Source organism: Hydractinia symbiolongicarpus, chromosome 9, assembly GCF_029227915.1.
Source record: "Hydractinia symbiolongicarpus strain clone_291-10 chromosome 9, HSymV2.1, whole genome shotgun sequence".
Lineage (NCBI taxonomy): Eukaryota > Metazoa > Cnidaria > Hydrozoa > Anthoathecata > Hydractiniidae > Hydractinia > Hydractinia symbiolongicarpus.
In genome coordinates, this window is record NC_079883.1 from 25,226,208 (window position 1) to 25,346,320 (window position 120,113).

The following is a 120,113-nucleotide window of genomic DNA, read 5'->3' on the forward strand; positions in this document are numbered from 1 at the left end:
TGCATATCCTTTAAATTGCTCAGTTATTCTATTGACATGCTCTGAGTTTATTCAGAGCTGACTCAGGGTGGCTGTAGGAAATGGATAGAAAAACAATGTGTGGAGTAATACCCATTTCACACCCTAAAGCCTTATTTTGAAATCATTTGATCTGATTGGACAAGCTTGATCTTTTCGTTGATGCGTCAATCAGTAATTGAAAACAAAAGTTTGGTGCCTATGATTTACATTTAGCCAACTACAGTAAACATTATAGAACTTATCAGACGCTTTTTTTACGGAGCATCTAACTCATCAGGAAATCTTTACATCGCGGACACCTTCATTAGGGACATTCTTCCAAATTCCTAATTTACTTTATGCTTAAGGACTATGGCGAACACTTTTAGGTTTGCATTTGTTTTATTTAGGGCAATGTTTTTGAAAGTAAATTTTTAATCATCTTCGCTAAGACAAAGCAAAATATTAAAGCTTTTCCTGAAGTCCTCAGTCAGTTTTTACTTTTTAAAATAGAAAAAATGTTTATGTATTTTTATACTAGCATATTTACAACATATTGGCTATCGAAAAGTTCTCTTGTAATAATCAGCCCCATTGACACCCTTTTTCTATCGATTCGGTTACCCTTGCATTTCGGAGCAAGGCTTTAAAGCAATGTAAAGGCCAATTTAAGTTGACTGCAAGGGACACTTGGGCCCAATAGTGGTTTGACTATATATCGCATGGCGGGTTTGTACAACCTCATTCCCAGGGCTCTTTTACGCCTATGATATATTTAAACGGAGAAGTGACGAAAATAAATTTGCGTACAGAGAAAAGGTCTGCAATGGCGGACATAATATCTTTACAAAAGTCCTTTTTTCCTCAAAATGGTAAAACGGCATCACTAAGTACTTTGCAGCCGACAAGCTACAAAGTCTTACCTTGGCAGGCAGGTGGAGGCCGAATAACCAACGTCAAATGCGCTTCTACACTTTCCAATGTTTTCAACTTGCTCCGCGATCTGGGAAGGGCGAAAAGTTGGAGCGTACTGACGTCAGCATAAGCTGTTTAAGGTTTTTGGTCAACCTAACGTGCTCTAAGTCCACTGTAAACATTGACAGATTGGAAGAATGCGTGTTTGCCATGCAGAGAAACAACTACTTTCAATTTTTTTGTGGTTACGAACCTTGAAATGTCAGGCAGAAATTTTGAGGTTGTAGTACAAAAGAGAAATGTCCATGTGGGATAGCACTCAAGAGAAAATAATCAATGAGGCTGGCAATGACAGAAAAATAAGAACAAAACAAAAACAAGGTTAAATCTTTTTTTTCTCTTCTGTATTAAAAAACGTAGTGCCCACGTGAAAACAACAACTTGTCCCTAGAACATTATTTTTTTAATGTAAATCAAAAAATACTCCAGCTAAAAAAATAACAGCAGGGGAGGTCCAATCAACCAAGAATAAAAAACAAGACAATAAAAATCCTGAGTTCGAAGTTGCAATCCGACTGACAGAACTTCGTGCATCCAGATGTATTTTCAATAATTGTTTACATGGAGCTAGAAAGAAATGGCGGGAATAGTGTTCAATTTTTATTCACGTTTCCATTTTCTTGCATCGTATCTGTCCCCTAGAACCTTACCTATCTAGCTGTTAGCTAAGGACTGAGTGATTTAACTTTAACATTATTATCTCCTCCTGCATTGTAGAGCGTTGACTAAATATATATGCTACTTTTCAATTTTGTGGGATTTTTTCCAGTTTTGTCGGATTTTTAAGCCATATAGCCATAGCTAGCTGGCTATATTTATGTTTCAATTTTTATCAAAACTCTCCAACAACAAACTTGTGATGATAATTGTACATACTCCTGGAAACTCGCAAAGTTGTATCACCCTGTCCCTGCTATAAAAACATGTGTTTTAGATCAGCTAGTATGAAGTCTTCACACAGCACTGCAGCTTATTTGTTTTGGTTAGCGCCTAATGCTGTCCCCTTAGCTGCTGAGCACTGGGTTTGCAGTTTTACTTATATATAGCTAGACCATGCTTTTTTCTTCAATTCCTCACTTTAGTTCTTCTTCGTTCTCTATTATGCTACAATATATATACATGTGAAACTGATGTTTTAAAGCTGTGCAAGAGTATTCAAGGAAATCTTTGCAATCCTTTCCTTGACCACCATGAATTTTATGCAGTTCTGGAGGTTTTTTCTGGCTGTGTTATTAACATCCACTATAATTATCTCTCCCTTTAGTACTCCTGTAAAAGATTATTTTATAGGTTCACCACAGAAAATAGCAGTAGCTCTAGAAAAAGAGAAGGAAACTTCCAGACATGCTGGACTTTGATGTCCATCACAAGATTGCATCATGTAAAAGATAACTTATACCTTTTGACCTCCTTAGAGTCACTGTTCTGGCAGAACACAACTGAACACTAAAAAGCCGAATACTACTGATGAAAAGGCAGAAGTCCTTGTTCAATGGTACCATTTCTTCTTCTTCCATAACACACCCCAACACTGTACAACATATTCCTCCACCACAACAATCACAACAACAGCATCTTCAACAGAAGGATGTGATCAACTGCCATCCACCAGCGGATATGTCACTCTGTCTTGAACTAGCTGCCTTGGAAGCAGAAGAAAGAGCTTTTTAGGGAAGCATCGCCTACACCATTAGATAGCAGAACGCCAAACTTCCTTGTAAAATCTACAAGCAGCATTACGTTCCCACCCAATTCGCCATTATTCCTTCTTCTCCGTCTATTTTTTTGAACCATTTCCAATCAATCCAGTCTGGCCGTGACGTTATGTTGGCTTTGCTTGGAAGTGCTGGAATGCATTTTCCAAGACCTCAACAACAATGCAGGTTGGCAGCCATTTTTAGAGAACAGGAGCAGTGGAATTCTGAGCTATTTCTTCAACCATCCTGAACCTTTGAAATGGGCCAAAGTAATTGTTGATTTTGTGTTCCGTCTGCGGCCAGTGAAAGAGGAAAAGTCATTACATTTGCCTTTTGTCTGTTGGTGAAAAGAAGGAAATCTTCAGCACACTTATGGCTACCATGGAGTTTTGACAACAACCACCTCCATGAAGTGATGCTTGTTGGGCTGCACCTGCTTCTTCGCTGAAGTCTTATTGGCTCTCTTCTTCTCCCAAAGAAGGAATTTCTTCAGCAGGTAAGGCGTGTTCCATTTGGCTCCCATACTACTGAGACGCAGGAAATTTGCTGTTAATTCAACCGACTTAAAGGTTACCTCCCAAGCAAAAATAAGTTGCCTTAAAATAATCCACAACAACATGTCATTCAACAAAATAACAATGTTTTTCACTATATTTACAGATTTAAGGAGTACCATTGGAAAAGAAATTGACTTACTGCTGTTTAGCTACCTCTCCAAACCCTAGTCAAGCGGGGATTATGAAAACGGTAAAAAATGCGTACATCAGCAATGTTAGGTCATCACGAGATAAGCTACAGACCTGAACGGTAAATAAATTCACTTAGTGATTAGTGTTTTATTGTGACTTAATTTGTGAAATAATATTTGTTACTATCTTAGATAAACGGTGCATAATGGAGCACAATCATTTTCTTTCTATCGTCCTAACGGAATAAAATCTTTGGACGGCATTAGTGGGAATTTACAACTGGGAAAAATCAATCTTTCTTCCTCGGCAGACGATTAATAGTAATTATACTTTGACATTTGTTTTTTCTTTTGGTACATAACCATCATGGCAGATCTGTGTTGCAGATCTGTGTGATTCCAGCCTGTGTTGTCAAGTGAGTAAGAGAAGAATTTCCTTCTCTAGAAGGTAGTTACACCAAATACAAAGACTGAGATTACGTAAATAAAATGAATTTCACATGGGTGCACGAAGTTAATACCGACGGCGAATAGGAATATTTACAAATGAACTACAACATACAACTTACATGCTTTTTTACAAGAATACTAAATTTTAGGCTGGTCATCATTCTTTTTTCCCTATTGTTCTAAATAGTAGACACAATAGATCTACTGTTTTTAACCTGAAATCCAACTCTAATATTTTTATAAAACATATTACTATAAATGTGTATATGCATAACTATATTTACATTTGCGAATACTTTAAGAGCGTTCTATAATTTCAGTCCTTCCAGGTCATTCTGTTGGTGCTAAGAATCCCTTTCATTTTCTACTTTCCCTTGCCATTTTGTCCTCTACTACATTTTTGCAAACAGCTGGATAATTCGATGCAATAGCGATGTTCCATAAATTTTCATAACATTTGTACTTTTTCACTTTTACTGCGACAAATCTTTTCGAGCAGCGCGAAAAAGAAGTTTTATAACAAGGGACGTATTGACCTTCCTCAGTTTTCTTCTTGGCCTAAAAGTAAAAGAGAAATGAAAATACACACTTGATCGTGATTTATGTTGTTATTGTGATCAAGTTACTAACAGCCAGCAAGTAATAACGGATTTCAACTTTTGCATGCTTTAATCTGTCGCATCAGTTTGCGTCAATATATTATTCTCAATAACTCCAGATATATTTCCACATTTTCTAATTCACAACCGCTGACTCAGTATGTGAGCTACTCAATAAAAGTTTGCGAACAACCTGAAACAGTGATTTTGCGACTCATAACAAAAAAGCTATATGGTTAGTATAAAACTAATGCATACCTTCTTTCTTTCCAGTTTAACACGCGCAGTCAGCGTTTCTTCATTTTTTTTATCTTTGTATTTCATGGGCATTTAGCCTTCAAATAATTTTTAGAGAATCTTTTTTTTGCACCTAAAATCTGATAATTACGCAAATACAAGGATTACTCTTCGCAGTTGCCTATCCACTTGTTTGCTACTGTGTTGTTATTTGGGGTATATTAAAAAAGATTAAGTGGGGTGTCTTTTTCTTGGATGGAGTTGTCACTCACACACAATTCATTTTAAGTTTTCGACTTTTTCTTAAAACAAGTTGATGTGATAAAAGGAAGAGTGGAGCTTTTTACCTAGATTAACCGACGTGTCTGCTTGTTTGCAGCAGAAAATTATGCTAAGGGAAGAAATGATTTTTTTACTTTAGGTTGGCAGTCTTTAAATTAAATTTTCTTCTCTTTCCGTGTGACAATCTGGTCTGTGTTGAATCTAGAGATGACAACACAAGATATATCGCATTTGCTTTTTCGTTTCAAAACACTAAGCAATGCCGGATGCGAAGCCCATGGTTATGAAGTGTGGTATTTTTTAATTCCTTATATCTTTCAAAAACAACAATTTTAGTAGAAAGGAATGTTTTTCTCTTTATTAACTATATTTTACTTACCTATTAAGCACAACTTGTTTTTGCTCAGGAAGTAACCTTTAAGAGTTGCACTAAACAGGATTGTAGTTTTGCCCATATATATTTTAAATTGGAAGAATGTATTCTGTGTTTTTGTGCCAACTACTTGCTGGTTATGCACAAGGGGTCTCAAAAGACAATTAACTATCTCAATTTTCCTTTCCACTTAATATTGATTTCTGGACTACTGAGCTAGCTGATCATCCAGATAATGAGTTTCTTTTATCTGGGTTATCAATGGTTATTCTGATATCTGATAAAGACAGAATGTTATTTTGCCTGAAAATAAACAAAACAATATATACACATGACACAAGTTCGATGGTTCTACATCTCCCCCCATATCGCAGCATGTAAACTGTCCTAAAATTAAGTTTTCATGGTGGGAGAGATATGAATGTGTGTCGAAAAAGGCTACAACTGCATAACAATACTGCAGTTGCACCTAAAACATCAATGAGCGGCTGGAGAAACTTATAGGCCAGTTTTCGGTTTGTATACATCTGCTTTTGCTTGCGAACCCTGGCAGATCTGCGCACAGGAACATTGATTGTTTTTGAAAATGCAGCTTGGCATTCTTCAAGACCGCAAGGATTGTTCATGATAGGTGGAGCAGTTACTGGTTCACTAGGTGGTAAACATGCGTCGCTAGTATTTCCACTAGATGCCGGTTGTTCTGGTTGAGGCATTTAAACGAACAAACGAATGGTTTGAGCTTGTGTCGAGGTGATGAATACTTGGATGGCAGGAAGTGGTGTGGCTTTGGTTGATTCCTTAGGTCGTGTAGTTGGTATTTACAAAGGAATCTTTAGTTTTGAAGGCTTAGGTGACCGGTTTCTCTTGACCGCCATCACTATGCTGCAGCAGTCCCGGTGTGTCGGGTTATGACCAGTCTGGTTCTGAATAAACACCCTGTCAACAACAGCAAGAGGGGTGAGTTCCGTGCGTGCTCTTTCAGAGCTTAAAGTATTTTGATGTAATGGTCTTTTAATGTACGCTCTTTCAGGTTCCATGCTTCTTACCATCTAGGTGCACTATCTGAATTATGGAAAGCAGGAACTGCCTTTGATATACTCTTTAACGTATCTCTTAGACAGTGTCCAAATAACACTTCAGCAGACCACAACTTGCATCCTGAATTGGGTGTATTATGTAACGTCAAAAGGGCTTGAACCATTTTCTCGTTGTCTAAGGAACCGTTAGCAGAGACAATATTCATAAGGAGACGTTAAACTGTCTTCACAGCAAGCTATGCCGATTCATTTGAGGAAGATAGGTAACTTCATGATACATGGTGCTTAACACCGGACCAAGAAATTCCTGCCCCCCATTGCTAGAAATCTGAACAGGTACCCCAATGGTGGCAAACATTTGACGTATATAAAATCTTGCGAGTCTGAGCTGGATTCAGAAGTTCCTTGGCGAACGCCGAACACCTCTGCAACCCTTTTAATTAGGAATTTTTTACGACGGCAAAATCGTGCCGACGTGATTTGATACTTTTGCCAGACACGTCGGCAAATACCTATTTCACGTCGGCAAAACTTTTTTTTAAGAAAAGGGGTTTTTCCTTTCGTTTTCGGTGTTGTTTAAAGTTGTATATATATTTTTTGTATCATACTTAAAACGTTTTATGAAATTTACGAATAATAGAGAAAAATTTTCATTAGTTGCAGTCTTCTATCTTCTAAATCATCGTTTCGAAAACAACCCACAATCGACCACTACGAGCTACGCTACCATTTCCCCACCCACGTGTTGGACATATCGAAGCCCCTGTACCTATTCTTAGAACTGAAAATCTTCGCTTCGCACGACCTCTCTTTTTGGTACACGAACCACGTGTGTGACTGTACAAAGCCAACAAGTTCATCCTAGCTAATTCACTGACTCCTGGCCTAATTAGGAACTACGTAGACACAGATATCAACAGCCCGGCCCCTTCGTGGTTGGTAGCTAGAAATCTGAACAGGTACCCCAATGGTGGCAAACATTTGACGTATATAAAATCTTGCGAGTCTGAGCTGGATTCAGAAGTTCCTTGGCGAACGCCGAACACCTCTGCAACCCTTTTAATTAGGAATTTTTTACGACGGCAAAATCGTGCCGACGTGATTTGATACTTTTGCCAGACACGTCGGCAAATACCTATTTCACGTCGGCAAAACTTTTTTTTAAGAAAAGGGGTTTTTCCTTTCGTTTTCGGTGTTGTTTAAAGTTGTATATATATTTTTTGTATCATACTTAAAACGTTTTATGAAATTTACGAATAATAGAGAAAAATTTTCATTAGTTGCAGTCTTCTATCTTCTAAATCATCGTTTCGAAAACAACCCACAATCGACCACTACGAGCTACGCTACCATTTCCCCACCCATGTGTTGGACATATCGAAGCCCCTGTACCTATTCTTAGAACTGAAAATCTTCGCTTTGCACGACCTCTCTTTTTGGTACACGAACCACGTGTGTGACTGTACAAAGCCAACAAGTTCATCCTAGCTAATTCACTGACTCCTGGCCTAATTAGGAACTACGTAGACACAGATATCAACAGCCCGGCCCCTTCGTGGTTGGTAGCCTCGGTCTCACAGAAGATATACAGGCCATGCGGTTCCTAACTCGTACGGAGGTGAACGCCGACGAAGCACGGATGAATCAAGTTTGCATGATGCACTTACAGGCGGAACAGTCGTAACACATCGTGGATATGTATGTCTGCATTATGTAAAAAAAGCCTTGAAAGGCGATTAAGCATCCGTTGAGGGACCCGTCATATCTGAAAAGATAGTGTTTATTAAAATGCTTTTTTTTTTCAGCCTGTGGTGATACTTATTGCTACACGTAATATAAAAAACAATGTTTTTTAGCAAACTCTTGCATTATTCGTCATCGGAATCAGACTCGGACCATTGTGATTCATCACTGGATATGTCAGAAAGGTTAACAAGCTCTTGTTGTGGATTTTGGTTGCAATCATCATCGTCACTCTTCCCATCGTCATCACTAAGTGGAACAATTACAGGAATAACTTTTTTTGCTCTTCTTCGATGGAATTTGTGACCATCGAGTCTTCGAGCTCTTTTCCTGACTTCACCATTTGGATATTGGTTTAAAAACATAGTAACCGCTTTATCGTATCTCGATGGTTTGAAGTTTCGATCACCACGAACACGCAGAATAGCTTCTTGACTTTCGTTTTTCAAGGACAATCTAAAAATTTATTATAAAGTGAAGTTTGATTATGAATGAGATTCAATGCATCGAAATGAGTATTAAAGAAATTATTTATTTCACCTATCACGTGTCATCATCTTTGTAAATCCTGAGAACACCCTCTCTACCTCAGCGTTTGAAATTGGAATTACCAAGCATATCTCCACCAGTTGAAGTATATTTTGAAGTTGAAGTTTTTCTCTCAGCGTGAACATTTGTTGCCAGCATTTTTCGTTGATGTTCTTGACATGAAAGTAATGATATATTCATACATAGTCGTGAGTTCAGCAGCTGAATTAAAAAATAAGAATAAAAAAATAAAACCACTGATTGTACAATTATTGATAACAGAAGAATATTTTTTAATGCGGTGTTATACAACTCACGAATACGTTGTTTCACAAAACCATTGGCTTCTAACGGTGACTTGAAATGAACCTTGAGTTGATCGCATGCTTGTTTTATTTCTTCTTCTTCTTTGTTTTGATATGATTGCGAATCAAGAAGAATGGCTGAACTCAAAAGCATTGGGTCTTCTGAAAGAAAAGCTAATCGCTCACAAAGAAATGTTTCCAGAGTATCCAAAACTTTCAGAATTTCCCTTTCGTTTCTGTGTAATGCGTTGGATGAACCATCAAACAAGACACTAAAATAAATCCTTGTTCCGTCATTCAAAGGAATAGTTATATTTTCTTCCACTATCGATTTTGATAAATATAATACCATTTCCTTTGCAGACAAACTATGAAGGTATCCAGATCCCACATCCACATTATAAACTTCTTTCTGAAAATGCACCAGGTCTGTATAGAATTGAAACGATTTATTGTTAGCAATAAGAAAATGAGCCAACTGAAACTTTTTTACCAATTGTGATTTCTGTCCTTTCAGTAAGTCTCTACCATGTTCGACGATAGTTTTTTCCTTACTTGAAGACTGAGCGATCTCTTGGCCTGTAGTAGGGGTTTGCTTTTCTTTGAGTCGTTGCACTGCTTTGTTATGGGTATTTGATTTCAAATGATCGACGGCATTATTTTTTTTCACTGTTGAACTTCCATCGACCCATTTTTTGACCTGCATTTTAACTTAGCCTTGTAACCTTTCTAATTCTTTTGAATTTTCTCCATAAAATTCGCTACACACTAAACATTTTATTTTTGTAACTTTCGAAGGATCACTTGGATCATCACAAAAATACTCAAATTCTTTTAAATTCCACTTTTTCACTACAGACAAATTAACCATTTTTGAAGTATTCACTGGTAAAATGTTTGTTGTTAATAAAGTGGCACGTTTGAATCGACTTAACAAAAAGAGAAGATGTCCCTACGGGAATAAAAATTTTCTTCTTTTTTTTATGACGCAATTCGAATGAATTAAAAATAGGAAAGAACACGTGGAGGAAAAAATGAATGAATGAAAAAACATACACATGGTGGGTTCGTAGAAGAAAAAACAAAATGTAAACACAGCTTGAGTTCCTGAAAGCAATGAAAAGAAAGAATTTAAAGGAAAGAAAAGAAAAAAGTTTTTTACTGTATTTTTTTACGAAATAAGTGAAAAATCTTTATTTCTTTAGGCAACAATTTTTTTTTTTTGAAAATATAAAAATTCTAGCGACTGCATTTTTTTGCCGACGTGATATTAGTTTTTCTCAAATCACGACGGCAATCACGTCGGCATTTGCCGCGTGCCACCGTGAATTAAAAGGGTTGCCTCTGCCCATGATGTTAAGCTGTCAGCAATAATGCTGCCGTGCAGAAGTTTGTTTTAATAGATTTGGAACAGATCCTTTACTCATTAAGTTCAGCGCCCTAAGAAAGTTCCAAACTTTTTCAACCATATTCCATAACGCCACCAGTCGATATGCCTGTAGTAGGAACTTAGTGTGGCCACTCCGAACTTGAATGAAAAAGTATCCTAACGGTTCTGACTGACTTTCCTTTTGTGTGTATCCTTTTTTCTCAACCATGAAAAGTTCGGTAAGAGTACCACTAGTTTCAGTCTGACTTTTGCCACTGTGTTATCCGAGCATTTATTATATTAGGTCGGAAACTAGAACCACTAAAAACGGTGTTTGACTGTCCTTGTTTGGAACTAGATTCCCTAGGCAAGCTGATATTGGACAGAACAGTCAATTATATACAACAAAAAAGGATCACAGCAAGCAAAAATACACTTTATAATACACCTTAAGAACTATAATACAACGAAATAATTATTCCGATTCGCTTGATGATTCTTTGCTGTCGGCGTCATCGGATTCACTCTGGCTCGCTTCGTCATCTGAAGACAGAGAAATTGCAGGAAATGAAATCTGATGGTGCGGCAACGGGAAGCTTTCTTTTTCTGGATATGATTGTTGTGTAAATTTCCAACGCATGTTTCAATATATCTTCCCTCTCTTTTTCCTTCCAATTTTTATCATTCACCTGCACAAACATTCGCATTTCCAGGAGTTTGTGGGAGCTGTTTAATCGTCGGTCACTTAACTTCAATGTCAATATGCTGAAAGCTCGATCTACGCTAGAATTCGAACCAGATAATAACAGTAAACAAGCCTAAGTAATAGGCAAAGGTTGGGATATTTTTGTCTTTTTATAGATAAGAAAACTTCACTTGCTCTTCGCCCAAGCAGATTTTCCTTTACATGGGGCTGCACATTTTCCACTCCTTCATAACCTTGTTACTATCATAGCCAGCAACATGTTAAGGTGTGTGGAAATGATCAGCAAAGCCACGGATTTCATTGATACCATAATTCTTCTTGTCAGACCAAACTTCCGGGTTGCACCAATTCATCATTTGAAAGATATTTTCATCTAAAGATAAAAATCTCTCTTTGAGCAAGTTGATAAGATTTTTTGCTACGTTATCTCTTGCATTCCTTGCTTGCTGGATGGTTTCTTCGTTGAGGTTCATTATATCCCATGTATCAAAAAAAACAATGGTAGGATTTCTGTTTTCTTCTTTCTTGCACTTATCCCCTAGAGAATAGAACTGGCTTTCATGTAGAAGTTTGCCATTTTCATTTCTTTTAGGAATAAACCTATGGATATGACTATCAAGATCTTTTTCATAATTAACTTCAGAGTATTCCGTTAAGTAATCGATGGTTGTTTGTATCGATGACTTATTTTCAAAGGGAGTAATTTTTCACCTTCAAACGCTTTGGAGGCGGGTGTTTCTTGTAACAAATCCAAGTAAGTGCAAGCAAGTGTAAGATTTTCATAATTGCAAAACTTTTTTAAGAGTCTTGTAACTTTACTTTTTGTTTCAGCACGAGTGTTGGGGTCTGCTACGACATTTCCATATGCAATTATAAAAGCAGGCCACATATTCAATAAATTAGTTAAAGCTCTTTTTCGATGACCAATAAAGCCAGTTTTGCTCATTTTGAAAAGAGTATAAAATTGAATTTGCAAAGCTTAGCTGCATTTTTAACTTCAGATTTAATTTTACCTGAGTCCCGTAAAATGTAAAGATTTGTTGTATAAACGAATCGACATTACTAAAAGCACTTTCTGAAGGTGCTTCTTTAAATGCCAGTTCCACTTTATGGTTGATACAGTGAATCTTAATAAGCCACTCTCTGTCGGTAGTCATTTGAGTCATAAGACCAGATAAACGACCTGTGTTAAAGATATCAGTAATGGCGCCGTAGATTAGTGGTTATAGCTCTCGTACTCTGTGCGGGAGACCGGGGTTCGATTCCTCTTGACGGCGATTCAACATGGGTGAGTGAATGTTACCATAGCCCCGGGTTAACCCAAGCCATGTGAGGGAATTTGGGAAGATGGCACACTGTGTGGGCCGTTGGATGTTGCCGGGAGTTGTCTAGTAGAGCGCGGGCTCTAATTGGGTCTGCGTAGCTCAAAATGAGCATTAAATACTCTAGGACTCTCCATCTACGCCATGGCCCCTCCTGGAAATAATAGACAGGGTATATCCCTCGATATTTGTGAGGCTAGCACATCTATCTATCTATCTATCTATCAGTTTTGTTGTAAAATCTTGTAAGGAAAACTTTCCTCCTCTTTAAAAACATTGTCAATAGCTTTTTTAGAGATTCAGCATCCGTGCCACCCCAGTTTGCCATTTCCAGAAGGGAGGCAGCAAAATATGTTGGTATGCCTAAAGTTAACAAATGATACATACAAAAATAGTTGGATTGTTCATAAATAGTGTTTCAATTATAAAATACAAGTCACAGTAAAACCAATTAAAATTGCTATTTCTCTCTAATCGAACCATCACCATTTCTTTTTCACAGCCTGTTTTTCGCTCTTGACTTCCTTCAGTTTGAACGGATATAAATTCTGACCACGCTAATATTACAGCTACGTTTTCCTTGACTGCTTAATTGATAGCTTTAAGATAGTACGACCGTGTATCATCTTCACCTAAAAAAAAAATTCTTGGTGTAACAATTATTAACAACAGAAAGAATCAAAGGTTCACACTATAAAAAATCAAATAACAAAGACCATCTATCAATCTAACTCCATTTTCTCTTTGGCACTTAATCAGCGTTTTGAATTGTCTTGGTGGCAGAGAGGGTTCCAATGTCAATGTGTATGCTGTTCGTAACATCTTCTGGTATGCTTCATTGCTTGCTTTTTTGAGGGAACTTGTTATCTTGGGCTGTGATGTTAAAGAAGTTGAATTAGTTTTAATTTGTGTATCTGAATCTTTCCGAGTTGTTTACACTACATGCAAACTTTGGCAACTACCATCAATATGGCGAAAAATCTATAAGCCGAAAAAATGTGTAAAGTTATTTTAAATCGTGTCGATTTTCCGATGTGTTAGGGGAGAGATTTTTGTAGGCGTATTGTGTGCTTCTTTTTGTTAAAAAAACGAAAAAATCAAACTGCTAAAAAAATAAAAAAATGAAAAACAATTGCGCAAAAATAAAAAAATGCACAATAATTATCACGCAAAGAGCTGCTAGTAAATTTTTTTAGAATGAGATGTAATAAAATGAAAGAAAAAAAAACATACAGATTTCGATCGTGTTCCTTATAAGATAATGCGAAAGGCCACACGCTAGAACATTTATGCAAGAAATGAGAATTAATCATACCAATAAAAAAATAATGCATACCTCATACTTTGTCACAAAACTTGTTTCTTCGATATATGCCTGGAATACGGTTTTGCTCTCCCTTTTATCTTAGAACAATTTTGTATCTCCTTTTTAAATTTGGCACAGATCTTACACCACACAAAATTGCGCAGTTGTTTTTAATGGTTTTATAGCCAATTACATCTGACCCATTATAATTTAAAAATTTTTTAAGGCCAAACAATTTCCCCTTACAGTTGCCATCTCTCCACTCTACTCGCAATTCTGTACCCCAAAGAAATTTATTTCTGCTTCTTTTTCTTTTTAAAGAAGTTTTACAGTTTTTACCTTTTTATTCAAAAAAGGATCAATGGGTTTTACCTGTTCATTCAAAAAGTGATCAATGAGTTTTCCCGATTTACTTTCAAACTCGCAAATCTTTTTCTTCTTTAATATTCTAGACATTGCGTGACCTTATTTAAAAGAAAAATTTGCAGTCTTGCATTTTTTTTATTTTTTCTTTCCGTAATGTGATTTTTAAGAATTATTACGCGCTATAGTTTTAGGAGCGTGATTGTTCACGCACCTAAGAAATGAATTGATATTTTCGATGAGTTATTTTTTACTTGTCTAACACATTTTAGGAGCGTGCCAATATACTATATTTTTCTTCACTGTTTTACAGTAGTGATGGTTTATTAAACTCGCACAGGGAAAGAAAGAAAACTTGCACATTGTTTCATAACCTGTAAGGGGTTCAGCACACTTGCAAAGAAAAAGAGAAAATTTGGACGCTTTCGAAAAGGTTTTTAACCATTTACCATGTGTACTAGGCCTCAAAATGGTTGTCAATATAAAGTGTTATTAAATCTGCTAAATTTACCAAACTTGTTTCCAGGACTTCTCTCTTAATGTTTAACTGGGAAAGAAAGGAGACGTAAACGTCAAGAAAGAAGCCCTAAGAACGAAGTTGCACTTGACCAATTTAAAACATAGTGCACTAAATAGAAAATAAAAATCGCAAATAAAAAGTAGACCAATCGCATTTTTTTTATCACACTAACAAAAGCTTAAAACTGCTTTGATAAGGAATATCTATGTTATCTACAGTGTAATACGAGGTGGCTTTTCTCTATAGTTGTTAATAAGTACTTTGTAGGAACTTATCAGGACCAACTAGAGCAATGTGGAGAATTTGATCAAGCGATTCAACAGCAAGTCTATTTCTTTGCTTTGTGTGAACTAAGTTAAGTGCAGAGAATCCTCGTTCATTAGCAGTATTATGTGAAATTAGTAGGGATAACTTTCCTTTCTTTGCTGTTTTCCTTTTGCACTCTACCTCCTTGGACCATTGCAAATTTGCTGAAGAAAAACATACTACTTAGAGCTTATATTTACTTAATTTACTACTTTTTTTTTGGGATAAGAATTTGGGATCCCATACCGGTACACTGGTAGCAAAACCTCTCTGGATACGTTGGTGGCTTGATTCATGTGTTGTGTCAACTTGAACAATGGAAATAGCAGGGAGCTCAATTGTATTTATGGCATGGTCACTAGGAATGTCATCAAGCACCACTTCTGACGATGTGTTGATATCAAAATCGTTTACGCTTTCATTAACCCATTCGCTACGCTGTTTGAAATCTCACCAGCACCATCGTCTTTTTTGGGTGAAGTTTTCTTCACTAGAGGGTTTCCACTTGTGCCTTCTTGACAACTATGGTGTCCCTTCACTTGATTGCAAGTGACAAGAACTTACTCAAACGTAAGTTTCTCCATGTGTAACAAGGACCTCTTTTCCATCAATGCCAAGGACTACAGCAGGTCCTCTCCACTCTTTCTCTCAACATCGCTTATAGTATACCAATTCACCATTGGAAAATCTTTGCTGGTAGATGTCCATGTTTGATGACTGAGTGTTGTTTTAATTCTCCTTGAAGATAAACTTTCAATTAATGCTTTGTGAGCAGCATGCACGGGATTCAGAAATTCAGGGCCAGTTGTTTATTTGAGTTTAAATTCAAAAGTATGTCAGGCATGTTCAGCCTTAATGAAAGAAGAACCGAATGAAGATCGTTTTAATAAACTTGTTGGTAAATTAAAAGAACTCTATGGTATTACTGAAGATCAAGCAATGTTCAATGCCTACAAAAAATTTGAGTCCTTTCACTGTTTCAAGACAATGTCGATTGGTGATTATGTAAGTGAATTTGAACAGCTTAATAAAAAACTTAAGAGTTACAGCATTGAGTTACCAACTGCAATTCTTGCATGTCAACTACTAAAAAATGCAGTATACCAAAAGCTACACATGAACTAACATGTGCTACTGTTCTATAACTCTATGAAAAGACAGATAAAAAAAACTCACACTATTTTTAGTATCTCTTATAATAATACTGAGTGTATGTGACGGTCATAGTGGATATCGTCATTTTCCTTTAAAGTTGCCGAAATTTCCTTTGAAGTTGGCGAAAAAAGTATATCTCAAATGTTAAATTTTATGACGTTACGCCGCGACGTCAATAACACTACTTTAACGTCAATATCCTATATTAAATTAATGAAGCCATTACAGTGCACCTAAAATTTGAGGCCAAATAACTTGAAAACGAGGTGGTGACGTCAATAATTTTTCACTGTGTGGGTAACGGACCACCTAGGACCAATTTGGGTAATTTTCCCCAACCTAGGTCCCCAAAACTTGGGTCCCCAAATCCGTTTCGGAATGGGTGGGTTGATGACGTCATCAAAAAACCTTTAAACCCTAATATCTCTGCAACCATTTGTCAAAGACGCATGATCCTATACATTTTCTTGATCAGCGTTTCAAGTTCTGTACGATGAAGGCAACAGGTATACAAATTTCTAAAAAAATATTTTAAGGTTTTGACGCGTCTTTGCTGACATCAGCAAAATTTTAATCCCTGATATCTCCTTAGGCGTTCGTCAAGAACATATTATCCTGTACATTATTTTAACCAGCATTTCCACCTCTACACATAACAGCCGAAGAATAAACAAATTTCGTGAATTTTTTTATTTGCACTGCACTGCTGACATCAGCAAAACATCTAAACAAACTCTCTATATAATAATATGCCAGTTCCGTGTCTCTGAGACAGGCAAAGTGGATATGTTCATTTTCCTTTCATGTTGCCGAAAAATGCATGTCTAATATGTTAAATATTCAGGTGTTACGGCGTGACGTCAATAGCACTACTTTAACGACAATATCCTATATATTAAATTGATGAAGCGATTACAGTGTACCTAAAACTTTGAGGCCAAATAACTTGGAAACAAGGTGGTGACGTCAATGATTTTTCACTACGTAGGTAACTAGGGACCACCTGGGAGCAATTTGGGTAAGTTTTCCAAACTTGGGTCCCCAAATCCGTTTCGGAATGAACGGATTGATGACGTCATCAAAAAACCTTTAAACCCCAATTTTTCCGTAACCGTTTCTTAAAAGTACATGATCCTATACATTGTCTTTTTCAAGGTCTATGCGATGAAGGTAACAGAGATATGAATTTCTGAAAATAAATTTTTGCGTTTAACCGGGCCATTGCTGACATCAGCAAAATTTTTAAACAGGCAACGAATAAACTAAATTTTTTTCGGATTTGCAATGCTCACCTCAGCAAAACGTCTTAAACAACCAATTTTTTCAATGTCCTATTGCCTAAGTGGATTTTTCCACGGGTCTTCATAAACTAGTTAAGAATAAAGATCTGTTTGCGGGAAAATGATGATGATGTGTCTGCATCAAGGATATCATCATTATATTTTCATATAGTACGTATGGTTTTTTGCAAGATACACCAAATGTTGACAAAAACATTGGCTGACATACTTGTTGCACATCTTTATGAAATTGCTTCGATTTTCACCTACTTTTGTGTCGAGATGGAGCCTTAATAACAATAGAATTCAAAAGGAATTGCCTCTGTTTATCAAGGTTACCCAGATTTCAATAGGAATGAAATAGGTTTTTCACTGATATTTTGTTACTACAATTTAGCCTACATTTATGACAGGACTCACCAATTGACCGTTCTTGTGTATTTTATTTCCTATTCATATAGGATTTGTATGAAATGTAAGATTGACCAAAGTTTCTCTTTTGCTGTTTCCTGTTCTTCTCCCAATTTCCTTTTTTGTAGACCTCTTTCAAATTATTTAACTGATGATAATGGTGGGTTACTGACCCATTTATGTCCTGGCACTGGAGGTGGTTTTGGTGGAACGTAGAGCAAACTTCACAATTTTTCTTCCATGCCACTTTGTGAGTAGATGAATCCTTTGGTGATGAAGAGCATGGTGTTGCTGATGTGGATTAAACAGCTGTTGCAGATATTGAAGTGCTATTGCTTGTTGTTGCAGCGGATATTGACACAGTGGGTGTTGACAAGTGGCTAATGAAGATGACACTGAGGTTGATGTTGATTGTCCACTGACTCGTTTGGCTTTAATTTCTTAAGAATGACCCCTGATGTTGCAAGTTCCTCCATTATTTCCTGTGATTTGTCTAAGCGCACTCAACTGTCATATCGTTTCTTCAAAATGTATCAAACAGATTTTCAGGGTATTTAGTATATAGATGCCAGTTGTACGAAACCCGGAAATAACATTGTCGGTTTTGTTCTATTAATGCCGTATTAAACATATTAGATCCACAAATACAGGTGTGGAATTTTTGTCTTTGGATCAAGTGCATTTACCCTTTCAGCAAGTAGTTCTTCCCACCTTTTGAGAGGACCAAAACAGCATACATCAAGTGGTTGTAATTTGTTTGTAACATGGGGAGGTAGCTTTATAAGAGTAATATCCTCTTCCATAGCTTTTTAAATAATTTGATAGATATATGACAAATGACCATGATATACCTCAACCAATGGTCTTTCTTGCACCTGTTCAATAAACTTTTCAAACCAATAATATTTCTGTAGTCATCCACTCATTGTATGATCTTCTATAGATAGTGTTAGGCAATGCACCCTGGCCTTTCCAACAGTCCCAAATGTTTTTGCCTTGAAAGAATATAAGCGGATCGAACACTCTTTCTGAAGCGCAACGAGTAGTTAACACGGAATAATTTTCACGACCTTCTCCCTATTGAACTTTAAATGCGGTTTTGCTTTTCGGAACAGTTACTTTGGACTTCTGAGATCGGTTGTGAACACAGTTTCGTCCAAATTCTAAACTTGCAATGGCTTAAATCCTTTGTCCTTAATGTGTTTTTCAGTAAAAGTTATTTACAATAAAAGGATTGCTTCTGCTTGACTTTCAAACCGTACTGATCTTTTTAGCTTTTTTTAATGACATGTTGTTCCTATCCATAAATCCCCTTAACCAATCTTTTTTCGGCCAATTGTTTGTAAAGGGTTATTTTTTTTGTAATTGTTTGTTACGTACTCCTGGACTAAATGTATGATTTCGTGTCATAAAGGGCTGAAACCAGTATTGCATAAAACTTTAATACAATTAACAAACTGCTGCTTCTCTTTTTTTGTAAGGGCTGTTTTCCTTCCCAAAGCATTTTCTTTCTCCGTCTAATATTTGACTTCAAAACACCAAACGTGGCTGCTTTGCGTATGCTCATTTCGTTTGAATTAATTGCTTTCATGGAGTACCCCATATCAAAATCTGTCCAACGCTTCTCATTACATTTTGGTTTTAGTTTTCTAATGTCTATTTCTTATCTAAAAATAAATTTCTTAATTTAAATAATGAAGCACATATACACCTGCAAGCTTTTTTCTCTGAGAATTTAAAAAGACAATTCAAGTATGAACTCGCTGTTTGCTCACACTTTTTGTGTTAACAAGCACACAAAAAATCTCTTTAGCATGATTCTTACACGCATGATTGATGAACCTGGAAAAGAGTTTCTTTTGTTTGTTTTCAATGCACAGTTTTTAGCAGCAACTACAAAATTGCGTAAAATACAATTCTCTGTGCTAAAAGCTATACCTTTAAACATCAAAATTTTTATTTTCATATTTTGATGGTTCAAAATGTTTATTTTAATTTTCCTTTCCCTTAAGGGGTGAACAAGTTGACCCACCCAATATTAGTGTGCAGCTTTTACCCAACCTGCCTATACCTATGCTATATCCACAAAAAGTAGTTATTGTACACATTATGCCACCGATTTCATGTCAATGTCACTAGTACCCGTCTCCAATAGTTTTTTGTGTTTATATGCAGCCTATCTTGCCAGTTTCTTGTTATCACAATCTGTCTGTTAGTAGCTCAAGTTTATTGATTTTTTCAAATCCATTTTCCTACAACTGGGTTTTATCAACAGTCCTCAAGGATCTGGCATACACTTGGTATACCTCCACAACCCAAGTTGCCTATTTTGCTTGATTTGCTTATTTTTATGCGGTCCTGTCATAATATAAATTTCAATCGCCACGGTTCATTTTGGGTTATTTGCGTTATGGCCTTTTTTGGGTTGTTAGGCACATTTACTTCCTCATTCTGATGCCTCGTTTTCTCCTAAGCGACAATTTACTAGATCGGACTTTGTGTTTTGTAGTACAGGTATTACATTACTGGTTCGATGGACCAAAACCATTCAACTTGGTCAGCTTACACTTCCTGTTCTATTGATGGCTATCCAAGGCTTCTCATAATGTCCTGTTAGAGCTGTCCAACATGCATTTTTTTTACCACAGCAGCCTTACCTAATAGTCATGCATTTTGCTGGAGAGCACAACCCCTACCCCTAAGCTACTCTACCCCTAAGCTCTGCTTTTTTACGTATAAGTCATTTGTCTTGTGTGAGGCAGATATTTTTAGAGTTAGCCGTTCCTGCTTCTGAGAATGGGACCCACTCATTTTGGTGTGGTGGTGCTACTTTTGCATTAGAAGTGGGAGTTTCTTTAGATGTCATCTCACTTTTGGGATATTAAAAGTCGGATGTCATGTATCATTACCTACTACCCCTTGCGCAGCGCGTATCCGCCGAACAGGTTATTGCATCACATTTAGCTTATTTTTTTTCCTTTTTTCCACACCTATTCACTGGCACTTTAACTATTGCCTAGACTTATGCTATTGAATCGTTTTTGTTCTTTTTTATGCAGTTTTTGGTTTAGTCTTCGATACAGTCCTCAGTGTTGTTTTCTTTTATCATTCAGCAGATTATACTCTTACTATATAACATAGATGTTTTATGTATTATATAGTCTTTACTTTGTTTTATGAGCCTTTGTTTTATTTATTTATTCAAGCTTGTAAGAGACCGTTTATTTTCATTTGTATGTTTGTAGTCTGTATATAATAGTCACTTTTGTAGTAAAACTGGTACTATGCACACATGACTTCTTATTGGTTGAGTTTAAATTGCAGGAAGTAAGGAAATGTTAAGTTACCACTAGCTAGAACAAGTGGCCTCCTAAAATATCAATAAAACCCAAAAATCTAAGTTTAATAAAGCCCATATGTAGCTATATGTCCTCCTCATAACTGCCACTCATTTTATTATAAATACTGTGATTGCTAAGATAAAAATGGATAATAGAATTATTAAAAACATCAGAAAAGATTCTTCTGTAGATTGTTGTTCTTGTTTACTTATATTCTGCTTATTCGTTGTAAAAAAGTGAAAGCCGGACTTACTGAGTGTTTTAATAGTAGTTTATAACTTTATATTTATATAATAAAAACAGTTTTTTTAATCTATTATTTTGGGGTCATTTTCTCTTTATTTAGTTTCGTAGGGGTGTGTTCTCGTCATTCAGAATGAATTACGGTAGTATTAAGCTTCAAAGGAACATGTTTTTTTCATTCTAGACATTTTTGCATCATCTTAGAAAAAATGTGACAGTTTCTTGAAATATTTATTTCGGTTTAACAACTTTAATTGGTTTCTATTGGTTCGACATTGTTTCAAATTTTGTTTTAATAATACTCACAACACCTTACATTGTATCAAATCTTTTCAGAACTGTTTTAAAGTGGTTTTAAACTGTTTTATTTTTTTCATTTTTTATTTTCTTAATTTTTATAAAAAATAAGATCATTATTTTATACGTATATGTGTACATGTACATATATAAATGTTTTTAAAATTATTTCAAAATTGTTTCAAAAATTTTATCAAAATCGTTTTATGCGCTTCTTAGTCTTTTATAATATTGTTTCGTGAATTTGATTTGTGATATACACACTTTTTTTATAAGAAACCAGTTTTGGCTACTGAGGCTCAAGTTTCTTATTTTTTCCTGATTTTGAGGCTAAAAGTTTCTTAAGTTAGTATGTCATTAACCCCCTGTAACCCATTCCCTAATTTACTGTAATATTTTCTGTAATAGTTTATGGTCTGGAGAAGCTTAAAAGATTGAGTTAAGCCAAGTTTCCTAATATTTTCAAATTTTGAGCCTCAGGTTTCTTATAAGCGTGTTTCTTATAAAACAAAAGTGTTAACATTTATAAAATGTTACTGAAGATATTATTTCGGTTTGTCTGTTCAGTATTCATATTACTGTGGAAAGTTTATCATTTCTTGAAAATTTCTTCAAGAAATGATAAACTTTCCACAGTAATATTTATGAAATGATTATAAAAAAAGCTTTCCATACAATGAAAATTGTTTTAATTTGTATCAAAAAGTAAATGATATTTTACAAGATGATTCAGGTTTACTGTATCCATAATATTAAAAGGAATATTAAATATAAGGGAGTTGTTGTGAATATGCTAAGATTTTCTAGCGTCATCAAAATATTGAGGCAATGCCACTTTTTAGGGCTTTTTCACGAAATTAATACTGGGGGCATATAGGTTAGGTAAGCAGCATTTAAATTGTGCTAGCATGCCTTTTCAACACATCTTACAGAATAATCCATGTTATTAGGGCTCACCAAGGCCCAACAATTTGAGATTAATGTCCATGCTCGCGTCAGCAGCAAGTAGCACATTTGAAAGTTTGGATCTTATTAAATGATCTAAAAATTCTAAGTCCTAATTTTGCTGTAAACATGGACTAGTAAACTTTAAAAAGCTTAAATTGCATGAACCTACAGTACAGTCTGAATGTAATCTACCACGTACACGCTAATATCACACCTTTGCGTGGAGGACGGCAGTCGTTTGTCTTTTGTTATAATTAATTCCCTTGAGCGTTTTGCGAGTTTATATTTGCGTGTTAAAAAACAATGCACTCGCGAAGAAATATTAGAGCAATTATATTTCTTCTAATAGCGAGATGCATTGTGTAAATGTTTTGATAAGCTATTCCTTTAAGTAATTAAATAATAAAAATCTTTCGCGAAGTTTTATAATACATTTCGCGAGAATGTATTGTTGATTTAATTACTTAAAAAGATTCCAGCGCGTTTAATCTAAGAAACATACGAGAAGCATTGTTCACAACTATTAAATGCCGCTTTTCGTTTTTAAACTTTTAAAATGCGATTAAAGAAACATTTCTATCACTGCTTTTCAGTTATAAACTTTTAAAATGCGATTTAAAAAAACATTTCTATCGCCGCTGTTCGATTTTAAACTTTTAAAAAGCGATCTAAAAAAAACATTTCTATTGTCGCTTTACGTTTTTAAGCTTTTAAAATATGATCTAAAAAACATTTCTATCGCCGCTTTTCGTTTATAAACTTTTAAAATGCGACCAAAAAATACATTTCTATTGCCGCTTTTCGTTTATAAACTTTTAAAATGTGATTTAAAAAAACACTTAATTAATGCAATTAAAAATTTCAAAAGAGTTCGCGCAAAATAGATTGCTAAAATTGATCTTGCAACCTATTGTGATTAAACAATCAATCGCGTGGGGTCATTGTTTATCAGCGAGGCAATTATTTTCTTAAAAAAAAACAAAAGCTATCGCAACGTTATTGTTCTGTGTAACTATTCACATGAGTTTCGCGTCTGCGGTAGATTACATTCAGACTGTACTGTAGCTAGTTGTGGGGCCAAACTTCACCTTGTCTTAATAGAGTTTGTGGGGGATAGTGAGTGCAAATTTTAGCCTATATTCTTACTTCTGTGAGATATATAATAGTTTTTTGAAATGCAATGAGAGTATGTCTAAACATTGACCGTTAATGTTTAAGATCATGCAGTAAGCAGTGACGTTTGTTTGTGAAAAAAGCAATTCTTATATCTTTAAATAATTGCAATTTAGAATTCTCAATATTTAATCAGTATAAATAAAATCAATGTCCGTATCTGTTCAAAACCTAGACATAAGACCAAGAGTGTGCACTGCATTGAAAAAAGGTATGTGTTTGCTTATCCTCTCCTCTCCAAATAAACTTATTATCATTAAATGCCCTTCGTGTAGCCTCAATATTTCTAGTAGAATTATATGTCAAAAATGTTAATAAACTTCCAAGATTTTTGCAATACCATTCTAGAAATCTAAAAATCCATGTAAGATTTTCGTCAGATCCTAGAAAATATTGGATCATCTTACTACGAGGATCTTAAATTATCTTATAAAATCTTTTAGTACTCTTATCTCTTATAATAACTAAATATGTTGATGATTTGTGTCAAGAATGTGACAGATTTCTGACAAATTTGTCTGAGAAAAGCGATTTTTATGTTTTAGCCCTCTCTCTTCTTTGAATTGAAAAAATAAAAGTAAACAAGTTTTTTTATTATTTCCATTAAACTGTTAATGATTTTTTCCTTCATCAGACAAATAATAATAACTAGATAATACAACCTCAATTCAAGCTGAGTAAAATCAGCTAGCTGGCTGGCGTTTAGATACTCCCTCATAATCTACGTTTGTAGCCAAAATCCTAAAATTGGTTTGTTTGGGATGATAAAGACTTATCTTAACATGTAAAAACATATAAAAAAGAAATGTTACAAAAATAAAATATTTTAGAAGACAAAAAGTTAACAAAATGGGAGACCTAATATACAGTTATCTGCAACAAAATTTTACAATTACACCTTTTACCATAATATAAACTTAGTGATTTATCAATTATCGATTTATCAAATTGATAGTCTCTGTCAACCTGTGATGCTTAGGGTACTTATTTACCCATGATTAACTTTGTAGGAAAGACTGTAGGATGTGTTTTTTATTTAATATGAGAATGATTTTGTCAATTTCACCGGTTGTTTTTCAGAATTACTCTAATATTGTTTGTTTGTTGTTTTAGCTAACATCCATACTGTGAAAAAGTTGTTTTCATTTTCAAAATTAGAGCTGAGCAAAAAGACTGGTTTGGGAAGCGCTGACATAAATGAGGTAATATTAACAGCTGCAAAAGCTACGTTTGATCCAACCCCGAAACGTTTATTAGACGTGTTAAAAAAGACTGGAACAACAAACAGTTTGCAGGTCAGTAGTAAACATTTGTTTAGATTTCCCAGATTTTACTAGAATATATATTTTTTGCAGCAACAAATGCAAAACGTTTTTTAAAATTTTATCATCAGTAAGGTTCAGCTGTACTTACTATTCATTTTTTTTAAAAAGACAATTTGCAAAGCTGTTGTGTTGTAGTAATTAGAAAAATGGGTGCTAGTATTAGGCAATAGGAAGAGGATCTAATGTCGAACATGTTTGAAGTAAAAAGATTATTTTTGTGTTTTTTTATTAATTACTAGTTATAAAGCCCGTGGAAAAATCCACTTAGACAGGATAACAATAAAAAATAACCGTTATTTAAATTTCGATAAGGACCTGTCAAGAGATAAAATATTTTTCCTGGAAGTTTGTTTACTTGTTTCCTCTATTGTGTAGAGCTTGAATAGCTGATTATAATAATGTATAGAATCATTTGTTTTGGACAAACACCTAAGAAGATATAAGAGTTTAAACATTTTGTTGACGTCAGCAAAAACGAACAAATATGCAAAAAAATTATTCTAAGAAATTTGTATACCCGTTACCTTATTATATAGATCTTAAAACGCTGATTAAGAAAATATATAGGATCATGTTTCTTTGACAAACGGTTTCAAAGATATTAAGGTTTGAAGGTTTTTTTATGACGTCATCAACCCGTCCATTTCGAAATGGATTCGGGGACACAGGTTTGGGAAAGTTACCCAAATTGGTCACAGGTGGTCCCTAGTTACCCACGCAGGAGATGACGTCAGTTATTTCACCCGTTTCCAAGTTATTTAGCCTTAAATTTGAAAGTGCAATGCAATGGCTTCACTAATCTTAATATACCTTCCTTTGACGTCAATATTGCTCTAATGTCAAAGTTTGCTAATTTACAGAACAAATTTATAGGCGATGTTTTATAGACTTTATCAAAGAAATTTTATCCACTTTCCAAAAGTTACAGACAGAAGCTTTGTATTATCATATAGATTTTCCAATGTATTGTGCAAAAATACTAAGTGTTTCACAGAGGAGGAATTTTCTATGAATTTTTCAAAGTTATTAAGCTGATGTGTTATCTAAAGACATCGAAGTTACAAATAAATTATCCTCATCCCACATAAGCAAATTTATTTTACAAAATAGCAGGTAAAATAAAGGTATAAAACTTAATCTTCTAGTTAGCCACATGCATCTTATTGATGTTGGATTGTTGAAAAAATGCAAACAGAATTTTCAGACATTCAAAATATCTAGATGCACTTATTTTTGGTATTATTATTTTTTGTTGTTGATATTGATTTCATTCTTTTCAGCGTTCCAGCTAATTTTGACTTTTTATTTTTTTCATGAGCTTCATAGCACCAACACCCTCTAAGATTCTCACAACATCATGTTAAAATTTAGAATTTAGATACAATTAAAAAAGTAGAAATAAAAAGTCAGTTCGCAAAAAAATTGCTGACTGTAGAAAAGAAAACCTTTTTGCAAGTGCTTTTGGAGCACTGTAGGCCTTGATCCTTGATAGTGGCTATGGTATTTCAGAAACTATTATAGAAATAGGTGAAACAAACGCTTGATACAAATGCATGATTAAGAAATGAAATTATGTCAATTTTAACATTTCCTTCATAGAATAATTCACAAAGACAGCATTTCTGTTCGCAAATTGCGAATTGCTACCAATCTAAACCCCGTTAAAATTGACAAAACATTTCTTTTATTTTCTAGAAAGTATTTTTTTTTGTTTAAAATTATTATTAAAAATGCAACATGATTTTTATGTTTTGAAACACTTAATTTTTTTGCTAATGCACATATTTTTATTTTGTAGCACTTTAAATTATCAACTGGTTGCCCAAGCATTGATAAATTTTTAAATGGAGGTTTGCTCTACCCAGGGGTGACTGAAATATGTGGTGAAAGTGGAAGTGGAAAGACACAGTTTTGTATGCAATTATGCTTAAATGTTGAACGGAAAAGTAAGCATTGTACGTCATTGACGATAGTACCTAGTATCTAGTTTAACACAAATTGTAAGAGCTTATAAATTCATATACTGCGTTGGAATTAGAACTAAAGCCAAACATTTAGTTGCAATTTTCTTTATTATTGTCATTTCAAACAGGCTCTCTATACATATGCACAGAAGATGTTTTTCCTCACAAACGTCTGCAACAAATGGCTTCTTGTTTTTACCAAAAGAATAAAGATGAGATGAACCTTACAAACCTATCTGAAATTACTGATAACATTTTCATTGAGCATGCAGCTGATTTGGTGAGTTTTACTGCTCTAAATAGTAGTTTTGAACTTATTTTTTTTGATATTACTATATTCATCAGCATTTAAGATGTCAAAAGTGTTCTCTCAACTAATAAAAGTACCATTTTAAGCTGTGCTAAAAAAAACAATTTTTAGGATATCTGTGTTTAAAAATTTTTTAGGATGCTCTTAGGGGTATATTGGATGTTCAACTCCCAGTCATATTATCTTCAAAGAGTATAAAGCTAATCGTGATTGATTCCATTGCAGCTCTTTTTCGTGTTGAATTTAATGTCTCTCAGATGGCTGAACGTGCAAAGGTTCTTGCCAAGATTGGATCAGTTTTGCACAAATATACGCATCAGTTTCAAATCTGTATTGTTTGTGTGAACCAGGTAATCCTCATGATTGTCTATTTGTTCTGCTTAAGTTGAATTACAAATCTATTAAAGCATTCTTGTTTTTGTTTCGGTTAGGTCATGGATGTTTTTAACCAAAGCAACGTCAACAGCCATAGGTTCGATTCTCTATGTTTGCCTAGTTGAGAAATAACTTTGTTTGTAAAAGTATGCAGCCAATATTGACACAAAACGTTCTCAAGATCAAATCATCAGTCCTTCATGTTTACGTAATATAATAATACATTCAGCTCAAACTAAGAAATAAGTGTCATGTCATGTCAACAAATGTCTATCTCACTTTTATCGTAAGTTTGCAACAAAATATTGAATTCTTTGCCTTATCCTTGCGTTAGAATGAACTGGAATCTTTCCAACTGTTTTGTATTTTTCGTAACCTGGGAATCACTTACAACAAATAATTAGGTGTTAATGTTTAATGCGTGATAATAAAATGGATTCAGTATATATTTATTGATTTGTTATAGTTTACAGAAAGTAATGCCTGCTCTTGGCCTTACCTGGTCATATCATGTGAACACAAGGATTTTACTGTCTCGAACACACTTTACACTATCAATGTTCCATCCTGATCAAAAGGTATGTTAGAAAATTTTACGTTTAGATTTGTATGACTGTTAGCAAAGAACTGAATTTTTTATTTAAATATCTGAAGAAAACTGAAAAAATAATCAATGCAAATTTTAACTATCCGGAAAACCAGTGTGAAGTGTATTTAGGCTTTCACAGCTTTACATTTTTTATTATACTTTTTTAAACTGATTTATGTCTCTCTTTTCAGTTGAAACTTGATCCAATTGTTAGATGTTTATCCATATTATTCTCATCTCATCTTCCTTGTTCGAAATGTTACTACATTGTTGATGAAGTTGGTGTAAAAGCAGTAGAAATTCCCAGCTTGCAAACAAACGCTTAATACTATTTTAATTGCATTGTTTGCTCATGCCTAAAAGCAAAATCTTTTTATTTTTTTTGTTGTTACTTATAAATATATATTTTTGTTTTAGTTAGAACTTGCCATTGCACTGTATATTAAAGCAATAAAACTTATGATCTTTTTTTTACTAAAAGGTTTTCCCTTCTAAGTAGTTTATTTTCTTATGTAAATCTTACATTATAAATTTTTTAGTAAAAACTTTAGCATAAACCTTTTCAGTTGTATTCTGTAAATAATTGTTCAAGTGTTATTTGTTGTGTTATTTTGGTATTTAATGTACCCACTGCAGAGGGCACAAAAGAAGAACACAGTACCCTCATAGCTTAAAAGACATTATCCTAAGTCCGATGTGAACTTTGACAGGTTTGGATTCTTTGTTACTTTAGAAAAACAACATTCTTAATCGTTTGTGGTTTCGATGTCTGAAATTGCACCATTTTTTGTAATATATTATGTCCCCCAGGTTCTAGTTTTTGCGTTGCTTTATTTCTTTCATTCTCATGGTAGTGTTTTATAAAGAGTAAAAACAAGTTGTTTTTCTGTTTGTTTTTTTAATGTTATTTTTTCAAATTTCAGCATTACTTGGAAAGGTTAAATACTGTCAATAAAAGATTAAGCACCATGTATGTTTAAACATGTTTTTCCTTAGGAATTTAATTTTAAAGGGGGAGTCTTCCAAAATACCCCTCTTCGAAAGGGGTATAATACTTGTGCATGTGCCTATTCTGTACTGTATTTTTCATTATGAAATCTGTAAATATGCCAACAAAAATGTTATAGAGTATAAACAATTGTTTTACACTTCCAGAATTAATCAGAAAAATTAGTCAAAAAAGTTTAATATTTTCTACTATTTTTTTTAACATTGCTGGTTTTTTATTCACATGTTCAGGTTTATTTCATGCTATAACCCCTAAGTATTAGCAAAACAGAAGCAAAAAATATTTTTTTAGGTGCCAACAGGCTTTCAGTTCAATTTAAGTGTGTAGATATGCATGTTACGAAACTCGATTTTATGTATGTAGATTGGGTATGTTTATTATGCAACTCTTTTGATATGATTTAGATTAACAAAATGATAAAATTAAAAACAATACAAACTTCTCCACCTTTTGGTCGACAGATCCTTGCCTTACATCCAGATTCCAAAGATACTTCACTGACTAAAGTAATACATCTTGTATTTTATAGATGTTATAATATAATTGCATAATGTCAATAGTTCTAGTGGTGGCAATCTCATAGAAATAATAGTACCTGCAAGTGGTTTTCATCAAGTACAGCGTTTATGTATATGACGACTTAACAGGATTAAAAAAATTGCTAAGCACGTTTAGCCTCATGATCAGAATTTTTAATATTCGTGAAACAAAAAATATGTTAACATGTAAATGTATAGGAAAACATTGGAAAAGCATATTTTTACTATATAATTTAACTTTATATTTGAATTCTACGATTAAAAACAATATGATAATCAAAAAAGCATTTCCTGTGTGACTTTGTCAACCAGCATAGTCTGATACGAGCATCGAACATAGGATTAAGTATTGGTATTATTCCAGCCCTCTTCGATTGCCCTCTTCAATGATGTTTGTATTTCTTAAAATTAATGCAGATTTTATTACTCTCAAACTATTGTTGTTTAAATTAATGCCAGTAAGAAATTAACAACCACACAATTAATTGTAAACCACATTAATTAATTCAAATGTTAATCTTCTGGAATAAGGTATTGTCTTTCAGTAGGTAATACTTCTAAAATATAATAAAGAAGTGTGTGCTATAACAAAAAACTTGTTTATTGGTCTTAGAATGAAAAATGGTTTATATCAGTTGATGAAAGAAATGATGAAGTTGAAGAGGAGGAGGAGGTAAATTAACGCCAGTACTCTCATTTTGATTTTTTTTCTCTAAACTTCACTCTTTAAGCATGCTCCCTGTTAGCAAGGGAACAACCTTCTATCTTGTAAACTTTTCTTCTGCAGATATATTGGAGAGGCTGCACTGTGGTTATCAGTTCCTTTGATGCTTGTGCGAAAAATTGTTTTTTAAAAAAATGCTACACTGTTGATACAGACATCAGAGAAGTATTTTACACATACTTTCATCTCAAAGAAAAGAACTCCAGTAAGCGTTGTGTGTTTTGAAATGTTAGCTTAGCTGTGATAGAACAGGTATATCGAAAGCTTACACATGAATGTTTCAGAAAAAATAAAAAAATTATCAAGTTTTGAGAATGTCAACAAGTTTTCTCAATTGTAATATTTGACCCTATTTTTGTTTTATTTAAAGTGAATGTTTGCATTTCCAGAAAATGCCTAGCTTGTACAGGAGCTAAAAAATTGTATTTTTCCTATGCCTTCATACACCTTATTGTCGTGAGGTATGATGTTTCGTAAAACTATCAAAAATTCTAGCTATGAAATGTCTAAAGTACCACCATATTTTGTTATAAAACTGACAGAAAGCGATTTCAAGAGATTATTGAATTTTGTTAAGTTACTTTGTAGCCTTATGTTCATACCAAAGTTAAAAATAATTTGAAATGATCTATAACTTCTTTGCCTAACACCGTGGTCAGTTGTATGTGCAAAATGTATAGTGTTTGCATATGTTAGCTAAAATTATAAAATGCACATGTACAACCATGACATACTTTCTTATAACAAACATGGACAGTGTATTAGCTAGAAATTCTCAATTAAGGCCATTAGACCGCTATTGGGAATTTCGATGATGGTCTCTCGGAGGACGCCCCATAGTGGTGTCTATAGGGAAAATTTTGAAATTCCATGTTCTCAGATACCAGAAAACAGCACATTTTCTTCTAAAACACTTTCGCTACATCAACAAGTCGCACTCGTACATTTCACATTTCAAATAGAAGGTGTTCTTTTAAATTAGAACAAAAAACATTCGAATTGTTGATTTCAAAGTTGCGTAATAATATAAGTTACGTAATAATTACAGGGCCCCTGGTTTGTTGATTTTGAATAGCGTGAATCTGAGCTGAACTTTTTCAGTTACTGGAAAAGTGGTAAGGATCGCTAAAATAATCAAGACACAGCAAAGTAGGCAGACAGCAACAAGCCTGAAAAGTTTACAAGCTTCATGAAACTAAAAATTTCAAAAATATTGATAGAAATCTTGTAAAGTATCTAGTCAATAAGAGTGAATAGTGTAGTTTTAGTATTTCCTGGTATTTAGTAACTTATAAATAGTAAATTATACATGCTCTTCAAGAACATTGTAACTTTTTTAAAATCTTTCATTGGAAAAAATTAAGCTACATTCCATTGGGAAGAGGCTGTTTACTGACCTTAATTTACGCCAGCTAACACCCTGATGGACAGTTTTTTCCTGTATATGCAAAAAATATGTAGTTGATCATTAATACAGTAATTTTTTAGGGCCTATTGCAAACAAAAAATGCCTTAATATTTTTTTATGGTCTAATTGCAAACATCAAAAAAAATTTAGGCTTTAAAGAGTACATTCTTGCCGATTTTGTATTGTTACAATTTTTAATTTAGAACCATGTAGATGTTTGTGCATTATGGAGAAAGAATGTTTGAATGTGTTTACAGAAGCTGGAGAGTTATTTATTGCACCTCTCCCTTTCAAGGTTTGTTATATTGTTACACCTAATCAGACCAAAATGATGAGTTGTTTGTGAAAATACCTCTTAAGCAGGGTGGGTTTGCCAGCAAAAAAATTTCAAAATTGAAACACCCTAGGAATAACATCTTGTTCCTGTAAAAAAATATTTTGACGTACACATTAGGAGTACATTTTTTGTACCTCAGGCAGGTTTATGATAAAGAACATTGCTGGAAGAATGATACATTTTTATCATTCTGTAATTCTTTTTAGCTCTATACACATAAGAGTACTTTTCTAATATATTTGATCCCAAAGCAAAAGCACAATTTTAGTGCACTAGAAGGAAGCAAAGAATAATTTCTTTTATTAAAAATTGTACCACAGTAATCTCATTCAAATCGTGTTTTTAAATGTACGAAGCTTATATCTACCAATACAATAATATGTTGTTCAATATAGCACATATTTTACTTGTTCTAATTTTTTGTGTTCATTTTTTTTGCCTAAAGGCTCGGAAAATGATAGCACAAAGATAAGAAAACAGAAGATATGTCACAGTACACTCTGTACCATGCAATTTTTTATGTATAAGCCTGCTTTTTACCCTCACGGTGTGTATGTGCTCCAGTGTGAGAAGTAATATCACAGCACTTTGAAAGATGTCACATAAATTTCAGCTGATATTTCCCCTTTCTCCCCCCCCCCCCCCCCTCCTCTTTTTTAATGTTAATCATTTTCTTATTCCCAGCTTTTTTACGCACCACTGTAATAGCTTTTACGTTTAAGTATGGGTTAATCTTGGTTATACAACAACTTTTGTAACAAACAGCCTAATTTCATGTTTTCTTGTCACCAAGTCTGTATTATTACAGCAGAGGTCTTGTGCACCTTATAGTGTTTCTTCTTCTTAAAAAAAAATCTTATTTCATGCTTAATTGTGTAGGTGAAAAGAATATGGGCCTTGCATAATGGCGTCTGTGTTGAAAGAGAAACTTCACTTGAGTTAGAACTTGAAAAGAAGTAAGCAATTAATATTTATTAAACATGCTGTTTTGTTGCAAAATATATTTAGGTGAAGACATTTCAATTTTCTATTTTTCTTATTTATGTGTAATTGTAACTTGACACAGTGTTATAATGGGTTTGATGTTTGATCATTTTGCTTTGTTCTTAGATCAATGCCAACATTATTTAGTCTAACGCATCCTTTGGAAGATTTCAAGCCAATTGTGTATCGTTACCAAGGTAAGTTTAACCACGATTCTAGATGGATGCATCTTGCAAAATAGTGTATCTTGGATGAAAACTAATTTAATAATAGCATTAATTAGTTTTCATAAGTAAGACTTAGGAAGATGTTGACCATGTAACAGCAATGTTTATGATAAAGCTTTAAATCTTCGTAATATGCATGTGTCTGTAACTGACAATGTGGATGTGTTCTTTTTCCTTTACTTATTATTTATTATTTTTATACTGGTTAAAAAAAAGTTAACTTCAGTAAGCTAAGTACTGCTATAAATGTGTGTCCTGTTTTATTTACAATAATAAAAATTATACGAAATAAAGAAATGAAAAGTATCTAACGGAAAATAGAAGAAGGAAGATAAAATTTGTTTATTTATTACAGCTACTAAAAATAAAAGAAAAAGAAAGAGAAAAACTAAAAAAATGTCCTCAATCTTTCTTAAATCATTTGGTAGTTCATTGAATGTTTTTGCACCATAGAAATAAAAAGCTTTCCTGTCATATTCAAGCTTTACACGTGGCAGTTTAAGTAACACATTTTTGCGTGTTCTTTTATAACTCATCAATTTTCACACAACTTTCTGTCGACACATTTCACAAAAAAGCAGTTGTTCATTTCATACAAGATTCAAGAATTTTTAGCGGGACCTTGACTCAACCACTGATCATAAAGGCTCGGCTGTGGATTGATTTGAGTTTATCAATTTGCGTTTTCATTTTGCTGAAGTCACTTTTAAAAGTTTATAAAGGTGGAAATAAGTCAATTCCTGTGTGGTTAACTAGGCACCACCTTAAACACCAAAATTCAACTAATTTTCTTAATCATCCCTTCAAACTCTACACAATAGAAGTTACAATAAAATAAAAAATTGTAAAAAACAACTAATATATTGGTGCATTAATTTGGTATTTTATTTGCAGACAGTCGGAAGCCAATGTATTTCACAGATACAACTCAACATATTGTATTTACGGAGCCTGACACTTGCCTTATTCTAACGTATGACTCTGTGTTGGGATTGCACTCTCTATGGAAAGCGAGAAAAGCATTGGAACAAGTATGTAATTATTTACTTTTTAACAATAAAAAAACTTTATTGTAAAAAAAAATTAAAGTATTTTTAAATATGTGCACTTTTTTTTATTCGATGTTAGATTAACTGAACTTAGCCTTGTTATTTTGAATAGAAAAATTTTAATGCATGCTTAACACACTGAATGATTTTATAGGATGAAGAATTGAAAATTGTTTTTCTAAACAATCATACGAACTACTATGTTGACCCTATTTCAAAATAATCAAGTTTAGATAGGTATATGGTAGATCTACCAGGGGTGCAAATCTTATCTAAGCCTTCAATTTGACTTGCGCAAGGATTAATCTAAGCCTTTAAAAAGAATCAAAAGAACCTCAAACTTATACTTATCAAAACTACCAAGACCCGCCCAAATCTCAATTATTTTTTATAAGCACAAGTCAGAAAGATCTTTTTTCATTTTGTGTACACCAACATTCTCAGTTTCTTCTCTGCTAAATTGTTTACAGTAAGTACAAGATGGCAGGCATATTAGTATAAGAATTCATGTTATTGGATAAATACGTTGAAAGAACAGCTCTGATCTAACAGCTGCTATGAAAAAAAGAAATGCTTAAGTAAAAAAGTACAAAATTCTCTGCAAATAGTTAAACAACTAGTAAGCAGGAAATTATAAACCACAATTTTGATTGTATTTTAATTCTCAAAAACAAAGCTTTTTATTTAGGATTTTCCGGAGGGGCTTAGCCATCAAGACAGCCTGCCAGAATTTTTAGCATTTTGTAATCATTCAACAAATATGGCAGATATAAACAATCAGTCCAGATTGTCATTATCACCTGCACCAAATAAGCGTCATTCATGTCCACCAATTTCTCTTCACTATGGCAACAAGCATAGAGTTTCTCCAGCAAAATGTAATTCACCTATGGTGAAGCACTACTCACCGTCAGTACCAAACCATTTTCTTAGAGGATCACCTCAACAAGCCTGTAAGTTTGAGTTTAGTGTGCTTTGATAAATAAAATTTAGCATTTTAATTTTGTCAGGGATAAATATTGTGATTTTTAACTCTAAAACATAGATAGTATATTTTCTTAATTTTGACAATTAAAAAAAAATAGACGTATTTCTATATCCATTTGGTTCCGCGAAATATGCATACTCAAAATAAAGAATATCATGAAAACGAGATTAGTTATGAGCAAAATTTTAGTTTGCAGCAAAGTAGTGCAGATATCATTTGTTTACATGCAATATTTGCAAAATTAATTTGTAATTTGTCCTACAGATTGTTATTAACATTTGGTAATAAAGTGCGGTAATGGCATGTATCATTGGGCCGTTCTAATGCTTTTGTTTATTATTCTTGGTGGTAAATAGTGATTTCAGAATTAGGATACTAATTCGACTTGGTGGGAAAAGTTGGACTTTACACCTTACTTGGAATGTTCTTGCTTATTTGTGTTAAATTTTAAGCCTCTATCATAGATTGAATTTGGTTTAAAAAAATGATCTAAAATTTCATATTAAAAAATTGTTGCTTAAAAAAACACAAAACATTTACTGACATACTCCCTAGAATTAAAGAAATTTCTTTAAAATTTTATCCACAAAATGCTTGTCATGTCGAACTTTAATAAGTGAAAACAATTAACTTTAATAAGTGGAAACAATGTGAAATTTTTTTGTAACGTTAAAAACAATATTTTTGGTTTTGTATTTTCGTAAATCGACACATTGGAAATATTTCATTAAGATTATTTTCTGTAAAATAAGCAATTTGAATAATTCTGCAAGATTAATTTTCAAGATTTCAAAAAATCAAGAAAACAAAATACATAAGCACCTGGTTTTTAAGAATATTGACTTTAATAAATATTAAGCACGTTTACAGCTGAATTCCACAAATTCTTATAAGAAAAAGTGTATTATTTTTTTTTCTTTTTTTTTTCATAATTAAAAAAATGAGGTGCCATTTTAAAAAAAAGACTACTTTTTCTACATATGGCGATTTATGATAAGTTCTACGCTCTATCAATTCACATTACTTACAAACTGTAAGTGTTAAAGTTAACCATCACAATGCTTGATACCATTGTACGATTTTTGACAGTCAGTAGGAGAGGGAGTAGTGACAGAGGAAGTGTGACAATTACATAATCACAACAGCCAATACCAAAAATATTAATTTTGAATATCAATTAACGCAACAAATATTGAAAAATGATTCGTTGGTAACTCATGCAGCTAAGCTATAGCTACAAACCTAGAAAAAATACTTGTGAAAACGCTATAAGAAAATCCAGTCTTTGAAATCTCTTTACTGTGCCATCCCCTTTCCCCCCAAGTCAATGTATTTTTCTTTAGGTTTATGGAATACTTCAGTTAGCATCAGTCAAGCATATTCAATATTGATTTTAGGGGAATGGAGAGCTCAAAATGATATTTACAATATGTTTTTCCAGGACTACTGGCTACTTTTCGGTTTAGCTATACTAGCAAGCTAATCTTAATTTTTTGAGCTGATCAGAAGTAATGTGAAGTGCCATTGAGCGTTAGTAAACTGTATATTGAGTTTTAGTTCTAAATTTACCTGGAAACAGTAAATAAAAATGAGGCTAGATTTAACGTGGCTAGGAGATTTTAGAGGTTTAGCTAACTAGCTAGCTAACATATACCAAAAGATACGCCCTTAAAATCTGCAATATTTTAATTTTTTTTGTCACACTACCACTACCAAAACACTCTTTATAACTGTGTTAACTACGATTATGCGAGACTGGCAGTTAAAAGTTGTAAAAGTCAACATTTTGTTGATACATTCTTCAAAACTGCTTGTAAACAACTAGTATCCCAAAATTTGCTCATAAATAATCTCGTTTTCATGTTATTCTGCATTTTGAGTATGTATATTTCGCAGAACGAAATGGATATGGAAATTGGTCTATTGTACTGTTGTAAGTCTTTCACTTAAATTAAACATTCTTATTTCTTGCAAAAAACAAAAGACAAAAGCAGCTGTGGTCATCTTTCACTCATAAATTTATATTGTTATAGTTCATGATTCAACTGTAAACGGGGACTTTTCAGCACCACGGAAATCACGTTTGTCATCACCAATGATGTTTCGTATGTCGTGTGATGAAAGTGTCATTGAAGATGATTTGGAGCCACTACCACCAGATATATGTCTAGACCAAGTATGGCAAGAGCAAGGCAACATGATTAGGTAAGAGTATGACCTCTACATTTTCGGTCCTTTTGTGTGTAATATTAATTTTATTTTTCCTCTGCTATTTTTTACAGGCATGGGATAAAAGGAAAAGCAGAAGAAGGCTTTATAACAAAAGATTTTAGTGGAAAACAATATGTAGGGTATTTTATTAAAGCACTATCCAAATTAAGGTGAGTTACAAGAATGTTATTTGCATTTTGTTTTGATTTTTTAAATTTACATTTTCTTGTAAAAATATTCCATTTGCATTTACGATTCCCAAGTTAAAGTTAATTTTAAATTGACCTGTGTATACAATTATAGACTGCTAAGGATCAAGGAAAACTCAAAACATGGATCGAGTTTTGAAAAGGTTCTGGAAATTGAATGCTTTGGTTTTGGCAGTTTTCAGGTAAAACCAGTTTCTTTAGTGATATTGCCATATTGTTGGTGTGTGTTTAAGGTGTGTTTTCAACTTGCAATGAAACCCTTGTTTTTTTTATGTTAGAAAATATCGAAAAATATGCTATACAAATTTTTTAACACAATTTTAAATTTTTTTTTGCTTCTACAAGAGAAATTTTCTTATGTTTACCGATCAAGACAAAATAATTCTGAGTAAAATTTATAGGCTTATCATTTTCAGACTCAGCAAACTCCTTTGTTATAAACAGCAAGGATTCATTCCTTTGCGACTTGTACCTCTTGTGCAATTGTTTACTCTTTACTTTACTAAAAATGAAGAATGATAAAACTTTAAGAAATACAATCTTCATTTATTATTTTTTACAAAAAAAACACAACTATAAAAGTTTTACCCTAAGAGAATTTTGAATTAGAATTTTAATACCATTCCTGTCATAAATACCAACATTTATTTCTATGTTCTAAAATATATGTGTATTAATTCCAAAAATTTCAAATTGATTCTTATAAACTATCATTTTGCAAATTCACATTGTATTATTTAAAGTAATTGCATTTTTTTTTAGAATTGTGCAATGTTTGCTGTTTTGGATTTGTCCGAAAATATTCAATTGTACAGTGGTAAACAAAAGGTGTGTTGATTTGTTTTTCATGTTGTTTCTCGTTGTTTGAATTCCCTATGCGTAAAGTTCTAGAAAGTAGCACCCAGGTTTGATTTGTAAAAATTTAGCTTTTTAACAGTTGTCACACTTCAATATTCTTTAATTTTAAGAAGTTCATTCAAAACTTCTGCTCTGAAATTAGATTTTTTAACAAATTTCTCCTCAAATCTCCTCAATTTTAGTGTTACAAAACTTTGTGGTAAAGTACGTAGAAATGCTACATGAGTACAGCAAAAATTTATTCTTTAGTCATGACATTACCTTAAATCTCCTCATATATTCTCCATCCCTTAGTATTGTTACGAAAATACTGTCATCTTTTCAAAAAATGCTGAAAATTTTTGTCACAAAAAAATTTGCAGCACTGTTGTTGTTTTGTGAAAGATCACTGAAAAATGGTTTCAAACTATAAAGTTATAAAGACATTGGTTAATGTTACATTATCTAATATATAACACAAGTTTGTCTGTGACTAAAAATACTTAACGGGACCAAAGTTTGCATTTTCAAGGTGTATGTTTTTCATTCTAAAGAATATGCAAGGTTAAAAAACTGAAGCCTTTTTACAATTAGTTATTTAAACATTACGTCTTTGCAAAGATTAACGCCTAATTATTAAAGTCAGAAAGAAAATGGAAGTGTGGTTAATATGATTTTATTTTAGATTGGTCCTGTTCAGCTGTCTGCTTCAGTGTTTAACAAAAGTGAGTTTCATCGTTATCTGTGTTATGTTATGCTGCATGAAATGTCTAGGGAAGAATTTTAAACCAATATTTTTCATCTGTTTAGATATCACAAAGCAGCAATTATCATTAAAACATTTTGGTGCCACAAGCTTTGTCGTTGTAAGTAGATTTAATTAACTGTAACAGCACAAGCTGAGTAATGATTTAAAAAAAAAATAGCTCAATAAATCAAAGCTCAAGCCTGGATCAAAATTGTGGAATAAAAATGTGTGCAGTATGCCTGGGTCACTTGTCATCGATTTATTTAAAATTAAATATACATGGGGTCTAAGCGATGCAACAGCTTGTCTGATTTTCACCACTGCAATTTCAATGTGCTTACTTACAATCTTTTATAACAATTCTTGTATTCTGGAAGTTTCAATTTGCCACTAATTCAAATTTTACTTGCACTGTTCAGCTAAATTAATTTTATGACATTGACGTATGTCACTCTTAAAACATAACTGTCACTTTTAGGAAGGAGGCAACGAAGCTGTGAGGATAGAAATCTCAGAGCTAACTTATTCCACAACAGGTAATTTCATGCATATTAATATAGATAAATAAAAGATAGAAATTATATATATATATATGTATTAAGATATGTAATAAAATTTGTAATGTGTTTAATATTTGGGTCCAATTCCCAAATTTTAAAACTCTCGGATGCCTAATATAGCTCTTTTAGGAATAAATTCCATACATTTTGTTTCATGATTTTTACTAGTCTCTTCCTATTCCCTGATGTAACTAACATGCTCTTAGCTAGAATGGCACAAAAAAGTGATATGCACAGTTTTTTTTTATTTTAAAGAAAATAGATTATTGGATGGTGATTACTCTTCATGTTATATGTATCTGTACACATATTTCTTTGTTTATTGTTTTTGATAGACATGCCTGTAAATATATATGCAAATAAGGTATAAGGGACAGGTATGCACAAGATACACGTATTTAACCATGATAACATTTTAAGAAATAAGTAATATGCATTGACATACAGTAAAGTGTTTTCATGTACAGAGGATATAAATTTAATCAATTTTTGTACGTATATTCATACGTGAAGCTATTTGTCAACTCCTGGCTTTGTCACATAACTGTAATCTTTCTTCTCAAATTCTGAAAAATGGATTATGTATGTGTCAGTCCATAGAGATTATTGCTAGTTTTTTAAATAAGCCACTTTCTGAAAATAGAATGTTTAGCAGCTGTTAAGGATCGCATTCAGCTATTATGAATTTGAAATGTTATGAAAAAAGTAAAGCCTTTTCATAATTGCATGTCAAATCTATAGGTATGACTAAATTTAATTTTTTTCATTAATAAATTCTACATTTATTTTAGTAAAATCATGCATCAAGGCTCTTGAGGATGTTATCACTGAACAAGAATTTAATCTTATTGTTGCAAAATATTACACTTTGTTCCATTCTGATAGTAGTGGGTACAATAAACAGATTCACATCAATGAGTGGGATAAATTTCTTTCTGCAAGTCTGAAACTACTTGGTTTTCCAGAATCTTCGACGAAGAGCTTAAAGGTAAAGGAACGAACGGAGGTTCTGGTATTGATTCATGACCGTTTTATTTTACAAAACTATTTTCCATAGTGTTTTTTATTTGATTTTCAAAAACATGATATTGGGCCGTTACGGTGAATTTTACTTGAAATTATTAATGTTTTGTGCATGTTACTCGATAATTTTGGGCGGCTAGCATCATTTAGAGTTCACAAAATAAATCTGATATTCGTATTGTAGGAAAACATTACCAGCCCAGCTCCTCCACAGCCTAAGAAAGCTAAGAAAAGTGATTCTCTTGTTGGGATTGAGGTATAGTTTTTTTACTTTCTTTACTTGAATTTACAAGTTTGTTACAATTAATTTATTTTATTTTAAAACAAAAATACTTGTGTAATAGGATTGGGAATATTTACTTCAAAATCAAGTTAATAATATGATGCAAACAAAAGTGGAACAAAAATATATTGTTGAAATAAGGTTAGTTAATTGTGGGCTGTTTTTTGATAAGTTATCACCAAACAAATTTCTGATTCTCTCATTTTTTAAATTTATTTCATTTTACGGTGTCAAAATGATAATTTTGAAAACCCACGCCTGAATTTTGACAAGCGCATGTGACTTCCACTGTATAGTAATCACCTTATGCCATGCTTTAGTTTACAAAAAAATGCACCATTGTACAAACACATAACTGCTGTATTTACAAGTTGGCACAAACTTTACGAGGTATGTAATTCTGTTTATGTCTCCAAATTGTCCAACAAAGTTCGCAAAATTGCCTCATAAAGGCCTTTTTTTTAATAAACTATGTTTAGCCACAACTTCCCACGTGTTGATGTCAGCAGTCAATATGTTTAATTTTTATTATTAAAGATGGTAGTATTATTCAGAAGCTGAACTGCTGGAGCTTCTGAAACTTTCGTAGCTAATTTCCTCCTCCATACTTTCAAAATATCCCAACAACCTCAATTTTCCTCTGCATAAAATCTCTAATGGTAGGAATACTTAGCCTGTTTCTAAACTATTCTAAACTCTTCCTGTCTTTCAAACTGGTTTTACACATCCACCTAACCATTCTTATAATTTTCAAAATAGCGAAGGTCTTTCTTTCTTACTACCATACTTCATTTGTTTTTGTTTTTGTGAAAAATCGTTTCTGCCAACAAAGTTAATGAAATGCAAAAAAGTGGCATTGATATTATGTGGCAGTTATTCACTGACTATTCCTTTATGAGTTTTAACATTTAGCTTGGATATAAATATTGTATTTTCTTCATTTTTTATATATATATGTTTTTATTGTGTTTTGTATTTTCTGGAATTTATTTTAGGAATTTAAACTTAACACTCTTTTTTTGGTGCATTTGGTACACATGGCTAAACTACTTCATTATCTTGCAATGTAAGTGAAAGTTTAAGGTATTCTAAAATTAGTTGGGACACTTTCTATAACACACGCCAACAGGCTGGAAATGACTAATTTTTTCCAGATGAGTGAATAGGGGAGATTTTTTACAATTTATAACAACAATGTTATACAGAGTTTAAATTAGCAAGTCGCAATTCGCATTTTTCTGAATCAAAATGCCATCTTTGCAAAATATTCTACAAAGGATATGTTAAAATTGTGAATCCCATTTCTTTATCAATCATTTGTTTCACCTATTTCTGTAGCAGTTGCTGCAACAAAATAACCATTATCAACGGATCAGTGACATCTTACTTCCAGTGCAGAGGTTTTCTTCTCTAGAGTCAACAATTTTTTGCGAACTGACTTTATATTTCTAATTCAAACCCTGTTATATGGTAAAAAACGTTACTAAAATACATTGTTGCCCTGAATCAATAATGTATCTTTATTAGTATCATCTTGCTCTTCTTGATGAATGATTTATAACAATAAATCAGTTTTAAAATAATAATCTTGGATAACTTTAAAGGCTTTTATTTTCTAGGGTATGTTAAAGGAATATCCATTTTCTTGCAGTACAAGGAATTGCCCTCTTTGTGTCCATATTACAATTTTGGTGCTATTCTGTCTAGTCTGCTTTATCTTTACAATGAAAAATTCCTAGGTAAAATATTGATGCTTTAACATTTTAGTATCCTCAACTCTAAATCACACACAAAAATCTACGAAACAGACTTTCCTACTCTTCAACAAAAGAATGATACTGTTTACAAACTGAAAGAAGGTATATACAATTTGATCTTGTCAAATATTATGATGCAGGTGTTTTTGACAATATGTCAGAATAATTTCTCTCTTCTGTTTTAATTTTCTTTGTTTTTTTTCTTTTTGTTTTCGTTTTAAATTATGCTTAATTCAGGGATGCTGAGCAGCACCAGGCTGCTTAGCATACATTGTGCACCACCATTCAATAAAAAAAAGTAATGATTATAGTTTTTAACATTTTGCAAGCTGTACAACATTTCTCAAGTTAATCAAAATAAACAATATCTGTTCTTAGTCCTTAATGAGGGTATCTACAGCCGACGATGCTACTACCCTTTTTCTCATCAGACATAATACATTGTCATTTTATAGAATATGTTGGTAAACCTCTAAGTATTACTTCATATGACGAATGTAACATCCATGAAATATTCAGTAAGATGATGCTTGCAGAAACAAAGGTATGTTCTTCATTCTTTAATCACGTAATGATAGGAAAATGTGGTTTGAATTGTTCTACTGGAGTGCTTATTTTCATTATTTATTGTTCTAATATGGAAATCTGTTAGAATTTTCGCTAAGCAATTAATAAAAGATAAGGACTTGACATTGAGCAGAAAATATGGATATCTTTTCCTGTGTGGGGCCATTTAGAACTAAAATTAGTCAATTGGCCCAAAACAGGGCTAACTGAACCCTTGGAATTTGACAGGTCAATGTCATCCAAAAGTGTCGTGTGTGAAAATCAGTGTGTTATTCCCTCTCGCTTTCCCCATCGTACATTGAACGATCAAATTGGTTTAGTTTCAGTCCGGCCCACTATCAAGAGGAGTTATTGATTAGTCCGTGCTAGAACGGGGCCGAAAACTCCAATGACGGTAGAAATCAACTGATGATCTCATTATTCAGTTAGTTTTTTAAAAAGAACGAAACACAAATTGCCAATATCAACACTTATATATTGGTAGATAACCAGAGCAAACTGCAACAACATGTTCGCTCGAACAAACTTAAACTAAACCAATTTGATTGTTCAATGTATGATGGGGAAAGTGAGATGGAATAACACACTGATTTTCACACATAACACACTGATTTTCACACACACAACACAACCGATGATCTCATTATTCAGTTAGTTTTTTTAAAAAGAACGAAACACAAATTGCCAATATCAACACTTATATATTGGTAGATAACCAGAGCAAACTACAACAACATGTTCGCTCGAACAAACTGAAACTAAACTAATTTGATCGTTCAATGTACGATGGGGAAAGCGAGAGGGAATACGCACTGATTTTCACACACACTTAAATGTTTATTTGTTCAGGGTAGCAACAGGGTGGCAACAGTCAACTGGCTATATTCAATAATCTTTATGTTTCACTTTTTAGTTCAACTGTGATACGAAAAAGAAAACAACAGCTGTTTTATCTAAAGTAAAATTTTAAATTTTACGTAATCTTTTATTTGTCTACCTGACCCTAATTTGCACGAAATATATTGGACTCATAATAAAGACGGTGGTTATACGCGCTTTGGTTAATCAAATTCGACTGACTGGATTGTGCATTACATTTTTATGACTTATTGATTTCGATTTTAGAAGTCAGACTAGTTTGGATTTTTCAATAAAAAAGTTTTTAATTAATCACAAAGCAATTTTTGCATTTTGAATGTGTGCAGTAACATCGTAATTTTGTTGAGCAAAAAGTAAACAAATTGGAGGATGCTTTCCAAATATGAATAGAAAATTAAAAAGAAAGACGAACATTTTGCCCTCATGATATTCTCAGATGAGTTTAAAACAATGCAAACTTTGCTATATATGTATATATACATAACATAAACGTATAACTTATGTCTGAAAATACAACATTATGAGTTGAAATTCGAAAATAAATACAAAGGCTAAGGTTAGATTTGTTCCCACAGATTACAAGCTCTCCTTATCTAAAATTACTATGCGTGATGGAAAGTATAGTTTTTCATCACATCACTTGGATTCTGAGTTTTGACTACTTCCTAGAAAAGACCCCAAATGTTGGCAACTCTACCTTCAATTATTGCATGGATAGCATTGCATCCATTGTACTTAATTCAAAAAATGACTTTTAAACAGACTAAGAAAAAAAGATTGGTGAATGAATCTAGGGAGAGGCTCTGTTTTGAAGCCACACAAAAGACATAGGAGTGGAAAAAGATTGTTTATTAGTAGAAGACTTCAAAATAAAATAAATCTTCTTCCTGTTCCATCCAAAAGCAGATTTGCAAAGTACTTCATTTTGCAGTTATTTTTCGTCCATGTTTTCAGCCCTTCTTTTGTTGAATTTGTGGCACTTACTATAAATACAAAAGCAACCAGTCTTTATGATTACATAAATTACGTAAAATAACAAAATATGTTCTCGTGTAGCACCTATCAAGTTTTTATTTTTATCTTAATTCTCAATATGATTTCGACAAATCAAATTTGATTAACGAATCATGTATCAGTTCCTTAAGATACATTTTTATTGTTTATGCTACAGAATATAAATGGAGCATTCAAATTTTTGTTTAGGTGTTCTCAGCCATTGCTAAATATTCACAAAGTGAACACAAAGAGAAAAGGAAAGCGAGTCTAGATGGGTATGTTCATGACTATTGTCTTTTATATTATTTCTATGCTATCTTAAATACTTGAAAAATAATTTTTAGGTAAAACTATGACTTTAAAAAAAGTTTAAAGATTGCCATGATAATTCGCCAGTACAATGATTTTTATGCCATTCTTATTAACCTTGTGAAGTTAAACATAAAAACATTAAAGAATTATTATTATATAATATTTAACAAATTTTAATAATTAGACACGATAAACAATCCTTCACCGATCAAAATATATTTTGTGCAGTTTCATTTCTCTTTAAGACACTTTTTACTTCTAGACAGCCTTCATTATTTGAAATTATTACAGACATCATGCTGAAAGAATGTAAGTTAAAAGTTATTTTTTACACCACTAAAGTTTGTAAGAGACCAAGCCAATGGTTGTCTTTATTAAGATTCTAGATTATAGTGGACCATTTTTTTTCTATTTGAAAACACTGACATCAGTCTGATAATTGTACTACTGAAAGCTTACCCCTTCTTAAAAAAAGGTGATTTTATACAAAAAAAAGCTCTAAAAGTTGTCTTAAAATCTTTTTACCTTTTGGTGTAATGTTTTTGGTTTCCGAGATATAGGCCATAAAAGTTAGTCTAAGTATGCAGGATTATGACATCAAAGTTAAATGCTGAGAAACAATGTATGAATCACAATGGGGATAAATATTAATATTCTTCTAAATATATCCAAAATAATAAACTGCATAAGTAAAGGATATTTACATCACCACATACCTTGATAAGCCCTTAAAACAAAAATTCAGATATGTGTCAGGTGATACAAGTTTTGTCATTAAAATAACAGCGGTTGCTAAGAATTTACGATGACTTACTGGCGTCTTAAACATCAGTGTTTTAGAATTAATAGGACATCTCAAACTTTGCATCCACACAGGACTCAAATACCAAGAAAAGAGAAATTAATTTCTTATTATTTATAATTGCTAAATGCATTATTGTGTTTGTAGCTTTCACACCAGACGATTTGGCTAAACTTCCTTTGGGATTTAAAATGCCAATAAAAGAAATTTTATATCATTACAAGAATACAGAGAATTTGAATTTAAATGCTAAGTCAGCCAATTATTTAGGTATGGAACATGTTGTTTATGCTTTTTATCTTGGAGCTACACTCTCCTTGGGGTTTAGTTTACTTTATTTGCACTGTTTTGTTTTTATTTATTTTTGTTTATGATTTCACTCACAAGGTAACAATTTAAGATCAACAAAAACATTTTAAAAAAAGATAATTGCAATTTTTGCTAAAAAACATTTAATATATTTAATTAGTACTTTTTAAATAATTTTTGCTATGAAACATTTTTATAGTTTAAAATAAAATTTATGTTGGTATTGAAAATGATGAGTTTTCTACTTTACAACATAAATTTTAAACTCTGAGTGTACTGCATTCATTGTTGTAATAATGTAACTAAAAATAGTTGTACTTTATGTGATGAATTTTGTTCAGAAACTGTTTCATAAAAACAATGTTCGTTTTTTAGGTAGAGAAGATTTTACAGCTTTGCAAAAGCAGAAACATTTTCATCAAGCGTTCAAACCCGTGAGTACTTTGTTTGTCTGCCTTTCGGTCCATTGATCGGTCTGAAGGTCAGTCTGTTGGTCGTATTATTTAAGGATTTAGATATATAACAATACAATAATATATACAATAATACAATAAAGCCTGTGAGTAGTTGTTGGTCTGTCTGTCGGATAATTGTTTATTTCTCAGTTGATTTTCTTTGATGATGATGTTTGCTTTTAAAATTTTTTCCATATTAACTTTTGTAGTATTTGTAAAAGAAACAACCAACACTGGTGCACCACTGAGAAACCCACTGATACCTAAATAGAATAAATATTCTTTCGCCAAAGTTTAGCTTCGGCTGAAACTACTCTAATAAGCTTTTGATTGAGCCGAATGTATTGTTAACTAGTCAGTGGAAGCTAGTGGAAAATCTATGTATCGCATTTCCGTAACATGACGTTTTTTTGCGGACAGACAGACAGAATACCACCATTTTTAAGGAGATTGATATCCATATTAGGAATTAGAAAAAGTAGAAATAGGGCTAATGTAATAGAATATTTTGGAGAATTAAGATGTAGAACTCATGCAACATGTGTCAAATGTTCGGGTATGTTTAACAAAGCAAATGTATCCATGAAAGCAATACCTGATAGAATGTTATTTTTATGAACCTAGAAAAAGACTTACCAGTATCCTTTCCTTTTGTACTTCCTAAATAGAATGAAGCATCTGCGCCACAGTATTATTCGATATTGCAAATGACAAGAATAGAAAACAGATTAGCATTTTTTACCAAGAAACAAATATATGTTTCGTGTAGCTTAAGTAGCTTTAAGAAGAATAAAAATAGTTAAACTTTAATTGAAGACGCTGACTATAGTCATTCTTATGTCATATTAACTAATGATTTTTTTTCACAAAATAAGTTTTAAAAACTTACAAGAAATCATCTGCAAAACACAACACTGTCAAACCTGTTGTATGCTTCATAAGTTATTTGCTATTTGCTATTGAAATCTAATAAAGAACCACATTGTCCAAACGTCACATCTTTTAGGACAGTGGATATTCTTTTACAAAACAAATTTTGCTGTATATTGTAAAACTCACCTGTCAAAACCTTAAACATGCAACCTAAATTCCAGAACTTCTGCTGCTAAAAATATTTAGACGTAAACGTATTTTCTTCGTCGTTTTCCTGCAACTTTCATGTATACTTAGGCTTATCAAAACACAGATGATCTTTCGGACTTTCAAACTGAGGTAAAGATGTATTCTCTCGTAATTTTTTTTTAGTGTTACTGCAGCAGGAACTGTCAGAGGTGGTGATATATACCTTGCACAGGGTTCCCACACCTAAAAATCTTCCTAAATAAAATCCTCCTAAATCAACTTTTATAGTGCATTTTTTTTGTAGATTATAAGTCCAAAATATTCATATTCTGCATCAATGCAATCTTTCTTCCTTGTTCAACTTCATTGACATTATTGATTTCAAGATAGGCTTCCACTAATTCAAATTCTTATATGTGTTTTGTATCTGCTTATTGAAAAAATCTAAAAAAAAAAACAGTTAAAATTCTCCTAAATTCTCCTAAATACCTTTAAAAATTAGTTGCAAATTGGGTGGGGGCTTTGTTTTTGAAAAATGAATTGTTTCCTGTGTGAAGTAATCAGGACCAAAATTTCCTATTTGGTGCATGTTTCTTTCTTGTTAATTTCTAGATTTTTAAACTCAGATTCAATCAGGATTTAAGGGTAAACGAGGTGAAGAGATTGTTAAACTCCTCCAAACCTGTGAATATCACACTCATTCAAAAACCTGATGTCAAGTTAGTATCATTTTATGTAATACACCTATATCAGATATATATTTTTTTTATAGTCTATTATTATCAGCATGTTTTTCCAAATGTTTCTTGTAATGCGTATGTTGTTGTGTTCCTGTTTAGTTAAATTTACATTCAAGAAAAACATGTATGTACATTTTGAGTCAGATTCAGGGGAAAAAGAATTTATATTTCAATATTTCAATTTATATCTCAATTTATATTTTAATTTATATTTCAATTTATATTTCAATTTATATCTCAATTTATATTTCAATTTATATTTCAATTTATATTTCAATTTATATCTCAATTTATATTTCAATTTATATTTTAATTTATATTTCAATTTATATTTCAATTTATATTTCAATTTATATTTCAATTTATATCTCAATTTATATTTCAATTTATATTTCAATTTATATTTCAATTTATATTTTAATTTATATTTCAATTTATATTTTAATTTATATTTCAATTTATATTTCAATTTATATCTCAATTTATATTTCAATTTATATTTTAATTTATATTTCAATTTATATTTCAATTTATATTTCAATTTATATTTCAATTTATATCTCAATTTATATTTCAATTTATATTTCAATTTATATTTCAATTTATATTTTAATTTATATTTCAATTTATATTTCAATTTATATTTCAATTTATATCTCAATTTATATTTTAATTTATATTTCAATTTATATTTTAATTTATATTTCAATTTATATTTCAATTTATATTTCAATTTATATTTCAATTTATATTTCAATTTATATTTCAATTTATATTTCAATTTATATTTCAATTTATATTTCAATTTATATTTCAATTTATATTTCAATTTATATTTCAATTTATATTTCAATTTATATTTCAATTTATATTTCAATTTATATTTCAATTTATATTTCAATTTATATTTCAATTTATATTTCAATTTATATTTCAATTTATATTTCAATTTATATTTCAATTTATATTTCAATTTATATTTCAAATTTATATCTCAATTTATATCTCAATTTATATTTCAATTTATATTTCAATTTATATTTCAATTTATATTTTGATACCGCAATGCATGGCCCCTGTTTATTGAGACCAAGAGCTTCTCTAAAAAAGGAGGGCACTTAGTAATATTTTTTGTTCTGCTCTAAACAGTCATTTGAATGGACCACTTAATCGAAGCTTAACGGTAGCTGCTCATCCTGGCAGATACAAATTGTGATAAAATCCAATCATTTTCTTTGTTATTGCAAATTTCTTGGTAGTTGATAGAATATTAGTTTAGATTTCAATTGTTTTGTTTTCCTTGTAGTCCAATTTTCTGATTCTACCTAGCAAGCACTTTTATGAACCCAAGTTGTAATATTGTTTTTAGCGATCATGCGTTTGCAAAAGAAGAAGAAGCTAAACTGCTACTTCTCAACAACAGAACAATGGCTTTGCCTGTTGCTAGGTATTTATGTGTTTGTTGTCGCAGAAATAGCACGAAAATTAGTTAAAAAAATTTACACTCATACCAAAATTAGTAAAATAATTTGCCAAATGAACATAAGATGCTTTAGCTAAATGCATATTTAAAAAGATTTCACGACCGTTTAGGCTTTTCAGATTTTTAGTATGTTATCCATCTGATTTAGGGGTATGTTCACACTGGGAACTTCTCAACCTGTTGCATCTGAAACTGTATCTATACCAGTGTTGGAATTGACAGGAAGGTCCACAACAAAGTAGGTTATTTCCTTTTGTTGCTATCTTTTGTTTCATTTTATTTGTTTACCACTCAAGAAACCTCAAAATAAATAGAATCATCTCTCTGTATTTACTTTTTATATGATTTTTGCATATCCTTGTGATGTTGAAGATATATTTACTAATGTAGTTGTGGTTTTCCTATTTCAGCAATAAGACTGTCCAAGTCAACCAAACAGACGCTCCAGCATCCAGACAGCTGTGGCCCTCGTTCCATAACGGCGTGGCTGCAGGGCTTAAGATTGCTCCTGGAGCATCTCAGGTGTGAAATGACGTTTGTTCAAGTTGTTCATTATAAAGTCCCCTTAAGGCTAATTTTTTTACTCAAAATTTACTTTCGCGATTTGCTTTTGCGATAGTTTTATTATCTGAGCTTGTAAATTTCTGGATTACCACAAATTTTTTTATCGTGAGTGGTATTTCGCTATTACAGAAAAGTTAACTCAAAAATCGGTTCACCGAGCCCAGTTTGACGAATACAAGTCTTTCGTTCTTGCTTTTTGTAACTTCTATGTTCCCTTTTCGTTTCTACATTCATTGCTAGTGAAATGGTTAGTTTTCTTTTTTTTTAGATTGATTCAACTTGGATTCTTTTTAACAAACTAAAATATGCTGATTTAACGGCTGATCATTCTGGTTTTTTGTTTGCACTTGGTTTAACTGGTCATTTGTCTGTGTTGCCAAAGTGGAATCTGCATGATTATTTAAGCAAGGTGGGTGAAATAATTTTATTGTAAGATTTAAGTTTTTATCTCGTTTTCTCTGTGTAATATGTATAATAGTACTAAAATCCTTGTCATTTTAAATATCCGCTTTTTTTCACCTCCATGATAGCTTCTTCTTAGGATTGAATACATTATTATTTGTTGCTGTTGTTGTTGTTGTTGTTATCGTCGATGTTGTTGTTTTTGTTGTTTTTGTGGTTGTTGTTTTTGTTGTTGTTGTGGTTGTTGTTGTTGTTAGAAACCCATGTTAAGCCGTGAATGTTTTAAACTTCTTCTAAATTTTTGAACAGTAAAAGACCTTTTATCTTACGTGAATTGTTCTTATGGAAAATTTGATGCAGGAATGTTTGTTTTTTTCTAGTCATTTTCTTGTGAATACTGTTTATTTACTTTTAGGGACATGAATTGACTACTGTTGCGTTACTTCTGGGCATCTCAACAACACAGTGAGAGTAGTTTCTGTATTGATAAGTATTTTCCATAATAAATAGAACTCCTGATTCACGCATGTCAATAATATTTTTAGTTGATTACTTTTCTTTGTTTATCATTCATAATAAATTCATGAATTCAGTTACACCACAATGTGGAATATTCTATCTTTAGAATAGGATCGAGGAATTCTGACACATACCGATTATTGAGTTTACATTTGGATTCTTTACTTCCGCCGACTGCCTTAGAATTGAATGTACCACCTTCTAGTCAAGTGGCTGCTGTCGTGTCCCTGGGTTTGTTATTTTTCCAATCAGCGGACAGTCATCTAGTTAAAGTTCTTCTCCACGAGATAGGGAGGTCTCCTGGTCCAGAATTGGAAAATGCATTTGATCGTGAAAGTCATGCACTTGGTGCTGGTTTCGCTTTGGGCATGATCATGATTAATGTGAGTAGTTGTTTTATTTATTTATTTGTTTATTTATTTATTTATTCGTTTATTTATTTATTCGTTTATTTATTTATTTATTTATTTATTTATTTATTTGTTTTTTTTATTTATTTGTATATTTGTTTATTTGTTTTTTGTTTATTTGTTTATTTATATATTTGTTTATTTGTTTTTTGTTTATTTGTTTATTTATTTATTTATTTGTTTATTTGGCATTTCTTTAATGACTTTAAATTACACCAAAAAAAACAACAAATTATTGAAACTAATTTGAGAATAATTTATTACCGTGATTTATATAGATTTATTTTGATTGTATTTTAATCATTATTTACATGCTAACTGCCAATTTTCTACAAATTTTGCGTCATTACAGGAAGGTAAAGATTCTCAAATCGTTGGTGGTATTAACGTTCATGATGTATTGTATCGATATGTGTTTGGTGGACAGAAATACAACAATGTATATAGATTTCTTTGTATTATCAACGCCTCTATTCGTGATTGCATATAAATTTTAAATATTCGAGCTGTTCCCTACCACTTTTATTTTCTAGATACTTGGTACACACGAGAAAATGCCAGTAAGCAGCTGTCAAATTAAAGTAAGTGGCGTGCTACTTTAGATTAAGAGGTAAATACAGTGTGCAAAACATTTGGTCGTTCTTGCCTTGCGGAACTTGGCCTGAAAAAATAATGAAATATCTTCTCTTTCTGCACCATTTGTTCTTATGATGACGGCTTCTCGCCAAAACTAATGGTTGTTTTAAATTTATTATCATCACATTATACTCTTCAGGTGGTAAATTTTATGGGAAACCAGCAAGGGGTTTCCAATGGGATAGAATCATCAGAAGTTATGGAAATCATGACTTATTTTAAAAGTTCATAAATGTTTTAAAATAGATATTATTGCTGTGGTTGTATAAGTTAGCATGTTCAATTTTGTGCCGCATCGTCGGATTACTTGGACGAAGCACTTGGCAATATATAATCAGTCATCAATATTAAGTCTCACTTTCACTGTCAAGTCTGCAAAACCTTGAATTGCTTCATTTCGCTTTGTCGCTGATTTATCAAAAATTGGATTTAGATTGTTTCAAACTTACCAAAAAAAATTAGAAAATGACCATTAAATCGTACTAAAAATTTGTGTTTTTTCTCCAAAATAAAAGTAATGACGAGGAAAAGAATTATTTGTTATTTTAATGTCAAATGCGAATATTGCAATTGATAGAAGTTTGCAAAGCTAAATCACAAACTTTCAAAAGAAAAAAACAATCAGATTTTCACTTGTATGAAATTATTCGCATCTTTGTTTTAGGAGGGAGATCTTATCGATACTAACGTTACTTCGCCTGCTGCTGTTATCGCCATCTCGTTAATGTATTTACGAACAAATAATAAGTATGTGAAGCGCCATTAGATTTTTTTTACTTTCATCTACCATATTAACGTAATTTTAATGGTCATGCATCCAGAAACCGAGATTGTTCCAGAAATATTTAAACTATAAACCAAATACTGTAGACAGGGCTATGACCAAATTGTTAATGTCTGACACCGCAAAGTTGCAATTCCTCTATCTATTTAATTTTCCTAATTAACGCTTAGTATATATCCTTTTAAACTTGCCAATTTGCCGGCTGATAGAAAATGTTAACAACAAAAAAATAAATAAATAAAATCAATAAATAAAAATAAAAAATAAAGAAACAAAGTGTAGTTACTTTAGTGTCAGAAACGTGTGAAAGAATGCGTTTCTATTAAATTCACAGCTACAGTTTTAGGTTGATGTGTGTTCCAAATGATAATTCTAACTTTTCCTTCAAAAACCTTAAGTCATGAACACACATAACTACATAACCGTTAATATTAATTCTCGTAAATTTTCCTTCGTTTCGTCACCTGTAAAATGGCCAATATTTCGTGGATTTGTGAACTTGCTAAATATATTTACTGCAAAATTTTATGGTAGTAGTCCCTGCAAAAATATTATTGTTAGAATCACTGTTATTCACTGTACTTATGTACTGTACTGTTATTTACTGTTATTTACTGTTATTCACCTATTCGATATCCTCTTCAGTTCCTAATGGTAATGTTATTAATGAGGGTCCTACAATGGGCTCCCACTACATTTAAAGCTCGGAACGACGGAAGTCGTGCAAGCACAACAACCGCTCAACTAGACAACCTCCTAAGCTATCAATGCTATTCTCTGCTAAACGTTAAACAGACAAGATCTATTTCAATTTGATAGTCTTTGGTATGACTCGGTCAGGGAATTAACACACGCAAAAATTGCTCTACCGCAAAGTCACTAGTCAGTGGAAATAAGAAGAGTTACGTTACGCACCCTCTAACGCTGTAATTGAAAAATGCTGGACTTGTAGCGTAAGATTTCGCCTACATGTCCCTTTCTTTAGGTGTAATGATTGATCTAAGGCATTGTAAAAAGTGGACTACAAGTCATAATTTAAGGATAGAATGTTGTAAGCTGGAATTAAACTGCTTTCGTCTGTTTAGAAATATTTCCAATTGGCTGAATGTTCCAATTTTGGATAGTGTCATGGATATTATGAAACCAGATGACGCCTTGTTGAGGGTATGTAATGAGACTTTTACTTAAAAATAACTGCTTTCCTTTAGCGAAAATGATCTACGTAATGGTTTGTTTCACACCGAAAAAGTATCCAACATCGGGCGTCCGTATTCAACATTGTCTATGTCTTGATTTACTTTCTCTAGGTGTTAGCATACAACCTTATTATGTGGGACAATATTGTACCGAGCACTGAATGGCTAGAAGAATTTATTCCTGGTGTAAGTAGTGCCTTATCTTGTTCATATTGAATAAAGCCATCCCTGATCATTCAGAATGGAACATATGCATCCAATTACATAGTCTGTTTTACACATTGTGTGTAGCTTACCGTATGCATGGTCTGTAATTTACTTAACTGCAATGTCTGGCATTCCTGCTCTTCTTACGTTTAGATTACGTCTCTGTTTACATCGGATGATAATTTAAACAACGATACGATGAAGAGCATACCGCTTCAAATGTACGTAAAAACTACCTCTAGTGTGTCCTGAAAAAATTAATATAAAATTTATTGAGATAAGCAAAGTGTTTAACTCGCTTGCCTGTTAAGTGTTCTTGTAATCAAATACAAACAGTATGTATGAAAAAAAAGTCTGAAGGAAAGAATCGAAACGATGTTGTATTGTAATATGTCAGTAAATAGCATTTTTGAAATATTCCTTTTTCCCCCCATCCCCTCACCTCACCAACGTGTTGTTCCAATCATTGATTTCAAATCCCATTTTTACAGCAGGTCCTTGTGTTTTACAATTTTTTTTATTTCTTTTAGTCAATATTTGCTGAGTATGGTCAGTGGTTGCTTACTTGCTTTGGGTTTGAAGTTTGCTGGATCTGCTAATCAAGCTTCGTTTGATATAATGGTAATTTTCACTGACATTGTGTTCATTCTTTGTTATAACACGGTAAGACGGGTGTTAATATAGGTTCAGATCTCTTAGAGCAAGGTGCAGTGTCTTCTACCAACGATTATAAACCTTGTGAGAACTTGGTTGTTACACATAATACAGGTATTTTTTGTGTTGGATGGTATTTACCAGTAGAAATGATATCAACAATAAATTACTCCAGGGCAACACAAATAATTGTAAATTGTAAACGTAACACAGAAGGCCTTGGGTGGCCTCTTCTAAATGTGTGGAGACTCCTGTCCCTATGGAGACTCCTAAAAAGACAACGTTCCTTTGGACTTTCCTGGAAAGACAATGTCTCTATGGAGACTCCTAAAAAGACAACGTTCCTTTAGACTTTCCTGGAAAGACAATGTCTCTATGGAGACTCCTAAAAAGACAATGTCCCTTTTGGGAATCCCAGAGAGACAATGAAATTGTAAGGAGATTCATACGATTTATTGGAGTCATAAAAATTGTTAAAACCTTGAAAAAAACTTAAATACTAACACAATATTTTATTCAACTGTTTTTACAATATGGTTAACATTTATGCTCTTTGTTTAAAACAAACATTTTAATCTTAATTAGTTTTGATGACAAACTAAGTTTTTCAAATCAGTTCAGTGCTGAAATGTTTTTGTAAAATTTCAGCATGAAAATTTGAAACGAATAAAAACCGTGGGAGGTATTAGAACTTGAAATGTTTCTGTCTAAACGCTCGTTTATACTACAGTATTTCATCATTATATTGTTTAGTTTCCCTGGATTAAAAGAATACAAAATGTCATGGGGTCACCAATCTGTGAGGAGGTAAATATTTAAAGGGGAACTTAACCCAGAATGCATTTTTAAATGTAAGGTCTTAAATCAGCTTAAATAAAACGTTAAAATAAAGGTGCTTTAACCTTTTTCATTTTTATCATAAGAATTTGCTTTATATCATCAAAATTGCGCTCCAATTCGCAACAGGCTGGAAATTGCAGAAGACTGAATTTTGCTTAATTAATTGAGTAATTTTTATGGTGGTTTTCCACTTTTTTAAACAAAGATTTATTAAAGTTAATTCTCAATAATAGAGTTTCTCTTCAGTGGTTTATATCACCTCTCTTTTTGTTGCTTCTGTTTTCAGCTTCATGCAAAGGTTCCGTTGGAGCATTGCTTAAATACAGTCCTGATTTCAGTTTCTTTGGTAAGTATACTTCGTTGTGTTTATCAAAGAAAAATAATAATTTGATAGTCTTTTTTGTGACTAGAGTTTAATTATTGGATGCTAATGAAAATTCGCTGTATGAAGCTTTTTTTTCAAAAACGTGCGGATATTCATATATGTTTATAGACGCCGTGACAAAATAAGCATGTTAGCATGTTTTTACCTTTAGGTGATGGCAGGTACAGGTAGCATCAAAGTTCTACGAGTTGCTCGACAGCTTCACAAAAGATGTTCACCAGATGTATGGTATGGTAACCATATGGCATCTCACATGGCTATCGGATTCCTCTTTCTTGGTGGCGGAAGGTGATAATATTATTGATTTATCTATTTTAATTAGATTCTAGAAGGCTATTACGTGTGTCTACTGCAAATGACTAGGCACTATGGAATGTTAGTATCACAGGTGCTTTTAGTTTGTAATTGTATTTAGCTTTGGGTAAATACAATTTTCTTTAAAAGAATATTTGAAAAAAAGTCTCTAATTTGGTTGATCCTTTTAACTGCTGGGATTTCAGATGGTAAGAACGCTTATTGTACATATAGTTAATCAATTACTTAGTCTTTTTTCATAATTTAGATACACATTGAAAACAGACAATCTATCAATCGCATCACTGCTTTGTGCAGTATATCCGAAATGGCCAATATCGAGCAAGGATAACCGGTAAGATTAACAGTGAGAAGTTGTGCTTATAAAGCTCTCTTAATATGAAAAATTGGGTATTATGTAGTTACAAGCAAAACAACCACAGCTCCTTAATAAATGAGTCTTCTGTTGGGTTTCATCATTCATCTTTTTTCATGGCATTCACAAAAATTTTTTTGTGTTGAGAAGGTCAATATGTTTTTCTTTCGACAATGTGTCTAATTTGGAGCAAAATTAGATGTAATAGGTCACACGCAGTAACTGATCCTGCATATTATTCTAAATTCTTTGTATAAGAGTAACATGCTTTTAAGGTTTAATGCTAAAACCATTCCAAATTTATCATATTTTCTTAATTTTATTCTTAAGGTTCCATTTGCAGGCGTTGCGACACTTGTACGTGCTAGCCTGTGAACAACGATTAGCAGTGACGAGAGATATTGACAGTGATCAGATCTGTTACTGCCCACTACAAGTAACCCTAATGGTAAGTAGCCTTAGTTATTCTGTGGACCAGTGTATTTAAAACGACCGTCAATTTTTTTAATTTGTCCCAGTTGTCAAACGTGAATGATGTAAAAGTTGGATCTGCATTGTTTTAAGTTTTACAGGAACATCTAAAAAACAACAATTTAACTAACCTTAAAACTGATTTTAAAAAGTTTCTCCTGGCAGCATTTTAGATAATTTTTCGCTCTTGCTAAAATCTTTATGTGGCCATAAAAATAGATAGAGAAAAGATCTCAAGCTGAAATTTTCAGAATTTGCTAAATTTATAGAAGTTATCAAATAGTGTAAATTTGAAGCAATTTCGAGGACCTTTATTCCAGACCCTTGGTGATAATGGCTGAAACGACCCAATTTGTTTGTAGAAGTAACCTCCAAATTACGAACAGCAAATTATTGAGGTGGAGAAATAATTTCTCTATTGATTTGCCATAAGCCTCTAAAATGTAAATTTAACAACAATGTAAATTTAACAACAAAATGTAAATGTGGGATTTTCTTTAAAGTTTTTGTGTAAGTATATTTTTTTTCTAATTCAACATGTACCAGGTGCAACACGAATTGTGTCCTATAGTAGCAATGTGTAACTATCACTTTATGAATGATTTTTTCAAGGAAACTGATGCATATCCCGAAACAGATTTAAAGTTACTGTCACCTTGTCTTCTACCAGAGCTTAAATGTATAAAACAGGTAAACTTTTAACTTTGATCTAGTGCAAACGTGTGTAAAGAAGAGTGAAGATTGTAATTAACAGTACATATACTGATTATTGATGATCGTGCCTTTGAACTAGCACTTCTTCCCTTGTTTCTTAAGAGGTTACCTAGAAAATCTTGAACGACGAAGTAATATATATATATATATATATATATATTACTTCTATACTTACTATATATTTATAGTTGTTTTTAAGTGACATAAACATGTGGAAATTTGTCGTAATTTTAACGTATTTACTTATTTATGTTTAGATCAAAGTCATGGGTCCACGTTATTGGTCTGTTACCTTATCAGGGTAGGTAGAACGGATGTAATATGCAATAAATGCAATAAATTTAAAATTTTAGAGCCTTAGTTAACTTAGTTAGTACACCTCTTTTAACAGTAATAAAAACCTGCATCAAGCTGTGATAAAATTTGAAACAAATGTTTGTTAGCTCATTGGAATAAAAAACTATTATACATTATTTGACATAAAATAAAGACCATTAATGAATAGGCTAAAAAAAGCATAAAAGATAAATCCTGACTTCAGAACTCTTATACAAGCGTGTGACTTCAGAAATCTTATAGACAACATTTATTCCGTTTTTTTTGTTCATAGTCTTGATGTCATATCAAAAATATTTCCTAAAAATTAGCAAGTCAAAAATTCTTAACTTATCAACTGGTACTTTTTCAAAAGCTATTACGAAATACCTTAGACGTTGGCCCGCCTTTACCACTCTCCCTCAACAACTTTTAGTGGAAGATTTTCCGGGATCATGATCGAATGATAGACCATTTGCGGTTGTGCGACTGCAGCGATGAAATCAAACAAATACCAAGTTTTATACTCAATGCTCAACAAGAGTTTTTTTTTAGGAAGATCTCTCTTGAGAAGATTAGCAATATCTTTGTGAAGAAGAAGTGCGGTCATCTTTCCTATTCTGAAGACCCGAAGGTAAGAAAATGTGTACAGAGATATAATAACGAAAGAAATTGAGATTTCAAATCATCAACAGCTGTACGATCTAACGGCGAACGTGACTTTGTTACAAAACATTAGTCAGCCAAACTCACTAAGATTAGTCATTAATTTGGCACCATATTGAGTTTAAAATTTGTTTACCACGGTCTCCAGTTATTTCTTCCATGATATTTAAATGTTCTCAATAAGAATGGTATGCTTTTGATATTGTTTAAAATGTTTTTGCAATTTTTCTGCTATTGGTATCGTTGCTCGAATATTATTACTTTTGATAGGAACTAATTTTTGTTGTGTTTTTGATGTATATGACATTCAAAAGCATTACAGCTGGCCTAATAAGGAAACCGCATGAAGGCTGATAAAAACTGCTAAGGAAATCGTAGGAAATTTAGTGGAATTTTGGAAATAAATTGGAATTTTTTGAGTCATTTAGGCTTACTGCTATTAGGTGATTTTTGAGGTTAATGTTAATAAGCGGGGCTTTTTTTGTTTAAAATCATCATGTTTTGAATATATAAATATACATTTTAGGGCTACAGAAAACTGTTGGGACGAACATTTATAAGTCAATCGGATAAGGTATGCAGTTAAATATTGTCATTGTTATATAGCTTTGATAAGCGTACTTTTGAAAGTGCACCGTTGTTCTGTTATTTCACTCCAGACTATTAATCATGACCTTCCTCTAGTACTCTCTTATACTCACATGCGATTATATGCGATTATAAATTTGTTTCTCTTTTTAGTTGGATTTGGTAAAATCATTCAATTCGAATCGTACCACCGCTTTGTTTGAACAAATATTTTGTATACCTCTTCCAAATAAAAGAAAAAGCAAGGTATGCGTTTTTTATAATATATTTTGTAATTACCTGTAGTGTGACGTGGTAGCTAAATTAATTTGACTGAAAACTAGTTTTCTATAATAAAATACGAGTTCTCATTGCACATGCTTTCTTTATAAGAATAATATTTTGTCATCATGAATACTCCTTGTGCAAAAATCATCCTGATGTATTCTTAGTACGGTTAAGATTAAAAGATCTAAGAATGCAAACAGGTGCAAAAAAAATTCACCCCTAAGGTCCGGTTATTTAAGCAGCCTAATTCAACTGATAGATAATTAGATTTTGTGGGAGGGGGTGGGGGATAATTCAGAGGACACTTGAAAAAATACAATTTGCGTCAATGATAGGATACAAGTTTATATGAGTTAACAAAGTATGAGAAAACAGTTTCCTTATATTCCATTTAGGATGCAATTTTAAGATGGGCATATCCTTAGTATATTCTCGACTTTTTGTTTGATTTCATCTTAAATATATTCTTATATAGAGTATATTTTTTTTAAAAATTGATATCATTCTTTAATAATGGTAGCCTAACACCGTCACTAAATTTGTGAGATCTTGCTTTTAATTTTTTTTTCTCTAGAAGTTATATGAGTTTTGTTCGAACACGTTGTATGAATGTGTTGTCAAAGATAAAATGGATCTACTGGAAGATTATCTCTTTATTGAAAATGTAAGTTGATTGGTTAATGACATGGGTAATAATTTAACAGTACTTATTTATTTTTCAATGCTGTGGTCTCATCTCCATACTATTAAATCTGAATCATTACTGTATGATTTCGTTCGTTTCAGGCTGTACGTGAAGTGGAAAATGGAGAGGTTTCTAGACACAGTATACAGCAACTGAAATTCTTGTATAATTATTACGATACTGTTCATAGTGATTTAATCGAACGTGGTGCTGTAGAAAGGGTAAGCCTTTTAACAATAATAGATGTGCATATTTTACATGGCTAGCCTCACAACTATAGAGGGATATTATTTCCTGCCTATTATTTCCGGGGCAGTCCTAGAGTATTTAATGCTCTTTTTTGAGCTACGCTGACCCAATTAGGGTCCGCGCTCCACCAGACAACTCCTTGCAACATCCAACGTATCACACATTGTGCCATCTCCCCAATTTCCCTCAAAATGTCTTCTATGTTCCCACATTCTAGAAGGGGTTACTTTTACTTGTGGTTAATGGACTGATATATTAAGAATGAGAAGCTGTGATGTTAGAGGGGATTATCTTATATCCTACTTATTTGATTTTATAATGCTATAAATTTTTAATTTCTTCATTAGGAGCCGTTAATCAACAATATTTATCTTATGCAAACAAAATTACGATTGGAAAAAAGGTTGAAACGTTCGCAGAAAATTTCACGGTGTGTATACATACTAACTTTTTTCCTGTGCGTGTTTTGATTCAACGTAACACTTTTTGAGAAGACGTTTTTCTCATTTAATTTTATCTTCTACCTCGGTTGTTTATACGAGGGAGAGGATGATGCCTAATAAACTTTTTCTGCCTCGTGTATTATTCGCGGGATTCTCTTATTTATAAAAGGGGCGTGGGCGCTTGTCGGTCTACTTTTACCCTTATTTTTCTCCCTATACCTAGAAGCACCCAACGCCAGCATATCTACGCCTAAATTAACACCATGAAGATGCCACCAAAAAGGCTGCTTACGTCACGTATAATATCAGTTTGTGACACACAAGCACTTTTCTCGATGTGTTGATAGCGAGGGATGTGTCGTTGGGAAATATAAGGAGATGGGTGAAGGCGTTAATGTATTATTTTTAGATTGAGCACTGACGCTGAAACTGTCTCATAAAAACTCTTCAACTAACGTTCAATCAAGAAGATACATAAGAGGAAGAAAATAATGTTAAAGTGGTCAGAAGTGGAACCTTAAAAGTCATCTCAGGTTATCAAGAAAATGTAAATATATTTTTTATAATGCAATATAATTCAGTATATTTCGAAAGTCTTTACATGTTCTTGACTGTCCTGTCATTCTCTGTTTTTAAGACCCGGCTGATATTTATACGCATGCGCAGTAAAGCTGTGTGTTATGTATGATTGTGTTTGCGTGGTCAAACATGACGTAACCAACGTCTAGAAGTTTCATATTTTCACCGGGATGGAGTGCATTTAGAGTGCATTTGAATCTCTTTAAGGAACCAAACCATTAAATATTGGGTAGTTCTTTCTTTATAAAAGCATTTGGAATTGTTTTGTATATTTTAATTTTTTTTCAGTAGAAATTTGATCACTGATAAATCAAATTTAAGTGCCCTCCAGAAAAGCTAGATAAAGTCAATATTTGATCTTCCCACTTTTTCATCCCTTTCATCAGGAAAAAAAGGTTACATTTGAAGTCATTTAACGTCACTGGATATAAGTCATGAGATGAAGAAGTAGAATAATTATCCGTATAACGTGAAGCTAATATCTGGAAAAGATATTTTTGCTGGTGCTAAGAGGAAATTTATTTAATTTTTGATTCTAGGATATCGCTAATGAATTCTGGCCAAAATTTTGTAATGTCTACATTATCTTATTGAATACAGAAATTTTCAAGCTTATTTATCTGTTACACATGTGTAATTATCGCACTGGGTATGAACTAGACATTCAAAGCAATCCTGAATTTTATATTCTGCAAACAATCAGTTTTACAGCGCTGAATTTTAGTTTCTGGTTTATCAAAATTATCAGCGGTTTATTTCTTATATAAATTCAACAGCGAATAAACGACTGATCTTAGGCTGCACCTAAAAATAGAGATGTTTTTAATGGACAATAATTGTCAATTTAAACAAAACATCAAGTACCCGTTATGATAAATTTAAAACAAAAAATAACATGGCTCTGAACGCTATGATTTTTATCAACGTGACGAATTTCCGGTTGGGTAACTTGTTTAAGTTGTTCCATTCAGAATTCTGGCACCAGGTCTAGTTTTGAACTTCCACGTTGGTTTTGGTTCCAAAATTTTCAAAAGGTTTTTCAAGAAAGTTGAGAAAATTAAATTTGTCTGTCTAATTAGGCATCTACAAGAATATAATAATGTGAATCCAGAATTATTTTGGAACATTTTTGTTTCTCCTTTATACCAGACACGTGTATGTTTTTTTTGTCGGAAATCGTTATTAATTTTCTTTTAATCCTAAAAATATTTATTATCATCCGTAAATTTGAACAGATTTTTTAAAGAACCCAAATAAGAACATTTAGGACTAAAAAGATGTTATAAAATAAACAGATTCGGCAGAAATTTAGACGTTCCTATAAAAAAACGGGTATAAATATGTCAAATATGTTGGCCATATATGTTTCTTACATATAAGGCCATATGGCCAATCTTTACATACATATATGGCATTGCCAATTTTTGCATACATGTTCAATTTCTTGCATAAAAGGCCAATTTAGCATGTTATCATTCCTTTACATGATTTGTTCTCAGCAACAACGGCCGCCATGATTGCAATGTTTTAAAACGTATATAAACAATGCACTCAATAAACGTGTGACGCAATTAAGTTGTTCGACTGACATTCGAATCAGTTAAGACATCTGACTTATGTCATCATGTCAACACAAAGACAAACAGTGTTTAAAATGATACGTGACACAATTGTGTTGCTCAATTGTCATTGGCAGTTGTAGAAAGAAAGTACTTTATGCAACTACACCAATTCGGCTATAAGCTCCGCCATTATGGAAAGAATCCTGGAACGAGTTTAGTGTGGTAAAAGGAATCCCCACACTAAAAACAAGTAACACGAAAGATTCTTTACAAGCCAATAACTAGTTTTTGGTTCAGTTTTATGGGTCCTGCTAATTGCGCTGTCGTTGTTTTTATTGTATATATACAATACAAACAACGAATATACGTTGTTCGTATTGTATATATACAAACAACGAAGTATATATACAATTTGTATATAAACTTCGGCATTGGAGGTAACCTGTGTAATATTCATCCTAATCTACTGAACGAGGTTTTAGACTTTTTTGTTTATTTTGCTTTCGAAGAAGAATCGTAAAGATAAGTCAGTCAGGCTTCTTTGCACAAGTCATCGTGTATGTGGTGCGTGTTCTTTGACAAAATTCCCACTATAGAGAATCGGGATTAGGATTCTCTATAGTGGGAAATTTTAAGATTCCTAATTCCACTTTAAATCTTATGTATGATTATGCACAACTTGAATCTAGAAGAAAGTAATTAAGATATTTATTGTTCTTTACTTTACCTGTTTAAATGTTGTGTCCAATTTCTTCACGTTCACACGTTCACAACTGTTTATCACCTTAAAACTGTGAACCTTTGCTGATTGTGATTATTAAAAAAATAGTTCATTTTATGGTCAAAAAATGAATGTCCTGGTTCTAAATATCAAATTTGTTCTGGAGAACCGGTTGACTTCCTTGACTTCATCTTCTTGCTGGAAAAACATTGATACTGATCAACAAATCAATTTTTATACCAGCATTAAATGTATAAATCCAGAAACATTTAATCCCCTTAAGCGTAAAATCATTTTTAATTCGTCTACAGTCATACTTACAGACAAAGCTAATTACTAGCAGCTATAGCGTTCATAAACAAAGATAAATAAACCAACAGTTGTCTCGCGCCAAAATGTTGTTGCTACACTAAACTCTGACCAGACCTCTGTTCAAAGTTACGGCAACTGTAATTCAATTTGGTGTAATAAATATACAAATTAAAATGTTCGAGTACGAAGGTAACTCGAACACCTTAAACAATTTATAGGGCTATTTAAAAGATTTTATTTATTGGAAAATTTTCAGTGTCAGAAGGTTCGACGTAGGAAAGGTTCGAGCAATAGAAAGTCGAGTTATAGAGAATCGTTTACTGCTAAGTTTCTTAAAATACTTAGGGAAATTAACTTTGGCGAGAACTAATTCTCACCGTTTTTTTATGGCGGTTTTTAAAGACTGTTGAAGTTGAAATTCGCATTTGTATTATAGGTAAATCAGAAAAAAAGAATTTTTAAATCTTTTTTCAAATATTAAAAAAATCTAATTTTACGGTAATTATTTTTCGCGACTTTCGCGAATAGCGAGGTTTCTATTAATTTTCGCAAGAGCTTATGTTCGCGAAATTGACAAGAACTCGCGTTTGAAGTTTATTTTATTAGAAAGTTTGAGTTGAAAGCAAGGTAAGTACTTATATCGAAGAAATCATAGATAACCAATGTATGTAGGGAACTCATTTAAGATGATTAAAGTTGTTGTTTTTATCCTCAGTTATCATAAACCTTTCCACCGCCATTAGCCCGACTTACGTGTAAGTCACTAAAGATAAAAACCAAAAGCCGTTTCGTAGCCCTTTAAGGTATAAAAGATGTATTTCGAACAGACACGCGAACGGATGTTTTTCAGGAAACCAAGTATGAAGTGCGTTTGTTTATACAAACTGGCTTGTATTTTTGAAGGTAAGAAAATGTCCTCTAGATGACAGCTACCCAACACACGGTTGGTTGTCGACGATAAGTATCTGAAAAACAATATTTCGTGTTGACACACTAAAAGACCGCCAAATTCTTATACGTTTTCTATATGAATCTATCAATATTTGATTGTATTATTCTTGGATGAAGGTCTTTATTCTTTTCGTTCATCTTACGTACCGAAAATGAAAACTATTACATCACTTCAAAGATAAACTAAGAATTCAAACATAAACTAAAACATAAACTATTGACTACTGACAATCTATATTTATTTTAGAACACACGACATAACACAACTCCTCATCATCTTCAATGCTAACCTTTTATATAGGTTGGGGGCTTGGTGATAAGGCTATTATAGCCTTCTTCTCGTTCCTGCCATTTTTTACCTCTAGCTAATATTTTTAGCATATACAATCCTATCTTTAGATTAAACGATATAATGGCTTAAGATTTGTATTTTATTTTTACGGAAAACTGTAAATTCTTCAACGGCAAAAAAAATAATGTCACAGAACTTTTTTGTATAAGGTGTTTATTTTTTTATTTTCAAGAACATCTTTTCTTGAAAGTCTAACCTTTTGTATCAGCACAATTTTGTTATTCTTTTTTTCTTTCCCTGTATTGAATTATAAAAACGGCTGAATTTCAGCTGAGAATGAATGTTCTTATTTTCTTAACCCTTTCCCAGCTTTAATTCTTCTTTTGATAAATAGAAAGATGCTGGGTCAAATATACGAACGATATTAATTATTTTTCAGAATTGGAACAAGTAAAGAATGTTGATTTATTTTATTACAAAGTACGTTTGTACTAATAAACAAAATGAAAACATTATTCTTATGTGCAAAAATATCGGTTCGAGTAAACAACTTGATGGCAAATAATATAACCTTAAAGCTTATTAAATTATTTAGAATTATTAAGAATTAAATTTTATTACTTCCTCTGCGTTTTACCGTAGAAATATATGCATTTTGATGATGGCCTTTGGAATGTAAGGTCAAAATATCAATTTTAAAAGAAACTTTTTCGACTCTGTTTCTTTTTTAATGTTTACGCTTCTGGTTATACTATTGTTCGTATGTGGAAATTCAGGCTGACGAGGTTCTTGATACACTAGGTTTTTAGAGGGAGAAGGATGTATTTTTGAAAGTTTACATAAATTACTAATCATTGGTGACGATAAGTGAAGCGCTATTAAAATTGAAACGCCTGTTTTTACTCAGTACTTGAATCATCCTGCGACTTCTTAAAGGGGTTGTTGAAGGATGTTTTAAATGTGATTATAAAGTGAGTATGACGTATATATTTCATAAACTTCTGTGATCAAGTTAAAAAAATTAATAATTAGTGAAGTTTAAATCAAAGTCTTCTTCACAGTAATTTAGATTTTTATCTTTATATTTTTGTTCTTAACGAAAAGAACGTGTCAGCGATTAAACTTTATACAACGTAGTGTCTAAGAAGAAAACACGAATTTAGAAAACCTCAAAGAGGTAAACAAAAACATGTGACTCATGAAAAAGAGGTTGTCCTGCTTGAATCTTAAAAACAAAAGTAAACAAACTGAAGAAATATATTCTTTCCGTTTTGTCATAAATAATGAAAGTTTGTGTCGAACTGGCGGATACATTTCACCCGCATGACGTAAGCTGAAACCATGGATAAACTTACGAGTACCGCAAGTTCTTTTTGTGAGTTTTGTATCATGCGTTTTATTTTCAGAAATCTTGTTTATTTTACGCGCATAAACACTTGACTAATCTTGAAAGAGAGTGAAAAGAAAAGTTATTATTTTAGCTATTCAGAAAGTTGGTGTAGAGTTACATGAAAAAACACAAATATAATGCGAAATAAACAAGCAAGACGTCGTTTTTTACTGTGAAATCTACATCTCGTGTGAGCGACTCGTCTTTTTAAAAATGGCTGTTAATAGAACGACTTCGAAATCTTTGTTTGTCAACACAAACTTCTCTAACAAAGAAAACGAACCATCCACTATGTTACTTCTATTAAATGCTGTATCGGAAGCTAAAAACAAAAATATTAAAAAAGCCAACGTCGAATTCAATCAGAGTTTCTTGGAAACGAAAGAGAAAGAAGAATTATTTTTATCCAAAGTATTGGAGCTTGAATATCAAGATTTAGAAGCGTTATTTTTATGCATCTGTGGTTCAGAGAAAAATAGGCGCTCATCGAAACAGCAAGAAAAGCGAGGTAGTTTAAAAAAATCTTCTGTTGGGGATTTAAGTTTTTCCAACAACGCTTACGAAAATGAGTTGAAGTTAAATTTACAAAATGGTTCCCTTGGACGTAAACGAAGTCAAGTGAGTTTAAATGAAGAAAGTATACAAGGAAAAAACTGTTTACGGAAAGCGTATTATTTACGTCGCGAGATTATGAAGGTGGACTTTGAAGAAGATAGCATTCGTACAATGATTAGTATACATTTGAAAGCTGAAAATTACTACCCTTGTGTCGTACTTTTAACAGACATACTCAGTAAATCATTTTTCGAATCTATTTTAATAAGTCTTGACGATTCAGAGAAGTTTAAAATGGGACAGATTTGTGTGTTTGTCGTTACAAATGTTCTTCAAAACAAAAGCTCCCCTTCAAGTACTGACTTTGAAACAGCTAGTGAGCATGCGCAACTCGCTTGTAAGTTAATGCCAAATGAAGAAAAACCGTTTGAGTTGTTATGTAAATTATACAGAAAAGCAAATGAGACTTCAAAGGCTTTAGCTATAGCTAAAACATTTCTAGAAGAAGTGAATAAAAGTGCTGAAGAAATTATTATTCAGAAAGTATTTTGCTTAATTGATAATGCCGATTGTGTTAAAGCTTTGCATTTAATTGAAAGCACGCTCTCTGAATGCGAAATCAGAAATTTAAAAGAATTCACCATTTTAAAGGGTTTTTTGTCCTTTCTATCTGAAGATCCAGCAAAGGGCATGGATATTTTTCGTACGTATAAAGTGGACGAACACAGAACGACTATAGTGAACATTCTAGAACAATTTCATAACCACGACCTCCGCTTTATTCTTCACGAAGCCCAGACATGGTTTCAGCAACTTTTGAATGATTTCAAAGAAATTGATAGTGACGATATGAAAAGTGATGTTTATGAAGCCAAGCGAATGCTAATGCTTGTCAGCTACTTACTTTCATATAAAAATCCTGGCCAACTTTCACTCGCCAACTTACACGTGGATTGCCTTGTCTTATGCGGAGAATATGAGCTGGCTCAAGCTTTTCTTGTTAAGCTAGTAAAAGACTACCCAGGGGAAAGACTACCCATGGTTTACTTAGCGAATTTGAGGTTAAAATTAGGCGCTTACGTAGCTGCAACGGAGGATTTTCGCACGTTGTACATGATGTGGGGAATGCAAGGCTTACTTGATGATCTCTCCAATCTACCTATTGAAGATCGAAAAGAAATCGCCCGCGTACATCGCCTTCATGGCTTTCGTTTTTTTAACCGAACTGAAGGGTTCCACGAAGCGGCAGAATGCTTCTCGGTTGCTATCTCAGCGATTGGACTATCGGCAACTGGTTTGTTTTTATCACGTGGTTTTTGCTACATTCACATGAATGAATATAGCAAAGCTATAGACGATTTCAATAAATGTTTAAATGCAGACGATTCTATTGCAGCGGCTTTGTGTGCACGTGCTGTATTATATGCAGTCACTACACACGTAGAGGAAGCCATATTGGATTTCCAGAAAGCATTCTCCATCGACGCCAGCGCATGTCTGCTATGCTTGACAAAACTTCCAATGGAACATGCGTTGACTTTCGGACAGTTGATTATACAATACATCAAACAGGAACTCGAGGAGACTACCAAACACAAAAAAACTCATCACCATCTTAATGATATTCATTCAATGGAAAATATTTCACATCATATTTTTAACATCGAAACAGTAAAGTACAGTGAATTCCTTTGTAAAGTCTTCCCAAACAACACAGACTACGTGTCGACCTATATTGAAGCGTTATATGTGGCGAACGAGTCATCCGCGGCTCATTACGAAACAAACAGCGCCTTAAATACGTTCCCGGGTAACCCCCTGTTTGTGGCCTGGAAAGGTGTCTTTTTAACGCAACAAAGAAAATTTGACGATGCTACTACGTACTTAAAAGACGTGAAAACCAACGCAGAGGAAGTGTTGCATATTTTATCCTATTTAGATCAGAAAATGAAGAAAAATATTTTTGATAAAGTAACAAGCAAAGCACGAACTCTAGCCGACATTCAAAAGCACGGTGAGGCCTTAGCGTATTACAACATCGCGTCTATGCTATATACAAAAGATGTAGCTTCGATTCGAGGTAGAATGGAATGTCATTATAAAATAGGCGAGACAAAGAAATGGTTGCGCGACTTGGGCAAGGTGATTAACTTGCAACCTACTGCTGAAGATATATGTTTACGAGCTCAGTATTATCGTTCACAAGGTGAGGACTTAAAAGCATGCGAGGATTACATTGCAGCCCTCACCGTAGAAGAAGAGAAAACAATTGAAATTGTGACAATCAACTCGAATGGCGATGAAATTGTCGAGTTGTTTTATTCGTGCGCGTGGTGCATGATTGAAATGGATAAACACGCAGAGGTTTTGCGGTTGTGCAATGCCGGGTTGAAATTTGATCCTTACCATAAGAATTTGAAACAACTGAGAGATAAAACGAGATCGAATGTCAGCAAATGTGTCATACAATAGCAGGACGTTTAGTCACGTGACGTCGTGTTGAGTACACGTGTCATTTCACACCCAATAAAATCAAATTATGTATGATAATTAAAATCTCGTGTGTTGCGGGTGTTTGTAGTATATTTATTTACATATTTTTATTTTTTGTATTGTCTATCCATTTTTCTAAAAACTGATCTAGAAATTTTCTTTGTTGTCTTTTTCTAGCTAATATTTACATTATGAATTTTTTTTAAACTGTTACGGTTGGACTACACGATCGTGCTGGTTTCTAAAGCCCCCCGTCCTATGTATGTAACAGTTAAATAACAAGGATGAAAAAAGCTACCCCAGTTTCATGTAGTGTTAACATCTCATTCCTCCTAAAATGTCAAAATGTGCTAATAACATGTTTTCATATTGGTTCTGTGGTTGCTGTGGAAACAAGATATTTTTTGTTTTTTTATGATCATCCTCATGTTTTCTTTATTTTACTCTTTTCTTAGAATTTCTTTTTATATATAATTTTATAATTGTTTATAGCCTGTGAATTTGTACAAAGAAATATTTTTTAACAGAATTAACTTTTATATAGCAACCTCAGACTATCTTTAGCCAGCAAATTTGAGTAACAGAAAATCTGGTTGTTGTTTTTTCACCAGTTCCATTGAATTACCTTACTGGGTACAAAGTTTCCCGACAAATTTCGGGCGTTATCCGACGCGAAAAATGTTTAGTGTCCCTGTAAGTTACTTACCATCTATTACCCAGTGATTCTATTTCGCTTTCTGATATCTAATTGGCGAAAAGTAAAGCGAATAAAGATCAGCAATATTGGTTTGTATAAATTAATTTTTGTGACAATTAGCCTTGTGACAATTAGCCTTGTTGATAAGCTATACCAAAACAAGCTACAACGATAAAAATAATAGTCGGGAAATTATCCGTTCTTTTCTTGAAATGGGAAAAAAGCATCACTTAGCCAGTACTCTGCAGCCGGCAGTCTGCAAACGTTTTACCTTGGCAGAGGTGTAGGACGAAAAACCACCGTCGAAATTGTGTTAGCTGCACTTTTCACAATATTCGCGTTATTGAGCAATCCTTTCAACGCCCTGGAAAGGTCTAAACTATTGCGGAATTGAAGTGCGCTGACGTCAGCAAAAACTGTCACTGTTTTTAAGATTTTGGATGTAAGCATTTAACTGAATCCTAACTCCGCTGTGAACATTGATAAATGAACTTTGACAAGTTTGCAAATAGAAACAGCGTTCCTTGAAACGGCTTGTCGTTGCGATCTTTGAAATTTCGCCTTTTTTCCCAACATATTATATACGGGGTTGTATACATCATGGAAACGACTCCATTTTTCTTCTTAAAGGCGAAAAAATTTATAACTGAAAATTTTAGAACTCCAAAATAAACCTCGGAACAACGTTATATTCACGATCTCTTCTGGAAAGCTGATGTTGGTACGAAATATATAACAACCTAGAATAATGGGTGTTGTGTTGGCAGATGTAAAGGCCGGAGCATACCACCAAACCAATCCAACATGAAAAATGATGCATTTCAATCAGAAACTTTCTTTGATCTTGTCGAAATTGTTGGATGAAAGGTTGAACTGGTTTACTTTTTATACGTCATAGAAACTGTTATAAAGCATCACAAAAATGCAACAGAAGAAGCCTGTGCGTGCATGGTTTCGGTCCTGAAGTACGCACCTTAGAGATGTTAGAAGCAGGAAGAGAAAATGAGGAAAATTGAACCTTTTTTTGTGAATACTCGACGCATCGTTTCAATCAATGTTTTGTTATTATAAAACTCGGTTATGTTTCATCATGGAGAAGACTCCTTTCTATTGTTATATTTACCATTTTTTTATTGGAGAAGTTGTAGCTATGTATTGCTGGTGATTATGCTAAAAAATCGTATACAGTGCAAACGCTATTATCTATATTATAATGCCCGTATACGTCTGTCCGTCCGTCCGTCTATCTGTCGCTCAAAATGGTAGCTTAGCTGCGCAATTGCGAGAAGCACGCAATGCGGTATAAAAAGGACGGGAGAACCCGTGGATTTTCCACGGGCTAACGACTAGTCTATATTATAACACCCGTATTTGTTTGTCTGTCCGTCTGTATGTCACGCAAAATGGTAGCTTAACTGCGCTGGTAGCGAGACGCATGCAATGTGGTATAAAAAGGACGGGTGAACCCGTGGATTTTTCTGGGCTAACGACTAGTTTGTATTAAAGATAGTAATTTACAAAAACGTTTTGATCATGCTGATGGAGAGGATACATCAACATTATTGATCGATTTGACCAAAGCTCCGACTCTGTTGTTAAAGCGTTAAGAAAGTAGAACAACAGTCGCTAGATAATTCTGAATGACATAGAAAGGACGTTGTTAAGACGTCACAAGACGTTATTTCAAAGTTAAAAAGAAGTTGAATAACGGTTGCCAGAATATTTCTAAACAACATGGAAACGACGTTGATAAGACGTCACAAGACGTTTCAACGTTAAAAAAGAAGTTGAATAAAGGTTGTGAAAGCATTTACTGTTTCATCGTTGAAAATACGTTGTTGTCTGACGTTAAATAGACATCGGAAAAAGACGTAAAAATACTTTCATTTACAACGCAAAATCAACGTCTATTCAACATCATCACATCCAACGTGTTTTTAACGTTGATTCAACGTTGAAGTGCCCACTGGGTTTAGTATTGAACTAAAAAGTCACTTCTCCTCCACTATACGGAAATAGTCAAGCGTACGAGGTCCTGGTACAACAGACTTGAAATTCGACCAAAATTAAGCATGCAGAGAAACGTAATATATCCGTGACGTTTTGATCAAAGATGGTGTTTTAGTGGCGGGATTTGTAAAGTGTTTTACTGGCGGGTTTTGTAAAATGTTTAACTGGATTTTTGTAGCTACAATATGTCTGCTATGTATGTAAAGTAGGTTTTTTAGAATAAATACATTCTTTCATATTGTTTTATATTTTTTTTTCAATTTTACTGACCACGTCTGAGATACGCATATCTTCATTTAAATCCCAGAAGGTCAGAATTTTATTTAGCTGTATATTCCACAGCTAATTAAAACATACTAGTATGCTACCATTATAGATATTCAAATCAAATGCTTAAATGAGACACAAGAGGTTGTTTGATTTAAAATTAGGTTTTGCTGGAAGCTGCGTAATAAAAACAGGAATGAGTAAAAAGAAGATATTTCAAACCACATTATCAATTTTAGTTTTCATAACAATAATATTTATTAGTAGCGTGTTTGTTAGGAATTATGGCCAGACTGTAGTTCACGTAAATATCACAAGACCTTTTAGCGAAAATATCACGGAAACTTATTTTTTATTTATTGGAATACAGTCACATTTTGCTGGAAATGTGGAAAGAAGAGAGATCATTCGAAAAACTTGGTTACAATTTTGCTCTAAAGACATCGGCTGCCACTACAAATTTTTTTTTGACGGGCTAGACATACACAACAAAAAGTTGCCGAAAGAAGTTTTTGAACAATACATGAACGAGTCGAGAAACAACAATTACGATATTGCTGTGATAGATTCACCGCCAGGTCGTAATTTCGCTGTTCGGACTTATAAATCGATGCACTATGTGATGAAACACATGAAACTTAAATATTATCTCAGGATAGATGACGATCATTACTTGTGCGTACAGAGATTGATTTACGAACTAAAACTCAGACCTGTGGAATGGTTATATTCCGGATACACGCATTGTAAACCAGCTCGTATTGACGAAGGATATCAGATGTTTTCTTATAATTTGTTACAAATCTTCTACAAGAAGAGCGACCTTGTGTGCACTGAGTTTGGTACTGACTCCATCTCGAGTTGGGTTTATGATGTTATGGACACGCAGGACGTCACATGGTTCTCAGAAAACAAGAGAATCTACCAAGGTCAAGCCTCACTAAATTCAGCTCTGCGAAGAAGAAAGGAACTTTGCCAAACGTATATATCACTTCATGGAACATATCCCAAAGAAATGGAGATTTTTCACGATATTGTTCTGAAGGAGGAATTTCACGACTATGACATTCCACGTCCGTATCACGTTTGTCCTGATCACCGTCGTGTTAACTTACTTGTAGAATTAAAAAGCGCCAAAGATCAGATGCCTTGTGAAAACGCTGTATTTAAGAAAGACGCACGAGGTTGGGCAGGAAGGAATAAAAGACCACTATAATTTTACTTTCACTTTCAAAGACAATTTTTCACTGAATGGCTTTTCATGTTATTTATCTAAGAGAAATGTTTATCCCAAAAGTAGTTTTTTGTACTATTTTTTTGTTAAAGGCTCTTCAGAGCGTGTGACGTAGCTTACCTCCCACTCCCATCAAGTTAATCTTAAAACGTTCATATCATATCCTAGCGGGCACACGATGTTTATTCAACGTTGATTCGACGTTGAATTCTGGTCGCGACATCAATACCCTAAATTCAACGTTATTTCAACGTTGGTTCGCAACGTCGATGTAACGGACGTAAATCTAACGTTATTCCAACGTTGCTCTCGAACTTGAATTCAACAGTCGCATCATCAACAACTTTTCAACGCTGTGTTCTCTGCGCTGTTTCAACCGGAAGTCAACGTTTATACAACGTCGAATACAAGACGTTGTTGTTCTTAATAAGACAGCTTTGGTGAGTGAAGAATGAAATAGTCATAGTAGTAAAATAACACTTGAAGTGTTATTTTAAAACTGTCCAGCAAAATAACGAAGCGTACTCGTTGTTTTTGTGAAGATCGTCAAAAGCTAGGAATTAAAAGTATACTACTATGACTATTTCATTCTTCCCTCACCAAAGCTGTCTTATTAAGAACAACACTCATTGACTTAATCATTATATGCGTAATTTGTCAGCCATTTCTCTTTTCACTCTAGTTTTTTTTAGTAAAAAATATTAAAAATTGTGTTTACAACTTCGCACAGTCATGAAATGAAACATACACAAACGTTCAATGGGGTTTTTTCAACAGAGCGCAATAAAACGTTCGAATTATTTCATTGAATTGTTGTCGGGGGGTTTGCGTCTTCGTATTTCGAATGAAACTAATTGATCAACTTGTACTTTGGATATTTAACATCTACAATACAATCAATATTATCAAATTATAAATCATTATTAACCCTATAATAACTGTTTATGAGGGCAATACCGGAGATTACTTTTTTCCGTGTTTATTTACATTTAATGCTACCATATTCACGGTTGCTATGGTACCGGGCAATACCGTGGAATATTGCCCGCTATGACGTAAGTTCTAACCAATCACATTGCGCAATATTCAGAAATATTGATGCCGCCCTTTTACAGAGTTTTTAGAGGTTAGGCATAACATACCACGTCTAAAATTTTGCGGAAAAAGATAGCTGAAGGCCCAAGCAGTGGCGCTTTATAACTCCTTTTCACGTTTTAGACCTTAGTTCGGCATATACAATTAATGATCCGACATTTTTTGACATATTTTTTACTTTAAATTAATCGCTTTAGTTTTTATTTATCATGTTGCTTAAGGTAAGGAGACACGAGGGACATTTTCATGCGCGCGCTATGCAACATGCCCCATAGCATGCGCATGAAAATGTTTTTTGTGACGCTACTTCTCATTTGCAGAATGGTCATATGAAAAACTTTGATTTAAATGTTCTTTAATGAGAAGGGAGTGGAAAGTTTTTTCGAGGTTATCGGAGCTGTATGCACCGTTGAATTTACTAACCAGATCTTGCTTCTTTTTTGGTTTTTATTTTTGTAGTATACATCACTACTATCCCATAACGCAGGATCTTTTTTATAAAAGTCGGTTGAAATTGTCTTTTCCTCATCAGATAGCGTTTCTTTTTGTCCGAAATTATTGCTTTTTCTCCTATTTTCTTTCTCCATTAGATGTTCGACTTCTCAAGAAAAGCAATGTTTACAGTTTCTTGCGTTTTCATAGGTTAATTACACTATGCCTCAAATGGTTTTGCAAAATATTTGTTGCGTGATATGAAGAGACGAGGCACAAATGTGCCACAACAATAATTTTGCCCCGGGACATGTTGCAGAAGGTGGCGACACGAGCAAATTAGGGATGCAACAAAATATTTATCAAATTTTGTCCCCGGAGCACAGGCACAAAATAGTAGCAAAATATTTGCTCCATGCCGCATTTTTTTGTTCCATTGCAGGAAAATGTAGATATGGGACACGAGCAATTTTTGTCATGCGCCTGCAATGAAGCAATGTTGCATAGCAGGCGCATGTCCCTCGTGCCCCCTTAGCTTTAATCTAGAGCTGACGTATATGACTTTGCTTTAATTTTTCTAGATGATTTCACAGGCTTCCAGTCGTAGAATTCTTAACATGAAGATACTAAATTTGTGTTTCAATAAAGCTTAAAGACATAAGTTAGTGTAATTTTTGATTTATGTTGACACTAGTTTTCTTATTTGATAGAAGAGATTGCATTTTCAAGGTTTTAATGTGTCAAAATGTGATTTCTAGTTTCCTATGATACACATTTTGCGTAAGAAAAACCTAAATTCATACATTCCAGTACTTTTTAGTTTTAGCGAAAAATACATACGATCTCATCCCATTTAGAATAAAATTTAGTGGAAATCACTGTAAAAATTTATTTTCCTGTGAAGGTGAAAGTTGTGTAATAGATGAAGGGTATTTTTATGCAAGAGGGCAGGTAGCGGAAGGTTTCCTGGATAGCAAGGCGGAAGTCTATTTTGTTTAATTTGTACTTATAACTATCAATGTTTGTTTGCCTTACAACGAAACAGGAAAAATATCAAACCATCTGCATTTGACAACCTGTTAGATTCTATTCTTATTTCTTAAATAACTTCGCCGGTTTTTAATTGATTCATTCGCAGAAATGAACTTTTACATTTTTCAGAGAAGGGAAATTCCTATAAAAATTCCTTTTTTAAAAAAATGCCTGAAAATGGGAAACGTTTCTGAAAGCGATGTTTTTTGAAAAATTTTTCCTTTGCATAAATTTTACAATTTTATTTTATTTCTTTCATATTTAATTGTTAACTTATCGTTCATTTCTGTTATAAATGACATGAACTTGCACTTCTTCTAAGATCCAAATACCTAAATTTTATTCCTTGAATATGAAAAATTTCTACAGCTGCACTATTTAAACAAATTGTAACATTTACGTCACTTGTGTTTTCATAAGAACAGAATGTGTGAATTTATATCTTGATAAATCAGAGTTGCTTCGCGCAAAGTGAACATAGCAAATATAAAAGAAAATGTTTAAAAACAACAGTCTGTGTTTTGAGATTTGCATTCATGTATTTACATATATCTATACTTCCTATTGTAATAATTCCTCACTAACCATATATAACTTACAATTACGAAAATAAAAAGTATGCATATGTATATATACAAACAAAAATAAATGTTTGAAATATATATCGCTAGTAAAAAGTTATTTGAGAAACCTACTCCACATCCACCCAGACGTCCCTTGTTATAAAAATATCTTTTTTGTTTTTATTTAAAAGTAGAAGGAATAAAAAAAAAACGCTTTCACTTTTATGAACAAAATGCAACAGAAACGACTTTTCAGAGTTCAAAATAAAACTAGCTCTTTTCTGTATGCTTTTAAAACTTTGAATATTAGAAGTGTTTTAGTGAGTCATGTTACAGCAAATGGCGGCTGCAAATCCAGTTTTGCTACATTTGCAAACACACATGTTGCCATAAAGGATAATCCATGAGTTACAGCCGGTACCACAAGAACAACACGTTGCTGAGTATCCGTATGGACAAGAAGCAATTGAATTGGCACCTTCCTTATAAACACAAGTTAAAGCACTTGTAGCACCAGTATCTCCCTTGTCTCCAGTAGGTCCTAGACGAAAAAGATAACACAAAATTTAGCGCTTGGATGATTTTATTGTCGTGTATTATGTCATGCATAGTGCGCATGTCCGAAAAGAAATATCATGCTGCTTTTTTGTTATTTTTTTCATCACTTTTGTTTGAAGCAATGAAAATTGTGTTATCTTTATCGTCCGCATATGTTACATAGAGTTTATAAAAGTAAAAGAAACGCTAATCGTGTTTAGTGAGTTTTAAATTTGCAACATAATGCTGACGAATAATTGATGTATGAGCCATGACAGGTACATTTGTTTCCGTGCATGGTCCATTTCTGTGCGTCTGCAGCACATCCGCAACATGTGGCTACGAAGCCAGAATAACATGTGGTCGATTTTTGATAAGTTGTTAAAAGTTTACAAACTAAATTTCCATTAGAGACAGTATCTCCGGCAGGACCATTATCACCTATACGAAAGATAACACAATTCTCAAACTTGCATAAGACCAATGCGAAGTAGAAATGTTTGTTTGAAAGCAAATATTTCATTACAAAATTTGCGTTACAATATCCCCTTAAGGTCATTTGTTGGAATAATTTTTCTTACCTTTGGGCCCTTGTTGTCCTTGATCTCCCTGGATTCCTTGTGGACCATCGTCACCTTTGTCTCCCTTGTCTCCTTTAGCTCCAGTGCTACCTGTATTTCCTTGGTCTCCTTTATCACCTTTGTCGCCTTTGTCTCCCTATAATTTACATTGTATAATTAGTTAATTATCAAGCTTGAAAGGGTATTATATTGTTGCTAGAACAAAGGAGTGAAATATAATTACCTTGGCACCGTTAAGACCATCGCTTCCAGCAGGTCCTTGGATACCTTGTGATCCCTGGTTTCCTTTATCGCCTTTGTCTCCTTTATCACCTTTAGCTCCGTTTGCACCGTTGGAACCTTGATCTCCTTTTTCGCCTTGTTGTCCTGTATTTCCCTTATCTCCTTTGTCTCCTATAATAAAATAAAAGGCAATTTTTTAATATTTTCGTAGACACAAAAAATCTTTACATCATGTAATAGAGAATTATTAATCAAAACTATATCTTGAAGTCTTCGTTTTACCTTTGTCTCCTTTTTGGCCTCCAAGTCCAGGGCTGCCGCTGGGTCCTGGTTCTCCTTTATCACCTTTGGCACCTTCATTTCCTTGGGGTCCTAAAGAAGTATTAAAAATTATGTTACAACTAATGAATAAAGAAATAAATTGCTGAGAAAAATAAGTTATTTTGCTGTTACTTTTAAAAAATATCTGAAAATATTACCTTGCTGGCCTTGTTCTCCCTGTGATCCAGTGTCACCTTTAGGTCCAGTGTTCCCTTGTGCTCCAGTAGCTCCTTTATCTCCTTGTGCACCAGTAGCTCCTCTTGCTCCCGTATCTCCCTTTTCTCCTTGTGCTCCCTGGCTTCCGGTGTCTCCTTTATCTCCTTTGACTCCTTGTGCACCTTGTTGTCCTTGTTGTCCTTGATCACCTTTTGCACCAGTGTCTCCTTTTTCTCCTTGAGCTCCTTGAGCACCTGTGGCTCCAGTTTGTCCTTTGTCTCCTTTATCTCCTTTATCACCTTTAGCACCTGCTGGTCCAGTCTGTCCATCAGTTCCTCTTTGACCGGTAAGACCTCTTGGGCCAGTATCTCCTTTTGGACCTTGGTTGCCTTGTGCTCCTGTTGCGCCAGTCTCACCCTTGTCACCTTTTTCTCCAGCAGCTCCTTGTGCACCAGTTGCACCAGTGTCTCCCTTAATTCCTTTTTCGCCTTGTGCTCCTGTTGCTCCAGTTGCTCCCTTCATCCCTCTTAATCCTTTGTCTCCTTTAGCACCAGTAGCACCAGTCATACCTGCAGCACCTTGTTGACCTTGATCTCCTTTGTCACCTTTTTCCCCTCGTGGTCCTCTAAGTCCTTGCAGTCCTTGTGGTCCGTCAGCTCCTTTTTCACCTTGTGGTCCTTGTATTCCCTTTTCGCCAGTCATACCTTGAATTCCTTTCGAACCTTTCATGCCTCGGTCTCCTTTGTCTCCCTTTTCTCCTTGATCTCCTTTGTCTCCTTGTGGACCGGTGGCACCATTAGCACCGTCTTTGCCATTAGTTCCTGGACTTCCAGCTGGACCTTGACTGCCAGTATCTCCTTTCATACCTCTTTCTCCTTTATCTCCTTTAGCACCATTTTGGCCATTGGCTCCAGGGTTTCCTTGGGTACCTTGTTGACCACGATCTCCTTTATCTCCTTTGTCGCCTTGAACTCCTTGATCTCCTTGATCTCCTTTAGCACCATTTTGTCCGGCACTTCCAGTATCCCCTTTAACACCCTTTCGTCCTTGCTGTCCTTGTGGTCCCTGATCTCCTTTAGCTCCTTGTGGTCCAGTATCTCCTTTCATCCCTTGTTGACCTTCTGGACCAACATCCCCCTTGTCTCCTTTCATTCCAGGTGCGCATTGAGGACCAATTGGACCAGTATCTCCTTTTTCACCTTTGTCACCTTTGTCTCCTTTTGCTCCCTGTGCTCCAGTAGAACCACGATCCCCTTGATCTCCTTTATCGCCCTGATCTCCCTTGTCACCTTGAATGCCTTGTTGACCTTGATCTCCTTGTGGTCCTTGTGGCCCTGGGATACCCCGTGGTCCTATAGAACAAAAGCATTTATGAATGATAAAGTTATATTAAATATATTATGTGGATTAAATGTATAGATTTCTTAGATTGAATAGAAAACATAATTACGTACCAGTTCTGCAGGCTTTGCATCTGATGCAAAGGAAGTTGTTACTCCATTCTCCTGAAACTTGTGGTGTCTTGGTTGTGGCAAATGAAATGCAATGGTGACAAGATGAGGTGATTGGACCGTTTTGTGACCAAGCCAAAACATATGGGGAGTCATTTGGCACACAGATGTAATTGTTGTTCCATCCCCTTGAAGGTGAGACTCCTCGACTTTCACTCACTTTTGTGCATCGGTGTGTGGAAAGTGGTCCTGAAGTATATAAATATGTATTAGTAAATAAATAAAAAATATATAGAATCAAAGAGATATCTATAGAGAGCTGTTTTGTAGAATAATCTTAAACGATAAAGCAATCTCTGAAGCGTCTTTCTGAAGGACCAAACCGAAGAATTTAATAACGAAAAATTTTGACCAGCATGATTATTATTTTGTACTAACCGTTCGAGCTGAAGACAAATCCAGGGTCGATTCTGTTGACTGGCCAACATAATTCTGCCATTGAAAATCGGCTGTCACTTGTTTCGTTAATTTTCAAACATTTGAAATTGTATCGGTAATATGATGCTGGTCCCATTGGGAAAAACTTGAACTCGTGCGATTTTGGATAAATTTGAGGTCCATAGTTGTTGCCTAAAATACAAATTTAAACAGGTTAAACGTTGATAAGTATACCAAACACCTACAACAAGATATATCGAATCTCTAGACACAAAATGGTGTAAAAATTCTCCACAAAAGCTAGTTTGAAAGTATAAAGAAAGAAGAAAAAGATGAGGTAATATGAAAGACTTTACCTGCTACTAAAACAACTGGCACAATTGCCAATAACAGTAACATATTCATGTTGATTTAACCAGCACAATGCGTATACCAGATAGCAAGTCACTGGAAGCTGAGCAAAAGCTGTTTGATGTTCAATTTGTTTCAACTCTGTCTTTTATACACCTAAATGGTAATTAATTAGTCGTTAATTAAACTTAATTGGAAATAGGCACAACACGTGGTTTCTCATCAATGGGAAAGAAAATAGCAAACAATTCAACACTTACCAACTAAAGGAAACATTACCAATTTTATGTCATCTCTAAGCACACAATTTAACACTTGCTAACCACCCTTCATCTTTGACTCAACAGTAGCGTATTTTATGAAATATATTTGACAAGGGTAGAAATCTTTTAATTTGTTTACCAGCCTAAATTTGTTTGCACTATAATAAGAAATATTTAACCTACATTATGCAAATTGGAAAAAGAATAAAAATTTATGAGGTTAATAATTGTAGGTGTTAAAATCTTCTAATTTACGAAAAATAGTCCATTCCCTTCTATTAGAGCAAGTGTTGAATTAAAAAAGTTAGTCAAGCTTTGCTTCACTGTTGCTGCCACGACGTGTTTCAGTTTGAAACTTTTAGATCAATCTATCTTTCAGAAGCTATGCTTTAACTATTTAAAGAACTTTTTGTTCTAAAGGAACAGCTCCTCTTCAATTTTGTGGTAAATTGAAAAAACAAGTTAATACGGTGTTTTTATAAATGTAGCATCACGAAGAAATAATTTACCAATTTGTGAGCCACGTGCATTTGAAACTAATTATAATATGCGCAATCATCCTTGATTTTTTTTGGAGCCAAATAATTTTTTTGTTTATCTTATTCCAAGAAACTAGCAAGAAACAAAATTGACGCAAATTTCGAAAATTGGCATTACGCAAATATCCAGGACGCTAAAAAATTACTAGTTAAGTTAAAATATTTAATTAAAGTTTAAAAATATATATTTCTTCGCAATCCCAACGCATAGAGCTTTCTACCCACGAAAATAATTCGTTCTCCTTTTTGATCGACAAAAAAAATTAGTATGGTTCTAATAGGGTTTACTCAGCTAATGTGATTTTCAGGCAAGATGCAGGGCAGCTGATATCAAAATGTTGGGAAGAAAACAAGGGAAACTGGTTGTCAATGAACCCATCCTTAAAATGAAGGTAAGCATATTTCCTGATTCGCGTTATTTTAATGTTTTTTGTAAGTCAGTTCTTCGGCTAAATCGCGTTAATTAAATATTTTTTTTATAAGTATTCGCGTTAATTTTCTTTGTGGTAATTTTGCGCCTAATTAATTTCCTGGATAAGGTACTCGAGTTTGAATTTGCCTTAAGTTGAAATCACGAGAAAAAAGCTACCTTAATATTATCAGTAGTTTCAAACAATTCTCTTTCCTGCGCTCATTTTAAAATATGATCACCACAGCATTTTCTTGCTCGGTTTCGGCATACTTTGAATTATAACCTTACTAAAAAGTTCCTCGAAACGAGAAAAATAATTACATTTCGGTATGTTCAAACGAATCATTTTTTTTTCTATTTTAAGTTTAGAATTTTATCATTAGCATTTTATATTTTCAAGGTCGGTAAAATTCGGCATACTTTGTTAAGATGTCATTATCACTGTCATTAATAACTGACAGGAAGTTATCAACCCAGTTACAACATCACTTGTCAATCCAATTTATTCCCTGAATCATTCGTAATGAACATCGTAAAATGCTAATAATTCTTAAATGATTTTTTCGTGTTCACAAACTACTCTTTCAGTACTCTGACGTGATAAAAATTTTCTGGTTTATTTTCACCCCTCCGCATTCAACAAAGGAGATTGTTTAGCCACAACAGAAATAAAGACACAGTATGTATCGTAAACAAGAGCTTAAAGCGTTTATATTTTGCTCTAACTGAGATTTGCCCACAGGTTTCGTTCATTTTGCAAAAATGTTCCCATTGTAACTAGATAACTTTTTCTTACCAAGACGAAATGAAACTTTCTATTCAAGGACTTTCATTTTTTTAAAATGTTTGATGACTGATGCCAGTGCTAGCAAAGAATTATTTTTGCAATGTTGTAGACAAACAAAAAACTTTTTGGAAAAATTTTCCACATACATCGCATGAAAATCCATGTTAAAACTTCCTTGGTTGCTTTTCTTTAGATAAAATTATTACAAAAACTTGCAGTTAGAGTGCAAATTGTTGGATAAGTCTTAACAAGTAAGTAAGGTCCTTCATATCTAGAAAATCAAATTTTAATAACAAAAGACTTAAGAAAATGAAAACCCTATTTGTTCCTTCCAAGTAAATTTTAATTATAATACAATTAGCCATTGTATCATACACAAGATACTGAATAAACATTAGCTATCTCGTGGATGGTAGATGACAGATGCGAGTAAAAATGAATTTTGTTATGTAACACCAATATAATTTTGCTATGAATAATAATATATGTTATCTCGTCACAGTATTCTGTCTTTTTTACCCATTGCGTTGATCCAGTTTTACCTAGGACACAAGGTCGAGGTTTGCAAAAAACACAGTAAAGGAATGAGGTTGGATATGAATCAATGTTCGTTTATCAGTCATTTACACTTTGAAGTTTTGAAAAATATCCCGCAGGTGTTATTGGAAAAAACTAGTATACGCGGAAATCTGTTATTATGAATCTCGCACACTCTAAAATAACTGTTATGGTGAAAAACATTTAGGCGGCATAATTCCTATGCACCTTAAACCTCTCACGCAAATAACGCTTGCTTTATTTGGAAAAACACAAATGTTCTTCGCAATCACGACAGAAAAACGCGACCCTTAATTCCGCCAATGACAGCCAGGGTTACCACGCCTGCCAAGAATGTAGGAGAATAGAGTCTGGGAATAGTCTAGATTTGGCTCACCAGTTTGAAAAATGTCTGGAAAATAATTTTAAAAAAAAATTACAATAATTTTTTTGATAGGGCTTAACAATTTATTTTTTAATTATTTTTGCATGAATCTATATATTCTATTTTATAGTACATCTGTAGTATTTCTGTTGACAAAAAAAACTTACATCTTGGCTTTGCCGCAGAAAACAATTGTGGTTATAAAAACACAGTGTTACTATCTTTTTTGTTATATGTTTCGAAAACTTATAACATTTGCACTCCAAGAGTCAGGAAAAGTAATACCAATTCTTATGGTATGTCTGGAAATTCAATTGAGAAAAGTCTGTAGCAACCCTGCAGTGACTTCATCTCTGTATATTTTTTTAACTTCTAATTTTACCACCTGATGTAATAAAGCAAAAATCAGTTCGTGGGAAGGGGTAAAGAAACAACCATGTGTACATATATTTCCCCATTTTTATTTTCCTTTGATTCCAAAAACAACATTTTACATTTATCCTTTATTTGGAGAAAGTTGTGATGCAACAGAAAAGGCCTTAATCTAAACTTCAAAATGTCAACACATCCCCCGCGAAAATGTTAACAGCTGTAGCACCATAATTGAAGCACGTGGTGATTGACGATGACAAACACAAATTTAATGTTTTATTAATTGATCTTAAAATTAATTAATATATAAATCAATTATTGATTTGATTGCTAAAGCTGCTATATCCTTAATAGGTTTCTTCTCCTTTCGGTTCATGCTGCCACCACAAAAACATCAAACATACAAACGTTGGCATCGCTATGAACCACAAATGAACCAAAATAGATTCGGGTTAAAAAATGTCGAGGGAATTTTGCATTTCGGATTAAAAAAGTAATGATAAAGAGTTTAGAAACAGGGAAGCATTTCCGATACTGGTATTTTCTGGAATGTTTAACAGTTAAGCCCCATTAGGAAAATTATTTTGCACAAAAACTGCTTTATTTTATAACGTTCGCGTAAATAATACCCAGCTTATTACATGTATATGCTGCCAAAGGAACAAAAAATAATGGCTATATCTTAATTAAAGTTGGCATCGCCTAAAACCACAGAAAACAAAAATAAAAACGGGTTAAAGAAATGCTGTGTCATTCTTGTATGTTAGATAGAAAACAATAACAACAACGATGAATAATTTAAAAAACAAGGAAGTATATAGAGTAAAACTAATATTCTTAATGTTAAGAATATTTTGAAAACAGTAAACCTCTTTATTTGTTCTCGTTATAAAATTGGTGGAATGGGAAAGCATTGATGCAGTAACTGCATCACGTAGATGTTAGATAGAGATAAGATACAGTACGCAGGAAATTAGATTTTTATCACCAGCTGATAAGCATCTTAAGTTATGGAAAACTGAAGAAACATCACGCACACAAAATTCAAATGATGACGCTAAGTAGTAAAAAATCACTTTCAAACTTGTTGAAAGTGTAAAATTATTTTTAATGTGTTCGGTGTAATAGAAACAAAAACTTTCAAATAATGATCATATTAAAAACTTTTGTCATTCTCAGCACAAAGCATAGCCTGTTTTTACAGAAAAAGTTATAATTCTTGTGTTTTATTTTTCTTCCCTTATTTATCGCTTTTTTGTCTCTTCATAGCATATGCTGTCATGCAATTTCACAGGTATCATAAAACAGGGTATTTCTAAAACTGTCACATTAGTCATGTATATTTTGGTTCAACCATAACCTTTCCCAAAGAAACAAGGCTGGTGTTGAGTTACCCCCACTCATTTCGTTGATTAACGAGCACGAGGTCGATTCTTAATTACAAATCCTTAATTTCCTTAATTAAGTAATAGGCGCAGAATTGATTATTTAAACTTGTCATTTCCATGATTTTAATTTAGTTTAACAAGCGACCTGGTCCGCAACGTTGGACACAATAAAACTGCTCTGTAGAATATAACTTAAGAAGAGCGTGCCACCAGAAATAATGAAGAGTGTTATATTGGTAACTGTGGTTGCACTCTTTGCACCTTCGCTGGTTGCAGGTATGTTTTCTTTTCTTCTTGTTGATGTTAACTATTTAACAAAGATAGGGATAGCATACATTGCAAAGCGAATCGATACTCAAGTTAGAATATAAAATCTGGCTGATTCTGAAATCTGTTATACATATTACCATGAATCAAATTCCGGGTGTTCATACTTTCATTTTAACTTATGTATTTTGACTTAGTCTTAATATTCTAGCAATATTTTGATTTATATAATATTTTGTATATTTAGGTGTAAAGAAGTATCCACGATTTCCACACGATTTCCGTTTTGAACCATTTACCCAACCCACCACTGATCCTTATACACCTTATGGATATAGCTATAAATGTATAACATGGGACAACACAGCTATGTCGAATGCTTATTCATGGAAAGGTTACTTTTGCTGGAGAGTAGGACCTACACTCTTAGATGCTAACATCGAATGGTCAACTAACGGTAAAATTTATTTATCACTCCTTCCTGTTTTGCTTTGATTTATCAAATTTTAATTTCTTAACTTGTTTGCAATAAATTCAAATAGGATATTTTCAATATAAATGCTTGAAAAAAGACTACTAAAAAAAACCATTTAATATCTTACAGCTATTCTAAATAACCACGAATTGGGTATTATGCAAGAACTTTTTATTTTTAAGTCAATGTTTATTAATAAGCATTGTTTTACAAGTACGCCTTACTTTAGGTCCAATCGCAAACAAAAGATGTACCCATATCACCGAACCTGATGATCAAGATGCCTCAGGAAATCCACGAATGCGAAACTCGTACTTGTGTGTACCAACAGATTCTCCCTACCATTTTGCTTTCTCTAACTCTGGATTGATCCAAAGTCCATGCTCTGACTGCTTAGCCACACAAATCACATCAACAACAAACTACGGATGGGGAAACAATTATTTGTGCAGTCTTTGTATCACTCTTGTAAGCGGTAAGTAGCGCATGTCACCACGTGTTAAGTATTGTACACTAACAAATAACAAGTTTTATATAATGATTTTTCTATATTTAGGACCACAAGGTCCACAAGGACCTATTGGACCTAAAGGACAAATAGGTGATCAAGGACTCAAAGGAGAACAAGGAGAGAAAGGAGACAAAGGTTCTAAGGGGAGAACGGGACCAGAAGGCTACCAAGGTGCAAAAGGAGATAAAGGAGATATGGGTGACAAGGGTGAGACTGGTGATCAAGGTCCAGCAAATTCTCCTGCACTAAAGGGTATAAAAGGTGACCGAGGTGATCAGGGACCCAATGGACGTAAAGGAGTCACTGGAGGTGAAGGACTCAAAGGTATTACTGGTGATGTCGGCATTGTAGGTCCAGTTGGCATGCAAGGCGAAACAGGTGATGCAGGGCGTAATGGCAGAAAGGGGGAAAAAGGTATGACAGGAATCAAAGGACTGACAGGAGTGAAAGGAGATAGAGGTGATGCAGGAAGTCAGGGTGATGATGGGGTTGCTGGCACTGATGGAAGCAAAGGTCTAACCGGAGACAAAGGAGATAAAGGAGAAACTGGTGACACTGGATCAAAAGGACCAGATGGTGCCAATGGTTTAAACGGTAATGATGGCGCCACTGGAGAAAAAGGACCGAAAGGAATGGTAGGTGAAAAGGGACCTAAAGGAGATATTGGTGAGAAAGGTTTGATGGGAAATCAGGGTGAAAAGGTAAAGAATTATATTATTCCTAAACTTAAATTACTTGCTAAGAACAAGGTGAAACTAAGAACGAGGTGAAATTATTTGTAGGGAAGACAAGGAATGCAAGGACCTGCTGGCCAAACAGGACCACGAGGAGATACAGGACCACAAGGGAATAGGGGCGTGATTGGACCAAAAGGTCAGTATGTCAAAGTCTTTTTATATCTACCACCAAATGGTTACATACATGTTTTCTTTTATTTTACCCTCTTTTTATCACAGGATTTAAAGGAAGGACTGGTGCTAAAGGTAGCAGAGGAACAGCAGGGGCTACTGGATTAAAAGGAGAAAGAGGTAAATAATTTGTCTCTGAAGTTTTCCCACATAGTCATTACTTTCCGAACTATTTAATATGTTTTATTAATTATTATTACAGGCGTACGAGGTGATAAGGGAGCAAATGGAAATACAGGCTTAAAAGGAGGGAAAGGTCTTAAAGGAGATGTTGGTGACCGTGGAGCAACCGGAGCACAAGGTGTAAAAGGAGCTAAAGGTGACACTGGAGATGAAGGAGCACAGGGAGCAACAGGAAGTAAGGGTGAAATTGGAGATCAAGGACCTGTTGGACACCAAGGGGAGACTGGATACGATGGAGCACAAGGATCGGATGGAGAACAAGGAGAAAAAGGAGACCGAGGAGACACAGGAGACCAGTAAGATATCATTACGTTTAACGGATCAGTCTTGTGATATTATTATAATATTAGATATGATAAAGCATGATTTTTTTGTCAACAGGGGAGCAAATGGACAACAAGGACAAAAGGGACAAACCGGAAATAAAGGTGCAACTGGAGATCTCGAATCCATTGGTGAAACTGGCATTAAAGGAGAAAAAGGAGACAGAGGTAATAATAGGAAAGAAGTACATTATAAAGTGTTTTCCGGAATTTCCTTATTATCTTAGTCTGATGCGTGTATTAATTTTTTAGGAGACACTGGTGCCACTGGTGCAAAAGGACCTAGAGGTGACCAAGGTGAAACTGGTTCCAAAGGTGTTACAGGACAAACTGGTAATACTGGAGCAACTGGCAACAAAGGTGAAACTGGTAATAATGGCGCTAAAGGTCCCGATGGCATAAGAGGTAAAAATTTATCCGATGTATTATCGATTTTTCGATCTTCTGTTTTTTGACATTCCAGAAAATATTTAAACGTGATTTAATTTCTATGTTAGGAATTGACGGAGAAAAAGGTGAGAAAGGAGACCAGGGCGATGTTGGACCATCCGGAGGACCAGGTCTGAAAGGAGAGAAAGGTGACAAAGGAGATCAAGGTGACACTGGAGATATGGGATCTAAAGGAGCAACTGGAGATGCAGGTTCCAATGGAAGCAAGGGCGCAAAAGGTGATAAAGGAGATAAAGGGGATACTGGTGATCAAGGACAACAAGGTATTGCTGGTGCCGATGGATCGAATGGAAGCAAGGGAGGAAAAGGTGATAAAGGTGAAAAAGGAGACACCGGAGATATTGGAAATACTGGCGCACAAGGTGATAAAGGAGATAAAGGTGACGGTGGTAACCAAGGACCTAAAGGAGATGTAGGACTTGCTGGTCCAGCTGGTAAGAACTTCTAATAGGTCCTATATTTACGATGTATTTATTTTATTAATACAATAGGAAATTGTTTTATTTTACTGAGGCTGTTGATTCGTATTATAATTAGCCTTATATTTATTGTTACAGGTGCTAAAGGTGACAAGGGTCCAAAAGGTCAACCTGCATTCTTTTCTCTCGCATGCACACTGAAAAAGTTAGCTGGTAATACTGTAACATGCGCAAGTGGAAAAGTACTTGGCTGCAGTTGCACGACATGTAGTAAATACGAGCTTTCAAATGATGGCAAGACCTGCACATGCAAATGCCCTGCACCAAAACCACCAGCAGGACAACCTAGCTACTATGCACCAAAGGTAGTTAACAATTTTTTTTATAAAGTCAAAAATGATCAAATCAATCAAACTTAGTGGTCTTGCTAAGCAAAATTGAAATTGTTGTTGAAACAGGTTAACAGGATAACACGTAAATATTTTGTTACTTTATTTTAACGAAACTCTGATTCTTTAGGTCTTTGCAACGGCACAATGTTGCCAAGCCCTCAAGAAGACAACCCACGATGAACCGGCCGCTGATGCACCTGAAGAAGATCTGGATGAGTTTGATACAGAGCTTCAACAACGTATCAAGGATGAACGAAAAAGACAAATGGACGACACAAGTTCAAGCAAAGTCGATCTTGACGATGAACTGGAAAAAGATTTGGAAAACGAATCCTTCCATGACGAAGAATAGACCGCTATAAAATAATATCTCGGGTTTCATATAATCCCTATTCCCTATGTTTGCATACTGTAAGATTCTTTTCTAAAATTTCAAAACATTTAAGCCGTGATAAGTAATAATTCTACATTGATCTTCGCATACTTACTCAATCAATATCTTTAATTTAAATTTTTGAAAATTCCACTTCACTACAATGTATTATATGTTTGCAATTTATAGAGATGGATATATATGGTGAAGGACACAAATTTCTTGCTTTTTACTCTTCATCTTAAAGTGATGAGGAGTGATTAGAAAGATTTTAACTATGAAATATAAATATGAATTTTAATCAGAGTTATTTTCTTTTTTTTTTAATCTGGTCCATCAAATTAAGGAGGAGCTGGATTTATTTTTTTTGGAATACTTTTTTTTATATTTTTAGATGAATTAGCCTGCTTTTTAGAGTGGCAAAAGCAGCGACACATTAGCTCAACAAATTAAATTCGAAGATATATCTTTCACGTTACAAACTTTCTTATCCTGGAAATCAAAAATGAGAGTTAAAGAAAAGCGATTCATTTTATTTTTCCAATTCATATTTGAGTATATAGCGTTGACGATTCGTGAAATTAAGAACCTGCATTTTATTTCACCTTTAATATACGCGAAATTTTGTAGACTGTGCGAAACACTAAATCTTTAAATATTAATATTGTTACGGAAATAATCTTGTTACGCTTCAGTCATCAGCCATCAAAATCGGATTTTTTCCAAATAAACAACTTCTGTTCTCAAATAAAGGTGAGCTCTAAATTGAAACACCGATACTTTCATCACTAACATATTGCCGCACGTAGTGTAGTGGGTTCGTCTGCGGCTCCCAGTTCTGTGTACCGTGGATCGAATCCCGTTCACTGCCAGGCAGTATGTTAGTGATGAACAAAGTAGTTCTTTTACAATATGACCGATATATTATTGTGTTGGTCATCTAAGCCTGCAGTTGTTAACAGAAATCATCGTGCTTTCATCTCGAAGTACTACAGCAGAATCCTAATCTCTTTTAATATAAATTAGAAAAAATTCTTAAACACCTATTTTCACTCCCACATACTTTTCGACGAATTTTCGTTGTTAACTGATAGCGTGTCAAAATAAGAGCAAAATGCGAATTTCTAAAAATTGTTACTATGGCAACCACAACTTTGTCCCCAGGAGTCATGTGGCCCCTGAGCTGTTATTGCTTCATCAACAAGGCAAAATGCCCTGGGAACGAGGTTGTTGCAGCCAGTGACTTAGGTGATGGAAGTGATTAAGAAAAAAGTGGTAATCTTCTGGTTAAAATCTGAGATCACACTAAATATGTTACTATAAAAAGGGTTCAATTTGTAGCATTTTAAATAGCCGTAAAACCTGTTATTTTACATCCTAAAACCAGCATGATAAAAAAACGATGTAAATTTCAATTCAAACGAACTGTAATTTGAACCATTAACATAACTCATTTTTGAACCAGAACTTAATTTGCTAAGATACAGCCTTTTCTGCCTCTCAAGTTTAACTTTATCTCGGAATTGAGGCACTCAATGAATAAAAATATTTACGAAATTAGGCAATTTGTTCTACCTTTTGCTAAGGAACTTAGGTATAAGAATCATTTTTAGTATCAAACTCTTTAATTGAGTTTAGCATAATTAGGAAATTCTATTGATATTTAAAAGGGGACTTGCTCTTCTCAATTTATTTCTCGGGATATAGTACTAATTCACAGACTTGCAACATTAAGACGATCAATTACCGTCTTGGTTGGGATGGTTGTCTATAACCAGTAAATGATGAAGGATTTGGAATGGTATTCTTTTGTAGAAAAAAAGATAGAAAGGAAGCCGCTCTAAATTTACTTTCGACGGCTTATGTTAAGCAAGCAATAATCTTGTAGCCTGACCAAAACAAATATGTAACGCAAAATGGCATCTTTTGGCCGATTTCTTGTTTTTGTAATTGGAGGTGACAAGAATCGTTGTGTTTCTTAATTTTGAATTATTTAACCTTGATGCACTTACAGGTTCTTTCTGAAAAAAAAATATGTATTCACTCATACAAATGTTACAGATCTTTACAAAGTCATAAACCTTTTAACTTCCCGCCGCAGGAACTGTGGATTTTTCTAGCAATTTACGTGCAATCCGTGGTGGAGGGCTCATTTGGAAAACACGTTATAATTACCCGCGACCCAACATAAGTAATAGGATACTCCCCAATTAACAACCAAATCAAAATAATGGAGGATAATGATTCTTTCTAAAAGTCTTGGTTACCCTGAAGATCTAGTCCAAAAAAGGTAAAAAACCGAACCACACATAACGTTGGCGGGAAAAATAGTCGTCGTTAGTTTTTTCCAGTTTTAACATTTTTGTTAAGAAAAATAATGAAGGTGAAATTCTCAGAGCGGAAAAGGAAGTTTGTCAGAAGTTTAGTACCGAGACGGATGTGTAGAAAGTCGAAGTTTTCTGTACATAGGGTTAATAACTACATTTACTATACAGCATAACAAAGTGTTTTTTTTCGCAAGTACGATTTTTTAAGACTGGCTGAGGTCACGAGTTGCGAGTTTCTCGTTACGAGATACGAATTCTTCCCTTAAATCCACGAGCTACGAATCACGTTTTAGTTTTTTAAACACGAGTTGTGAGTTGAAATTCACGAGTTGATGCAATAATTTTACGAGTTGTTACATAAAATCAACGAGTTGCTACATAAATTTCATAAATCATAATAGCATTCACCCTCGTCCCCGGGTTTTTTTGTCTTTTTGATATGACAGATGATGTAAAAAATATATTTTTCGTCGTCTTTTTCTCATATCAAACGGACAAGAAAACCTGGGGACGGGGGTGAATAGCATTGGCCTGCGTTCTGCAATCTTCCCCATGATCGTTTGCGTAGAACTTATTTAAAATATTGTCTTGGAAAAAAAGCTAGGTTAAAATTAAATGTCCGGAAAGTGAGTAACAGAACAAAAATATACGAACGAAAACAAACTGTTCTTCCTTGCTTCAGTATGTATGGGGGCTCAGGTTTGGGACACGGGGTCCAGTCCCCTACAACTGTCATGCTGACGCCACCGAAACGAGGCTGTTTAATAATAAAAGACTAAGAAGTGGCAAGTCTAGCTGTTGTTTTTGTTCAAGGAAAAGCACCTGGATTGGTTTGAAATATGGTAATTATTCCTCCTTTCCAAGTTTTTACTTTAATTTGGTGCGGCCCCTTTAGAGACAATTCTTAAAATATTGGTTTAATGAGGTAAAATATGGGTGGCAAACAAAGTTTGTGACAAATATAGCTAGGTTTAATATTTTTGCATAATTAATTAGGTACTACTTGCATAATGATCGTTAATTATACGAAAACCTTTTGTTTCAAGCCTTTTGTTTTAAACTTGCAGGGGTCATTCTTTATATATTATGCTTTTGTAGGACATGTACTAAGACCCCCTCAAAAATATGTTATGTTCGCGTCCTGAAGACCCTGCAAAAATGAGTCGGTCAATCGGTTTTGTGACCTTATACTGCGCTTGGATCGGAAAAGAAAAATTTCAGTTTTTTTCTGACGTACCGACCCGGGTTTTTATTACCAAAAGTTGAGTCGGTCGGAAGAAGCGAACATAACATATTTTTGATGGCGGCCTAAAATGATGAAATTTTAGGAAATATTTTTTTTGATATGCTATTTTGAATATATATTTAATGGAATTTTGTCAATAGTGGTCGTTTTTCTTGATTCTAATACATGTCCCAGCATGTATGTTAATGAAACTTCAAAATTTCAAGAAAAATCTTGTTCAGAACTGTAGAGTATGAGACTTGATATATATAAGTAAAAACGCATAATGCATAAAAAATAAATTTTTTGGCTTAAAATGCAACATTAAAATCCCTCCAGGTGCATATGTTTCTCACCTTCTACAGCTTTTCTGCATCTATAAATCCTTACCACTTGTAATTTTTTTCTACATCCAATTCAGCACATGATAATTTGAAATTCATGTTATGCAAACAAAGACTGTCTTTTTCTTTGTTACCAATTCATAACCCTTTAGCACTTTATTCTGCATCTTTTTAAAACACCGTATAACCCTGTAGCACCATTATTGAACTCAATAACCACATAATCAACTGCCAATTCAATAATTTTTTGACTGACGTAGGTGTTTCAGGGGCATTTATTCCAAATAAGATTGTTGATCGATTTGCTGTTATTTTGCGTTTGTCCCTGTAAACATTGTGACAGTAAATCTTCAGAACTTATATTCCTGAAGATTGGAATAAACAATTCATTAACAGCCAAAGGTAAACTTAACTTTACTTTGTACTTGGATTCACCAGTTAGCTGGTCTGACCACCATGGACACCAGCTGTTAGATGTTCTGGGACAAAATTTATGTCGCTCCTTTATCTACATCATATGGTTGTGAGGCAACTACTTCATTGAAATTACCATCCCCAATGTATGATGTATATCTCAAATTAGAATGTCCAAACATCTTTATGGCTCCGGCACCTTCCATAGCGCCTGAAGATTTACTGTGATTTGCATTGCCAACATGATTGTTCTTCCAATTAAAATAGGCAGGTTTGTTAGTTTTACCTTTCCAATAGTGACAAGCTTGACTTTTTTGGATATAATGTTTTAGATAAGTCTCAATATGTTTTCCATTTTCTCTTGACATCAGGGTTACAATGCCTTTTATTGATGTGTGTCTTCTCTTTTGCCATGTCCCATTCAGTGATACCTGGCAATCTACCACAGAGTCGTCAGGTGCACCTATAGATATTTTTTCCTTCGTTTCTTTAGCTGCAAGGACGTGTCAATACATTTTCTATTTTCTTTTGACATCAGTGGGTACAACACCGTTTATTGATGTGTGTCCTCTTTTTTGCCATGTCCCATTCAGTGAAACTTGGCAATCTACCACAGAGTCGTCAGGTGCACCTGGACATTTTTTTTTCTTCATTTCTTTAGTGCAAGTATCTTAGCAGTATCTTCATATGCATTATGCAGTGCATTGTTTATATTACTGTTGTCATAAGTGGTGGCATATTCATACAACGAACAAAATATTTTATGGCAGCATGTTCACAAAGTTCACGAATAGCAAATACTTTTCTTATATTTATGATAGAGAGTCTCTTGAGCAATTTAATTTAAAAAGAAAAAACAATCCCCTTCTCTTTTTCAGGTCATTGCTCAGGTGTAACTTGTTCTCACTTTGGACAATATAACTATGATCACCAAAGATAGACTGCAAGATAGAAAAGTTTTTAATAACATTGTAGTCATGCTCATAAAACTTTGTACTATCAACATCACCATTTTCGGTGTCAGTTAAAATGTTCAATTTTTTTCACTAGTGCTACAAACATCATCGCCAACAATAGCATGCACTTCCAGCTTCAACAACAGTAGCTGTATTAAAGTTTTCTTCAATTACATGAGTAGATACATTTTTCACAGTGTATCTGATACCTTTGAACTGTGGTCTTTTACATTTTCTATTTCTTCTTGGCATTTTTAACTAATCAACAACTCAGGGATAACTAAGGTTTCTTTATGGGTAACCATTACCCTAAAAAAGATTTTTTGATTGGGAAGTCACATACGTGGTACAATTTCGCCATATGATATAATTTCACCTTTAGCCAGCTAGCTAGCATTTCCAATCCCAAAGTCCAAAATCTTGACATTGCCCCAGAAGTATATTATTTTACTTGTGAGGCTTTTAAACTCTCTTTTAATGATTTACACCTCTTCAATTTTTGAATAAGTGGTGCAAATTTGCATGGACTGCTGCTCCATACCCTACCCACCAATGATTTCTTGATTTTTATTTTCCTGGTGAGCAGTATGACAATTTACCCCAATCAGGTAAGTGTTGCTCAATCTATTAAAATTACCTAATCAGTTAAGTCACGACTTATGTTACTGCAGTCCTGCTTCAACTTACTATACATTATAAATAACATCGTCCAGTTGCAAATTCCTTTCATATCAGAAAATATGGACCAATAACATTTCCTTTTTTTTTCATTTCCACATGTTTTGAAGTTTTGTATGTTTGTGAAAGTTTGTCACCAATTGTGGTTAAATTAAATCATTGCAAAAAATGCTAAAATTTAATTAATTAAATGCTGTTTTTTCTGTGTTGAACTTTGATATTTATTTAGGCATTTAATGATAATGTTTTTATTGCAAATTATATTAGAGTTTTTACTTATTATAATTGTACTACTTTTCTGCAGTAAAAAAAAAAATCTTTAAACTAAGGGTATAGCTAAAACATAAAACCTTACATTCCGTGCACAAAAGGAAAAATTAAGCCAATTTAAAAGACTACAGTAAGAACAAGGCGTTATGTAAAGTGAGAACGCACAAAGAATGAGTAGTGAGTTTGCTGACATGTTTTAATAAGTTCAAAAATTACATAACAAAATTCTGTTAATTGTAAGTTACGAAACTACCAAGTGTTATTTGTGGACACTTGCAGTTTTTAATAATATTCCATGAATGCTTTTGAAAGCTCTTATCATAGAAGTGTAGCGCAGTTGAGAATCAAAATGCCCGGTGATAAGGTTTGCATACAAGTTTAAAACTGTGTACCTCACATTTTTGTATCTAAACATTCTTACAAAGAAACATGCAGTGTTTAATGTTTGCGCTGCATATTTGAAAAATGTCAAGAGAAAAAAAACAACTTACAGTAACCTTTTTTTAGCTGTCCAAACAGACAGCTGTACAAACTTGCGTAGTATGATACTATAAAGATCGCCGTAAAATTCTATGTTATATGCCATCTTGTTGTTATTAACATTTCTCTTTATTAATGATGTCATTTCTTTCAGCACAATTTTACAAGCGAGTAGCACTGGAACTATATTTGGCACTATATGGAACTATATATGTTTAAGTTTAAAGAGAAATTGTTGAAACAGGATATTTTTCTTAAAAGATAGTGTTAAATGTTATAACAGAAAAAATAATGGATAAATAGTCTAAAAGTAACTTCTAGTATCTAATATTATATATATATGTGATTTTTTCGTATTTTAAAAGAGTTACACTCACCTCAATCAGGTAGTAATTTCTGTCTCTTATTATATGGTGGGATGCATTGAAGTAGTGTTCTTCAAATTGCCTTACACTTGCTTTGACACTTCTTTTCTATTGATTTTTAATCGGTATATTTTGTTATGTTTTTTTGTGGCTGTGTAACTTAGCAGACCTCCTTTCCACTAATAGTATTGCTAACCCCTGGGAATGGAGTTCCATGTAGGACATGGACTTATTTCTACCGTTCTCATTTGAGTAATATATCCAACCCAGAATGGCAGGTTTGGTAAATTATACAACCTATTTCTTTAAATAAATATTTTTTGATTTGACACAAATTTATGCACACACCTGTTGATAATATATTGAATTTTTGGTTTTATTGCTCAGCTATGTAAGAATATTATGATAAACAATTTTTTTTAAAAAGAAAAAATTATTCCTACAGAGATCAACTTTGTTGGAAGGTATATATTAATTGTTTTAGCTATGAAGTCATTAACTTGAGTGGATGTTTTATGCTCAATAAATCCAAGATAATAGAGTAACATGGCAAAAAAAACGAGCTAGTTTGAATTTTTTAACAAAAAAAAAGGTCGAAGCAATGGTCAAGAAAAAAAATATTTAAAAAACAATATCTGAAGTTATTGAACTTTTAACAAAAAGTGGATATGTCATTTGGAATTTCCCATGAAAATCTTTCAATCAACAAAAGAAGAACCTTGGTGACATGGCGATGCAATGTTTCTACAAAAATTTCACTGAAGAAAAAAAAATCATTGTACTCTCCCTTTGCAATTTATTCTCTAAAACTATTCTGTATTGTTTATAATTTAAAAATTTGATCCCCCTTATATATTTATCTCCCACCTAGATTTGTGTGCTATGCTTCTTCCATAACCATTACTATCATATTGATATAGTTTTATGTTTGGTTGAGCAAGTACTAAATAAATTCGAGATGCTAACTAGTAAATAACATTTTTTGATAGAAAAAAATAGTTTTTCTTGATTTGGAATGGATAAGCTATTATAAGCATCATTTATTGAGATTTTTGTCATGACCTTTTTTATTGAGCTTTACTTTTTCCAACAAATTAGGTTTTCTTCAAGCCTAATTTAGAAAATGGCAAATATATTTCCGATTTTCTTGTGTGGCATAAATCATCATCATTCTCGACTGGGTAATGCTATGAATACTTAGCTTGCTTCTTTAAAGCTCACCTAAAAATATTTCTGTTTTTCAAATTGGTGTTAAACATTGACATAACTATTATTATCATTCCTACAGGGTCAAGATCTTTCTGCTTTTAAATCAATAGCTCTGTTTGGAAACAAACTTTTAGGTCCCAACACATCTAAAGGTTTTTAATTACTTTCAAGATGGACTAGTTTTTAAAATATTTAATGTATGATTTCTTTGCATTTTAGAATTTCAATATTTAATATTTTAGGGACAAAATCAATCAGGACCAGGCAATAGGGACAAGAAGAAAGACGACAAGGTAAAGATTTTGATACATTTTAAAAACTTTTGATAAAACTTACCTTTTACAATCTGCAACAGTATGTTAGTTGCATTTTTTGTTTTTTAGGACAAGAAGAAAAAGTATGAACCTCCTATCCCTACAAGAGTTGGAAAAAAGGCGAAAAAACATAGAGGACCAGATGCTTCCAATAAACTTCCACAAGGTTAGTTTTGTGCTGTTGTTTTTGAATCTCTATAATAATACGCCAGTTCTGTGTGTCTGTAACAGGCAAAGTGGATCAGTTCATTTTACTTTGATCTTACCAAAATTTTTTTTGAAGTAACGGAAAAATGCATGTCTATTATGTAGAATTTTCTGACATTACGGCACAACGTTAATAACACTACTTTACCGTCAATATGAAGCTGTTACAGTGCAGTTAAATTTTTGAGGTCAAATAACTTGGAAACGAGGTACCAATTTGGGTATGTTTCGTAAACCTGCGTCCCCGAATCTGATTCGGAATAGACAGGTTGATAACGTCATCACAAAACCTACAAACCCCAATATCTCTGCAACCGTTTGTCAAAATTACATGTTCCTATACATTTTCTTGATCAGCATTTCAAGATCTATACGATGAATGCAACGGGTGTACAAATTTGTGAAAAAAAATTTATGTAACTTTTGGTAGGGTCTTTACTGGCGTCAGCAAAATTTTTACACCCTTATATCTCCTTAGGCGATTTTCAAAAACATACTATACATTATTTTGATCAGCGTTTCAACCTCTACACATTACAAACAACAAATGACTAAATTTCATCAATTTTTTTTTTGTATATGCACTGCTGACATCAGCAAAAGGTCTAAAATAACCAATTTTTACATTGTCCTCCTGCCTAAGTGGATTTCTCCACGGGCCTTATCGAGTAGTCTCTTATAATAATACGGAGACTGTGTCTGTCCGTAACAGGCAAAGTGGATGAGTTTATTTTCCTTTGATGTTGCCGAAAAATGCATGTCTAATATGTTATGTTTTTTGACGTTACGGCACAACGTCAATAACACTACTTTAACGTCAGTATCCTATATTAAATTAATGAAGCCGTTACAGTGCACTTAAAATTTTGAGGCCAAATAACTTGGAAACGAGGTGGTGACGTCAATGGTTTTTCACCGCCTCTGTAACTAGGGACCACCTGGAACCAATTTGGGTAAGTTTCCCAGATCTGGGTCCCCAAATCCGTTTCAGAATGGACGGGTTGATGATGTCATCAAAAAACATTTAAACCTTAATATCTCTGTAACCGTTTGTCAAAAGTACATAATCCTATACATTTTCTTGATCATCGTTTCAAGATCTATACGATGAAGGCAACAGGTATACAAATTTCTAAAAAAAATAAATTCGGGGTTTTGACGGCTGTTGCTGACGTCAGCAAACATTTTAAACCCTTATATCTCATTAACCGCTTATCAAAACCACATGTATATGATATACATTTTCTTGATCAGCAGTTTAAGCTCTACACAATAGAGACAACGTGAAAAAAAATTCCAAGAAAAAATATTTTGTCTCTTAAGAGATCCTTGCTGACGTCATCAATTTAAATAGCAGTTCTTTTTTACTGATATCCTGTCTAAGTAGATTTTTCCACGGGCTTTATCGACTAGTGTATATTAATGCTTAAGAAAAAATCTGATATATATCGCTTAAGGATGTTTAAACATGCATTATTTTAACTCTATCTGACTTATTTGATAGATTTATTCTTATGTGTTATGTAACATTCATCTGCTTATTATTGCTAATGTTATATATAGCAAATTGAAATTGCAACTTTTGTCCATTTTCAGTAACACCACACAGAAACTGTCGCCTAAAGTTGTTGAAAATGGAAAGGATCAAGGATTACTTACTAATGGAAGAAGAATTTATACAAAATCAAGAACGATTAAAACCACAGGAAGAAAAACACGAGGTAAGTAAAGTATCGTTGCTTTTGTTTTTGTTGTTGCTGTTGTTGTCGTTACCGTTGTCTACGTGCCACAAGGAGTTATGGAACTTCAGTCACACAACTTAATAAAGCCTTCAATCCTCTTAACCTTTAAAAGATCTTAACCTTTAAAAGCAAATCTTCTTTGAATCATCTCTGTAGTGTCTTTTATTAAACAAAGGGATTTAAACAAGTTATTTTGGCGAATAATAAGAAATCGTTTGCGTGTGCATTTTTTAGGAAGAAAGAAGCAAAGTTGACGATCTTCGAGGCACACCTATGTCTGTTGGTTCGCTGGAAGAAATAATAGACGACAATCATGCCATCGTTTCAACGTCTGTCGGCTCCGAACATTACGTCAGTATTTTATCGTTTGTAGACAAAGACTTGTTGGAGCCTGGGTGTTCAGTGCTTCTCAATCACAAGGTAAGAATCGTACTCACATACAGTGTACATTAGAAATATGCTCTCATTTTCTTCTATTTACATCTTAAATAAACCTTGTATTTTTTTTACTAGGTGCACGCAGTTGTTGGGGTTTTGGGCGACGACACGGATCCAATGGTCAGTGTAATGAAACTAGACAAAGCACCACAAGAATCGTACGCTGATATAGGAGGCTTGGACAAACAAATACAGGAAATAAAAGTAAGAATATTTTATTGAAATTAAAAGCTGCTTTTTAGTTCATATTGAATACACTCAGCTTTATAATTTAGCCAACCGTTGTCTTGTGGTGGATTGTTCTCTTTAGTTGCAAAAGGTTATGGTTTCAATACCTTCCGAATCATGCTAGGAACTTTGAAAGCTTGACTCCATTTTTTCAGTTTAGCGTTCAGCATAGAATATAGGATTGATGTCTGAGTCGGCTGTCTACCATATTACACGAAAATAACAAAGCAAGTAATTCACGGGTCCATAATTATTGCGATTAAAAATTAACGCGAATTTCGAAATTCGCTTTATTTACTTGCTTCGTTATTTTCGTGTAATAAGCTAGTTAAACAGTTGCTGTGCTTGCACGACTTCCGCAATTATGATAGTCTTGCATGAATTAAAAATCCCCCTTAGCGGGACCGTACTGATAATAATATTTGTAGAAACCGAAGACAGTATCCGAAATAAATAAATACTTATTAAACTAATAAAAATAACAGTTCAACAAAAAAAAGTCAATGCTACTATTATTGTGTGTATATTTCAGCCTTCTTATGAACATTATTATTTGCAGGAATCTGTGGAACTCCCGTTAACACATCCAGAATTATACGAAGAAATGGGAATCAAACCTCCGAAAGGAGTAATTTTATACGGAGCGCCTGGAACTGGTAAGTAGTTAGCGCTTGTAATGAAGTCAAGATTTGGTTTACTGTATGACATTTAGTTAATTTAGAAGTGGAGTTTTAATATATTGTGATACAAGTCCATATGGTTTCATTGCCATTTGGGAGATGTTCTTTTTTTGTCTTGCTGTTTTCGTGTTAATAGTAGGCGTTCCTTATGTTTATCGATTTTTAGGAAAGACTCTGCTCGCAAAAGCTGTAGCAAATCAAACGTCAGCTACATTTCTACGTGTTGTTGGCTCAGAACTTATACAAAAATATTTAGTACGTTTGTATTCTTAATATTTAAACAAAAGCGTAACTTTGAATTTTGACTTGAAAAGTTTGTTAAAATTTTCTTTTTTTTATTACTAAAGAAAGTCTTTTTCTTATGTAATAGTGTGAGGAATATCATGGCATATCATTTTTGAGATTATTTTTGTGACTGTTACTGATGTTAAAAATGAAGTGACGTTCAAAGTGAGTTATGAGAAGACAATTTATTTTTTAATGTAGGGTGATGGTCCAAAGTTGGTCCGTGAATTATTTCGTGTAGCAGAAGAACAAGCACCGTCTATAGTGTTTATTGATGAAATCGATGCAGTTGGAACTAAAAGGTACGTTTGTTGTTTTCTTTCTGAAGAGTGCTGGTCTTGTCAGAAAATACTTTTCAGAACGTAATTAATTGGCTGAGATATTTGGAATAAACAACATACCTTCTCGGCCATACTTTTCGTTGGCCCTAATTTTTGTCGGTCCTAAATCGTGTCACCCGAAATTTTCGTCACCTTGGACAGACAAACTTTGGGCCGATAAAGTTTTCGTAACTTGCTGACGAAAAATATTTACAAACTGTACCCGTTGTTGGAATAAAGTTTGTATTTCATAAAAAGTTGTCTCGGCAAAGTGGAGCTCGATTTAGGCCTGTCGTTAAGTCCTCAGCTCTTGTTTTAACTTTCTTTTTGTTTGAAATCATACATTTCGTCCAAGTTGGGCGTTACTTCATCGTTACCTTTTATCATTATTTCAGATACGAATCAAACTCTGGCGGAGAGCGTGAAATTCAACGAACTATGTTAGAACTTTTAAATCAACTGGACGGTTTCGATTCGAGGGGAGATGTAAAAGTTAGTATTGCTTGTTGCAACGGCAGTTATTCTCCATGTTGATATGAGTTGCGTGTTTTGTTTCTGTGCTTCCAAAGTTTTTTCTTTATTTGTTGTTTTAGGTTATAATGGCAACAAATAGAATTGACTCTCTCGACCCTGCGTTAATTCGGCCTGGTAAGCGCGAATTTCTGTTACTTTTTACTGCGAAGTTGAGCAGTCAGCAAAAAATATTCAAGACGGTTACAATTGTGAAAAATAACCGACGGTGTAAAATGAACAAGGCAGTGAAATGTGTGATATTTTTTAATTATCTCTTCTACCAGGTCGTATCGATCGTAAAATCGAATTTCCTCTACCTGATCAGAAAACTAAACGACGTATATTTAACATTCATACCGACCGCATGACGTTAGCTGATGACGTCGATTTAGAAGAATATATCCTCGCCAAAGACGATCTGTCGGGTGCCGACATTAAGGTAAGAATCTTTAATGCTGACATGCTGATGTCAGAATTACCAGGCGTTGTTTTGAATGTTTCGAGAAATTAGAGTTCTTACGGTGACAATATCTGGTTGTTTCGGCTGCCGTGTTTTGTCATCCAGTGTTTGAGATAATAATTTTTTGAGAAGAAATTGGTTGCCACGCGTTGATTGTTATTTAAGAACTAATTTATAGCTGTTTTCTTTGTAGGCAATATGTACGGAAGCCGGTTTGTTGGCCTTGCGTGAACGTCGAATGAAAGTGACGAATGAAGATTTTAAGAAAGCTAAGGAGAATGTGTTATACCGAAAACAAGAAGGAACTCCTGAAGGGTTATATCTGTAAAGATTAAAATTACTATTGAGTAGAAATCGATGAATATTGTCTACAACAACATGTGTCAATATTAACTATGATGTCCTGTTTGGAAGATATTTTAAATATTTTTTAAGAATATCGTATATTCAAATCCACTAGATGTATTGCTATTCTCACGTGCTTTTATCTCTCTCTCTCACTCTTTGCTGGGTTCAAAATAACTGTGCCTTACAACTTGACTATGAAATAATCCGTGAATGTACGTCTCGTTTTAGTTTATTATGGGTGGTTCATTTATTCTTCTCTTTAATAATAGCCGCATTCCGTCTATCTGTCTGTCCTTGTCCTGTTACGGAAACGCGTAATGCGTTATATGAAGGACAGGCGACCCCGTCGATTTTTCCACGGGTTAACGACTAGTCTCAATAAAAGCCGTATTTTGTCCGTCTTTTCGGGAGAAAAGCGAGGTGCAAGCGACCCTGTGGATATTTCCACAGGGTTACCGATCAGTATTTATATATTGTTGCTCTTTTTGAGAAGCATGCTGACGTTACTAACAGGATCAGGTGTAAATTTAATTCAGCGATGTACAAAATTATTTGAAGGCGAGTTCTTTTAATTTAGTGTGACTTTAGTTTAGATTTCTTTAAAAGTTACAGCTACAATTAGAAAATAAAAATTAAAATTTTATTGGGCGATAAAACAAAAACACTTGACCCCATTTTGAAAAGGGGATTTTGAGATTCGTTTTTAGTGTGGTAGGTTTTTTTTGTTCTGTTTCAGGGTGATGGGTGAGATAGTTTAGTTCCTGTTTTCAAAGTGATGGTGTATTTTGGGTCCCGTTTTCAGAGTGACGAGGTGTTTTAGTCTCGTTTTCGTGATAAAAAATATTTTATGAGAAAATAAGACAAGGTCAAAGGCTGTGATTATGAAATCTATTACATATGCAGAATCTAGCTCAAATAAAAGAAGTGATTTGACATCCAAAAATTCAATCTCGACGTCAATACTTTCTCCAATATTTTTTACGGATTTTTTCATCGTTTTGATCTATATTTCCCTTATTTGGGTTCGTTATGCCAAAAGTAATATTTAGACCTAACCTATTCAATTACGTTTTTATTACTATTAAAACTAAACCGAACTAAAAACAGCTTGTCATTGATGAAAAGTCAAGATAAAACAGTTTGTAAATTACAGAGGTAAATTGGCCATTACGTCTAAACTAAGAACTCCTCAAAAGCTGCACCACAACGATGTTATTAGCCTGAAAAAAAACGCCTAAAATATGCTCAACTACAGCCAAAGTTAGAGAAAACAAGAAGCCCTGGGGACTCTAAGAACTTCCGCTCGCTACCAAAATATTTGATGACAACCTGCTAATTCGTTGTGTTATCGTGCCAAACATTCGAAGAGGTTTGGTGCATGAAACTCTGAAGATAAAGCACACAAGTGACATTATATCTTACAGCAAACGCAAACAAAACGAAACGTGTCATAATAAACTCACATTTTAAAAGAAATTGCTAACAAAAAATACAGCCTATCATATTTATGGTTGAAAGTCTTGCGATTGAAACGTTTATGGTCTTAAACGGCATTTAGTTGACAAAAAATCAAAATTTTGATGTGACCATCATGTTCGGCATACTTTATTTGTTAACTGTGTCAAATTTGGCCGAAAATAAAGTGGTTTTAATTTTTGGACCAATTTTGGCCTAAAATGACATTTACGTAACAAGAAATCAAAATTTTGATTTCACCATCATGTTCAGCATACTTTATTTGTTAACTGTGCCAAATTTTGTTAAAAATAAAGTAGTTTTAATTTTTAGACTAATTTTGGCCTAAAATGACATTTAGGTAACAAGAAATCAAAATTTTAATGTCACCATCATGTTCAGCATACTTTTTTTGTTAACTGAGCCAAATTTTGTAGAAAACAAATACCAATTTTGGCATGAAACGTCATTTAGATGACTTCCCAGTACTTAGGGTACGAAGTTTAAATCTGTGACGTTGCAATTGACCATTTGAGACAGGGTTAGTTAGTTAGTCAGTTATATCAATACTATCCTCCTCTCGGAGGAACGTGAAATCCCAGGGTTGATTTTTTCTCAAAAAATGCTCCGAAAGAAAAAAACGACGGTTTTAAAGAATTTCCTACGCCTTCGGGCGCGGAAATTCAATGATGCTAAAGTTAAAACAACAAACAGCATAGTGGATACAGAGCTCCATAGCGACTTGTGAATATTATGTCCAACACTAATCGCAAAATTACATCATTCATGAATCTATTTTTGGCAAGAATAGAAGAAAATGGATTTTAGTGCCTCAGAGGTACGTCACCATCTAATGATGATTCGTTTTTGTTCACAACTTTGTTCTAAATCGCCATCAGCCCATGAAGAAATAAGAAATACCAATACACTGACATTACCTGGCACTAGATCTTTAAGAAATATTATAAAACCAGAAACAGGATTAAGAACACAGGTCATGTAGGATTTAAAGCATATAACTGGCAGTTTAATTGGTGTCCAAAAATATATTGATATATATTTGATGAAATGAGAATTAAGTCAAATTCACTATTTGATAAGCACACTGGAAATTTGATTGTTTTTTTGGACCTAGGTGATCCCAACATCAACTATTCTAAAACATAGATATGGAAAAATATACACTTGCAACTCATGCATATTTTTCTTACGTGGTTTAGCGACAAATCTAAAATATTCTTATGCTTATTATGATACTGGTAGTGTAACTGCTGCTCAATTAAATGCCAATATTTTGGGGAGGAATGGGTTAGAGATCCTGTGTAATGTTTGTGTAATTGGAGCAAAATGCACAAGGATCTTGATGGCAGACAAAAATGTAACATCCAGAACAATAAATCAATTTGCAGAATGGCGTTATATTTACTTTTTTTTAAATGCTTCTTATCTAATTATCTAATTAAAACCACAAGGAACTGTCTTGCTAACTCTGGCTCATGAAAATGCACAAGGTACATGGGGAATTCAAATAAATATTTGCTTTAGAAACATAAAACACAAATGTACCATGAAGATTTCATTAGTGGACTAAAACACTCACAAAGATTACTGACCAACAACTGATTATTACTGATAAATCTTAACTCATATTCTGTCATGACAGTAAAATTTGCAGTACAAGTGATCATTCTCGACCCCAAAGCTTTATAAGAATGAAATAAACCTCGAAAGCAGTTACTTCACTTTTTAGGTTTTAATTTCACAGAGCTCTGGGGACGAGAATGCTTAGTCCAAAATACTTATGCATATGGTCCAACAGATGCTTCCGAGACAGCCAAATTTTGATGCTTTTTTTTGATTGAGGGTACCACAGAAAAAGACATCCCTTCTTAAATCCATATAAAATTGAAAATTAAGAAAGATTTACTTGAAGCGACCAGGTAATTACACTCTTAATACAAGAGGAAGAATATTTTTGTCCTGTCAAACTTATTGAAATCTTATTGCCGATGTCGTCGGTTTTTCTGTTGTTGTCATTGTCGCCGCCGCATATGTTGTTGTTGTTGTTGTTGCTGTTATCGTTGTTATTATTGTTGTTATTAATGTTGTTGTTGTTGTTGTTGTTGTTGTCGTTATTGTTGTTGCTGTTGTTGTTGTTATTGTTGTTGTTGCTGTTGTCGTGGTTATTGTTGTTGTTGTCGTTATTGCTGTTGTTGTTGTTGTTGTTGTTGTTGTTGTTGTTGTTGTCGTTGTCTTTGCAGCTGTGATTGTCATAGCTGGTAGTTAATAATGAATAATTGCCATTTTGGCAACAATGAGATAAAGCGTGGAAATTGATAAGGAAACCCTAAATTAACTTTAGCTTTAAGAATTAAAGCCTAAATATATATAAGTTTAAATTTTGGACCAATTTTTGCTTGGGATCAGCATTTTTGTAGTAGTTATATTCCTTTGTGCCAATTTTTCTTAAAGGTGTTCTTGTTTTTGATCAGTTTAGGCTTAAAATATAACTAAGTGAAAAAATTAATATTTTAATCACCATCAACATCGAAATTGTCCAAGGTATACAAGTTACAAGAAAGCGACACTTGTGTAAACGAGGCATATAGATCGAAGCATGGAAACAGAACAAAACAATGATCTTATCATGACCACAGGAGACTGTTGTAATAAACCACTTCCCTTCGGGCGTGATTTTAAATTGGCTTTACTTCAGATTTACCAATGTTTTTACAAAATTGGAACTCTATTGCTGAAACGTAATCACAATAATGTAGACGAAGAGTCATGACTTGTTTTTTGTTTTGTTATGGTACCATCTTTGCAACTGTTGCTAGTGACAATCAACAACCAATCATAACAAGTGACGTTCGAAAATTGCTGTAATTATTTTAACATATTATGTCTAGCTCCCTTAATCATAACAATAGGAAGATTGTCAGTCTTTAACCACGTCACCTACACCGCCCGAAGTATGTGTCTTGTTTTTTTATTATCCACTGTTATACGCTTAGTCATAAATGCTAACCCTTGACCTTATCTTTCCCTTAAACTCTCTGGAAACTTACTATAAACTAAAAAAATCAAGAACATATTATTCGTCACGAAGCAAATTAAGCGAATTCGCCGAACAAATGTATCTGAACATGAACAGTTTTGTTTGTTTTGATTTTGCTTCAAAAATTTCGCTGCGCCGTAAAGTAGTAACAGTTTCTACTTCTTAGCGGCGAAATATTTCGCTTTAAACCGTTAATAAATCACAGAACGCAATCTTTAGTGTTATACTGGAAAGAATTCAAAATAACTGTCTTGTTTTTAATACCCATATTTCGCAGCTAATTCGCCGACGAATTCGTTATTCGAAATTCACTTCGCGAAAATCCTCCTTAATATAAGTTATATACGTAGTTTATAAACAACACAAAACTTTGGCTTAGGCTCAATCAATGTTCGATGTGGTTTCTCTCTTCAAACCTTCTTGGGAAGTTTAAATCCACGTGCTTGAGTTTCATTGATGCGCAAATCAAAGTTAAACTTTAATTTTAGTCGCGGTTTTCGTTTGGGACACCATGTCTATGTTCTTTTTGTTTCCTTTATACATCCCAGGCTCTACTGATGCTTACAAGTCCTTTTGTTGGTTATAAAATGTTGCCTCTCAAAAAACCTACCGCGTATTGGAATGCACGGTTATCAAAATTTTAGAATGCTCCACTTGAAAGGTGAAATTAACTAACGTTTAAAACAGCTGAGTGAGGTTTCATTTAGAAAGTTATTTTAGCCGACAAATTTTAAAGAAAGCTTTTTCCATAGCAAAAAACAAGAGAAAAAAATTGTTTTCTCCATATATACAAATGTAGATGCAACTACTATTTTTTATGTCGGTTCAGGATTCGTTGAGAATTCACCTTCTTCTGTATTTTTTTAATACATCTATAAGGCCCTTTATATAATTTTTATTTAACTTGATAAAAACTCTGTTCTGTAACGCTCTTTTTTGCGGCCAAATTGGTGCGAAATAGAAGGGCAGGCGCAAATGAATGTTTCGTTACATGTTTTCACAGAAGATAACAGAAGGTAAAACGCCCATGACATTTCGTTGAACCATGATTTAGGGCCCGTTCATATGGAAGCGGGCTTGCTCAGGTGGCCGGACTGGCTCGGCTAGGCGGGATCTCGCTACTATCAAGAAACACATACAATAATAAAATTGTGTTCATATGATAACCGACAACCTTGCCGAGTTCTCGCTTATTTTTGCCGAGATCTTGGCTAGGCGGGATGCAAATTTTCCGTAAAAACGGGCCAGCCCGGCCAGGCGGGCTGACTCACTTAAATATATAAAAACACACCAGAAGATAAACATTATCATCAAATTTTATTGTTATGTATTTATCGTTGTTTTGACAAAATAATCATTATTTGTAGCTTTTTCATACAAATACAATTTCTAAAGAATTCCTTGTAATTTAAATTTCCTTTAGAACGACATATAAAATATATGAACAAACTTTCGTGACTATTTTCAGCCCGCCCAACCGGGCCAGCTCGCCTCATATAAACGTAACAAAATATCAGCCCGCCTAACCGAGTCAGCTCGCTTCATATGAACAGCCCCTTAGAGAACACAGAGGCTACATACAGAGAGGATCAAGAAGCTTCTGAATTACCCAAGAGGAGTAAAGTGCTAAATTTGGGTCCAGTTATTTTGTATAGCCTTGACGATGAAGGAGAATAACATGACCATAAAATTTTCTTTCTGATTCAAACTTGTCGGATATTTGACATGTTATCAGCCACTACATGGTAACCAACCACATCAATCTTGAAGAAAAAAGAAAAGATCATGACTTAAAAAAACAGCGAAACTTTAAAAAAAACAAGCACAACATAAGAATGACTCAGAGGGAGGTAATTGATTAAAGAAGAGACAAATTAATGACATCTTGGTGATAATTAAGACTCTCGGCAACGGATATGGTATGACCGCTAAATAGATGTATATTTTTCATCATCTCAAAAAAGAGTAGTTGTCCACACTTGTGTGTTAAAATGTACCGACTTGTGGTTACATCCACGTTGCTTTTAACATGTACCTCTATATATTAATGCGCCTTGTGTGCGTGTAAGCACGGAGGCCAGGAATAATGATAAAGGGATTCCTTTTTACCGTATGATAGTTAGTTCTTAGAAAAGCGTGGTCGCACAGCAAAAAATGCAATATTTTACGTTAACGATGTTATTAAAGATGGTGAAGACATTGCATTGCACTAGTTCGATGCCAAATAACTTCGAAGCGACTCGAAAAAAGTGACTTAACTCACTTAGGGATGTGAGAACTATCTGAGAATAAAATAATTGAATTCCCTAAAACCTTGGTTCAACCTATCGGGGAGTAAAAAAGGCTACTGACATCATCAATGAAACTTTCAATATGTCTTTGTTGTCTGAAGCATTGGTCCTATATATTATCTTCATCAGCGTTTCAAACTCTACACAAAAAAGGCAACCATGAAACAAATTTATGAAAAGAAACTGTTTCGTACAATAACAGGACATTGATGACGCCTTCAGAATACTTTAAATAAAGTATCCTTCGAATTATGTTTCTAAGTGAATTTCTCCAAGGCTAGCACAAGGTAAATGTAGCTACTCTTCACTCACTACGAGTTGTTACAGTACTCTGCAATTTATTTGTACAGAAAATAGGATTTGGGAAATTTAGACGAATGATTATAATAATAGCGGGCGTTTGAAAAAAGGGATGGAAAGAGGTAGTATACAGAGTACGAAGATAGAAAAAGGTCAACAATCGCACATTTAGTGTGCACGTACTAAATTAAAAGCCATACAAGAAGTTGAAATTGTTTGTTCTATTTTTAAATCCTTCAATAATGATCTCCTCCAAAGGTGTAAGATTTTTGTAGCATCGTTACACATTAAAGTTTTGAGTGGATTGCTGACATAAGGTATAACAAAGTGCAATCAAATTGAGGATTCGTTCGTCTCCAGGGCTCTTCTACGCCCTTGATGTCCTATCAGACTATCATAGCTGTAAAAAGCCGTGAGGATGAGGCTAGACTTAGGCTACACATAATTCCTTTCCAATAAAAATTGCAGCTGGTTGTCGGAGAGTAAAAACATGCACGATGGAAATATCAGGATATCTCAGTCGTAATCTGCGGGGTTGTCACATGTTAAGGTGAGGAAATAAACGAAAAAAAATTGAGAAGTCTCTATGCTTGGTAATTAAAAAAGGGGTGATCATAAATTTTACGATTCTTACTTCATAGAAGTTCTTTACACACATCAAATTTTTATAGTGCTATATTCATTTCAACTAATTTTTATTACACCATTTATATTATAAGTGAAGATTTGAAATGTTTTTTTTTTTGTATAGCAAAAATATGATAAACGTGAGATAATCATGGATGCCTATCAGCGGCTTTAAGATGGGCGAACACTGGTAACCATAGCTACAGCTGATAATCACTTTGCGGTCCCTCCCTTGTTTACGATCTCTCACATAATAATGGCGATAAAACTAATAATTAGTTGCATTTTTATTATTCAAAAGACGGGTGTCAGCTGATAATTATTTTTTTATTTGTTTCTTATATTTGCGTACTTGTTTGTTTGTTTGCTTGTTTAATTTTTTGTTTCTACGGAAACCGAATAATTTCTTCCACATTATTCTCAATTACTGCAGCGTCGTATTTGACCTGTTTATTTGTAAATTTCCATTCTTATATTTACCACAATGACTTGGCTATCTGTATTTTTTTTATATTACAACGTGCGGTTTTTTTGGTTTACCGGTAACAGCGCGCCATCAAATAGCCACCCAATGAAATTGACACAATTAAGGTCGAATTATAACAACTTTATTGATCAGCAAAAAATTTAAAGTCCTTTTCAAACAACAAAAATTTAAAAGTTGATATGAAAGTGTATTTTGAAGTAAATGTTATTCGTGGGAGATTGAACGTTAACTTTGTTTTTATGTTGAAAAGTAGCTACATTGTTAAGTATATTTCTATATGTTCAGGTAAACGTTTTTTTTCTGTAAGAATTTGCTTTATAAGAATGTCAAGTCGGGATTGTAACAGTAGTTCAATAAAATATCAGTCAGAAATACCGGGAAAAGTAATGCTTAATGTTGCGACCAGTTATTAATTTAGAGTAATTATATATGATCAGTTTACCAGATCTTTATTATATGTTTGCTAATGGTTGACACATACATAAAAGAACTTTCCAACAACAAAAATATCTCATGGAAATCTGAGTTCTAACACGCTTTGTAAACTCAATGTGGCCAAGCGTTGTTAGACTTTTCACGATCAAAACAGAAAACAACTCCAAGATAAAAGTATCCAGTCGCATATTAGGCTAGCTTTGAGAAAGTTAGGTTTGAATGTAAAGCCTAACACAAATTACTACACTTTTTAATAAATATGAAATATTATACCTTACCGTTCGAGGGAGGCTCTTTATAAAGCTTTTTAACAGTGAACCACTGTTTAGCAGAAATACTTTTGCTGTTGTAAAGGGTAACTTTACTTATCAACTGGATATTATTCAGTTTTAGATTCTAAAAAATTATTACCAAGATCAATTGTCAACCCTTTCATCGCATCCTCAGTCAATGTTTTGGCATTTGTAAACAACTTAAAGTCTAATCCCCAACAACGTATCACCATTCAGGTTTCAGAACATATATTCTGGGACTCGTTCAATGCAACACTTAGGAATGGTGAGTTAAATTCATCAACTTGTGAATTGCTTTTAACTCAGGATACAATGCCATGAAGAGAAGAAGTATGCGCATTTGGTATTTCAAAGTTTAATTCTAAATACAATGTCATTGTTTTAAAACCATCATATCTTTCTCTCTGTTTCTAACAAGAACTGAAAAAAATATTTCGGTTTTTCATTAATTTTTCATCAACAATCTAAATTATTTTAATCCTTGTGACAAACCTAGCAATCTTTCTTACTGCAGACTGGATAAGGTAGAAGCCAACCTCGTCCTCAGGGGCTTTTGCCATTTTGGTCAGGAAGCGCTAGCGGCATTGTCCTAGGAAACAAACCCTTGGGACGAGGATGGATAGAAGCAATAACTAGCTGGTAACTAGCTGGTAACTAGCTGGTAACTAGCTGGTAACTAGCTCCCTTTGCTGGGGGAGCCGAATTCTTCTTTTTTTATCAAGGTAAAAAACTAAAGTCTCAAAAATTTTCCTAAAATAGGCGAAATTTCTCACAAATTAAAAAAAAGGATACTTTCGCCAATTTTTATTTATTTATCTTTAGCCAGAAACTTTAAATAAACTGATCCTTTATACTTTCTAGAGACAGAACAATGTTGGGAAAGTATAGTAAAACATGGGCTCACAACACATGGACTCATACTGAACAAATACTTTTTATTGTTCTTTCTTAGAGACGGAATAGCGAAAAGCTTGGCACGAGAAAGTTGCATATGAAAGAGCTAACTGAATAGGCTATTTTCCATATTTAGAATCGAACAATTTTAAAAATGAGAGACTGGTATGTTACTTAAGAGCTGCTTAAGTTTTTTATAAATAAATCAGTATTTGCGTGAAAGATGCAAACTTTTTTCCGTTCGAAACTTTTGTTCCTGATTTATTGCCAAAAACAGAACATGTTTATTCTAAATCCGTTTAATCATAGTTGATATGGTTTAATGGATTCATCACGTCACCAGGTTCGGTTCTCTTGGAGATGAACGAGCTGCAACACGCATTTAATTATGCACCGTACTGACATCCTTGTGTTTCTGTTTCGATCGCACAACTTTTGAATTCAAAAAAAAAAAGAAAAAGTTACACACTTCAAAAGTATTTTGAGGTATTTCAAAAATAAACACAGATTTAGAGATAAAGGATGTAAATTGGCCGTTCACGCAAGTATTGAATTTAAAAAAAACTTCTTTTTCCTGCCTGTGTAGCCTTAATCAGCAGAAATTTTGCTGACAAAATTAAAAAGGATTTAGTATATGAAATGTCTTATGAGGAAATGAGTAGTAAACCACAATAATTTATGAAACTTCAAAGTGAAGGAAAGAAAATTTTGTTACAACCTCGACCCCATTTTTTTATAACGGAATATCCCTGATATCGAAAAGAGAAAAAAAGTCCCTGCCACCGAGGTTGATGTTATTAGACACATAAAATTTTTTAAAAATGGTAAATTTAATAATATTTTTTTTTATCAAAAAATATTCAAAATGCAGTGAACCCATGATCCCATTTTTAGGGTCTCTTTTTCCAGCACCTTAAATATATTTCTAATTTAGACACACGTATGAAGTTTGATTTTTTTTCTGTGAGATTCCCTTCATGATAAAATAAGACTTACAGCAGAGCATGGTACTAAAAACATACTTTTTAAATCGTAAATGGCAAAGCTACGAAAAGAAAATCATTGTTTTTAAAAATACGATCAACCGAGCCGGAAATTTGCCATGAAATTATAAATCCAGAATATAAATTCTCTTGCAATTTTCTTTTTAACTATTGATAAGTTGTTATTCTTGTCGTCGAGTCTTTTCTCACCTACAATGACCACGTAAAAAAATCATATTGACTCAATCAATCATTGACGTAATTATGAAACTCCCAATTTCTTGAGATAAACACATTATTTTTGTGGAAATTCCAAAAATAAACAAATGAGAACTAAATGAGACTGAATTCTAAAGTTGTGTTCTTACTCTTAAAAACAAAATAAGAACAACTCAGGCTGAAAAAGGTACGGAAAATAAGAACAGGAAGCCTCAGTTTAATTTTACTGGTCATTACAAAACAAAGCATGTATTAGCTAGCAAATTCTTACGATAAACATAACAAATTTTCAACGCAACAAAATTTAAAACCTGGCGCCGTTAAATTCTTCCATGATGTCATACGAGTTATTAAAAATGAGTGCATTCAAATTGGCTTCAAGTTTAAGCGTTTTTCCACTTAGCGTAAATCTTTCGCGGAAAAAAATAAATTCTTGTAAGCCTTTTTTTTTTATAACTAAGTTTTCACTTTCCACTAAACTGCGCTCTTTCCCAACTAAGGAAATTGCAAAAAAATATGGCTTGTGCCAGGATGGGACAGCATCTGAAAATATCAGAAGTTGTCACGGATTAGGTTGTTAGGTTTTTTATATTTAGCCGGGAAGTTTTAACGTCCTTGAGGATTTCATCCTAGCAGTTGCCTCTCCCTCCCCTCCGACTATAACTATGTTAAATTACCGCCAATATCTACTGAACACTCTGTGAGTAAACTAGTCAGTAGCCTGTGGATGAAACCACGTGCATTCCTTTCCTTTATTACATTTCGTGTTTCCATAGCACCGACAGAATACGGTAGTATAGAAAATTTATTTTAAAAATTACACCCTACAAAACGCATGGTAGTGTTGCAAGGACTGGAAATAAGGAAATCCAAAACTAAACTGTTGCGCCAAGCACTGCAAAGAAGACACTATCTCTAGGATTCCTTCAATTTATTTTAAGATAACAATGACATATGAACCTGTATAATTTAGATATATATTTTAAATATCCTTCAAATTAACAAACATATTAACAAAGCTTGCACTGTCATCAGCACTAATGTCCCCGCGAAAAGAAAATAAAAAAAAATGGTATTAACGTCTTCCTTCAGTATTTTTTGTATACTAAAGGGGCGATTTTTTAGCTTAAAAACATCCATACAACATATTACTTTCCTAAATGGTAGCTGTTTAGAAAATCGAGCTCAATCTTTTCCGACTTGCAATTTTAATCACTTGGGCTGGATGGATTGGAATATCACTTGAATTCTTCATTAATTGTTCGTATTCTTTTCAAATTTTGAGGATATCGCTTTTTCATTGATACTTTAGTTCTAAAATTATACTACTTTTTCCAAAAATATTTTCTTGTTGTCCTTGGATTGACAAAATTAAAGGAACATTCCTACAATAAAATATGTGGCAGTTATTGTTTAAGACATAACTAGTAAATATTGTATTAACTGGGCAACTAAACTATCTTACAATTTTCCTAATGATGATCCCATAAAAAAACCTATGAAGTATGCAGACGAGACTGTATTTATTTTCTCCAACGTAAACTCCTCGTTTCTTAAATTTTGCTAAACAGCATGGAAGTCGTGTGTAAGAGGGTAGATTTGGAACTGCAAATGACGATGAGGAGAAAATAAAAGTTGTTCACGAGGAAAAATTGTTGTACGTAAAAACCACGTAAGCATTTAAAAGAATTCTAGATTTCATATCTTCAAAGTTAATAATGTTGCTTGGTAGCTCAGCCTGCTTAAGAAAGTGTTCCTTATATTAAAAAAGCATGTGATAACTTTGGCGTGCAAAAAATTGTGTTCATTCATAATAAAAACAAAGTTATCAGATCTAAAACAAGTATTTTTACAACTATTATCGTAACATCTTTTTTTTCCTTTCTTGGTTTTCGTTATCTGATTTAAGATATTTTTGTATTTCATGTAATTAAAACTATTTTAGCTAATGTGACTCCTCTCCTGGGTCCTCGTTCTACTAATTTTTATTTTATGTTTTTGTGCTTGTGGCTTGCAGTTATAAAGATAACATCTACAACAATTTTAAACGCGTTTTTAATAAATTTTTAAGTAATTTGCGTGTTGCTGTTATTTTTGACTTGCAGCCAATTTTTTTTGCGGTAAAATTCTTTCATCAGATAAGCGCAGGTCAATAAAGTTCGGTTACATAGGCGCCTGTAACGAAGAAAAAATAGAAACAAAGTTTTAATTTAATACAATACACGGAGCAAGATCCAGCAACTACGATACTTCTGGTATTATTTAAGCCTTTGGAGTGATCAACTAAAAATGGACAATCAGGGCCGTTAAGCGAACGACCAGTAATAATCGGGGTTAAAATGACTTAAAGTAAACCGCTAAAGAAGTTCCCAACCCTCATTAATTTTTTCCTCTGTGTGCTAAAGAAAAACCACGCGTCCGCCCATATCCGAAGAAAAAGTCCTTCTGTGTAGAGAATTTTCCATTCAATAGAAAGACCGGGTTAAACGAAGCTCCCGTTAGGTTGAATTTAGTCTAAAATGACATTATAGTTTAAATTAAAGCGATTTTTCAAGAGACGTTGCTGGGTGAAATTTTTGGTGATGAATAAGCCATGCAACTCACTTGTAAACTGAAAATGGATCAAGATAATGAACGTTCGAGTTATCCGGCATTTGAGTTACCGCGAGCAAACTATAAAGAATGGATAGTTATTTTGTTTTCCATGCAATCTATGGGCTTGGGCTTGAAATTTTTGTTGGCGGTCACAACCTCGTCCCCGGGGCATCTTGTATCTTTTTGCCGTGCCGATATATAAAAAGAGACAGTATGTGTTGGGAATGAGGTTGTGGCATACAAGCAATAATTATAGCAGATACTTGGGGGTAAAAACGGACGAGATATGCCATAGATTACAAAAGTTTGAATCGATCCTTTCTGCTCATCGTTAGGTATGAGAATAGGATTGATATCTTAGGCGATTGTCTAAATAAGCGAATGCTGTGCACGACTACCGTAGCTGAAATAGAAGCTTTAAATTCATTAGAAAACCTTTACAGGGTCCTCGTTGACAGCAGCAGTAAGAGAATAACCTAGGTGAACATGCTTAATAATAATAACTATTTTTCTTGTCCTTCATGTAAAACATAAAAATATATTAAATTTGCAAAGTTCTGGATCAAGCTTCTTTAACATGAATACTTCTATAATGAGTGCAAAGAGGTTCCAGTATACTCTAATTTTAACTATAGGAGCTGTTTTCCTGCTTGAGTGAATTAGATTTCGCTTCCTCCTCCTGAGCAATGAAGGAGGGACACATCATTTCTTCTTGTATCAGCTGCATTTCCGTTTTACCTAGCTGTACAAGCATCCCTTTAGAGTATTTTTTAATAACCATAACAAGGTCAACATTATTTAAGAGATGCATTCCATCCCACGTTCATAACAAGATATAAAAATCATCACCAGTTCAGAATGTACCAAAAATTTTAAAAAACATTGACTAACCGGAGGTTGAGGTTAACGTATTTGATGATAGCATTAAAGAAAGAGAAGCTTCGACCACCAAGAGAATGTTAAGGGTACTTCGATATTTTGGTAAATATTGTCGAAATTAAGGAATATTATACGTTCAGAATATTCTATACTGGTCATGACAAGCATCAGAGCAAAAAGGTTTTTAC

At 33.5% G+C, this 120,113-nt stretch overlaps 6 protein-coding genes across 8 annotated transcripts; 5 read left to right on the forward strand and 1 right to left on the reverse strand.

Annotated features, from left to right (window-relative positions):
- Positions 1 to 23,746: 23,746 nt before the first annotated feature.
- LOC130657526 (DNA repair protein XRCC3-like) lies at positions 23,747 to 29,471 on the forward strand. 2 transcript variants are annotated; one of them, XM_057460514.1, is made up of 8 exons: positions 23,747 to 23,865; positions 24,768 to 24,949; positions 26,778 to 26,934; positions 27,072 to 27,223; positions 27,391 to 27,603; positions 27,685 to 27,725; positions 28,095 to 28,206; positions 28,409 to 29,471. In XM_057460514.1, exons 1-8 carry the CDS (start codon positions 23,805 to 23,807, stop codon positions 28,541 to 28,543), a joined length of 1,053 nt encoding a protein of 350 aa, XP_057316497.1. In that variant the 5' UTR covers positions 23,747 to 23,804; the 3' UTR covers positions 28,544 to 29,471. The 2 variants fall into 2 exon arrangements, with proteins under 2 accessions (XP_057316497.1, XP_057316498.1); XM_057460515.1 differs by having other exon boundaries at positions 26,778 to 26,925; positions 28,409 to 29,452.
- A 134-nt stretch (positions 29,472 to 29,605) lies between these two features.
- LOC130657524 (anaphase-promoting complex subunit 1-like) lies at positions 29,606 to 62,973 on the forward strand. Of its 2 annotated transcripts, none has more exons than XM_057460511.1 (56): positions 29,606 to 29,732; positions 30,379 to 30,438; positions 30,553 to 30,694; positions 32,101 to 32,192; positions 33,114 to 33,190; positions 33,345 to 33,415; positions 34,340 to 34,476; positions 35,183 to 35,447; positions 37,516 to 37,687; positions 37,765 to 37,863; positions 37,997 to 38,084; positions 38,665 to 38,730; positions 39,425 to 39,464; positions 39,550 to 39,605; positions 39,966 to 40,023; positions 40,839 to 41,035; positions 41,255 to 41,326; positions 41,415 to 41,494; positions 41,674 to 41,743; positions 42,349 to 42,419; positions 43,121 to 43,212; positions 43,566 to 43,654; positions 44,591 to 44,635; positions 45,760 to 45,827; positions 46,127 to 46,173; positions 46,814 to 46,936; positions 47,351 to 47,409; positions 48,601 to 48,642; positions 49,105 to 49,211; positions 50,602 to 50,679; positions 50,864 to 50,953; positions 51,126 to 51,237; positions 51,548 to 51,688; positions 52,097 to 52,146; positions 52,307 to 52,583; positions 52,963 to 53,049; positions 53,144 to 53,191; positions 53,911 to 53,993; positions 55,116 to 55,194; positions 55,338 to 55,412; positions 55,587 to 55,654; positions 55,964 to 56,054; positions 56,841 to 56,894; positions 57,214 to 57,273; positions 57,464 to 57,600; positions 57,875 to 57,961; positions 58,313 to 58,430; positions 59,066 to 59,143; positions 59,425 to 59,468; positions 60,038 to 60,116; positions 60,675 to 60,722; positions 60,890 to 60,982; positions 61,578 to 61,667; positions 61,790 to 61,909; positions 62,285 to 62,367; positions 62,790 to 62,973. In XM_057460511.1, the coding sequence occupies exons 1-56, from the start codon at positions 29,640 to 29,642 to the stop codon at positions 62,818 to 62,820; spliced, it is 5,079 nt and encodes a 1,692-aa protein (XP_057316494.1). In that variant the 5' UTR covers positions 29,606 to 29,639; the 3' UTR covers positions 62,821 to 62,973. The 2 variants fall into 2 exon arrangements, with proteins under 2 accessions (XP_057316494.1, XP_057316495.1); XM_057460512.1 differs by having other exon boundaries at positions 61,581 to 61,667.
- A 4,478-nt stretch (positions 62,974 to 67,451) lies between these two features.
- LOC130657008 (tetratricopeptide repeat protein 34-like) lies at positions 67,452 to 75,508 on the forward strand. Its single transcript, XM_057459958.1, has one exon. The coding sequence runs from the start codon at positions 68,401 to 68,403 to the stop codon at positions 71,212 to 71,214; it is 2,814 nt and encodes a 937-aa protein (XP_057315941.1). The 5' UTR covers positions 67,452 to 68,400; the 3' UTR covers positions 71,215 to 75,508.
- A 3,359-nt stretch (positions 75,509 to 78,867) lies between these two features.
- Positions 78,868 to 82,762, reverse strand: LOC130656885 (collagen alpha-1(I) chain-like). Its single transcript, XM_057459827.1, has 8 exons — positions 82,628 to 82,762; positions 82,272 to 82,463; positions 81,837 to 82,082; positions 80,385 to 81,734; positions 80,188 to 80,277; positions 79,907 to 80,076; positions 79,684 to 79,819; positions 78,868 to 79,106 (listed from the first exon to the last, which is right to left on the reverse strand). Exons 1-8 carry the CDS (start codon positions 82,674 to 82,676, stop codon positions 78,883 to 78,885), a joined length of 2,457 nt encoding a protein of 818 aa, XP_057315810.1. The 5' UTR covers positions 82,677 to 82,762; the 3' UTR covers positions 78,868 to 78,882.
- Positions 81,623 to 91,749, forward strand: LOC130656884 (collagen alpha-1(I) chain-like). Its single transcript, XM_057459826.1, has 14 exons — positions 81,623 to 82,028; positions 83,733 to 83,816; positions 87,438 to 87,581; positions 87,820 to 88,029; positions 88,277 to 88,522; positions 88,604 to 89,259; positions 89,341 to 89,431; positions 89,515 to 89,586; positions 89,669 to 89,945; positions 90,031 to 90,140; positions 90,225 to 90,377; positions 90,470 to 90,856; positions 90,980 to 91,206; positions 91,361 to 91,749. Exons 3-14 carry the CDS (start codon positions 87,524 to 87,526, stop codon positions 91,583 to 91,585), a joined length of 2,712 nt encoding a protein of 903 aa, XP_057315809.1. The 5' UTR covers positions 81,623 to 82,028; positions 83,733 to 83,816; positions 87,438 to 87,523; the 3' UTR covers positions 91,586 to 91,749.
- Positions 91,750 to 94,649: 2,900 nt separating this feature from the next.
- Positions 94,650 to 105,522, forward strand: LOC130656819 (26S proteasome regulatory subunit 4). Its single transcript, XM_057459753.1, has 13 exons — positions 94,650 to 94,775; positions 100,117 to 100,167; positions 100,258 to 100,354; positions 101,992 to 102,116; positions 102,372 to 102,557; positions 102,651 to 102,779; positions 103,363 to 103,459; positions 103,650 to 103,738; positions 103,970 to 104,070; positions 104,484 to 104,580; positions 104,682 to 104,736; positions 104,886 to 105,040; positions 105,255 to 105,522. Exons 1-13 carry the CDS (start codon positions 94,773 to 94,775, stop codon positions 105,387 to 105,389), a joined length of 1,320 nt encoding a protein of 439 aa, XP_057315736.1. The 5' UTR covers positions 94,650 to 94,772; the 3' UTR covers positions 105,390 to 105,522.
- Positions 105,523 to 120,113: the final 14,591 nt, after the last annotated feature.

Coding starts and splice junctions, on each gene's coding strand:
- LOC130657526 (XM_057460514.1), top strand. CDS start 23,805: ATGTCCGTATCTGTTCAAAACCTAGACATAAGACCAAGAGTGTGCACT. Junction 26,935..27,071: donor TGAACGGAAAAGTAAGCATT/GTACGTCATTGA, acceptor CATTTCAAACAG/GCTCTCTATACATATGCACA. Junction 27,604..27,684: donor GTATTGTTTGTGTGAACCAG/GTAATCCTCATG, acceptor TGTTTCGGTTAG/GTCATGGATGTTTTTAACCA.
- LOC130657524 (XM_057460511.1), top strand. CDS start 29,640: ATGATAAAATTAAAAACAATACAAACTTCTCCACCTTTTGGTCGACAG. Junction 37,864..37,996: donor AAAGCACTATCCAAATTAAG/GTGAGTTACAAG, acceptor ATACAATTATAG/ACTGCTAAGGATCAAGGAAA. Junction 53,050..53,143: donor GTGGACAGAAATACAACAAT/GTATATAGATTT, acceptor TTTATTTTCTAG/ATACTTGGTACACACGAGAA.
- LOC130657008 (XM_057459958.1), top strand. CDS start 68,401: ATGGCTGTTAATAGAACGACTTCGAAATCTTTGTTTGTCAACACAAAC.
- LOC130656885 (XM_057459827.1), bottom strand. CDS start 82,676: ATGAATATGTTACTGTTATTGGCAATTGTGCCAGTTGTTTTAGTAGCA. Junction 82,083..82,271: donor ATTTGTCTTCAGCTCGAACG/GTTAGTACAAAA, acceptor TATATACTTCAG/GACCACTTTCCACACACCGA. Junction 80,077..80,187: donor AGGCCAAAAAGGAGACAAAG/GTAAAACGAAGA, acceptor ATTTTATTATAG/GAGACAAAGGAGATAAGGGA.
- LOC130656884 (XM_057459826.1), top strand. CDS start 87,524: ATGAAGAGTGTTATATTGGTAACTGTGGTTGCACTCTTTGCACCTTCG. Junction 88,030..88,276: donor CATCGAATGGTCAACTAACG/GTAAAATTTATT, acceptor GCCTTACTTTAG/GTCCAATCGCAAACAAAAGA. Junction 89,587..89,668: donor TGGATTAAAAGGAGAAAGAG/GTAAATAATTTG, acceptor TTATTATTACAG/GCGTACGAGGTGATAAGGGA.
- LOC130656819 (XM_057459753.1), top strand. Junction 100,168..100,257: donor ACAAGAAGAAAGACGACAAG/GTAAAGATTTTG, acceptor TTTGTTTTTTAG/GACAAGAAGAAAAAGTATGA. Junction 104,581..104,681: donor ATTCGAGGGGAGATGTAAAA/GTTAGTATTGCT, acceptor TTGTTGTTTTAG/GTTATAATGGCAACAAATAG.